We start from the raw sequence: 144,179 nt of genomic DNA on the forward strand, positions 1-144,179 counted from the left end.
TTTTATTTTTTTTTATTTTTTAAAACTACAGATAGCTAAAAAAAAATTTGGGGGGGGGGAGAGGGGAGGAGAAAAGTAATTTTGAACTGGAAAACCAGAATTTATTGTTGCGAAAATGTCAAAACAGCACGTTTCGACCATCTCAAAATCTTTTCCAAACATTTTTCAAGTCAAGAATTTTGCTTAAACGGACCCTTTGCCATGACAAGATTTGGTTGCAAAGAATCAGCATTTTTTTTGTCAAAAAAATTCCCAACCAGCTGTACTCAACGTGCATACCAGAACCATGTATTGTGTCAGTAAACTGAAGTTCAGGGAGACAATCTTGTTGTGTTGACTAGACGATGCATAAGTCCGTTACCACAAAAGAGGCAATGTTGTTTCATTAGAAAAGGGAAGATTTGTTGATAAGCTTCTGATCAGGAACAGAGTGTTCCAGTACTGCTGAAAGAGATTTTGGAAGTGGGTTGATATTCAGTCGTGGGTGTACTTATGAGAGATGATCAGCACTGAAGTTCATGAACACACAAAGCATTTTCAGTCTCTTGTTGACTGTAAAATAATAATTAATAAATGGAAACAAATGCTAATGACACTTATTGCAGGCAAGAAACTCCCTTGACTGCACAAATGTTTGCTGTGGACATTCCGGATTTAAATAATTTTGCCCCGGGGCAGAGTTTAGTTGCTTTGTTCACTATCGCAAGCTGCACTTACTCGCAGAAATGGAAAAAAATATTTCCTCCAGAAAATGGCTAAGGTACGGTTTCCCACATAGGGAATTCTACATAGGTTAGTGCTCGGGAACAGTAGCTGTATACATGCCCCAGGCAATGTTACCTTGCGTCAGAGATAAACAGCTCTGCACAAAGAGAGGGTGGAACAATTGATTTAACAAGAAATCATGTGAAAAATGGCTCAGGCTATAGTCAGAACTATAGTAGTGACGGCAGGATACATACCCGATCCAAAGCTCATTTTGAAGCCAATGGAAATCTTTCCGTGAAGGTCATTAAACTTTGGATGAGTCCCACAGAGAACGTCATTTTCACCATACAATAAATGAATGCAAAATGACAACAGGAAGAGGTGTACCGAGAACTCCTTAGCAAAAGGATGAATTGCTTTTGTGAAATCTGTACTCATGTGAGCTGTCACTACTGCATAGGACATTTTTGGCACAGGGATGTACAGAATGCTTTAGGTGACAGTAGAAGGACTTCAGAATTGGTCCATATCATGAGTAATATCGGATAGGGGGGAGATGGGAAAGAACTCTCTTGCCATCTTGTCTATTCCCCTGACTATAAGGTTTACCGGCTAGTTAATAGGTTCAGTGAGGGAAATTTGAGTTTTTAACCACAGAGAATACCTGGGTAGGAAAAGGATCACTGTAATGAATGAGCGTCTCTGAGAGAGATTTGATAGGCCACAGAGGCAGAAATAAAGGAGAAGCACAAGTGCCAGACATAAGTTTTAAGCACAACTGAAAAGCTGAAAAAAGGAGATTTTTTTTAATGTCTCTCATGTGCCACTGAACAATAGCTACCCAACAAAATCATTAAACAACAGCAACTGAAACAGCACAATTGACGTTGAACATCAGTTAGCACTTCACAGCATCAGCCCTCAGATGTTTCATTCAGACACAATAGAACTTAGCCCATGTCAAATCCAGTTGGGATAAACCAAGTTGCTGTGGGATCTGGAACTTTTTGTGGGAAATCATGCAGTTCACAGACAGCGTACTTGGCATCACCACGGCTTGTTCTTATTTTCATGCCTTGTAGGAAGAAATGCGCTGCCGTTCATGGTAAGTTTCAAATGTACACCAAACAGATCATTGGTTCGTTAGTTATCTCAGACTTTTTGGCTCAATTTACACTCAGGTGATATTTAAAAACTATTTTTACCCCTTTCCCCCAAATTCAGTCATTTAAAAAACATTTCAATGTTTTACAGCACGCTCTGGTAATTCTCAATACTGATGATGAAATATGTGGAGATGCGAATGGCTGCATATTGCACCTTCCACCCCTCCCCAAGTGGTTCAGCTTACACAGCAGCACCTACAAAAATGGCCCTTTTGCTGCCATCTTCACCCCTGGGCTGTGGTGTGTGTTTTTTCCACAAGGGAGGAATTCAGTGCATTTCCTGGGCTTTCCCCTCCACTGTTGCCCTTGTTATGACAGAGCAGAGCAAGAGTGAAATCTTTCTAAGAGTCGAGACTGAGGCATGGACTGCAGCACTATCCCACCATGACGAGAGCCATTGCGTGTCCATTTAAGAGATCTCTGCTGAGTTCCCCCTACCTGGGCCATCATGGTGAGGCATGCAGGAGCTCCTTAGCTATTCTATCAGATTGTTATACCATGTCCACCACCACATTTGAGCTGAAGCAATGAAAAAGTGCCTGGATAGCAGAAGCATGCCAGAGGGGTGCACTTAGAGGGGCCGTGGAGAGACGTGGCGTAGGCAGCTGCCATCTTATGCATCCAATCCCCCCGGAGTAGAACTCCACTACTTGGAAATCCATGGAAGAATGGAGTGGGATTGTGTCCCAGTGGAAGAATTTGATCTCAGCGCAAGGATCTTTGGACCAAAGTTGGCCAACAGGAAGTAAGTATCTGGCAAAGACCTTAGTGTGTTTAATGAAAGTGCTTTTGACAGTACTAAAGCTGGCTGAAGTAGCTCAGGCCTGTATTAACCCAATCACGGCTTCTTTTGATGTTTAATGGAGATTCAGTGGGCACAAACCCATTCACTGTCCAACATCAAAGTCTTTCAGAGGTCGACATACAGCAGGAGACATTCCTCCACTACAGGTCACTAATTATATTTACATTTTCTGGTGCTCTTTTTAGAATTATTTCACTTACCCGGAAGGTTTTCAAATGATTTCATATTCAGTTAGTATTGCCACTTAATTCCCAAATCATTGCAGAGCTCAGTGCATGCAGCAGGGGCTGTCTCATTAAAGAATTTAGGTCACATAGTACATGAGGTTTTGGTTTGGATGTTTCCATAAAACAAACTAAAGCAATAGTATAAATAATCAAACGTAAGTAGCATCTCAGTTTAAAAACAATGATTTGAAACATTCCGCGTTGAGATCAAAGTTCACTAGGTACTGGATGAAAACCCTTTTAAAGTTTTTCCCAGCTCTGTGATTCACAGCGAAGACATTTTGGAGTCCAGAGAATCCATTCAAATGCATATACTGTAAACCTTCTGATATCCATTCCTCTTTTCCTTTCAGGTGTACAAATGGAGGAGTCACCTTTCACATGCCTTCAGAAGAGCATTTGCAGAAAACATCTAAGATGTGTCTGCTGTACGGAGTTTGAAGTGTAATGCAGGTAGTGTAAGTGCTAAAAATTCACTTTTTTGTGCCTTTGACATTTGTGGCATAGAAACCATTTTGCGTAGTCAGCAGCATTATGTAGGTCTGGAGTCCTTGTAAATTAAGCTTCATCATTGACCAAGATCTTCACTGAGATTGGCTCAAGGCAGTATATGGATACTAGTAGCTGTTGGCATCATGAGAGGATTCAACCCGTTTTAGATTGGACATGCCCATGGATGTCCATGACTGTTCACAGAGCCTCCTCCATTTCTACCCTGTTCCCCTCAGGGTCTGTGCTACTACCCCGCGGTCTAAGTGACTCCTTGAGCGATATATCATCCACCTGCTTCTCTTCATCTTCATTGGCCTCTTCATGGACCCAGTGGTGCACACAGTCCTGTTCAGAGTTGCTCCTAACATACCCAGGCAAATTCATGTGCGCCTCATTTTGCCTACTGGCATTTCTGCAGACTTTGCTGGAAATCAGAACCATGCGGGAGCTGGCCACCATCTGAGACTGGCTGCTGGTGCTGAGGGTCATGTTGGTGAGGACGGAGCCATATCTGTAATTGCCACATGGAGTCGTCCTTTTCCAGTCAATAGCCAGGTTCCATCTAGTCCAAGTCTTCTTGATCTCAGTCTGAACCTACCAGAGGGAAAAACAAAATCAATCAAGAACAGATCTAAGGCATAAATTGTAAGGGGAAGGAGTCAAGAGCTAAAGGAAGCCTTTAACCATCTTCCCTTTAAAGCACAATCTTGAAAATTCACATGGTATGAAGCTCCTCCAGCTGTGTAAAATCAGGTTAAAAATCACGTATTAACCCTTAAGAAAAATCCCAAATCCCCAAACAAATGTCATCACCTATCAGCCAGATTCTAATTCACTTTCTCAAATTGTACAGTTCCTTTCTCCAGGAACCATCATATTGTAATCACAGATTCAGATTATAAAGCCAGAAGGGACCATTAGAGTAAGGGGTTGCTGAAGTAAGAGCATCAGAATCTGGCCCTGTGTCACTAATGTCACCTTGACTGAAAGACCTTTTTAAACATTGCATTTACGTTTCATCGTGCATGTCATTTCACTCCGTTGGTACAATGAATAGTACTAGTCAGTTTCCCACCATGTTGCAAATAATACAGGGGCCTGTTCAAATCCAGACAAAAATTGTTTCCATTTTGTTTATTTTATAATTCATAACAATTTAGGGAACCAACTGCGTGACCCTATCCCTTTAAGAGTTGATCAGTAGCTGTAGCTACTCTTATTATATTCTGTAGAAAATCTCCCTTTCTGTTACTCAGTGATTTTGGTTAGGAGCCTCATCCAATCCATGCTTTAAACTTACCTCTCCGTTGCAGTAACAATAGATGATAGAGACGAAGAAACCCTGAAGGATAAGGAAGCAGAAATCATTAAGGGATAATTGCCATGCGAAGAAGCATGTCAAATGTAAGTCTCCTTTCAGCTAAATTTTAGCATATCTAACTCATGTTAAACATATTAATGAAGTTTATCATTTTTCAAAGTCTTCCAAGTTCATTCCTGTTTCCATGTTATTTTAGCTACACCCAGCAGAGTTTTATCTGTTGTTATCACAATCTCTGGAGAAAGAAGATGAGGAGATGGAAGATAGATACTCTCTCTACTGTAACCGGCTGGAAAATGGAAATCCCTTCCCATGAAATATTTCACATTTTTGAAAAAAAAAAAATGGTCCCAAATCAGGATGGAAAGTAAAAAAATGTGAAATGTTTTGTGAGATGAAACTTCCAGAAAAAATCCCTTTCAGGAGAATCAAAATGGAATGTTTCCACTGACCAGAATCCAGCCTGCAGAGAGAATGTGAAATTGACAAGAGTCAGAAAGTGAAATTAACAAGGCCCTTCCACAGAGGCAGTTGGGGAACCATCATTTCAATTTTCCTGAGAGAAAATCAATTTTGGGGGGGAAAATTGATATTTTCCTACAGAAAATTTTGATTTTTGTGAAAATGGCATTTTCTGTTGGAAAATTATTCCAATGGAAAATTTCCAACCAATCAGCTCTGCTCTCTACTATCTTCAGATTCGTGTCTGCAATGTCTATTTTCTCTGTTATTTCTTGAATCTACATAATCTTGTGGTTATTTGCATCCAGTTGGCATAGTAATTGAATCCATATTGTAGAAAAGTAAATTAAACTCGGATCTTCATCCCTGAAGCAGAACTTTCCTAACTAGGAAACAAAAAGACATCTATTTTATCACAAAAGCTAATAATACGCCACCAGAGAAAACACACTCACTATATAGTCGTCACAATCCTTCCTGTGGTAAATAGCACACACAGGAGCAGGAGTACTGTTGTATTTTCTCTAGTGTGGAACGAACCCCCAGAGCTCCCAGCTGCTACTAGATTTAGGAACTCAATGACCAACCCTGTCACAGCTCCGTAAAAATGTGATTTGCCTTTGGCATGAGAATTACACTGTTACAGAGTGTCAAGGATCAGCAGAGAACCAGAGAGAAGCGGTAAGGGATGAGAAGGACAGAGAACAAAACAGATAATAGATCTCGCACCTGGAAAGAGTTGAAGAAGAGTTCACAGTGCATTCGGATCTGCCATCCCAGCCCGGTGAACGTGTGCGGTAGGCACACAAAGACAATATAATGCACCCCGAAGACCAGAATCAGAACCAAGGTGGACTTTGCTAGCTTCCTGTAAGAGAGTTACAAAAAATACATGAATGAGAGTGGATTGCAGTGAGGAGATCATGTAGACTCATTAAGATTCCATCTAACAGACATTTGTTGTCTTTTCAACCTCCTACAGAGTAACGACTTCCTATTTTGTTTTTAGCTAATCATTTTCCAGCATAAAAGAAGTCCCAGTGGCAATATGGGATAACTACATTTCCTCAATCCAGCATAAAACATCAAGTCCCACTTGATTCTGTCCCCAAAACGTACCCCAACAAGGGTGATTTGTACTGCAGCCGTCACTCCCTCAGCAGGTACTTACTACCTGAATTAGCGTTACTAGTGCACTGTTGTACACAAGTACTTTTCTATTACATTAGACCCGTGAGAGCTTTTACACTTCATCTTGAAAAAGCAAAAGCTCTCTTTTCTTGTGTGAAATGCCGACAAGCTCATGCGCCTAGAGGGTTCAGTTAAAAGGAAATGGGCATTTCCAAGAAAACACTACAAATGAAGGGCTCTACTGTGGCTTGTAGCAAAAACCCTTCAATAGGGTGTGGCTTGTAGCTGCAACACCTCAGTGAGGGAACTGTGAAGCATTGCAGCTCCAAAAGGTCCAGTGGAAGTGTGCCTACTGCTACATCCCTTTCACGGATGGCTGGCTGGCTGGCTCCACTGCTCAGTGTGGTGGAGGCTGGGAGCATGAGCTCACAACCGCCTCACCCAACCTTGTATCCTTTTGCACCCCAGGACGTACCAGCAGCGATCAGTTTCAAACGCTTCCAGAAAATGGTGGAGGTGCTCCCCTGGTTAGGACCACCCTTTCAATACAGCTTTGCAACTTCAGTGTGCCACTACCTAGCCGGCTGCTCGAGTAACTGTGACAGCCACGAGTGTTTTTCCCATTGGCAAGCGGTGAGAAGGAAGATGTAATCTTTCTTTTCTGATGCAGGCCTTTGCACATTCATCTACACTTTTGTCACCTTAGGAATACTTTATTGTAATTCACTCTACAGGATTCTACACAGAGCGATCAGCAGCCAGTCTCAGATGGTGGCCAGCTCCCGCATGGTTCTGATTTCCAGCAAAGTCTGCAGAAATGCCAGTAGGCAAAATGAGGCACACATGACTTTGTGTTGTAATTGAAATCAATATATTTGAAAATGTGGAAAACATCCAAAAATATTTAAATAAATGGTATTCTATTATTGTTTAACAGTGCAATTAATCGCTTGACAGCCCTAGAATAAATTAATGAATATTTTTCAGAAATGCCCACATGAAAGATGAATTTGCATGCTTACATAGTCTGGAAGATGAATTTACAAAACCAGAATATTTCAGATGAATGTAGCAAAACAATCCATCAACCCCAAAATTTCTCAGAAGCTATGCTTCAAAGGCTGCTTCACCTTTTATTGAGACTTGTAGGTGATTCATACTGTTTAAAGTATCCCTTTTAACCAGAAAAAACTTGAACATGCTGTTAAACAAAATCCAGTCCAGGGACTTACCTGTATTGTTTCCTTGTGTCATACCCAACAGCATTTGTCTCCCATATTTTGGTTGCCAGAACTCGTACAGTATTCAGGAACAGAATGAAGTTCAGCTGTAAAATACAGAGAGGTATTACAGGGACACAAACACAGTTAGCTATCTTGTAGGCAGCTGTGCAAACTTTTGGAGGTTGAAAAGAATGTTATCAGTAGCATAGGCACGAAAACAATGAAGAACATTTTGCCACATAGGAAAACTGCAGCAAGGATAAAAATGATATATTTCTGATCACCGGTCCAGGATATTGCTTGGAAAAGTTACTGGTTCTGAAGTTCCTAGCCCTGGCTAGTTGTGAGATATCACACTTGGTTATCATGGATGGGCCAGATTTTCAGCTCCATTGAAGTCAACCGTGCCAAATTAAACCACTTCAGTTCTGACATGGGTTAAGCCATGAAAGTTAGATATTAGTGAGGTGTTAATGATGGGATCCCATGCTTTCCATTACTAAAAGCTTTAGGGCCAGGTTCATTGGCCTGGAGGCTACTCCAGAGGTGCAAAGTGGACTGGCTATCTGGGTGGTGAGAGGGAGGAATCCTTGAGTGGCAGAGAGATGATATAGACACTCCTATGTCAACCCTTCTTGGTTTAGTGTAGGGGGAATAGCCTAGCAAAAGGGACCGTGGCCGTGATGGCCTTTTGGGGGCCATAGGCACCAGGTTTAAGTCACGCTGAGGACTGGGACCAATGCCCATTGACCACATGATCAGGGAGTTACAATGATGGCTTAATACCGCCGTAGCCCATCACCTCCCTGTGCACTTGTACTGAGCACAGTTCAGCGACTCTGGTCCTAACTCCAGCGACTCTGGTCCTAACTCCAGCTGTGCTTAACGTAGCAGCAGCTCAAACCACATCACGATCTGAGCAGACACAAAAGCCAGATCGGTATAATGTGATTTTTTTTTTTTAAGGGCTGATGTCCTCAATCTGGCCAGGGTTACTGGAGTTGGCAATAGCAGCTCGGATGAAATTGGATGAATCCCAGCTACCCAAAGCTATATGGCATTTCTTTCCAGCCCAGGAGGTTTGGGAGATACTGCACCTTAAAACAGGTCCCGCTGAATTGCCGGAGATTTTTTTTGGCATTGCTTGAGCACTGGACATAGTAAGCCCTAGATTCCACACCAGTGTAATTTTTCTATGCATCACAGGTAGCCCTGTTGTCACAGTTTATTTCGCATTGTTTCCTTATGTACACGCAGGGCTTTCATTTGCAAACCACCCATTTCAGGTGCAGCTTTGGCAAGACTTCTGTGGTGTAATTTAGAAATCCTGAGTACAACTGCTGCCTTTATTAGGCACAGAAAGAATTTTCTCTTCCATGTGCCTATTATCGCATCAGCTAAGCCCTCCCACAGAATTGGCTGTTGATTGTGAACAAACAAATAATCAAATGGTCATAGTGTCGGTTGAAACTCTAGTGTGTACGCTGCCAGGGAGCATACACTATGCTGCCAAAGGGATGAAATTGAGTGTATAATGGGTCTTTTGTATCACTAAGATGGGGGGGGGGGGGGAAGAGATAGCTCAGCGGTTTGAGTATTGGCCTGCTAAACCCAGGATTGTGAGTTCAGTCTTTGAGGGGGCCATTTAGGGATTTGGGGATTGAGTTGGGGATTAGTCCTGCTTTGAGCAGGGGGTTGGACTAGATGACCTCTTAAGGACCCTTTCAACCCTGATATTCTATGACTAATTGGAATCCCACTCAGTCACAACAGCATATTGCCAGTGAAAAAGGTTTGGGGTCCCTTATGGAAAACTTTCATCCACATGAATCAAACAGAAATTTGTTAGGAAACTTTCAAATCTGAGCTACCTGTCAGACCCTTTCTCCCCAAAGCCCAGCTAGTCAATGGGAGCATTTTCCCATTCACTTCAGTGGCTTTGGACCAGGACTTTATTGCTGCTGACACCTTTGATATAAAGGCAGAACATCTGGGAGCTGGAGGCAAGCTGGTCTTGGTGAAAGGCTTTGGAATTCCTTGTTCCCGTAGGTCCTTCAGAGGCTAAGTTTAGGACATCAATTCACATAGGGCCTGAGCCTGATTCTCCTGCCGTTTAAATCAGAAGTAATTCCATTGACAATAATGGAGCAAGACCAGTGGCATGAGAGAAGAACTGGACAGCATCATATATGAACACAGCCAGTTCATTCATATATTACTGAGACTGTAGAAACAGGGCTTGAAGAAAGGAAGCCCTCCCTGTGTTAAGCATGGTAACATCCATTACGCACATTACTGTCACTTTCACCTTGAAACATAGTGAAAGATCCCAATTGACACGAAAAGAATGTATTGATTACACTCAAAATACTGCAGTGAGGTGGAGTATGCTGACAGAGAGCACCTATCCCACTATTTTCTGGCAATTCCTTATTTCTACAGCAATTCTAAATAGCACACAGTTAGAACAGTATGCAGGGGGCTCTCGCTCCAGTGCTCATAAAGATACCAAGGGATGTGATCCATCCTCCAGCAATAGAATTTTTTAAATCAAGCTTTCTTGATTTTCTAGCAGATAGTGCAAGCAGCGCTATTGAACACGAAGCAGGAATTAATTCTTTGACCTTCTATGGCCTGTGATTGCAGATGGTCAGATTAAATGATCACAATGATCCCTTCTGGCCTTTAAAAATCTGTGACTTATTGACCCGATTCCAATCTCATTTACACGAGTTCTGTGCTGCTGGATATCATTGGGCATGACGCTCCTTTACACTGAAGACCCTTTTACACCATTAGATCAGTGTAAAGGAGAATTTACATCCACTTCACATTGCCAAAGAGATGAAGAGGGGCCACAGTGTAAACACGAATCAGGTTCCATTGGCTTTAGTGGAGTGACTCCTCTTTTACACCTATGTAAGTTAGCCCACAAACAGCCCCAAAATCCTCACTAAAAGGAATATGAAAAAGGTGACTTCGTCGTTTTTTTGAAACCTTTCATTTTGATGTTACTCTTTTTGGTTTCCGGGGTGTGTGCCTTTCAAAAATCTGCTTCGTCTCTGTTTTCATTTCTCTCACCCAGCTTTTATGCTGGTTTGTTTGTTACTTGGCTTTCCTGAAATATTTCCAGGCTCATTTGAAAACAAACCAATGCATCAGATATAATGTCTGCGTTGTAGAACTGAGTGGCTTTTGTACTCAGAGAGCAAACAGCTGTGTAAACTGTTACTCTTGGGCTTGAAAAGAAGCCCCGTGTTCTATTCTAGAGACATGAGCTGTGTGTTTGATAATAAAAATTTGTTCTGTAATAGGATGGGGGCACCAGTAATATTATTTCTATGTATTATAGTAGTGCTTAGAGGCCCCAATTGAGACTGGCACCCCATTGTGCTAGGTACTGTACAAATACTGAGAGTATGTCTACACTACCATTGAAGGTGAATTGCTGCGCAGGTAGCCATACCTGTGCTAGCTTTAATCTAGCTAGTGGATCTAAAAACAGCAGTGAAGATGTGGTGGCGCCGACCCTTTCGTGGGCTGTACAAGCTGCCTGGAATCCTGAGTAGGTAGAGGGGTCCGTGTCGCCACATTTTCACTGCTATTTTGGCATGAGAGATAGTAGCTTGCTAAATGCAGGAACAGCACATACCATTCCCCAGACAGTTCTCTCAATGCATCTAGTCCTCGCCTTTCAAACCTCTTCCACTATCCCACGGTTTTGTGATGCTGACAATCAAGTTGAAACAGCCATGCTCATTCTCATTTGGGAAGCAAGCTGGCTTGGAATCCAGACCTCCTGTACCAACCTGTCATAACAGTGAGTTTACTACAAATGTGCTTTGAGCCCAGTAAAAGGGATAGCTCTGGAAACCCACCAAAGTGTCATTTTGATAATAGTAAAAAAGCTTGGTGTCAAGTGCAGAAGCAGCTGATAACCAGGGGCCATGTCTAGTACCTAGACTGAAGCACATTTCAATGAGCTATCTAAAAGCCTTACATCACAGATGATTCTGAAAAGTAGATTTTAATGTCCGGACAAATTTGATCATTTATTGCAATACTACTCTTAAAACAAGAGATTCTGGCTATAGCTGCAGTGCCGTAGCCATTAATAGTGAATTTTTATGAGGACGAGGCAGCAGAAATAAGTGTGTCTTGAGATGAAGGAGGATGTAAATGTAAATAGAAGAAGAAAATGCTCTCCAAGGACTTTTTTTTTCTGCTTCTGCTGAAGCAAACAAAATTAACTGTGTAAGGATGCGTGTGTCCTGGTTACAGAAGCATCTTTGACAGGTTAGGTTGATGCACAATGAAAATTCAGTATGCAGCAGCCCTTTAAAAAAAATCCAATTTTCATGTGTTTTTAAGGTGTCACATCAGGTTCTGCACAGTATATAGATGAGCTCAGCAGAGGTGTTGAATTTAAAGCTACGCTGGTATAAATAAAAAGGGGCTATTGTCTGAGTGTTCTCTGCCCTCGTGGCTTTGGAATTCAATCCCAACTCAATGGTCCAAAACAGACCAAATCTGATCAGTTGAGATGATCAAAAAGTGATCATGAAAATATCACAGTGTTATTTGTTCTGCTGGTTTAGAAAAGGAACAATTATTGGGTCATTCCAAATTTTTTCTTTAACATTTTTATAGAACATTTTTCGTTTGGGATTTTTTTTTATTTTTCCTTTCTCCCATTTCCCCCCCTTTCCCATGTTGCCAACAGGAAGAATGATAAATCAAATCTCAAAAACTTAAATAAAACCCCACATTTTTGTTTTCTACGGTTGTTCAAAACACCAGGACCATTTGGGAGAAAAAAATGTCACAACGTTTTCCAATTTCCTAAAAAGCCATTTTTGACACTACCCTCCCCTCCTGTCTCCCCCCCACCATAAATTGTTCTACCAACTCTAACTCTGCAGCATGCCATGAGGATCAGTAGTAATCTTTAGTGAATTATTGGTGGGGAAAATGTATTTATGTTTTTAATATGCTGGGATTGCTGATGGTGGGTTATACTGGATCGCACTGCTGCTCTTTAGCTATTTTTGGGAATAATTTTTTATGTATTTTTAAGTTATGTCAGGGGAGTGCACAGACACATTCTGTATAAATATAATATTTATTTTATGGGCCAGATTAATTAGTATAATTAGGATAATGGAGACTTGTTTTCCCTATGCATTGGTAAATGACAGTCTTTTTATTTTTGTATTTGAATAAATTGTTCAAGTGATTAGCTTCATGTGTGTCAAAAACTGGGCCATATATAGAGCATGAATGATATTATGACGTACTGATTTTATATAAATATAGACATGAGATGCATGAAACCTGGCAGGTCCAGCTGCCGTATTATTATTATGTTTATTATTTGTGTGCCAAGTTACGGTCACAAAGAGTAGTGCACAATGCAGTACTTGGGCCATTGTGGATACAAGCCCTACAATTCTAAAAGCAAAAGTATGGACTCATTAGCATTATCCCCTCTGAAGAATCTACCTTCATACCAAACTCCCAGTAGTTTCAATGAGGGTTTCACACATGGAAGAGCAGCATGATTGGGCTTCTGGAGCCACACATCATTTCCCTATCTTCCTTGCCCCAGGCTGTGCTTTTCAGACATTCCCTTTAACATGAAATGTTAAAGGGCTAAAATTCAAGGTGAGAAAATGGGCACTGGGATTGAAACTACAAAGAGGACCTTTCATTTCCAATATATGTTATGAAACATCAGTGCCTTCTTGCTGCCCATTAAGGCTTTCCTCCCTTTCCTGTTTTTCTGTCAAGCTGTTTCCTGCACTGCACAATGTGTTGACAGCTGCATCTGTCGTATGGTATTATGTCGGTAAGTTAGTGAAGGACGAGTTGTCATTGACTACTATAATAGCCAATTGATAACAAAAATGCAGAGGATTTATTTATCTTCAACAAAAAGCCTCTTGCCTGCGACACTGAAATGTGCTTTTCTCTTTATTGTGAGAGGTATCAACACTTAAGAGAGAAAAGCAGTTGCCGAGCTAATTTTTTGGGGGGAGGGGACCACTCCCCCCCCCCGGTGGCCTTCAGGTGTCATGTGCCACCTTTTCACACGGGGCTGGAAAAGAAGCCTGCCCTGCACTCACGGGGCAGGGTTGGCTCCTGACGCACAGAGCTGGGCCCAGGCCCCTGCTCCAGGCATCACGACATGGTGCACGGAGTCGTGTGCGTGTCACAGCGCCGCTCACTCAAATGTGGCCCAGCCGCCCCTCCATCACGAATGATACTGCAGCCCTGTGCACCAGGTTGCAGCAGTGGGGTGGGGAGCCAGGCTCAGTAAAGCAGGACAGAAGCTGCTGCTGCCAGGTAACCTGCTCCTAATTCCATCCTCCCCCGCCCCACTCTCACTTCAGAACCTGTATCTTTTACAGCAAAGCCACAGTGTTTTTTTGTTTTTTTTTAAATCAGATGACCAATAAACCATTTACTCTACATTGCATGTATAAAACCTACCCCAATGGCTGCTAATATCGGTGCTTGGTAAATCCATTTGATAGCGCCGGCACTGAGCTCCCAGCATCTGTGATATCAACAAATACCAAGAGTTAAACTAATGACAACAGCAACAATCAAAGGTTTCATTTTTTTTAAGTTTTGTTTTTTCCCCATTGGCTAGAATGGATCATGCTCATTTTGGAGGCGTGTAGAAGAATGGGCCGCCGATTTCGGTCAGCCAAAAGAAACAGTCAGCGCTAAGCTATCAGTCTATGAAAAGACCAACAAAACCGGCCACATCATCACCATCAAAACAATTACCCCAGCACTGGGACTAATTGTTGGCAATCGCAGAGTGAAAGGCCAAGGAGACTGAAAGCTCTAGTCAAGAGCTGATCCCGCCGGGGCACAGTTGAGACAGTAGTGGTTGCACAGAAGGCGTCATTCGCCAGTGCTGTCAAGATAGCATCTTTCACGAACATCGACTGGAGACATGGTTTTTAACCAGGAAAAGCATGTCAGCCATAAGTTCAAGCTTCAGACTGATGCCAAAAAGTGTGCTTGGCTGATAGATCAGTGACAGAGAGTGGAAGCGAAAACAAGACTTACCGATACAACCCAAATGGCCATATTAGACAAACATGCAGGGCTTTGATGACTAATGATGAGGGTACAGGGAATCAGAATTTGTCTCTACAAAAACATAAGCCAAAATGATGCGATCCTTTACCTCCTGCTGCATGTTTTCTTTATATAAACGTAGGTATTACAGCTGTTTAGCTACTCTAAAGCAATGTACATAATTTATCACAAAGGCCTGGTCTACACTGGGGGGGGGGGGGGGGGAATCAATCTAAGATACAGAAATACCGTAGCTGAAGTCGACATATCTTATTCCGACTTACCTCCCGTCCTCACGGCGCGGGATCGATGGCCACGGCTCTCCCGTCGACTCCGCTACCGCCGCTCGCTCCGGTGGAGTTCCGGAATCGACGGGGAGCACGTTCAGGGATCGATATATCGCGTCTTAACGAGACGCGATATATCGATTCCAGATAAATCGATCGGCGGGTAGTCTGGACGTACCCAAATGCTACAGTTGGGTCAGCTGTAGCTGTAATCATGTTAACGACAGAGGCCATGACACTACTTGCTAAATGCAGATACCATTGGTTTTACAGGAATAACGTGTCAGTTTAGGGATAAGTTGTGAACCTTTTTTTCCTGCCGGGGCGTGCTTACACACAGCCATTGGCCCTTTGATGTCAATGGATCCCCGGTATGACTAAGTGCTCACCAGGCTGAGTTAGGGTCACACACTCTAGCCCGTGGTTAGTAAATAATGCATATGAATTGCAAAGCATGGGTGCATCAATTTACAAGTAGCGATGAGCCTGGAGTGGCAAGTCTTGAGCAACATCAGGCCTTGTTTTAGGGATATTTTATGCGCTCACTTCCCGCTGAATGGGCGTATGTGTTGTCTGACCATCACAATCATTTTCTGTCTTACTCTATATGAGACTCTTAGCCCTTCAGGCTTGTCAACAGTGCCTTCTGCTCTCTAAAGGATTTATTTTCTTCCTGTTGTTGACAAAATAATGTCTGTAATATCATACCCACACAGAGACATGAAAGAATATCAACTGATTGTCATGCTGGACATGGTTTCAGCCCCTGTACAAAAAGCAACGTTTTAGTATGAAGCTACATTGCATATAAAGGGTCAAATGCCAACCAAACACACCCAAAATACATCATTTGTGGTGTCTGCATGGCTATTTTTCAGCTGGAATAACTGACTTAATTGACAGTGGCTAGCACAGCTGAAATGCCTTTGAATTTTCATCAGAGTGCCACCCCATCCGTAATTACATTGTCTATCTAGTGCCCATGGCTGTCATATCGGAGCACCTCACAGTCTAATGCATTTATCCTCACGACAGCCCACTGAGGCAGGGAAGGGCTATTATCCACATTAGCTGGATGGGGAAATGTGGCACAAAGAGACTAACTGACTGTTCCACAGTCGCACAGAACGCCAATGGCAAAGCGGGGACTTGAACGCAGGTCTCCCCACTCCTTGGGCAGGGGCCTCACCCTTAGAGCAGAGCTTCAACTAGCATCAATCTGTGTTGAACCACTGACTTCAATGGCGTAATGCTGATTTACATCACCTGCTGGTCAGCCCATATGTCAGTGATCAGAAATAGATATTTAAAAAGAATGGGATTTTCAAATCAAAAAAAGCCAGAAGAGTGGGAACAGGCTGGAGGCTATTTGCTGCTCATAATGGGGGTTTAAACACCAGTAGCGTTCCTTCTAAATGCCTGTGCCTACACAACTTATGTGGACTACATTATATTCTTTAATAATTTCTTTCTGTACGGAATGTAGCTCTGTTGAAAGGAGCCAGACGGATAGCCCTAGAGACTGAAGTCACCAACTGAACAGGATGAGCGACAGCCTACTGCTACTGGTAGCTGGTTCCTTTTGAGTGCTGTTGAATGACCTCTGTGAAGTCAGTTGATGGTCTCCAGCCAATTTCAAGTTGGCAGATTCCTATATCACAAAAACCACCTGAGCAATTGACATCTTCACTGGAAGACTCAGCAGTGAGGGCAAGAACTGACTCACCCATCGGGGCGGGGGGGTTCCCTCAGCTCAGAGTTTAATCATGGTGACATGACAAGGGCCCAAACCACACCAGTTTGATAAAGGCCTTTCAGTCTCTGGGGCTGTCAATCTGGCAATTAATCATGTTGCAGAATAGGTTATGTTCTGATGGCAAATTTGTGGAATACCCATGAATGGCAAGAAATCAGGCAATATATGGTGTGTAACAGCCAAACAGCACTGCTGTTTTTATTAATAAGATATTGTACTTGATTTCTTCTGGCCACTCACTCCACCGGGAAAGTATGTTTATTTTACAAAGGCTGTTTGAATTTAGACAAACTGTAAAAAACAACAACAACAAAACCCCCCCATCGATACACAGATTTAAAGGCCAGAAGGGACCGTTATGATCTAGTCTGACCTCCTGCATTACACAGCCCAGAGAATTTCACCCAGTGAGTTCGGCATCAAGACCACACATTCTATTCAAATTACAGTACATCTTTTAGAAGTACATCCAGGCCCAGCTCCTAAAAAGTAGTTAGGGACCTAATTCCCTTTTAAATCAACGGGAGTTAGGTGCCTAAATACCTTTGAAAATCTGGGCTCCAGTCTTGATTTAATGACTTCAAGTGATGGAGAATTAACCTCATCCTTAAATTGTTCCAATGGCTAATTACCCTCACTGTTAAAAATTTGCACCTTCTTTTTAGTCTGAATTTTGAGGGTGATTTTCTCCTTTCTGACAGGCGGACAGAGGTAGAGGGAATGCGCACACAAGCCACAGTGATAGGTGGCAATAGTTTTGATTTTCCGTGCATTTAGGTTGAGTAGATATACTTTGTTACACTAAGCTATACTACATGAGGGGAAAGAAATATATACTATTGTACTGTTAACTAGAGCTGGGTGATAAATGGTTTTCTCATCCTAGGAAAACTTTTGAGATTTTTTTCCCCATCCTGATTCAGAATGAAAAGTCAAAATCTTGAAAATGTTTGCTAACCAACAATCACAAAATCAATCATTCGATCAGTTTGGATCCATCAAATAGTTTAATTAAAAAATAAATAAATTAATTTTAACTCTTTTAAAAACTACAATAAGCTTAAATTTTGAAACAAAGTAATTTTGAACTAAAATCCAGAATTTTTCTGTTAAAAAATATCAAAACAGGTCATTGTGACAACTTGGAATTTTTTTCAAAAGAAGACATTTGTCAAAACTGACTTCTTCCTGTGAACTGTTTTGGTTTAGATGAATCAGCATTTTCCAACGAAAAGCCATTTTATTGACAAAAATCCCATCCTGCTCTTCCGTTAGGATAGTGTAATGCTCTCTATTTCATACCAATGGACTTCACTAATGATGATTTTTCAATATAAGAAATAGCTGAAAGACTCCAAACTGGAAGAGAATAACACAAGGCCTAATCAAATTGGCAGTTTTTCAAAGAGATACTATTAAGGGAACAAGAGCAAACTATCCCACTGCGTAGGAAAGATAGGAAGTATGGCAAGTGACCACTCTCGCTTTACCAGGAGATCTTCAATGATCTGAAACTCAAAAAAGAGTCCTACAAAAAGTGGAAACTTGGTCAAATTACAAAGCATGAATATAAACAAACAATTCAAGCATGTAGGGACAAAATTAGAAAGGCCAACACACAAAATGAGATTAAACTAGCTAGAGACATAAAAGGGTAACAAGAAAACAATCTACAAATACATTAGAAGCAAGAGGAGCTGACTGAGGAGATTTCTGAGCCATTTCATGATTATCTTCAAAAACTCATGGAAGATGGGAGAGAGTCCAGAGGCCTGGAAGAGGGCAAATATAGTGCCACTCTATAAAAAGGGGAATAAAGACAACCTGGGAAATTTCAGACCCATCAGCTTAACTTCAGTACCTAGAAAGATAATGGATCAAATAATCAATTTGTACTTTTCAGTTATTTTCATAAAGAAAGATGGTCATTGGTAACCATTAAAACATGTTATTTGCAACTAAATGTAACTGTTATGTTAAATTTGTTGCTTCTTTTTGGTAACCAGCAGGATACACAATATCTACACACATTTATTGAAGCAATTATATAGCTTAATTTATTCAGATTCTTAGTTTTTCTATTTTTTATCAGTTACAAAATGGTGAATGATGCATCTCTTACTTACTAGATGATTAATTTTTATTTATGATCCATGTCAAGTTTTAATTAAATGGAAATTAAAATCTGATTAAAAATGAACATTTTTTTTTACTAAATAAAACTACCTTAAACGTAACAGAGAGTCCTGTGGCACCTTTAAGACTAACAGATGTATTGGAGCATAAGCTTTCGTAGGTGAATGCCCACTTCGTCGGATGCATGTCACCCACGAAAGCTTATGCTCCAATACATCTGTTAGTCTTAAAGGTGCCACAGGACTCTCTGTTGCTTTTTACAGATCCAGACTAACACGGCTACCCCTCTGATACCTTAAACGTGTTGGATATGTAAGAAAAAGTTTGTCAAAGCACATTTTGCATTTAAAACTGACTGCTTTATTAAAAAAAGGAGGTATTATCCATAGTTAATTAATTGAATGGATTGTTTCTGGTCACCATGTCCATCTTGATTTTAGTACTAGTAGATCTCTCTTTCCCACACCTTCTCTTTTATTCATAGATTGCAAGAGGAAAACAATATTTCTTGCTTTTTCAACTCCCACTTGGTTTCTTAACTTTGAATGAACTAGTCATTGAACTGAATTAGATGAATAAACTGAAATGGAGAAATATTCTCTTTGCACTGGCAGAAGGGGCTACTGCTGTCAAAAGGTGAGTTAGCACTTCAGACACACACTTGTTTCAAGTGCTTAGCCAGTAACTTTAAGCAGTTCAGGGTTTGACTTTCTTAAAAACTAGGCAGCAAACTTGTACTGCTTAATAGTTTTTGTATTTTATTTTAATAGATTAGAATAAATTTAGGCCTTAACATATATTGTCAATTTGAAATTTCAATGTAAATAGGTTTATTTTTAAAAATAATCCCAGATTTAAATGTTTAAAATCTGATTTTTTAAAGTATCACCAATTTGTATTCATCTTGTCTCAAAGTGACATGATAATAGGATACGGGGACTTTGTTCTAGGGCTTGTCTATATGGAGAGTTAGTGCACAGCAAGTTGGGGTGTAAATCGACAGCGCACTAGCCGTCCATACACTAACTGGCCCTGGGAACCCTGCTACCACATACAAAAAGCTCCCTAGTGCCCTTTGACACGAGTGCGTTTACTGCAAAGAAGCAGGGTCCACATGGTGACTTAGGGCAGGGGGAGGGATAGCTCAGTGGTTTGAGCATTGGCCTGCTAAACCCAGGGTTGTGAGCTCAATCCTTGAGGGTGGCCACTTAGGGATCTGGGGCAAAATCAGTACTTGGTCCTGCTAGTGAAGGCAGCGGGCTGGACTCAATGACCTTGCAAGGTCCCTTACAGTTCTAGGAGATAGTATATCTCCATTAATTTATTTACACTTGCAGATGTAGAGCGCTTTGAGTTAAACCAGCCTTCGTAGAGGGCAATAGGGAAAGCGCTGTAGTCTGTCCACACTGACAGCTGCAAGCGCACTGGTGTGGCCACATTAGCAGCTCTTGCAACGGCCACAGAGAGAAGTGCATTGTGGTAGCTATCCCAGCATGCAAGTGGCTGCAATGTGCTTTTCAAATGAGGGGGTGTGACAGGGAGTGTGTTGTGTGTGTGTGTGTGGGGGGGGGAGAGAATGGGGTTTTGGGGGACTGAGAGCATGTCAGCATGATGTCTTGTAAGTTCAGACAGCAATAGACACCTCTTTCTCTCACACACAGCATTCCACAGTAATGGTTGCTTTGTCTTGGAGCAGATAAGCATGCCGGCTGTCAGAAACGGAGCTTTCAAAGGGCATATCGGCATGCCTGCAGTAATTCCAAAACAATGACAAGAGTGGCCACTTGCTTTAAGGGGATTATGGGATGTTTCCGGCGGCTGATCAGAGCGCAGTAATGCAACGCCTCGTTCACACTGATGCCCAGGCGTTTTAGCCAATGCGCACCAAGTGTTAATCTTCTCACCGAGGTGGAGTACCAGGAGCGCTCTAGCCCTGGAGTCAGAGCGCTCTATGTGCCTTGCCAGTGTGGACGGGTACTGCGCTAGGGTGCCCGGGGCTGCTTTAATGCGCTCTAACTATCAAGTGTAGCCAAGCCCCTAGTGTGCAGAAAGCTAGTATGCAGTAGATTTACACCCCAACTTGCTGTGCACTAACTCGCCACATAGACAAGCCCTTAGCCTTTGCCTCCAGAGTCTTCCCACTTCATCAGAGACATGAGTTAGTAAAAGATCTGAGCCCATATTTCCTTCCAGGAATGCTGCCTTCCTAAACAAGGAATATGGAAACCTTCATTGTGTTGAGTGTTCTCCCTCTTCATTCTTTGCTTAAACTCTGCTAGGCAGCATTGTTTGAATCACAGCCGGTCTGAATCATAGAACCATAGGGTTAGAAGGGACTGCAAGGGCCATACAGCTACTGACCCTATGAGTCCCTCAATATCCACTGGCAAAGTGTTCACCATCAGTAACTACAATTGTTACCATGCCTGACAAACTTACTACACATAACACCCTTTTGTCATAATATTTATCTAAAGAGTATTTTGTAAGCTACCATATGGAAATTGGTGACACTTTGGTCACTAATATTCTTGTGTGAAATATGTTGAGTCCAAGCAATCCAAGTAGAGATGATAAGCAGGTTTGTCCTAGAGAAAGGAAGGTATATGGACCGGTCTGCCAGCATCAAGCTTTGCGAGCCAGTAGATAATGCATTTGCCTCTGTGGTAAACAGTGTGATCAAGCTAATAGGTGAAGGAGAAAACAGCATGGCTTGATTACAAGCAAAAGACATTTGCATCTAAGATAAATAGAGTAATCAAACCAGCAGGAAAGGGGCCCCAGCTTGCTGGAAAACAAAAGAGCATGACTGGAGTCTGAACCCCAGGCTCTGAAGGCAAAGACAACGAACTTCAGGGAATATAAGGAGAAGCAAAAAGACATTCTGGTTATCCATCACTTAAGGGACCAAGAGACCTATGCTCTTTGAATCTGTGAAAGATGGAACCCCGCAGACATGTGGGTTGAGGAAGATGAGAACTGACTCAGTGAGAAATTGCCTGAAACCACGATTGTGATCTGCTATGTTGTAGATACAGGAAAGTGTGTTTTATTTGTAACCATTGTCTGTTTCTATTATCCTTGGTTACTATCACTTAAATCACTGTTCTTTATTAATAAACCTTTGTTTGGTTTTAGCATAAAATCATCTCAGTGCGGCGTATTAAAGTGCAGGTCCTCGGCTAAATTAACAGGCTGAGGTGTGCACTCTCTCTCTGGAGGCAGTGGACTTGGTCGTTTGTGTGTGTCCAATGTTAGGGGCTGGATACTGCTCTTCCAGGGGGGGTTGGGAACTAGACGTGCAATGCCAGGCTGAGACTGACAGAGTCTCGAGGAGTTTGCTGGGGAGGTAGACAAACTGCTGACACAGTTTAAGCTCCTGTAAAGCTTTCTCTTGCTGAGGCAGAGGGTAATATAGTGGCTTACAGTTCTGGACGCCCTGACAAAACATCCCAATGGCCAACTTCAGTGATACTGAAGCAGAGGAATTGTGAGATGAGAAGGGTGCCATCTGTTAATGAAGACTGGACTGCCAAATTCAAAGCACATTCAAATAAAAGCTCTGGCTCAAGTAAATCCAGAGGTAACACAAGACACTCTGGGCCAGATGCTGTTCTCCACTGCACGGGTGAACATCTGGAATAACTCCATCAGCAGAGTGACTCCACGTAGACATTAGTGCAGACGTGGGCAAACTACGGCCTGTGGGCCACATCCGGCCTGCGGGACCGTCCTGCCTGGCCCTTGAGCTCCTGGCCAGGGAGGCTAGCCCCCGGCCCCTCCCCAGCTGTTCCCCCTCCCCCACAGCCTCACCTCACCATACCGTGGGGGCGCGCTGGGCAGGAGAGCAGGGAGGGAGGCTCACCCACAGCCTCCGGGGAGCAGGCGGGCGGTGCGGGTGGCGGACTGAGGAGCAGCACCGGGCGGCCGCGCAGCCGGCCGGACAGAAGCGGCGCTTTGAAGGGGAAACCGCTGCTTCTCTCCGGCTGCACAGCTGCCCCTGCTTCTCCTGAGTCCTCCGCCCGCGTTCGCAGGGACGCATTCGGAAGGGGGCTTGGGGGGGGCTTGGAGGGGGGTCCCGGGGCCAGGGCCGGCTCTGGCTTTTTTGCCGCCCCGGCGGCCGGGGGCAGGGAGGAGGGCGGCCGGAGCCCCGGGGCGAGGGTGGCGAGCCCCGGCGGGGGCTCCGCTCTCCCCCCGGCGGCCGGGGGCAGGGCGCCGGGGGGGAGGGCGGCGAGCCCCGGCGGCTGGGGGGAGGGCGCCGGAGGGGAGGGCGGCTGGAGCCCTGGGAGGAGGGCGGCGAGCCCCGGCGGGGGCTCGGCTCTCCCCCCGGCGGCCAGAGCGCCGGGGGCAGGGCGGCGAGAGGGCGGCGAGCCCCGGCTGGGGCTCGGCTCTCCCCCCGGAGGCCAGAGCGCAGGGCGGCGAGCCCCGGCAGCCGGGGGGAGGGCGCGGGGGGAGGGCGGCCAGAGCGCCGGGGGGAGGGCGGCGAGCCCGGCTGTGGCCCCGCTCTCCCCGGCGGCCCGAGCGCCGCGCCGCCCCCCTCCAGGTGCCGCCCCAAGCACCAGCTTGGTTGCCTGGTGCCTGGAGCCGGCCCTGCCCGGGGCAGGGTGTCCTGGGCGGGGGCGGTCAGGGGACAAGGAGCAGGGGGGGCTAGATGGGGGGGATCCAGGGGCCTGGCTAGGGTCAGGGTTGTGGATAGGGGTCAGGGGACAGGGAGCAGGAAGGGTTGGATAGGAGGCGGGGTCCCGGGGGGGCAGTTAGGGGACAAGGAGCAGGGGGGGCTGGATAGGGGGCGTTGAGGTCCCAGGGGGGCGGTTAGGGGCAGGGGTCCCAGTAGGGGGTGGTTAGGGGACAAGGAGCGGGGGGGGGTGGATGGGTCTGAGGTTCTGAGGGGGGCAGTCAGGAGGCAGGAAGTGGGAGGGGGCTGATAGGGGGCAGGGGCCAGGCTGTTTCGGGGGCACAGCCTTCCCTACCCGGCCCTCCATACAGTTTTGGAACCCCAATGTGGCCCTCGGGCCAAAAACGTGCCCACCCCTGCATTAGTGCAACAGAGATCACAATCTCTCCTTGCTTAGTAAAAGAACTATCAAGCTATCTGTGGAAACTGACACAACTTTCAATACCTGCCAGTGGAGAATTACTAGGTTTTGTTTTGCTTTTTTACAGTAGTCAGAGCTACTTGCCAACAGTTTTGCGTGGATGAGGTGATTGCTGTGAGTCAGAATGTGGGAGACAGCAACTTTCAGATACTCAATCTAGTACTGACTGCAAAAAAAAAAAAAAAATCCTGTCTCAGCCTTGCAAGAAAAGAGAAATGGTGACATCCTGGGTGAAAAGGAGGCTGGTAGTAAGCGACACTTCAAAAGAAACTGAACCAACATCCTCTGCCAAAGATCAAAATGGAATGACCGATATTGTTCCTCCCAATGATTCCTACTATACGCAAACTGAGCAACTTACAGAAAAGTTGGTGCCTTCCTTTAGTTTGCTTTCACTGAAAATAACAGAGCACATGGGCTGATCCGCATTTTTTTCAATTTCACTGAAATTTCAAATTTTGAAATAAAAAAAAATTGGAGTTGGACAAACTTTTGAATTGAAAAAGAAACCTGGATGCGTCTCATCTCCCCCCTCCCCCGTTATCTCTATATAGCACCATGATGGGGTAAAGAATCTGTAAGGAAAGTTCCCATACGGGTAGAGTAATTTGCTATTGTGCCAAAGCATGGGGTCAGGGAATAGGGAGCAGGAGGGGTTGGATAGGAGGTGGGGTCAAATTTGGAGAAGTCAAAGGGTTTCCATTCACACTGGAGTGCAGAATTTTGTGAATGTGCAGCAGAAAGGCGAGCTGCATGCTGCAGCTGAATAAACAGCCTCTGACTTTTGTGGTGCATGCACAGAGAAAAGACCAGAAGTATTTAAAGGAGGTTTATAAGTTCTCCTTGTTTTCATAAGAACACCACAATATCAGTGTTCATGATTTTCATTGCTTGACCATATCTATCCCAAGCTGTTCCAAAGACTGTAAATTCAAAGGTTAAGAACATAAGATTGGCCATACTGGGTCAGACCAAAGGTCCATCGAGCCCAGTATCCTGTCTTCCGACAGTGGCCAATACCAGGTGCCCCAGAGGGAATGAACAAAACAGGTAATCATCAAGTGATCCATCCCCTGTCGCTCATTCCCAGCTTCTGGAAAACAGAAGGTTCTGAGCATCTGTACGTCCCACTGACAGCAGTCGGAGAGGTGAGTGCTTGAGCACCTTTGAAAATATATCAACAGCTGCACAATACAATTTATAAAAAACCCCAGTTCCAACAGAAGAGCAGGCTGCTGAACGAGCAGATCCCTTATTTACATGCCTAAATATGGTCTTTGAAGTATCCAAGTTTCAATATTTGTGGCCCAATACTCCTCTGGCCAGGTTCGCTGAAGCCCCTGCAGTCAGGTTCTCTGGGCCCTGGTGCACAATGCATCTGTAGGGCTTAACCTCTTCCTGCCCACGCTGTAGCTGGGGACAGCAGGTAGCTGGATTATGTTGGCGGCCAGCAGCAGCCTGAAGGTGTTAGCTGCCTTTCGACACTGTGCAGGTAGGAAGGGACAAGCTGCTTCCAGCCACTGGGGAGTGCGGGTGGGGGGAGAGAGCCAGGTGACCCTGCATGCACCCCACGTGGTGCCTCGGGAAGATGCGGTGGCAGGTACCAGGAGAGGTGGGTCCATGCCGGGGGCCCAGCCAGGCATGGATGGGGGAGAGCGCCAGGCAGGGAGTGTGGAGTCGGTCAAACACCCCCACCCCTCCAGTGTGAGAGAGGTGTACGGGAGTGTGTGTATGTCACCTCTCCCCGTGAACCCTAAAGCCTTAACAATAAGGTAAATAAAAAGAATCCAGCTACGCACTATTTCTTTTTAAGAGGGGCTCAGTCAACTTGATGTTAATTTGAACGTTTATCCTGCCTATTTCTGACTGATTACTCATAGTGAAGCAAGTTCAATGGCAATTTTATTAGGTGGCCCATATTCAGCATAGGGAAATAGGGTTGCCCTACCTATCACTCACGCTGAGGTATTTGTCTGAATACACAATGTGCCTTTCTTCTAGAACATGAACAAAGACTTTTCCAGCCCAGCTCAGTATATATTTGTGGGTAGTGAAAGTGATGCCTGGTAGTAAATTGCTCTGAACCATTCCTACTGCTTGACAAAGTTTTGAACTATTGACATTCAGCAACGCAAATCCTCAGCAATTATTACACAGACAAAAGTAAAGCTCTGGGAGGAAAGAATAATTTTCTGCACATATTGATGCAGAGAGTCAGAGCACGAAATAAGGTCACAGCTATTGCTCAGTAGCTGCTCATATTATTCATCATTTCAGCTGAATCAGAGGGCAAGTGTTGGCATCAGGTTGTCCACTTAATAGCCATGTGTTTGAGGTTGGAATTGTTACTGGTGGATCGTCTCATGATTTAGCTTTGGGGCACAGAAATAGTGACGAAAGACAATTCGAGTCAAGAACGTGCACTGACCGTGGAGCTTTTCCTTTCCAAGTTTTCTTTGCTATGACGCACTCAGGGGCCTAGATGAGAAGTAAGGCTGGGGAAGAGGGGAACTTATGGAAGACACTGGAGCTCTGCAGCAGGGTACACAAGCGATTTTACATGTCGACACTGACAGCTATCCATGGGACTGATTCACAGGCGCGAAAAGCCTCCCATTGACTTCAATGGGCTTTGGATCAGGCCCCTTTGAGTAGCAGCCTTATTAAAAACATGGAAAACTCCCACCCAAACAGCGTCTTCATAATCTTTGAGAGAAGGTTGCTATGCCACATGGCCGGAAAGCAAGAAAAGGAGCAGCTAAGTCATTCCACACCCCATCTCCACTCCATTCATTAGTTCTCATTCTCACCTTCCACCACCCACAACTATGTCTCTCCAGCCTTCAGCTGGAACAACTCAACCTGCATCTTTAAATCATTACACTAGCTCGCCTATGCAGGACTTCAATTCTGACATTTCTACATTTAAAAAAATCACCGGCAACATAGATCACTGATTCCTCCCGTTATCCTAAAAATTACAGAGAAACAAAGCTCCCTGCTCCTGTTTGCAGTCTGACACCAGATCTCACTTACTCATACCAGTATGAACAGAGTGATAAACAAAACAAAACAATCAGCACATAACCAATAACAATAGGCAGAGTGCCCTGGTGCTCACTGGTTGTTCAGGATGGAGGCATATGCATACGTGTGGGCTGTGGGTGATGAAAGGGTAGTTGAAATTGATGAATGACCGGAGTGTTGAATGACTTCTCTTATCTACTTGTTTTTTGTGATGGGACTTTCAAAAACACTCAGCATCAGCATACCCTGCTCCTGTTGAAGTCAACAGTAAAAGCTCCACTGACCTCAGTGGCAGCCGGGACCCATGCTGAGTGCGTTTGAAAAGCCCACCCTACATGCCTGACTCTCCGCTGTGGACAGAGTCTGGGAGTATGAAATGTAAATTCTCTTATTTGCATTTATCTCTAATTGTAAGTGCAAACCTTTGGATGTGTCTAGAAGCCAGCTTGGGGGCCCCTTTTTAGAAAATGGGCAATAGTGTATATGGATCGTGTATATGTATGTATACACACACACACACACACACACAAATATGAATATATACAACATGTACTGATGACACCCCTGTACTAAACTATGGAACCATGTGATAAATCACATTTATCATACAACTTTGATTTTTCTCACTTGCCCTCTCCCCATTTAGTCCCTCAGTACCATCTACTTTTAACATTTCAAACATCTGAGCAGCTTCAGCTACTACTAGTTTACAGAAACAGCCTGTCAAGAGAGTTCCTCTCCTTCCCCGCTAATATAAAATTTCCACCCCCAAAATTTCATTGGCTTGATATGTCTGCCAATCAGTATTCAATCCTGGGTTAATGGCAGGCTTAAGGTCCAATAGCTTACGAACCATGAGGCCTCGGAAAAACAGTTGTTTGAACACTGGCTAACCCAATATTCGGTCTCATTGAGTGTGAACTGGATATAACAGAAAAAGATCCATAGTGAAAACGACACCATTTTCAGCGCTCTAGCTGCATGCGTAGCAATTTTACTGCCCACTATCTAAATGCCAAGTCTAATTTTAAATCCTTTAGAAAGACAATAGAAACAAGTTTATAATCACAGCGAGGATCTCCACAGCAATGAGTTATCAGACCAATAGGAATTATTTGCTTTGGGCATTTAACTTACTATCGGACCATCAGGAAATGAGATCCCATTATCATCTCTCAGCTTTGCAACACAGAAAGTAAACAAGGAAAATTAGGGTTCTGCCGGCCGCTATTCTCTTCGGTACATGTGGAGCCACGCTAAATCAGAGCAGCAGATGAGCTGACCCTTTATTTTTATCATCACTTTTTCTTCTCTTTTACATTAAGGTTTCCACCGTCGACCCAGGCATTCTGCTGCTGCATCTATCTTTTGCTGTTTAAAATGACACTTTGTTTGCAGGTAAGAAAGGGAGCACGTGATCGGCGGTACATGCAGGAATGGAGAGATGAAAACAAATCTGATTGCTTTCCATAAACAGACAGATCAAAGCGCCTTCTGCTTCTTTGCCGCTTACCTTGCATCTGCCAGCGTTGCACGGACCACTGCCCAGGCTCCTACAAACACAGCCGGAAATCCTACAATTATGAAAAGTTAATTGGTCACTGTTCAGAATAGGTTCATTTGGAAGAATGACGGGGTGGGTGAGAATTGTTTTTTTATTTACACCTTAAGGGAAAGTGAAATAACTACTTGTAAAAGACGCCAGAAGGAAATGAAGTTCTTATTATTAATAAACCATGAGCTGTGAAGATGCAATATTCAACATGAGCATGAAAGACCAAATTCTAAAAAAGGCGATGGGGTGGAACTGAGGTCAGAATTTGCACCTAAATTTTAGATAGAGCTGAAAGTTTGAAAAACACCCATTCTACACACAACTTTTTGGGCCAAATCCCTAGTTGGTGTAATTCAGTGGCTTCATTTACATCAGCTGAGGATCTGTCTTTGCCTCCACTGTTTCTTATACACCATGAACCAGAGGAGGAGGTGATTCTGAGTCATGGAGCTTTTATCTCTATATGATACAGGAACCCAGCCCAGCTTGGAAATAATTTAAAGTTTGACAGTCATTGGTTGGTGTACATGACATGAACTGGGTAGCCTCAAGCCAGTTCCAAGTGAACAAACATCGACAAAACAAAAGCCAGAATCACAGCTGGCAACTTTCAGCTGTCACATCACGCAGCCCAAGGAACGTATAGGCGGGAAGCATGGATTATTCTTTCCCTCGAAAAGCTAGTCAAAGAAAGGATTGAGGCAAAGTGGCAGGACGGCATGGGGACATTTGCACTGTTTCTGCCCACAAGGGAAACTGTTGAGTGGACAGAGGACTTCAGTCTCCTGCAATGTTTGCCCAGCCCATGTCTCAGATCAAGTATTTAAAATGCAGCACCACTCATGGGTGGTGTGATTCAAATACAGGGTCTGGGTTTGTTCTCACTGAGGTCAGTGGGAGTTTTGCCGCTGGCTTCAATGAAGCAAATGCAAAGGTTTCCAGTCACCAATCTCTAACCTCCCCTGTGAGAGTAAGAATATTTGTAGTGGAATTAAAGCTACCAACCTTTTATGTGCAAAGTTAGCTGTCCCCTCGGGGGGAGGTTTGCCACGGTGCAGAGGGCTGGCCCACAGCCCACTTTAGGCCCATTTTGATGGTTTAGATAGGACATATGCAGTTCATGGGTTTGGTGCAGCTCATCGGCAGAGCACCAGATTTGGCCTACTCCTAAGGAAACGCTGTCGAAAGTGTATTCAAAAAATGGTGCTGGTGGTTTCAGGAAGGATTGTTGCCCTTTCAGAATGTTTGTTTTTAGTAACAATTTTCTTAACATAGGAAACCTCCAGATGGCAGTTATTGAAAACACTATTGACCTTGCAATGGCCAAATGCATTAGTGACCTGAGCTAAAGCCAATGGGAGTCTTTCCATTGGCTTCAATAGGCTTTGGGTTAGGCCCTAAACAACCGGTAACAGCAAGGACTTCCTGTGGACTACCATTTGAGCACCAACAGATTAGAGCATCTGATATAGACATTCCTCTTTAAGAGATGAATAGAGAGTTTTAAAATGCTGACAACATTTTCAGGCTATACTTGCTCAAGAAGTTGTGATTTCTGAGATGCACCATGCAATGCAACCCTCAATACTGACAAAGGTTCAGGTGAGCTACCATTTGCTTCCTCCATTCAAGTTAATGGAAATAGCATTGTGTGTTCCTGTGGGCACGTCTTCACTACCCGCCGGATCGGCGGGTAGCAATCGATCTATTGGGAATCAACTTATCGCGTCAAAAATCGATCCCTGATCGCTCTGCCGTCGACTCCGGAAATCCACCGTGGCAAGAGGCAGAAGCGGAGTCGACGGCAGCGCGGCAGCGGTCGACTCGCTGCCGTCCTCACAGCCAGGTAAGTCGACCTAAAATACGCAACTTCAGCTATGCTATTCACGTAGCTGAAGTTGCGTATCTTAGGTCGACCCCCCCTCCCGTAGTGTAGACCTAGCTTGTGACCCTGCAACTCTGAATTTGATTTTGCCATATGGGGAAAGCTGGTGATAAAGTACTGAATTAAAGTGAAAAAAATATATATATGGGCAAAGCCTTATGTTTATACTTGAAATGGAAGAGCCATCTCTCTGCACAAGCATCATTGCTCTCTATAGTATGTCTTGTGGTGTCATGACTAGTCTCATTTTAAAACACTCAAATGCTGGGTCTTCATAAGACCTGAGTGAACAATTGACCTTTGGCTGTTTGTGAATTCTCTTAGAACAGACTTAGATTCCTACTAATTTATACCTTATTCAAAATATGGTTCATGAGGACATATCTCAGTCTATGGAGTGCTCTCAAACTATTCTCTGCCTCTCTTGCTTTGGAGAGTTGCCATTTGTATTGTGCGCTCTTCACTTACGTCACCTGGTATTATATACCCGGAAGCCACAATTCCTTCTCTGCTCCAAGCTGGCTCTAGTGAGACAGTAATATACCCTTGGCCTACACCAATAGTAAATTACCACCTCTGGGGAGCTGGCTCAGATATAGTGTGTGTTGTGGGGGAAGAGCCAATTCCCTGCCACTCTCCACCCATTCCATTTGGTATGCAATGAACTTCTCCCCAACACCTGAACTCAAGGACTAATCTGCCCCCCTTTTGTCTACACACAAATTGCGTTAACCCAAAATTTGGACCCAGGGTTCCAGGAGCCCAGAGGGGTGAAGGGTCCAAGCCTGAGTCAAGCTAGGAGCCAGGGTTCAAGCCCTATTGCTCTGCACTGTAGACACAGCCCCACAGAACTTGTGCTCTGTGAGTCTACCAAAAGTGTCCCACAATCCCATGGGCTGACTTTGTCCTCTGGACAGTCAAATGTGGTGGTCAAGTTTGCCCACACTGCACCATAAACAAAGGGCTAGAAGAGCCACATTTTGGGAGGGTGAGAGGAAGTCTGGGATATAGGTGGTTGGACTCAGGTTCGGACAATGCAGTGTAGACACTGGAGCCCCAGGTTGGGACACAGGGTTCAACAATTCCTAACCTGGGGTTACAAATGAGTGGCGATGCTCAACCCCTAGCTAAACAACCCTAGGTCTGCTAGCTCGTGTTCTACTAACCCTGGGTTACAGTACAGTGTAGACATCCCCTTAGAGACACAAAATCATTAGCAAGCTGGGAAGAGAGAGAGCTGAGCAAAAACTTCAGATACAATCACTGCCAGCCATGAGGAAGTGTATGCGAGGATCTAGAATTTGAGAGTGAGCCAGACCCTGTATGTCGACATCCATGAACTTTGAGATCCAGATTCAGACTTTGCAACTGTGTCTATCCCTGTTCAGGAGAGCCTCTGTGGAAGAGAGGATTCTGGTTGATGGCATTTGGTTACATCAGCACCTGTAGGGTCTACTGAGGGTGGCCTGGAAACAGCAGAGCTATTCAAAAGTATATAGAAGTCTCCCTGCTTGGGGCAGGTTTTTCCAACAGTTAAAATGTATTCACCCTAACTGATGTCCACAACACCTAGGAAGGGACTACGGGGCAAGGAAATGATACACTGCAACAGATGAAAGAAATAAGATAGCGATCACTCTATCGGGGATCGATTTATCGCGTGTAGTGTAGACGCGATAAATCAATCCCTGATCGCTCTCCCGTCGACTGCGGAATTCCAGCTCGGCAAGAAGCGGAAGCAAAGTCGATGAGGGAGCGCCGGCTGTCGATCCCGCGCCGCGAGGACACGAAGTAAGTGATTCTAAGTCGATCTAAGATACGTCGACTTCAGCTACGCTATTCTCGTAGTTGAAGTTGCATATCTTAGATCGATCCCCCCCTCAGTGTAGACCAGGCCATAGAGAAACAACGATGAAGAGGAAAGAGTGGGGAAGAAATGAACGGGTTAAGGTCACAGTGTAGAAGGGTATTAGAGAAAGAAAGAAAGAAAGATTAATTCTTTACTTAAAACCATTATTTATTTGTATTACTGTAGCCCCCACGAGCCCTAGTCACGGACCCTTGTGCTAGGTGCTGTACAAACACAACACAAAGAGGCCACCTCCCTACCCCAGAGAGCTTAACAATCTAACTGTAAAGTATAAGATAAAAGACAAAAGGGCCCAATCATCAGCTAGTGTCAACTAGTAAAGCTCCACTGAAATCAATGAAGCTACAACAGTTTACAGCGGAGGACCTACCCGGTCCCTTTTGGCACTAAAACAGTATTAAAATTCCCCAGGTGCCAGGGAAGCTCAAAGTACTTCAATGTCCAAGGGCGTTTTTTTATTTAGGTCTTCCTCAAAGTCAGCTGCAGCTTCTGGCTTTCACAAGGGGCTGCTCCTGTTTTATCCACTTTTATAATTAATACTAACTGTGACAGATATGGCAATTTCCTGCCATCTCCTTGAAACACCTAATGAAATTAAGCTCAAGTATCTTTCAGGTCTATTTCATTAAATGAAAAGATTATGTATTATTGTAGGCCAGGATTGTACGTAACCTCTCTAAGGAAGTGTTGTATAATTTAGCTTGCTATGAAATTAGTGACACTATAGGGCATAATATTGATAGCTTTATTAGACTGGAACACACTGGGGGGCACAGAGGAGAATCCAGATAATTGGGTTATTTGGCTTTGCTCTGGTTAAAGCCTGCTTTATTAGTGTGAGAAGCTTTAATTTGTCATGCTAAGGTGAAAGGGTAACACTTTGATTGGGGCAATTGAGACAGGAAGGCAAAGGATTAATTGTAGAAGTTCTAATGTGCCTATCAATATTTAAGGGGGGACACCTCCTACTCTTGTTAATGACAAAGTTTTAGCCCAGGAGTAGGCAACCTGCGGCACGCAAGCTGATTTTCAGTGGCACTCACACTGCCCGGGTCCTGGCCACCAGTCCGGGGGGACTCTGCATTTTAATTTAATTTTAAATGAAGCTTCTTAAACATTTTGAAAACCTTATTTACTTTACATACAACAGTAGTTTAGTTCTATATTATAGACTTATAGAAAGAGACCTTCTAAAAACGTTAAAATGTATGACTGGCACGCGAAACCTTAAATTAGAGTGAATAAATGAAGACTCGGCACACCACTTCTGAAAGGTTGCCAACCCCTGTTTTAGCCACTCAAAGGTTCGGCATACAACTCAAAGGCTATAAGCACTTGATTGGGTAGTAATAGGGTGGACAACTTTCTTTGAATGATAATCACAATATATTATTAATTACATAGGTATATATAATTATTTAAAAGAAGGAACCTCTGCTTATCAGACAATAATGGAAGCTTAGTTATTCACAGCTTTGAGAGGCTGTGTAGCTATGTATTTTGTACACCATGGAGGAGGGCCACCAGCTGTAATGGAAGTAAAAAGGTTTATGTAAAATGTGTATATTACATGGGCTTTTTCCCAGACACACTACAAATCTATTTATCTTTTAATTATTAAAGGCAAACAGTCATAAAGATATTCTTCAATTAGTTTATCAAGTGTAAAGTTAAAGGCATTCATTGTTTCTGTGCCTTTCACTTGTAATTCAGGTGTAATCTTCAGCTAGAAAACTGACAGGAGGGAACAGTGAAAAGTGGCTTAAAGCTCTTTGGCCAGCTGCCAATATGTTGATGTATGCAATTGGAAATGACTTCCTGGGTAGTTTTATCTGTGTCTGTTAAAAAGGGAAGCAAATTGCTTTTAACTTACATTTGACTGAACAGAATTAAAATTGGTTCCCCATAAACCAGTCTCAAAATCATTTTAAATTTACATAATATATTAAACAAGAGCAATTAACAGTCTTTGTTGTTGCAGAACATCTAATTTAGAACCCTTTAGACGTATTAGTAATTTATAAAGTTCAGTGTCTCTTTAAACAAAATAATGTATTTTACATTTACATCAAGCAAAGTAGTAAGTAAAGATAGAGAGAAAACAAACCCCATTCACTACCCCTCTGACCTGAAAGGGTGATGGGGGAGAAAGTTAAAAAACAGGGATAAAAAACCCTTGAGTAAATTAAAGTATGGAGAGCTAGAGAGACGGAGTGTGTGTGTGTGTGTGTGTGTGTGTGTTTACACTGACTGAGCCACAAACCTCATTGGGTTCAAATTTGTATTATTAATATACATTTAACTTGACTAATTATTTCCTGTCTCTTATTATCGCAGAGGCTCCAGGTAACAAACCAGACACAATCCCGGATTCGTACACCATACCCATGGTAAAAACAGGAACACACAACTTCTCTGCTTTGTGCAAGGATCATCCTTTTAAGAAAGTATGAAGCAGTCTCTGCTACCCACAAATAACAGCTACGGTTATTATTGTAAGTCCTAAATCATCACTTCAGTAAAAAAGTGACTAAATATTTCTTGTAAAACCTGTACAAGTCCCTTTTAATTTCTCTAACTAAACAAAGCTTATGTTAATATTGTTTTTTAATTAAGAAAACACAGTATATGACTATTGAAGAAAAATTCTGCTGTAGCCATTTTGGTCCCAGGATATTACCTCATGCACCTTGTCTTTCTGTTCAGGGAAAATACCTTTGACTCCTAATTAAACTATTTAATTTATTTCCATTAACACAAGTAGTTTTGCAAGGTATTACACTGTTTAAAACCAGAGAGATTTCCAGTACTCATCTGCTTTATTGATCAATGATGCTATCAACTAAGACAAGGGCCATTAATAAATTTAACCCTTAGATCTTCTTGACCTGCGCTAAATAGCAACCTTTAAGTGGTTGTATGTATTTTACCCTTTGTTTTCTTAATATATGGTATCCAAGTAAACTTAAGTTTTAATGTTTTATTTTATGTATTTAAACAATGTTAAATTGTTTTGTCCTTAGTTGTCAGTTATGTTTTATGCAGTGTTGTTGTAGCCATGTTGGTCCCAGGATATTACAGAGACAAGGTGGGTGAGGTAATATCTTTTATTGGACCAACTTCTTTCTCAGCAACAGAAGTTGGTCCAATAAAATTGGCACGGTATAAGGGATGCTGCTGGCTCCCCCCACCCTCAGTTCCTTCTTGCCGGAAACTCCGACAGTGGGGAAGGAAGGCGGGTTGTGGAATGGACATGAGCAACACATCTCAAAGAATATCAGTTACAGAAAAGGTAACTAACTGCATTTCTTCTTCGAGTACTTGCTCGTGTCCATTCCATATTAGGTGACTCCAAAGCAGTACCCATGGAGGTGGTTAGGAGTTCACAGACGTGTAGATTGCAACACAGTTCTGCTGAACCCTGCGTTGTCCCTGGCCTGCCGAGTGATGGCATAATGAGCGGTAAATATGTGAACAGAGGATCACGTTGCGGCTCTACAGATGTCCTGGATAGGGTTGTGCACTAGGAAGGCCGCCGAAGATGCCTGCGCTCTCGAGTGGGCTCTGACAATTGGCGAACAGTGAGTCCGACGGCTCCTCAAGTTCCTCTTCCTGGCGCCCCAAGTTAGAGGCGACCCTCTTCAAAAGCTCCTGATGAGCCTTGGCATCATCTTGCGGAACTGGGTGAGGGGGACCCGTAATCGCTTCGTCCGGCAATGATGAGGTCAAAGCCAGCTATGGGTCGGGGGCGGGGGGGGAGATCTTCCCCTGTGGGGCCTCCACCTCCTGAGGAGGGCGAGATGCTGTGACTGATGGCCTATCTGCGGCCCCCCACCACCAATCGGGTGGCCTGGAAAGGCTGGGTGAACACGGGGTTGGTTGCGGTGCCGATGAGGTTGACGGTACCATTGGTGCCAGGGCCTGTCCTGCTACCAGGGATTCCTGCTCAGCACCGGAGTTGTAAGCGGAACGGATGCTGTGGAGTGACTATGAGTGGCTGGCCCGGCGGCCCTCCTCACCACAGTGCCAGCCGCCGTGCCGCAACGCTGACCTGTCCAATGAGAACGAGTTCTCCCCACGGGACCCCGTGGATCTTAGGTGTTCAGCGGATCTGCATTGGTAGACCAGCAATCTACACCTCATGCTGCTTGACCTGTACCGGGATCTAGAGCAGGACCAGGAGTCAGAGTGGGCCAGTCATCGATAGAATCTCCCTGATCAAGGAATTCGCCTCTCGGCGACGGTTGCCGTCAGGTGGGTGACCAGTGACCCCGTTTTGCCGATCGGTCGCAGGACTGGTGCCAAGATGTTGGAGACCTGATGGGTCGGTCTCGACACTCATGCTGGGGGCTGCGGCAGGTTACCGGTGAGCCACGCCTCAAATCCCACTGTCGGTGCCCAGGGTCCGGAGACTCCCTCTCAAAGTCTGAGGCATGACGGCTCCATGCAGGCGAGCACTGGAGGCATGTCCCCCACAATGGGAGCAGCACTAACTCCTGGTCCTGCTCTAGATCCTGGTACAGGTCAAGCAGCATAAGGCATAGATTGCCGGTCTACCAATGCAGATCCACTGAACACCGAAGATCCACGGGGTCCCGTGGAGAGAACTCGTCCTGGGTCGGTCTCGACGCTCATGCTTCTTGGCTGGTGCCAGGGAGGGGGATCGGTGCTGGCTTGTAGATGGCACCGGCGGGGCGCTCCGTATCGACGCTGCAGTGCTCGGGGCCAATTCGGACCTCTGCTCCGTTGCCGGGGTCAGCGCCGACTCCACCAGGAATGCCCCGAGATGGATGTCTCTCTCCTTTTTCGTTCTGGGTTTGAATGACTTACAGATGCAACACTTGTCACTTATGTGTCCTCTTCCTAGGCACCTTAAATAGCCAACATGCGGGTCGCTGATGGGCATGGGCCGCTTACAACGATCGCATGGTTTAAAGCCTGGGGATTGGGGCATGCCCTGTCCCTAGGCTGAGTCCCGTCCGGAACCAACTATTTAGAACTAATACTAAGAGTAAATACTGAACTATATACAACTATTTTACAAAGAAACGTTCGAGAGAGACACTGAACTAAGCAAAAGCTAGCTAAAGCAGCAGCAGTTCCAGCACCATCACTGGCGGCAAGAAGGATCTGAGGGTAGGGGGGCGCCAGTGGCACCCCTTATACTGCACTATGCAGGCACCACTCCAGAGGGTGCCAGAGCCAGTCCCCTACGGATACTGCTAAGGGAAAAACTTCTGGCACCGGTGCATGTGGTGAGCACACACCTAATACGGAATGGACATGAGCAAGCACTCGAAGAAGAACATGGGGTTGGTGACCGTAGACTTGGACCTGATCTTGAGTGCTCCACTTTGGATTAACCTGTGATTGATATGCTAAGGTGCTTGGGCTGGTTAATTATAGGTTAGGTCAGCTTATTAAAGCTGGGCAGCAACCCCACAATCTGCTGCATTGGCAAAGAGATGGCCTCAGGGTGCATGATGTGGTCATGCTCTCACACGTTTCTCGGTCAGTTCTGTACTGATCTCTCAAAAAGACCTAGTTTCGAATCTAAGAATTTTATAAAAGGAAACTGGTCATTTATGGAACCCCTCTCTCTCAGCAGGTAAAAGCCTTTTCCTTAAAAAGCAATACTGCTTCCAACACAGTCAAGGTGACAAGGCTTTGGAAGAACAAGTTCTCTCTCGCTGGGGACTCCCAACAAGGATAGAATTCGACCAAGAAAGCCACTTTGGGGGAACGGTCTTTGAAATTCTTTACCACTGTTAGAAATTCACAGCAACAATTCCACATCCCACTCCACCCACAGTCATCTGGTGGAACAAACAAATCATACCATCAAACTGACCTTTAGAAAGTCACTAAGTACCCATGGAAAAATTACCCCATTTTAATTCCCATAATTTTAATAGCTCTTAGAGCAACCCCTGCATTTTCAACCATTTAATCACCTTTCAAAGCGATGACTAGACACAACATGAAATTGCCAAAACATCAAATATGGCAAACCATTACCTTCCAAATAAAAGGAATTATAATGGACGCATACAATCAATTCTTGCATGATATGGGTAATGACCAAAATGTGACGCTAATCACGCTAATCAATTAAAGTTGTACGAGGAAAAAGATTGGTCCCTGCAGGCGTCAAGGAGTCCTGCAGCGGCCAGAGATGAATCCCAAATCATGGTTGGGGCTGCTCCTCCTAATCAACAATCTCAATAGCGTGAGAGAATAATTGGGATTATTAGGTGTTGCTATGGTTAGGACCTTTTTTATTACTGTGAAGCCTAGCTTGTTTTAGTGATGCTAAGTCTGAGTTTTAAATAATGCAGGCCTGAGAACTGAACCCCAGCTCCTGAATTCTGCGCTCTCCTTCTGAGAGGTAAGCAAAAGACCACAATAGTACAGGTATGCTGCAGTATTGAAAAAGTAATTCTGCATTTAGGTGGTTGGGGGCATTTGGCAACATGGTAACCAGGCAGACAGGTAGTTAGATCGCACTGACGTATAGGAATTGTTAAATTCTTGATGAACATTATTAATATTAATTATTAGAACATTAATTATGGATACCCAGAATGCTACATATGGATGATGGACAAGTATAAACTATTATGGTCACGGAAGGAGACTAGATGTATTCGTATAGCTGGATTGTTACATAAAAGAGGAGTATAAAAGATCCGGTCTAGTTCTCTAAATGTGGGTTCATCAGGTCCCCACAATGTTGTAAACTGAATCAGGACCAACCATCTGATGTACTTTACTGACTTCTTCATCTCCAGAAGGTTGTACATATGCATAAGCTTAGATTGCAAGGATGAACAATACAGGAAACCACTTTACTGTACTTAAATTATACTTGTATATATTAATTTCTCTATGATTTCAATTACATTTGTTTGTATTAACTAAACCTCAGCGTTTCTCTGTGTTTTTCGCCAATTTCATCTTCTTAATTAACTCTAAGCAGCTGTCTGAATAAAGAACCTGTTATCTGTGACAAGTGTGTGTTGCAATAATCAATCAGGCTACAGAGGAGATGTGACGTAAGGCCCAGATGACCAAAGGACCACCCTGAAATATGCCAAACAAGAATGGATTTTGGGGACAATACATGTGAAGTGGACTTCCTGGGAAAAACACTAAGGAGAGGTTAATGCTAATTCCCCACTTCTGGTAATGCAAAAACCCTGCCTTTTCAAGCTACACCTGGAGCAGAGGACCTTTGTCTACTGATTATCTGTTCCTGGAATCTCAAGATCAAAAGGCCCAAGCTGTATAAAGGAAAGACTAACCTCTTCCATGGGGCTGCGAATTCTGAGCTAAGGCTGTTATGAAACGGTCACCACAGAAAAAAAAAACCTTTGGTGGGGTTTGAAGGACTGACTCCCACCAGATCTCAAGACTGGAGTTGGGCTGATTTCTGGTATGCTTATTAGCATGCCTGTAGGGTCTTTTATTTAATTTGTTTTCTCTGTAGTGCTTTCACCGTAAGAATTAATGTGCTTGCTTAGAAAGAACTGTGTGATAATTCATAACTGCTGGAAATTACAGCTCTTCATAGCCCCTAGAAAGAAAGTAGCGTGCAGACGCTGGCCTGTTTAGGCAGTCTGGCTTGCTGGGAATATCAGAGTGTTGGCTGGGAACTACGCAGGCTGGAAAACCCCCAATCATAGGAAGGAGAGAGATGTGGGTCTCTACACAAGAAAGACAATAGCTAAGGAGCAGTGAGCCTAGAGTGGCTGCCCTTGGTAGACCAGCAAGGGGAAATACACAGTACAGTGGCTCTGAACTGTGACACTAACCAAGACACAGGGATTAAGTGACAACCTCCCTGTCACCACAAACACATATGCTACGATCATACCATGAACAAGTGTGTCTCAAGCCTGTTTTAGATGGCTCGGCCTTAAAAAGACAACTGAGAAGGGTGGAGTGGATGTGAATAATAAACCAAGGAAAATAGCCAGGAGCCAAGCTCACACTCCACTCTAATGAAGCGAATAAATCACAGCACTGGAGGAATGTCTGAACTCTTTCACTTCAGAGGACTCAGCACACAGAGATGCTCATATTACTATTAGAGCTTGGTGAAATTTTTCAACTGAAGCTTTTGCAGCAAAAAAACCCACAGATTCAGCAACATCAAAATGTTTTGCGAATTCATGTTCTTGTTTAGAAAAAAAAAAAAAATTAAAAAACCCTAAAATTTTTTGTGTCAGCCCTTATTCTTTGTTCCCCTCTCCTGACGTACGCTATCAGCTGAGTAGCACAGGCTTGAATAAAGTTTTAATGTCTCCTTGCTTTTTGATGCATATTATTAAGTGGGCTCCTATGTGAATGATGCACTCTGTGAGGTGTTTACCTTCTGCCGGAGGAGTATCCGCCGGAGAGTGGACGCGCTGAGGCCAGAGAGGAACAGCGTTTAAATCACCAGGACAGTTCTTACAGAATGAAACACTTGGTGGTGGAGCTCACCTTGGCCAGCTTGTCAAGGAAGGAATGGGGACTGACAGCCAGGATGATAAATAGGCTGGATCACCTGTCCAGTTTCATGAGGGAAAGTGGGAAGGGGGAAAGCATGGAAGGAACAAACTGCATTGATCTCAAGCACTTCTACCATTCGCTCACATAACTGTATATAATCCCTTGAGCACCACAGCTGGTGTGCATCAGGGAGCATGACATTTTACCCTAACATTCACTGGGTTGTGCATAAACTTGCAAGGAATCTACAAAGCACAGGAGTCTGGCTACACACATGCCACTTTCATGGTCACACGGTGAACACCCATAGGGCTGATTTATGCTGCAGCATGGCAGTTGATCACACATAAAAGACAGGGAATATGGGCTCTAACCAATTAACCAAAAATGGTGGCCTGGAATGAAGAGTTGAATAAAAATCGCTTGGGGTCTCATTTATACCAGCTTTACACAGATTGACCTCAGAGGAGTTACTCCTCTTAGAACAGCATGAGCAGGAGGAGAATCAGGCCCTAAGTCTGCCCTCGGATCAACCTACTATTTTGAATACAGTCGTTATCTCAGAGCAGTACTCAGCATATACCCTCATCCTCTCCTTTACCCACCCATTCCTGACCACGCCCACCTGACTGCTTACATCCCAAGCCCTAAAAAAGTAGTTACATGGTTAAATTTGGTCTCTCCTCTGAACAAGCTGTGTGATGTATTATGGGAGTCACATGCCCCAGGTGCATCATGGGAGATGTAGTCTGGCCAGAGAGCCCAGCCCACACTAGAAAATGGGGGCAACAAGTAGCTGAACCACATGTCCTGTCAGGCAATACAGCACCCTAAGAAGAAGCAGTTTAATACTTAACTGACACGGAATGAATCATTCCAAGTCAGTTCAACAAACCAGAGCTTTAATGTTTTGATTCAGAAATACAGAAAACTTACCTGCGATCAAAAATGCTGAAACAAAAATGTTTCACCATTTCCAAATTGAAAAACACATATTGAAATACCTGAATTTCCCATGGGACAGAAATTCCAATTTTTGTTCAGCTCGATTCAATACGTTTTGTATGGACTGTTTATAGCGATCCTAAGCAAACTATTTTAGAAGCCATTCTTGGAATTGGTGTGTGGGAAGCGGCTGCGATGTACTTTATCAAAAATATGTTAGTTTAGAAAAAAAATTAAATAAATATAACAGTAAATGAGCATGCAGAATGCAGCGTTGGCATGGAAACCAGTGAGTGTTGTGTGCTCCTCTCTTCAGTACTTTCTTTTCCTTGAGCTGCCAACTGAGATTTGAACATTATCATGATCGGAACATACAGATGTTGAATTATCAGCAAGACCCTGGCAGTGGTGGCTGAAGCACCCACTGCCATGCAAAGCAAATATGCAGATAAAAGGCCCCCGCAAAGCAAGCAGTGACTGAAGAGGAAGTAATTTACAGAAAGGCGGTCAGTAATGGTATCATAGCAGTTGGTGATTGAAAAGGCCTACTTGATCACCGCATCCCTCCCTTTGCAGAGGCAGGCTGCAAGTCTATACGAAAGGGCTACTGAACTCAGCAGGAAGAGTGAAAAGTAGCTTGAAACTAATAATCCCCAAATACTAGAAGATTTTTTTTTTAAATCACGAGAGACTCCACATTTTCAAAATGAAAAGCTATGATAAGGAGAAATGTGCTAGGAGATCTCCATATCGAATCCACCTTCAGCCCATCTTTATTCTCCATGGTAAGATTGCCACTGCCCTAGGGACTACGGGCTAGATTTCTGAAGGTATTTCAAGGGAGTTAGACACCAAATTTAGCTCTCGGTAGGTCCACTGAAGTCATAAGATGAATTTGACACATCATGCTTAATGTCTTTGTTCATTCAGCATTAGCGCTTGGGAAAGCAGCTCTGCTCTCTAATTACCCTCCACATCATCTGCTGCTGTAAATAAAACCTGATAGCTTTCCAGACCTTTAAAAATCTGGCGCCTAGCCTTTGAAACAATCAAAATGTAGCCCTGAATATTCCAGAGGGGCTGGGGTGTCTAACTCTCTTAGGATCCTTTGAAAATCTGAGCCTGTGTTTCTAAAGTACCTTCCATCCAGACATCTCAAAGGCTCACACAATAACGTATTACACCACACAGAGCCCCGGTGAGTCAATGAGTATTACACATAATGTGTTTTGATGTAGTGAAGCCGGCACAGGAGGTTAAATGATATGGCCAAACTCACGTGGATAGACAAGCCTATGTCAGAGCGAGGGATAGAACCTGGACGTATCCAATCAAGCATCTCCTATCAGTGTGTCTTAATAGATTAATTCAACGCTTTGGCAGATGATGGCAAGCAGGGCTGCACCCTGAAAGCTGCCAAGGAGATCTGGAAAGCGAAACGTTTTTGTTTACAGCACCAGATGATGCGGAGGGTACTTAGCGAACAGAGCTGCTTTCCCAAGTGCTAATGCTGAATGAACAGAGACATTAAACACCATGTGTCAAATTCATCCGATGACTTCAGTGGGCATGCCCCAGAGCTAAATTTGGCCCAGGATATTTTCCCTCTGGAACGCTCTTCGTTCACAAGAAAAAGCAGCCTGTTTGCTCCTGAAAAGAGTTGTGCTACTTTAAGAGACTAACCAGAGATGGGAGAAACTCACGATGTTTTGTGTTTCATGAAGTGTTTAGATATTTTAAAATAAATAAAAAAGCCCAAACTCTCCCCCTGTAATGTAACCCTCCTTTCCATTTCTCCCTTACCAGGGAAATTGATTTTAAAAACCAGGCAATAAATAGTAGCTCAAACACTGCTTTGCAACGAGCCCTGTTCATGGAGCAGGGAGCGCTGCCCCCGAGCAGCTCAGAAAACAGACGGTCTTTGAGTACATCTGCCTCCCAGTTTCCCCCTGTTGGGGGCGGGGCCATGCCCTCCACCAGCCCCAGACTTTGTGCAGCATGTTCCTCCAGCTCTTTGATGGGGGCAGAACGAAGGCTGTGACCCGGGATGTTGTACCCACTTACACCAGTCCTGATTTTTGCCCTATGTGTTTTTAAGGGCTTGATCCAGTCTTTACATTGACTTCAGTGGGCTTTGGATCAGGTCCTCACATAGGAACTCAGATACCATGCTGATGCAGGGCCATATAAACATCGAGCTAGCTAGATGGATTGAAAACCTCTTCAAAGCAGACATTACCTGCAGCTCCAGAGAAACATTTCGTTTCTATTCCTCTGTCCCTCAAGTCCTGAGACACACCCCAATCTAAGTGCACGGACTAAGCTGCCTCCCTTGAGCACAGAAATGAAGTGGGTGAAATGTTTTCTTATCGGAGGCAGGGCTACCAGGGTACGGAGAGAAACACTGTAATGCTGGGAGAACGTTATGGAACACCCACCCATTCAATGTAATACCCTGTCCCCTGTAGTGGTGGCTGGGCCATATCTAGACATTAATGAGCCTGCGACAGCCTTGGCTAACAGAGCTGGATCTTTTAGCTCAGGGAGTAAAGGCTTGAGGCCCACTACTGCTGACCCACCGAGGGGCATGGAGTGTGTTACTTCTCCTGGAGATTTTGAGAGGACAGTAAAGAACGGTCCTGTGTATAAACAAGGTCTCTCTCTCTCTCTCTCTCTCGTTCAGTTCTCTTTAGTATGAAAAGAGAAGCCTTAGAGCCACGTTACTGCTCTGCAAACATTTAATCAAAGACACCTTATTGCACCTGTCTCACATTGCAGTGCTTATTTATCTATTCCCTGCAGATACCATTCCCCTAGCAGTTCTTGTTACAGGGAAGCCTCCATTTACAGTGTCTTATGCCAGAACCACCACTTAGCATCAGGGATGAAATGTCAGTGGTGAACCATCAAGCAACACAATTAATAGATTCATAGATTTTTAAGGCCAGAAGGGACCACTGTGGTCCATCTGCATAACAGAGGCCAGGGAACCTCACCCAGTAATTTCTGCATCCAGCCCATAACGTCTGGTTGAGCTATAGTACAGCTAATAGAAAGATAGAGTCTGCAAGTACTGGAAAATCCACATCATCACTAGATAAGCTGTTCCAAGGATTAATGACCTTCACTGTTCAGTTCTGAGTTGAGCCCAGAACTAGAAAGACAAGGAAGGGGGGGAGCTGTTTAGGCTTGGATCAGCTGTGGAGAACAAGTTTCAGCCTGCTAAATATCCTTTTTTCTCCTTCATGAATTCCCGTTTCAGAGCCCCGCCCTCAACCCCTCTGTCAATTTCACCAGCGTTAACTTCATTTCCCCCCATTTCAGAAAAGTTAAAAATACTGAAATACAAAATGAAGTGAACCTCAGATCTCTTTACAGACCAGAGAACACACTTCACCGTGAAAGTAAAAGGAACCAGACAAGGGGTCTTAACTGCAGTGACTGTTTATAGAGGGGATGGTATGATGAGACTGCCTACAATGGCACATGTCCCATCTGTGACTGCTATTAGCAAATATCTTCAGTGGCCAGAGATGGGACACAAGCTGGGGAGAGCTCTGTGTTCCTACAGAGAATTCTTTCCCAGGTGTCTGGCTGGTGAGTCTTGCCGACATGCTCGGGGTCTAACTGATCACCATATTTGGGGTCGGGAAGGAATTTTACTCCAGGTCAGATTGACAGACTCTGGGGGCAGGGGGGGAATTTCACCTTCCTCTGCAGCATGCAGAATGGGTCACTTGATGGAATGAACTAGAATAAATGGTGAATTCGCTGTACCTTGAAGTCTTTAAATGATGAACTGAGGACGTCAGTAACACAGACACAGGTTATGGGCCTATTACAAGAGTAGTTGGGTGAGATTTCATGGCTTGCGACGTGCAGGAGGTCAGACTAGATGATCACGATGGTCCCTTCTGGCTTTAAAGTCTATGAGTAATGCAAGACTATGAGAACGCAAATCCTAGCGTAAGAAGTTCAACCTGAGGATGGCTGTTGAAGAGACCCAGTGCAATAAGTAACCTCCTGCCATTTCTCTTCTGAGGCTTGTGGTCAATCCCCAGTTCTGGACACAGGGATGAATTCTGGTTTAAAATCTGGAGTAACACCATTGACAGGAGCAGATTTACACTGACGGGACTCAGTGGAATTTGGCTTAATCTCTGCAAATTCATAGATCCTTCTTGAACGGATAATAATGGCCAATGGACTGATATATGAAATGAGCTAACAACATGAACAAACACAAATGTAATGGCTGAAGAATCTAAGGACAGGAGATTCACCTCTCTCTGGAGTATGGAGAGGACCCATTATCTCTTATTTTAATTTATATAGAGGCTTTTCTGAGGTGCTCCCCACCACACTATGTTTAGCTTGCAATTAAGCGCTTCACATATTTGCTTTGCCCTCACAACAACCCTGGAGGTCGGGATGTATTATTATCCACATTTCAGAGTCAGGAGATGGAGGAGTTAAGTGACTTGCCTATGGTTGTACAGGAAGTCAGTGGCAGAGCTGTGCCTCCTGATGGAGTTCACCGGTAGTGCCCAACACAATCAACTTCCTGTAACTACTGGTGACAATAGATTATTGCTGGACATAGGTCCTTCCTGTCTTTTTTTGTTTGTTTGTGTCTCATGTGATGAAACAGAGCAATGGGGATAGTAAAATAGCAGAATCCTCTCTCTCTGAGAAGCCTGATGAAAAGATGCAAGGAACAGAAGAGTCCCATATACCTTACCCCAGCCTATCAAGGTGAAGCCCCACAGGTATTTGGTATCCGAAAAGAAAGCCACAAAGATTAGGCTGTGCAGGTAGAGGCCTTCAACCAGGATCCAGTAGTAGTTGGTGGCCAAGAAGTAAATAAACATCACAACCGCAATCTTGCACCCCACCTGTCAAGGAACCCAAACAGAAAGCTAATGGGTTACCATTCCTGGATACAGCAACCATCCGAGAATCACCATTATGCTACTAAACCCATTGCACATGGCTCCTATTCTGACAACTTTTCATCTCTCTGTAAATAAGACGTGTTAAAGGCAGCAAGGCCATCCTTAGCACAGCATCGAGTCTTTGTGTAAAGTCAACAGCTCTCCTTGCTTTGTAAGGACCATCTGTGGATGCATTAGTGCTTGTGAAAGTGAAGAACAAACAGCATCCCTCTGAGACAGCTATAGTGGGGGCGAGAGCTGTACAAGCTTCCCACACCCACGCTCCTCTGTTAGGGCAGCTTCATTATGACCTGCTAATGCAGTCCTGGGTCTCACTCGAGCAGAGAATGACACGTGGCTCAGATTTTGCAAGGAGGCCAGCCAGGGTGACCCAAACAAATGTGAGTCAGTCTGATCCCCATTAACAAAGAGAAGGATTCACAAGAGAAACAGGCAGACAAGTATTGAAATCTGGGGAACAATTTTCAAAGGTGCTTAAGTCAGAGGTTCTCAACCAGGGCTACGTATACGCCTGGGGGTAGGCAGAGGTCTTCCTGGGATACATTAACTCGTCTAGATATTTGCCTAGTTTTATAACAGGCTACATAAAAGGCATTAGTAAAGTCAGTAAAATTTCATATAGACAGTGACTTGTTTAATACTGCTCTATACACTGAAATGTAAGTCCAATATTTATATTCCAATTGATTTATTTTATAATTATATGGTAAAAATGAGAGTGTGCTGTGACATTTCTGTATTTTTAGATCTGATTTTGTAAGTTTCTAAGGGAGGTAAAACTTGGGGATATGCAAAACAAATCAGACCCCTGAAAGGGGCACAGAAGTCTGGAAAGGTTGAGAGCCACTGGCTTAAGTGACTTAGGAATCCAAGTCCCATTTTTAAAAGTGTCAAGCACTTAAGTGAAGATTTTAAAGGTATTTAGGCACCTAAAGATGAAGATAGGGGCCTAGTGGGATTTTCAGACGTGCCTCGGCACCTAATTCCCACTGGCACCTATGTACTTTTGAAAATCCCACCAGGCGCCTATCTTCACCTTTCAGCACCTAAATACCTTTAAAAATCTGGCCCTAGGAGCCAGAGTCTCACTGACAGTCAGTGAGGCCCAGATTCTCATAGGCCCCCAACTTCCACTGACATCAATACCTTTGAGGAGCCAGGCCTCGGGATCTTAAGTCACTTTAAGAAAATGAGACTTTGGCCCATTGCATACTGAATTTTCAAGAGCCCGATCCTCAGGATCAGCCTGATATTTTATCCTGATTCACCACAGTAATACCTCGCCACTCTGGAAGGAATACAGATTGTCCTAAAGGGGCATAACAACTCAGAGAACAGTTCACTAGCAGGCTGACTGTTTTCCCTGAGGGTCAGTGCTTACGTATTGTGACTTGTCAATTGCAGGTGCCACTACAGTGCTCCGGAGGTCACTCATCAGCAGAGAGTCCAGTTCTTTGGCGCCTATGTGCGTATGCACAACTTTGTCCTTGATAAAGATGCTGGCAGCTCTTAGCATGAAAGAGACAAAGAGATGCATGTGGATGCAATTCCTGGTGCAGTGCAGCCTCCTATGGGAAGAAAAGGATCATTTAGAAGAGGCTATTGAATTCAGCCAGCAAAAGGGCAAAATTTTGCCATAGGCTCTGGGATAATCTATGGCCAAGCTCGGCAAGTTCAATACTTCCTCATCCCTCGACTTAGTCACTATTTCATACTTTAAGGAGTCTGTTATATTTTTCTTAGGAAGGACAAAAATACTAAATAAAAGGGCATGATGACTTAGCGATGACAGTTACCTACAATATTCTTGTGGAACTTTCCTGTCGTGGGAGGTTAAAATATATATATTTTAATGGATAGAGGATACAAATTCTCTTTATCTTTGAGTTCTGTCTGAAACTCTAGCCCACAATCTTCAGAACCCCTGCATGGTGTATCATTTAATAAGGCTTAAAATGCAACACCTCACATGAGCAAATGTCTACAAGTCTCCGCTGTTGACAGTCTGCAGCCTGTTGTTCGTACACTGAGTAGAAAGCTTGTGCCCGATGCCACCCTGACAGCAACAGAAACTAATCGGGCTGAATCGTACAACCACTTACTCAGAAACATTGTGCATTGGACAGTGAATAAGGCTATTGAAGGGGGAAGTTCACGATATTATGCACTATGCTTGGTAGTTAGAGTCTGCACTACAGCATCCTTAAATTACATAGGCCCCAACTCAGGAAAGCATCTCTATTCAGGACAGCCCTCCAGCAAATGCTTAACATCAAACATGTGCTTAAGTCCCGTTTGTGACGCTGGCAGACCAGGTGCCAGCTCATGCCAGAGCCCCAAGCCTATTCATTGTGTATTAGTATAGATCAAAGTGATTATTAAATGTATACGAGTGTATTTGGTGTTTAAACACATGAAAACTAGTGGGATGTTACTTGCATTGTTTTCACTTATCTGTATCCTGCTATAATGTAGGAGCAAACATTTCCATTCTGTGTACCCCTGTAACTAAATAATCCATCAAACAAGCCCTAAAACGCAAAGGAGGCTTTGTGGAATGCAAATGCGGAACTTGAACAGAAAAGTGCTAATTTCAAAGCAAGTGGTCATTATGTGTGATGCCCGGAGGTCAAAGTCTCTAAATGCATTTCTCACTCGCAGTCATCAAAGGAAAAGCCCATGTGGGTAGTGACACTGTCAGCTTGTTTTCTGTGAGAAGAAGCTATAAGTATGGATTCAGGGAAAGATCCTTCATCTCTGGTCTGTTTGGACTCTGACAGAGAAGTGTACCAGATAAAAGCTGAGGTCCCCAAAGACAATCTGGGTACCCTGAGAAAACTTTTGGGAAACTGGCAGTTTATGACATCACTGCCACCATTTGGAATTAAAAACTGTGATTCATTTGTGCATACATTTTATCTGCTTTAACCTCTCAATAACTCTCATTTCCTTTTCTTAGCGAATAAGCCTTTAGCTAGTTTACTATAGAATTGGCTACCAGGGTTGTCTTTGGTGTAAGATCTAGAGTACCAATTGATCTAGGGCAGCGGTTCTCAAACTGGGGGTCAGGACCCCTTAGGAGGTCAGGAGGTTATTACACGGGGGGATTGCAAGCTGTCAGCCTCCACCCCAAACCCTGCTTTGCCGCCAGCATTTATAATGGTGTTAAATATATAAAAACATGTTTTTAATTTATAAGGGGGGGGGTCACACTCAGCGGCTTGCTATGTGAAAGGGGTCACCAGTGCAAAAGTTTGAGAACCACTGGTCTAGGGTAACTGATTGGTCTCTTGAGACTGGGAGCAACCAGATGTGATGTGGTTTTCGGTTTAAGTGACCATTATCACAAAGTCCAGTTTGTCTGGGTGGCAAGATAGACTGGAGAGTCTAAGGGGACTGTCTATGACTCCGTGGTAAGACTGGTACACTGATCCAGGAGTTCACATTTGTTACTGGCTTGGTCAAATCTAATTATAGAACCCACTACCAGTGTGGGGTGTCTGCCCTGTTTTCTGACAGTCTGCCTTGAGGTTGGCACTCAGAGCTGTGAGCCACTCCAGACAGCGTGACACCATTGACTTCATAGATTCACAGAAAGACTACCAGTGATGGAAAAATCCACAATGTCCCTAGGTAAATTGTTTCAGTGGTTAATTAACCTCAATGTAAAAAACACGCACCGTGTTTCTAGTCTGAAGTTGTCTAGCTTCAGTTTTCAGTCCCTGGGTCCTGTTAAGCCTTTGTCTGATAGATTAAAGAACTGTCTACCCTCAGAATTCCATTCCTCTTGTAAACCATGATCAAGTCACCTTTTAACCTGTTCTTCAATAAATAAAACCGATTGAGCCTCTTTACTCTCTCACTACAAGGCACGTCCTCCAGACCCTGTAGTTCTTTTCTGAACCCTTTCTGATTTTCCAGCACCCTTTTTGATGTATGGACACCTGAACCAGACAGTAATAGTCTCATTAATGCTATATACACACACAACGATAATACCACCTCCCCATTCCAACCTGATAATCCCCTGCTTACATGGATCACATTCACTCAGCAGCTACCAATTCACACTAGGAGCTCACATTCAATTGGTTATCTACCATCTCCTTTACAGAGTGACTGCGTTCTTATTGACTTAAGTAGGCCTTAAGCACATGAATGTGCCCAAGAGCTCTCCTGAACAGAAGTGGCCCTGAAGCACCTACCTAAGTGTTTTTCTGAATCTGATTCTAGCAGAGGTCAAACAACTTGCTGCTTGCAATAGCTTCCTCTACCCACACCCTTGCAACTAAAACAATATCAACATTTCTTCCGAGATTAAACCTTGCTCACATGCTATGGAAAAGAAGTTGGAAGAATGTGTGTAACTGCGCCACCTGGAGACACCTGCCCTAATGCATAATATTAACTCCCTAAGGTCCTTTCCCAGTATGCACTGGGTTTCATGCTGATGACTCAGTAACGAAGGCAATCATTATTATCTATTTTTAAAGCCATAATAGAAACACAGACAAAATTGCCAGAAACACCAACAAGTGCATATGCTGACAATGAAAATACTGCATAGTCTTACTACTTATTTATAAGTAAGTATATTTATTTATACTTATTTATAAATAAGTAAGTATTTATACCTGCCTCTGGAAATTTCCACTACATGCATCTGACGAAGTGGGTATTCACCCACGAAAGCTTATGCTCCAATATGTCTGTTAGTCTATAAGGTGCCACAGGACTCTTTGTCAAGTCTTACTACCGTAACCCTCATCTTCCTCGCTCCTTTCCCTTCCTACTGTTTGCCCCCATCATTTTTTTCCTGTCACAGGTCAGGTTTGCATTGGGACTGTGACATCCCTAAGAGGCCTGGCCCAGAACCTGCAGCCCAGGAGGGTGCGGTGGCAAGGGGCCGTCTACGTTACAGCAGCTTCCCTAGGCTGACCTATGGGTCGCAGCACTGCTCTTAATGGCTGCAGTGCTACTTGCATTCCCTGGCATTCCTCTCCCGCACCTAGCACGCTCCCTACACCAGGATTCATGAGGAGGTTCTCTGCTCTATGGCTGTCTTCTGCAGTGCCTGCACCAGAAGAAATCTTCCAGAGCCAAAACCAGGGCTTTCAGAGCTCCTTTGCAGCCTTTTTACACAGCATAAAGGGGCCAGAGCAAAAGCGAGGATCTCACTGTTTTTCTGTTTGTCTTCCGTGAAATGCCTAACACGCTGCTGGAGACCATAATACGAATAATAGTCATGGAAAACCTGGCATGCAGTCTTTAGAGTTTGTTTCTTCTTTGGTTATTTCAAAAGAGAGCATTAGAGTGAGCATTCAACTCCTAAAGTGTTGGCAACTAACTATAGCAATATCCCTATCAGTAACTCGAGCGGATAATTCCACATGCCAGCAAGTCTATTGTTTCAGTTGTGAAATAAGCCATTAAGCCTCAAAAAGACTAGGATAAACCACTCTGATCATTCTGTGCCTCACGGTGCTGTCATCTTTAACAGTTCTGGAGACAGACAATACAACGTCTCTTGCTGCTTGCAATTTTTACATGGCCATTGGAAATTATTTTCCCTTGAAATGTTTTAATGTGTTCTTTGTCTGATCAAAGCTTTACACAATGGGTAGCCATTGAAAATTACTCCATGTAATGCACAATATTTACTCTCAGCGCTGCAGACAGGAATATAAAAAAAAAGCATCAAGAGATTGGACAGTCCTGTGTGAATAAGGAACATTAGATTATCTCCTGTAGAGATGATGGTGCAAAAAGGGGACAGAGACCAGCTGGGACTATGAATCTCTCACCTGAAGTAGCCAATGATGAAAACAGCCACTGCCAGAGAACTGAAGGACATAGAATATCCAACAGTGTACATAATGTAGAGACGTTCAAAGAATTCCCGCTGGAAAAGAAAACAAGATCATTTCCACTTTATTTTCTTCAACTGTGTGTACAGTCTCCAATAATCCAGTTTCACTTAATAAGGGACAAGTCCTAATGCAGGGGTCTCAAACTGAAATGATCAAGAGGGCCACATGAGGACTAGTACATTGGCCCGAGGGCCGCATTACTGACACCTCCCCCCCCCCGCCGCCCTCGGCCCCGCCCCCACTCCAACCCTGCCATGAGGCCCCACCCCTGCCCCACCTCTTCCCACCCCTTCCCTGCCCCCATTCCAATTCCTTCCCCGAAATCCCCACCCCAACTCCACCCCCCCCACCCCCGGGGAGTGCAGGAGGGGTGCGGCAGGGGCTCAGGGCAGGGAGTTGGGGTGTGGGGTGCAGGAGGGGGTGAGGGGTGTGGCAGGGGGTCAGGGCAGGGGATCGGGGTGCAGGAGGGGTGCGGGAGGGGGTTCAGGGCACTGGGTTGGGGTGCAGGTGGGGTGTGAGGTGCATCAGGCGGCTCAGGGAAGGAGGTTGGGATCCAGGAGGGGTGTGGGGTGCGACAGGGGACTCAGGGCAGGGGGTTGGGGTGCAGGAGAGGTGTGGCAGGGAGTCAGGGTGCGGCAAGGGGCTCAGGGCAGGGGGTTCGGCTGCAGGAGGGGGGGGCAGGGCAGGCTCCCTGCCTGCCAGCCTGTCTGCCCTGCCCCGCCCCGCCCCCGCGCCGCTCCGGGATGTGTGTATTGCTGTTGCTTCAGGCACCACCCCCAGCATCTCCCATTGGCCGGGAACGGGGAACCGCGGCCAATGGGAGCTGCTGGGGGCGGTGCCTGAAGCAACATCAACACACACACACACACCCACCAATGTGCCCCCCGTTCCCCATGTTCCGGCCGCTTCCTGGCGCAGGGGCAGGGCAGGCAGGTAGGGAGCCTGCCCTGCCCCCGGTGCACGTCGGGCCAGAGCCACTTTAGGTAAATGCTGAGGGGGGGGGGGGGGAAGGGGGGGGGCGCGAACAGCTCACGGGCCGCAGAAAATTACCTCGCGGGCCGCATGCGGCCCACGGGCCGCGTGTTTGAGACCCCTGCCCTAATGTGTGTTATTGGGCCATATTCATCCCTGCTGTAACCCCACTGACATCAGTGGAGTTACACCAGGGATGAACTTGCTGTACTGCCATCCCAAAGAATTCAAGATTCATCAGTCTACAGTGGGGGGTGGGGGGAAGAGAATCACAAGAGTATTAAAAGGAATAATTTGGGTTCATATATTTGCCTTCTGGTGTTGTACTCTTTAGGGGATCACTTTTAAAACTTTATTCCACAACCATGGAAACTAACTTTTTTTTTTTTTTTTAAATGAAAGAGGAGGAGATCATGTAACATGATTCCTGGAGCTGCAGATTTGAAGAAATGCACTAACCACCATTCAAAATCACAAGAGCAGGCGATATTGGCATTGTGTCTGTTGTCAGTTCCCCCCACTAGCTTTGGTGGGAGGGAGGGAATAATTGGACACACTTCTCTTGCCCTGCTATCTGCTCAGCTCCATTGACTTCTACACTGGAGGGGGTGGAGCCAAGGCTCTGACTCCTCCTCCTCCCTGATCCCTCTCAGCTCAGTTGCTGATGGCGCTTTAGAATATGTTAGTCTCTAGCTCATTGCCCTGAAGAGGGCTGCTGTGCGACAGCTTGCTGAGAGTCTAGCATGAATACATCACACGGCTCAGTATTAAAAGGAAGAAAGAGCTAGCATATTTAGACCCAGATCCTGAAGTGGGATCCATCCGAGCAAACAGCTGCAAAGACAGACATTGATTTCAATGGGAATTATGGGCCTGGGAGCTTTTGAAAAATCTATTGAACATTTATCTGCATCATCAGATGCCTAAGTACTTTAAAAATGGCCCAAGTCCCACAGACATAAGGACTTACACCTCACCAAAGCTACTTATAAGGGAAAAACGTATACATAAAAATGTTTGAGAGTCTGGGGCTTTTAAAAAAAAAAAAATACTGATCAGTTATACAGCACTTTCCATTCAAGCATCCCTAATCTCAAGATAAACAAATAACATTATCCTCATTATACAGATAGGAAAACTGAGGAACAGGCAGGTTCATTGACGTGCCCCTATATCACAAGCCGATTCAGTGGCAGAGTACCAAATTGAGCCCAAGTTTCTTCATCCCCAGCCGTGGGACAAGAATTTTGGATCCAAGAATCTGGAGTTAGTCCACCCCTGCCAAAAGCAGATACCATGCTGACTAAAGCCAATGGAAATTGCAGCTTTGGCTGAATTTAGGCCTCACAACCACATTAACCACAGCGAGGAACACCTGAGAGAGGAAAGTGCCTTCAATTCCTAGATTCAGTGTCTGCAGTTCCTTCATGTCTACATTGTTTTAAATAAGCCTCTTCCTCATTTTACAACTTAAAAACCATTGTGTAAATAAATCAACGCTCATTGGGTCTGATGCACCATTATTAAATTAGGACAACAATGTGCAGGTCATTCATATTTCCAATTGGTTCTGTACAGAACCATCAAGGAATGAAAAAAGTGTGTACAATTTCAGGATTTGTTCTTCCCATCCAAACTCTCATGCTCTAGGATTGCATTGGAAAAACACCCCCATACCTTCCCCGAGCTGATTTCTGGCTGTAAGTAGCGAAGGCAGTCCGAGTAATTGGCCCACGTTCGGTTCAAACCCTGCACAAGGTCCCATGTTCCATTAGGGCTACAGTGTCTGAAAGCCACCCCTGCAAGGAGGAAATGAGTCTTGGTTAGTCTACGTGGGTTCTTTGCCCCACCTGGCTTTTCATTTGCTTCACATAAATCCTATGAGGACTACAAGATCGGCAGTACCTTTGTGATTGAAGTCATATATATAAGGAGGGCATGGAACAGCCAACATTTTTCCCAGTGAGCCCCTGGGCCAGCATATTAGTCCATCCCATTCTGGAAAGCAGTTACCCTCTGCACACAAATAGAAGGAAGACATAGAAAGGAGAAATGAAAAGTATGAGACAAGCTTCTATGCCGCTTATTTTTTACCGTAGCTCCTAAATATTTAAAAGTATCTTGCAATTTAGTTACCTACGGATTAAAAAGTGTTAAATTTCTTCCCAAGTAACTTAATTGATAATGAATCAGTGATATCTAGCTTATACCCCAAAACAGTATCCGTTTCTTTAAAAACCCAATGCGTAGACGCTTTAGAGATGCAGACAGTTCCCCACTTCCATATAACTCTTCATCTCTGACTCTCAACCCACCTACTTTACACCATCCACCAACCTTAACTCTGCCCTCCGACGTTTGCAAAATATGTCAAATGTATTGGAAATGGTCCCCCATGAATAGGAGATCATATACTGCTAGGAATTGGTTATTTTGACCATTGCACACATTTTTGTTGATTCTGGGAGCTGTGGTACGATAGGTAGAGCAAGGTATGTCTATGAACCTCATAAGTTGGTGAATCACCAAGGATGCTGCACCGACAGCGTTGGGCTGGTCAGGGAAGGTGCATATCTCGTATCTTTAAGAACACAGTATATTCAGAAAGCTGCAAGCCGGGGGACGTTCTTTCCCATCCAGCAGGTTACCATTTGCAATGCTGAAACGCCAATATTGGTCTGGGGGGGGCCCAGCCATCCCCTTGTTCGTGAAGCCGTACACGGAACGCCTCCACAGCAACAAGGAAAGATTCAGCCACTGGCTCAACAGGTGCAGAATGATAGCTGAACATGCTTTTGGTTGACTGAAGAAATAATGGGGATTGTTTACTGAACAGTTATAGCTGCCTGCTGTGTCCTGCATAATATCCGTGAGGCAAAGGGGGAAAAAGTTACCACCAGCGTGGAAGGCTGAGGTAGAACATTTGTTGAATTTCAGCAGCTGGACACAAGAGCTATTAGAAGAGCTCAACATGGAGCTATACCGTTAAGGGAGGCCTTGAAAGAGCATTTAACCATGAGCCACAGTAATGCACTGCGGTGGACTGAGCTCTACATGGCCCTGCCGTTTTGGGGCCTGTTGGGAATTGCCTGGTGCTTGCTGTACATTTATGAATATAGCACTGTTTGTCACTGATCCTAAGAGTTCTGTCACACTGTACAACAAGCGTGTAAGTGCTTTCAGTTCCGCTAGGCACTCTGCAGAATAGGTTGTCAACGAAAGAAGATGAATTATTTTCCAAAAAATAGAAGTTTTTTGAATAACAAAAAGAGTGCAAGAAAAACGGGTGCAATTTAAAAACAAATACGTTTAAAAAGAACTAAATAAATTAATGGAACAGAACTTAAGGGAAAAGAACATTCATGTCCGTTTTTACCTACACCCAGCAACCATGGCTCTCCCAGGTCAGCGTATGTGAAGCGATGGCTGTCCTTACTGTCCCCCAGTGTGAAGTTGTAGGGGTAGGGATGCAGCCCCTGGGGCCATGTGGAATGTTGAGAGGGGTGTAGGGAGGCACTAAAATGGAGTTCTCCCTGGACGGCAAAGGGAGCTTAGCCTGTGATTGTCAAACCTGTCAGTCCACCCGAGTCTGCAGCATCCGTGTTTGCTGCCGGAGAAGCCCCTGTATATCCTGGTGCATCGCCTTCTCCTGTCCAGTCTTTCCTTTTCCATACAGCCTGCAATATTCACATTCCAGGCCCTCTGCTCATGGTCTGATGCAGCACTGGCTTGCTGGAGCTCATTGAGCATGTCGTCCCAAGTCCTCTTCTTTCTCCTCATCTGGCTCAGGCATTCTGCAGGCGCGGAGGGGGAAGCCCTGAAAACTGCAACACCAGCAGCTCCAGACAGAACACAGGTACCATTGGCACTATAGCCACAACAGAAAGCGAAGGGTTCAGCACTCCCTTTGCTTGCTCCCCTCGAGTTTTTACACAAGACGTGCTTATTGACACTTCTACTTGGGATTGCTTGCGCACAGCACCAGCCCTGGGGAGCATGGCCCACCAGGGGTGGGAAATGCAGAAGGAATTGCTCAGTTGCATGACACTAGGACGATAAGGCACTGAATACCGGTACCAGTTTCCACAGGCAATGGTGAATTTAGTGGATCTCTCACTCCCGAGGGTAACAAAGGCACAGAGGGCACAGCTGCTGCTGGCATCCCGAAGCCGCCTGGGCCTATATGTCGCTAGCCCGTGTACTGCAATGATGCCTGACGAAGTCATCACAGATTGGTGTGGGAAAGCGTCCTGCCACAGAGGAAGAAATAAGGCTGCCATCCCGAGAAGCCTTTGGGAGAGGATTGCAGAGAACCTCCATGAAAGTTTCATCAAGATCTCTCAGGAGAATTCAAAGAACATAAGAACGGCCATACTGGGTCAGACCAAAGGTCCATCTAGCCCAGTATCCCATCTTCCGACAGTGGCCAATGCCAGGTGCCCCAGAGGGAATGAACAGAACAGGTAATCATCAAGTGATCCATCCCCTGTCGCTCATTCCCAGCTTCTGGCAAACAGAAACACCCAGGATGCCCCTGTGTACATAAACTGCTCTGCATTGGCCTCCACTGCCTAACTCTACAGGGGAATGAAAAGCAGATAACTGCCTCTGCTTGTTGTACCACTACCTCTTCTAGTACAAATAAATTAATGAAAAAGTTGATAGCTGCATCCTGCTAAGCTGGGAGCACCATCTGTACATCATTGGAATGGGAAATACGTTTACACACCAGGGCCGGCTCCAGGCACCAGCCGAGCAAGCTCATGCTTGGGGCGGCATATTCTAAGGGGCGGCATTCCCTCCAATCCTTTTTTTTTTTTTTTTTTGCTTCGCCCGCCCCGCAGGTTTTTTTTCTTTTTGGTTCACCGCTCCGGCTGCCCTGTAGGGGGCAGCGGCATGGAGGAGGGGTCCTGCTGGGAGCGGGCTGCGTGCTCCGTCTGCCCCAGCTGGTGCCAGGTCTGTAGCAAGCCCGGCAGGGCAGCCCACATCCTTCCCTGCCCGCTGACCGGAGCGGCGCGGAGCCCTCCTGGCAGGCGGCACGGTGGGAGGGGCCACGTAGCGAGCGCCCCGCTGAAGTCCTGGCCGTCCCCCTTCTCTCTCTCGCCCTGCTCCCTCCCCCTGCCCCCCACTGCCCGGGGCATGTCTGCAGCGCCGGGAGTCCCCCTGCACCCACGCTCCGGCCGCCCTGCACGGTTTTTTTTTGCTTCAGCGCTCTGGCCACCCCACAGGTTTTTTGTTTTTTTTTTTGCTTGGGGTGGCAAAAAAGCCAGAGCCTGCCCTGTTACACACCTACCCAAGGTTCCTTCCCCTGCATCAGGCTTGCCTGTGCTCGACCCCCGGGGCTGACTGAACTGTGGTGGAGTCTCCAACAGGTCCTGGCTTGCAGCACAGCTGGGCCCCCCCGACGCACGTCTCCCCCCGCCCCCATCCTCCTCGCTGTTCATGTCAGGGGCCTGTGACTCAGCTCCGTGAAGAGCTCCACAGTGGTGTGCGGGGCGTAAGTGGGGTCTGCACCAAGCATGGGATGCAGCTCTTTGTAAAAGGGGCAGGTCTGCAGCTCAGCACTGTATTGACTGTTCGCTTCCCTGACCTTCTGCTATGCCTGCTTCAGCTTCTTGGCTTTCATGCGGCACTGCTGCCAGTCATGGCCATGCCCCTTCTCCTGCATCCCCCGTGCAATCTCCCCACAGACGTGCACATTTCTATGGCTGGTCCGTAGCTGTGCCTGCACAGTCTCTTCTCCCCACAGGCCTAGGAGAGCCAACATCTCCTTTCTACTCCAGGCCAGAGTGTATCTGGAGCGTGTAGCCGGCATGGTCAGCTGGGCAGTTGCACATAACAATAGAGAGCTGCGACGTGCGCTCATCAAGCTGGGCAATTAGGAAAAGGCATTTCAAAAATTCACAAGGTTTTAAGGTGGAAGGAAGAGAGGCTTCCGGTGTCAGTGACCCTCCTGAGTAGTGGAGTTCACATTTGTGACCAGAGCGGTCAGTGTCGGGCATTGTGGGACAGCTGCTGGAGGACTGTTAGGGCTGACATACAGTGTCTACGTGCACATCGCATTGATCTCAGTACATCAACCGTGGCTCTATGCCACGGTGTGACTGTGTCACCACAACAGGGTACTTGCATTGGTGGGAGACAAATTCAAGTGTAGACACATGCACAACTAGGTTGATGCAAGGCAGCTTATATCCACCTAACTTTGTAGTATAGACCGGGCCTTAAACTCTCCACATCACTTAGCCTGCCTCTTTTATTCACCCAGTGAGAAATACATGTCATTCATCAGTGCAGAACAGAGACTCAACAACCTTTCTGGAAATATAATTGAAATTATTCTATTGAAGAAATAGCAACCAACTGTCTTACCCTTCATTCACTGGCTCACTACATCTAGTCTCAGAACAAAGTATACCCAATTATATTTGGCTGCTTAAAAGGTGTTGGCGTTTGAATAAACGTAAAATCTGATTAACTTTTGATCCAGTAATTTGTGCGTGGTTAAAGATTGTTCCAGGTCATTACATGTTTCATCCATTAAGAATTACACTTGTCAGGGACTTCACTATTAAGAATAAGTATAAAAGGCTCATATATTATTTCAGGTCCACTCCAGGAGGTCACTACCACCAAAAAAGCAGATCAAAGAAAAATCTTAACTTCGGGGCTTCTTAAATATTTATTTTTAACTCATTCTGTAAAGCTTTAGGGCCAGACACTTATCTCAGTTACACTAGTGTAAATTTGGAGAAACACCACTTCCTAAGAACGGGGTTATTTCAAATGCAAAGCATTGTAAAGAAAGCATCCTTATTCAGGAAGCACTTACACACGTTTTTGTACAGCGTGTTCTTAAAGTTAAGGATGTACCTAAATCTTATCTGGAATACGGATTGATTTACGCACATGTTTAAGTACTGTCGTGAAATATGAACCAGGATTTCATCTCAGGATCTAATATTTATTTTTCTGTGGCATCACGACAGAAATGTTTGTGTGTTACTGTAACTCACATGACCTAAGCCATTGGACTCTGAATTCATTTTTGTGGCACTCTCGTGAAAACAGGCTTCGGTAAGTATTTCGTTCACTGAGAGTTGTTTCGTACATGTAAATAGTTCACATACATTATCTGGTAAAAGGGAAAAAAATACTTTATGTTCAGTTGAATATTAACTTGCCAATTTCCTCTAAACAAACACCATAAATGATCTCTCCCGAAATCTTCATACATGCCACGATGAAACTAATTATATGTCTTTAAAAAAAATTAAAAAAAAAAAAGCAGTGGCATTTACAGACAATATTCTAAAAAATGTAGTAGTGTAGCTGTCTTTCTTCTTACTCATCCTTCTTTCAAAAAACATGGAAACCATGATTACTATTATTAGTGATATTATTATTATTACAACTGGCATTAGTATTATTTGTGAGATTGTAATAGCAACCATAACAAGACATTGTTACTGACAGTAATAATATGTATGTACAGAAGACATGTTTTCTTATTTAGACAAAACCAAAGGAAAACAAAGCAAAGGCTAATTTTATGGTTTCCCTTTTATCCAAAACTCCTTTTACTCCAATATAAATCTCTTCTCTAATCGCTCCCAAGAGTATCTCAATATTTATGCAAAAAGAACAAGGAGTACTTATGGCACTTTAGAGACTAACAAATTTATTTGAGCATAAGCTTTTGTGGGCTATTTATGATGTCTCTGAAACATTTCATGTAAATGTGGTTATACAATATGGGGTGTTTTTTAAAAATAGGGTGCAGAGCGCACTGATATGTGTTTTGTAGGAATTTATCCTGTAGTGACAGGGAGATAGACTAGCAGATCTTGTCTAAATTCTAGAGGCCAGATTTTCAACTGGTGAAGCCAACAGAGTTATAGTGGGGTAACACTAGTGTAAGTAGGAAAAGAATCAGGAAACCTAGAAATTCAAGTCCTGACTGGGCTAGAACTCTCCATGAAAAATGCAGAACTAGTGAAATGGTGATGTCTAGAGCTGGGTGAATTTTGCTTTGGGCAAATATTCACACACACATTCAGGTCTAATTTGGCAAGTAACTTCAGCCAAAAGATTTTTTTTGGAATATTTTGTTTCACTGCTTCTGAAACAAAAAGGTTTTGACCTTTTGAAATGAAGCATTTCATTTCAGCAATTTCAACGGTGAAACATTTCAACTTCTCATTTTGAAATGGTGTTTCATATAGAAATTTAGTTAATTAAAAAGGGCGAAAGACAACTATCCCACCTGCAATTGTTTCAGGTTGAACAAAGTGTTTAGTTGGATTCTACACAACATTTAATTTTGCATTTTTCAGTTCAGCTCTGAACAAAAAAAAAAAAAAAAAATTTAAATCCATTTGCTCAGCTATTGGGATGTCCGAAGAGCCAACAGAGTAAAAGTTGATCACCTGACAGAAGAAGGGATTTTAAGTCTTGATATTCGATTTGTCTTAATTAACAACTATTTAAGTTCAGTGGCTAACATTTTAGACAAAAGAAAGCTTTGTTAAAGATTCTGTAGCCTCGTACTTTCAATTCAGGTGTTATAAATAATAACAACAATAAAGATGTCTGAGACCTTCTAGCAAACCAGGAAAGATCAAACTGGACATTCATGATAGCCGAGATAAAATCTCTCCCAAAAGAGCAAAAAAGGCAGTTTTTTAAAACCCTTTTCAGCTCACCTTTAAGCTTAACTCTACAGCAATGTGGAATAATAAAACAAACTATGAAGAGAACGTGGCATCTCATGCACATCAATGAATTCCAGTGACTGGAACCTCACTAACTACAGATATCAAAGAAGGCTCAAAAGCCTTGATCAGTTTGAAGCATCAGCGTATGTGCAACCTTGTCTGCTTGAGTCTTAGAGATAAATGGGGAGAGAAAGAGAAATAAGGAATGTCTATTAAAGGCACATTTCACACACACACTTGATTTGATTAAGAGAAATGCTGAAGAAAAAAATTGGGATCTTTCTGCATTGATCTCCTGCGCTTTGACACCCCATTAGTACTGCTGGTGTAGGGAAGAGAAAGAAATCAGTTGCTCAGGTACTTCACCTCCTTCTTGTAGTTGGGTAGTGATGTTCAGTTCACACTGGATTTTGGCTTCCAGGAGAAGATAAATCTGCTCCTCTGTGGTAATCGTGTCATCAGAATCCACCTGTGTGGGGGGAGGAAAAAAGTGAGGAAGGATGTTGCTTGGATCATTTGACCCTTGGCTGTATTTTAATGGGAGTGCTCTAAAAGAGTTAATTTTCAAGACCTGCATTTCTAAGCATTTTAACATTTTCAAAATGAAATGTTTCGATTTTACAAATTGACACATTTTTGTTTTGAATTTTACTTTTTTTTTAAATTTGGGGTTGGGGTAACTTTACATACTGGTTGATCTGAGACAAGCTCCCCCCCAAAAAAGTTCATTTCACCAAAAAAAAATGTAAATAGTTTCATTTCAGGTTGACCCAAAACTAGTTTTTCTGCAATTCTGCCACTAAACTGAAAGATTGGCTATTCCCACAACTCTAATTCCACCAGTTTACTGATTAACATTCTCATCACATCGGCATTTTCAAAGGCATGTTCCCCTGTAGCCGTTGAGAAAAACTTCTGGCAGATTTAGATACGCCACTAGCAGCACCCTAAGTTCATAGTCAATACCTGACTTTCAATCTACGTACTAAAACAACGAGGAGTCTGGTGGCACCTTAAAGACTAACAGATTTATTTGGGCATAAGCTTTCGTGGGTAAAAAACCCACTTCTTCAGATGTATCTGAAGAAGTGGGTTTTTTACCCACGAAAGCTTATCTGAAGAAGTGGGATTTTTATCCACGAAAGCTTATGCTCAAATAAATCTGTTAGTCTTTAAGGTGCCACCAGACTCCTCGTTGCTTTTGTGGATACAGACCAACACGGCTACCCTTCTGATAATCTACGTACTATTTGCTGGGACAGACAGTGGGGAGGGGGGTAATTCTCAATTACTCCGTTCCTGTGCCTGGGCTGAGGATGAGGTGGTGGTGGTGGTAGACAAAAGGTGGTTTTAAGCCTTCTTTGCACTCGCGGTATTCCTCCTTGGTCCCCTTGTGTTAGAGCATCTTAAGGGTTGCTCTGATTTGTACTCTACTTCCCATTTCCCCTTATGCACCCTGGAAAGCAGACTAGTTGTAACATAGTGCATTCTGGTCACACTCTCCATCCACCCCCTTTACACTGCCACTCCATCTTCTACACCAGGGCTGAGAACAGGGAACCTTGACACAAGCACTACACCAGATATGCAGAGGGGACTACCTAAGGGATACTTTCAGAAGGCTGTTTCCACACACTTCAAAGCCTTTTCTAGAGCACAGGTCCTCGGGGGCGGGTGGTTGGGGGGAGAATGCGTGAATTCTGCTAGAAGCGTGTATAATTAATGCCAGAATAATACTCTGCCCTTCTGTATCACCTTCTGTCTGAAGTTCTCAAAGCCCTTTATAAACATTAGTGAAATAAGACTTAACACATCCTGGTGAGGTAGGTATTAAGCCCATTTTATGGAAAGGAACAATGAGGCAGTGTTAAGTGACACACCCGAAGTCAAACAGGAAGTCTGTGGCAGAGCAGCCAGATCTCCTGACTTCCACGCTTGACCTACTAGACCACTCTCCTTCCCTCTTATAAAGCATAGTGCACTGAATGCATGCCCCTGCATATGCAAATGTAAGGGGGACATTACTCAAGTCTCCTGAACCCAAACTCTCAGAAGCGGAGTTTGTTCAACTGAAACCAGACGGGCTCAGCTTTTTACCTAACCTGCCAGCTCAGCCCTAGCAAATAAGTTGTCTCTTTCAAAATACCCTTATCTACAGATCTGTTATTCAGGGGAGGATATTTCATAAGCTGAGCGTCTAAACATTTCCCAGCCTCATCCGCATCAAAAATAAATGTCTCTCTCAAAGCTCATATGTAATTTAGTTAGGTACAAGGCTGTCTTTTTTTTGTGCCAGTTTCCCAGTGGGTAAATCTTAAATTCACATCGGTTTTCTTTTCTTGTGTCAAAGGAAAAAAATATTAGAAAAGTAAGAGCTATGGAAAGACCATACTTCATGTTCTCCCCCACCCCATCCCACTGCTGCTTTAACCCATTCTTTATCCAAATATGATAAATCAGACCTAAATAAAAGTTAAAATGCATCTCTAATATATGGTGATGTTGGCCCTCTGGAGCACCTGAACACAACATATTTGAGTGATACAGGGTCAGAGATGGCTTTATGCTACTTTACCTCCGTTTACAATCCTGAGGCAAATGTAGCCCCTGGTGTACAGTGCAGCAGCCTCAGGGCTGCTCTAATTTATACCAACAGGAACAGCTCCCTATGAGCCACCAATGAGGTCTGGCCATACCACGCGGCACTCAGGCACACACCCTCTACCTCCACACCCTGTTTCCTCTGCTGAAGTATAGGGGAGAACAGGGCCTTAACTAGGGCGGGGCGAGCGGGGCAGCTGCTCAGGGTGCAAAGCCATGGGGGCAGAAAAATGGGATGGAGAAATGCCAAAATAAATAAACAAACAAACAAACCAGCAGGGGGCACAAATACGTTTGCTCGCCCCAGATGCTAAAATGTCTAGTTACAGCTCTGGGGGAGAAGGTGGTGTAAAGCTACTGAGAATTCCACTGTCCTGGGGGAATCCTGACCTTCACCATTAGGGTGGCTTTGAAAGAACTTCGATACACTCTAGGATCAAGGTTCAGGTCCCTCATATGGCAACACACACCACTTAGCATTTACAATAGCATTTTCAAAGCACTGTAAAAATATTAATCCTTCTCCAAGGCTACCTGAAGCACTCAGCCATCTTCTAAAAAGACACACTACTCACTTAGGGGAAAGAGACCCTAATAATAAGGTTATCAGTAGGAGATGAAGGACCAGGGCATCCTGTTTTTTAAGGTTACATAAGTAGATCTGGAGAAAGTTTGTGTGTGTGTGTGTCTGAAACATTTTTCAAGGCGGGTGGAAGAAGGGGAAGCAAATTCAGCAAGAGTGAAACATTTTGTACATCTGTGTCGGTTTTGCCAAATTGTTTTGGTCAAATTAAACTCTAAAAAGAAAAACTCCAACACCCCCCTACACCTTCCCCTCCCCCCCACCCCCACAAAAAAACCCTTTAAACAGTTTCTGAGCAAAACGTTTCTATTTTTTCTGTCTGAAATGACTTTTCTTTCCAGAATTTCCTTCAATTTTATTTAAACAACTGAAATGTTTAAAATGATCAAGATCCAAATGAAACGTTTTACCCAACCTGAGTTGAGGGTTTTTGGTGTTTATTTTTTTTAAAACTTTTTGATTCATCAAAAACGTTGAAAATTCCATTTTCAATTTGACCCCCAAGTTTTTTCCCCCCCAAGAATTGCCCAAACACTTATTTGCCCAGCTCTACACCCAAGATAAATTTCTAATCTCTTTGAAAGCAGTATTGGTGAAAATATAGATCTTAATAGTTTGAGGGCTAAGCTAATCACATGCCCAAGCTCCACCCAGGAGAGAAATGTTATTTGTATTATTGAAGTGCCTAAAAGCAGGGGGGCCATCGGCACTCAAACCATGGCCCCGCCCCTTCTCCCTGAGGCCCTGCCCACCTGCCACCTCTCCCCCCCCAGGTCCCGCCCCCTGATTGCTCCTCTCTGTCTCCTCCACCCTGTCGCTCGCCCTTATGGCCAGTAAAAAGTGATGGGGCCTTGGCCCCCTGGCCCCTCCTGTTCCAGGATCCCTGCCTAAAAGCCCAGCCATGGACCAAGACCTCCACTATGCTTGCAAGACTTCTCAGTGTGATGCCATTAGCATTTTATAAGCATACTCCTCTCTCTTATCTAAGTCAGAGGTTCTCAAACTGTGGTTCAGGGACCACCAGTGGTCCGCGAGCTCCATTCAGGGGGTCCATAGATAGTTCCCTCTAAGGGGCGCTCCTGGGCAGCTGCACACAAGAGAATGAAGGACCACCCATCTAATTAGTGGAGCCGCGCAGGCGTGGCTCCACTAATTAGGTGCCTGGACCCTGGAGAAGATGCACATGTAAGGTGAGGTGGTGGCCTTGGGGGGGAAATAGGGGGTAGGTGGGAGGGGGCAGTGGGGTGAGAAGAGGGGATGGGGGGAATTTGGGATGTGCAGGGTTACGGCAGCAGCGACTTTCCCCAGCTACAGGACTGCGGCTGCCAGGAAGAGACGGCCCTCCTTCCCAGCTCAGGGGCTGCTGCGCTGGGGGAAAGGGGGAGAGACACCACCCTCCTTGCCAGGCCCAGCTCGGGGGTTGCTGCAGTGGGGGAGAGAGAGCACATCCATCGCATTAGAAAGGTAAGACTACTAAAATTAAAATATGAGTTGTGTGCTTTTATTTGTAGAACCAAAAAAATTATGTTGTTACGTTTTTGTTTTATATAGCGCTTTTATCCAAAGCGCATTACAATAGTTAGCTAACGGTACAAACAACATTTGGAAAGATTATTAAGTGGTCCACAGAGACCCTCAGCAACTTTCAAGTGGTCCGCAGAAAAAAAGTTTGAGAACCACTGATCTAAGTAATTAATGAACCTATTGACTAGTACCAGACCCAGGATTGACCCATGTGGACCCCCTAGATACACCCTTCCCAGTCTGACAGAAAGCCACTGATAACTACTCTGAGTACGATCTTTCAACCAGTTGTGCATCCACTTTATAGTAATTTAATCTAGAGAATGTCATGGGGGACTGTGAAAAGCCTTACTAAAACCAAGTTATATCATGTTGACTGCTTCCCCACAATGCACTAGACCAGTAACCATTTCAAAAGGAGGAAATTAGGTTGGTTTGGCAGGATTTGTTCTTAACAAATCCATGCTGGCTATTACATCTAGCCCTATTATCCTATAGGTGCTTACAAACTGATTGGTTAATAATTTGTTCCAGTATCTTTCCAGGTATCAAAATTAGGCTGACTGGTCTATAATTCCTCTGGACCTCTGTGTTCTCCTTTTTAAGGATAGGTGCTATGTTTGCCCTTCTCCTGTCCTCGGGGACCTCCCCCATCCTCTGGGAGTTCTCAAAAATAATGGTTCCGAACGTGCTTCAGCATGTTCCTCACGTACCCTAGGGTGAATTCCGCCAGGCCCTGCCGACTTGAATACATCAACTTACCTAAATATTCTCTAACCTGTTCTTCCCCACTTTGGCTTGCGTTCCTTCCCCCTTGTTGCTGACATTAAGGTCACCATTAGCCTTTTTAGCGAAGACTGAAGCAAAATAGGCACTAAATACCTCAGTTTTGTTGAGGTCATCAGCTCTCCTTCCTCCTTAAGTAGAGGTTCTACAATTTATTTTGCCTTTCTCTTGCTCCTATTGTATTTGAAGAACCTCGTCTTATAGCTTTTTCTGTCCTTTGCTGGGTGTCTCTCATTTTGTCCCTATAGGCATGTGCAATACATCTCTACTCCTCCTCAGCAATTCATCCATGTTTCCACTTTTTGTAGGACTCCTTTTTTAATCTTCCAGTCATTAAAGACTTCCTGATGGAGTCATATTGGCCTTTCACTGGTCTTCCTATCTTTTCTTCGCATCAGGATAGTTTGCAGGTAGGAGCACAGGTCTGGGTCTTGTGGGCTTAATTGGAATAACCATAGTTAACAAAAAAAAAGGAGGTCAGTAATAGCAAAGCTGAGTGTCTGAAAGCTCCACAGACTTTCAGTTCAAAGTTTGAATAATAAATCTGTCACACTGGTGGATCAAGCCATTTACAAGGGCACTTCTGTGCTAGGTCACTGATTCAAAGGGGACTGGTGGTGACTTAAGCCCTATCCTTAGTGAACAGGTAGCCACACAACAAAAGCTCATCAACCCTAATCGGTACTAAGCAGCAAACGTTCGTAGTGCTGTCAGAGAGGCCAGCTGGCTATTCTTCCCCTCTCCCTCCAATTCAGCTGCAAAGTACATCTAGGCAACCTGGGGAAGCTTGCACTACTGACAGAGACAAGGTTTACTGCAGGTGATGTCGCTGTAACGATAGCCCCTTGTGATGTTCTATGTTCAGTCCTTCCAGGCTGTCCATCTGACATGGTTCTCAATCATTCCATTTTGTTAAGGAAAAGTAAAAATGTGCTTCATTTGGTCATCACTGAATCTGTATAAGGAATTCATTATTTGAATAAGGAGTTCTGCATCCCTCAATCTGAACTTCAAATATACTTTAAAAAAAAGACAGAGCTGCAGATTTAAAAAAGATTGGAGTGAAATCCTGACTTCACTGAAGCCAATAAGAGTTTTGCCATCCACTTTGCCAAGATTTCACCCCAAGAAGTCAGTTTCACATCAGTATAATTCAGTTCATTAAGTCCACACAGTTTTAAAGTTTTCCAACCAGCCAGTTCAAACAATGTTGCATTTTATTTCTGACAGATACAACATATTTTCACCACGACACTATCACTAGCATCTTGTTTTGACAGCTCTATTCAAAGCCAATGGGACTTTTCAATTGTTTTCACTCCATTGTTTTATATTGGAATTGGAAAAGGTTCAGAAAAGCGCAACAAAAATGATTAGGGTGATAGAACGGCTTCAGTATGAGGAGAGATTAATAAGACTGGGACTTTTCAGCTTGGAAAAGAGATGACTAAGGGGGGATATGATTGAAATCTATAAAAATCATTATAGTGGAGAAAGTAAATAAGGAAGTGTTATTTACTCCTTCTCATAACACAAGAACTAGGAGTCACCAAATGAAATTAATAGGCTGCAGGTTTAAAACAAACAAAAGGAAGTGTTTTTTCACACCACACACAGTCAGTTTGTGGAACTCTTTGCCAAAGGATGTTGTGAAGGCCAAGACTAACAGGGTTAAAAAAAAAAACCTAGATAAGTTCATGGAGGATAGGTCCATTAATGGCTATTAACCAGGATGGACAGGAATGGTGTCCCTAGCCTAGGGTTACCATATTTAAAAAATAAAAAAAGAGGACACTCCACGGGGCCCTGGCCCCGCCCCTTTCCCACCCCCGGCCCCGCCCCAACTCCGCCCATTCCCCACCCCAACTCCGCCCATTCCCCACCCCTTCCCCAAAGTCCCCGCCCTAACTCCCCCTCCTCCCTCCCAGCCACGCGAAAAGGGCTGCGCAAGCGCTACCGGCTTCACGGTTTGCCGGGCAGCCCCCAGACCCTGCGCCCCTGGCCGGCACTTCCCCAGCGCAGCTGGAGCCCGGGAGGGGAAGCGCCCAGCCGGGGGCGCAGGGTCTGGAGGCTGCCCAGCAAACCGTGAAGCCGGTTTGCCGGGCAGCCCCCATGTCGCCGCCGGAGCAGAGCAGCTGGAACCCGGGAGGGGAAGTGCCCGGCCGGCGGCTGGGGTCCGGAGGCAAGGGGGCTGCCCAAAGCCGGTAGCGCTCGGGCAGCTCGGCTCTTAAACAGAGCCGAAGAGTCGGGGAGGAGCAGAGCAGCTGCGGGAGGGGAAGTGCCCGGACGGTATTTTCCCGGACATGTTCGGCTTTTTGGCAATTCCCCCCGGACGGGGGGTTGATTACCAAAAAGCCGGACATGTCCGGGAAAAAACGGATGTATGGTAACCCTACCTTAGCCTCTGTTTGCCAGAAGCTGGGAATGAACGACGGGATGGATCACTTGATGATTACCTGTTCTGGTCACTCCCTCTGGGGCACCTGGCATTGGCCACTGTCAGAAGAAAGGATACTGGGCTGGATGGACCTTTAGTCTGACCCAGTATGGCCATTCTTATGTTCCTATTTTAAGAGAATTGGGTGCTGCTTCCTGTGAGAACTGAATTGGGCCAGATACTCAGATGGTGTAAATCAGCCAATGGAACTGCAATGGAGGTAGGCTGATTTACACCAGCTGACGATGTGGCCCATTGACCTTAGTGGAGACTCCTACTTTAGATGAGGCTATTGAACGATGAATCAGGCCCTTTCTTTCCCCCACCAACTATATCCTGCAATGTTTCTCACAGAGCAAGCTTACAACAAGCCTCTGTTTTAAGATAACCACACTGAGCATTTTGCACAGTCTTGCCCTTAATACTTGAGGCTAAAATACAGCAAAGCACTTAAGGAGCCGCTTGACTTCAAGTGCTTTGCAGGATTGGGGAGCAATAGTTTACAGGAAGTTGTTTGTTATTCAGTAAAAGGAAAGCACGTAAGCATGTGCTTAAAGACCATCTGTTTCAGAAGTCTTCTAAGCACATGCTTACATTTCATTAAATTTCAGTGGGACTTGAGCAAGTGCTTAAATGCTGTGCTGACCAGATGCCTAAAATACAAAGCGCTTACAATTTAACTATACGCATTAGAACAGAACGGAACCATCCCCTGTGGGACGGCAGTCGGATGGATTTTCCCAGCTTTTTCCCTGGAATTTGTCCAGCCTCGATGTTAAGGACTGTTTGTCCGCTAGTGCTAATGTTATGCTTTATATATGTATAATTTGTAAGTGTTTTTTGGTAAATGCTTAAAAATGCTTGAAAGTGAACTGGGAACAGCAAATCAGAGCATGAGTAATTCATGACCAGAAAGCATTCATGAATACTTATTAAGTAGGCACACTGAGAATCTTATGTGGTAATTTACATCTGAGTTTGAAACCACCTGTGCTGTAAATGTTTAATCATTTCAGAGAGACACAGAGAGGGGGAAGCCAATGGACCACAACCTTTAGCTTTAGAAGATTATTTGCCGCGTTTCTCCTCTGAGTCCCAGATCTGCCTAGGAAATATGCTTTAAGATTATAAAAATATTGGTTCAGTTCTGAAGGGTAAAGGACAATATACTTTCATTCCCTGGAAAACCTAATGGTAATTTCTCTAGAGTAGCGGACGAGAAATATGCTTCTCACAGCTCAAACCGAATTTGAGTGTAGCTGCCCTTTATGTAATTAGGCATCCAGTACAGTTACCAAAAGAGCTTGATTAATATTGGAGTGAGCTCCCACAGAGGAAGGTGCTGCTGACAACTTTTGCATGATCCAACAGACAAATGAGATTCAAAAGGGGACAAAAAACTTTTTGTAAATGGCCATGGACTCCATTAGAAAAGGCCATTTATGAAATATTAAAATAGCATTCAACTATTGGTGAGATTCAAGAGGATTTTAGAGAAAGTGCTGAAAAGGAGGTCAGATACAAATGAAACCAGACTGATCACTCATAAGAGCATAGGAATTGCCAGTGGTCTGATCAAGTGTGGTGTATCTAGGCCAGTATCCTGTGTCTGACAGTGGCCATTACTAAAGGCTTCAGCGGCAGAGACAAACCCCAAATTGTGCAATTATTGGATAACCTGCCCCTAAGGGACGTTACTTCTTAACTTCCAGCAGTTATAGATTGGCTGATACAAACCCTTGTTCTTTAGGGTAACTCTTTCAACTTTTTTTTTTTTTTTTTAAATGATCCTTTCTAATGTAACTGGGCGTGTTCTCATTATGCACCTTGCTTTTAGCCCTCTTCTCTCCAAAGCATCTCATCTGATTTGCCTCATTTGTCACAAGACTCCTAATATGACAGAAGATCACACATGGGCTATTTCAGAGATATTAGTGTCATTCTGGTGAAGGAATTGGCATTTATAATGGAAAGTTGGCTTCACCATCCAGGGCAGACTACAGTCACAGTAATTAATACTAGTTACTACTCAGGACAGAGTAAGTTGAAAGCTACTGTGAAATATTAACTGGAAGCAATTTCTAAGTTACAATTAGAGTTGGGTGACAAATGTTTTGGACTCTTTGTGTGTGCTAAAAAACACAGATTTGGGTTGACCAACATTTTGCAAATGTGTGTCAAATTTGCCAAATTGTTTTGGTCAAAAAACAAAATTCTGAGAAGTCAAAAAGTGTTTCATTTTTACAATTTCTAAATGAAATGTTTCAGGGTTTTTTTTTAAAAAAACAAAACAATTTTGTTTTTTGAATTTTGCTTCAATTTTACTTTTTTTTTTTTAATGCATAAAAATTCAAATGTGAAATGAAACATTTCAGGTTGAACAAAACATTATGTTCAGCCTGAAATGAATTTTTTCACTTTTCTGGTTCGGAAAAAAAAAAATCATTTTAGGCCAACCCAAAACAATTAAAAGAAAAAATTCAGTTCATCCAGCAAACTGGAAGTCAGTTAGTCTTCAATGTGTTTGATGATTCAGAGTCTATAAAAGTTTTTCTAGCCACCAAATACTGTGCAGGATCCCCCAATTTGTTGCATTTTCTACTGTATTTCATGAAAGTGGGAGAACACCGGAACATCATACACTGCTCTAGAAGGGTGGTTTTTATAAGCAAAAGCTCTTTCTGCATGCCAACAGTGAGATGGGCACTTTTTCATTTCAGGACATAGTGCAATACAATCACTGAGCTATAACCATTACAACTGGTGAACATTCAAAATAAAACCAACGAGGAGTCCAGTGGCACCTTAAAGACTAACAGATTCATTTGGGCATAAGCTTTTGTGGGTAAAAAACCCACTTCTTTTTGTGGATACAGACTAACACAGCTACCCCCTGATACTTGACACCATTCAAAATAAAAAAAATATGAAGCAGTGGGACGACTGAGCTGCAAATAGCCAGAATAGCCCAGATAATTAATGGTACATTTCAGGATAGAAGAAGTCACATGGGCCTTCTACCTACTGGTCAACCGTAAAGTTGGTGTCAGTTTCAGGGTAACTGCACCTGTATTCTGCCTCCACGATCTAGCAAGGGCACCCACTTAGAAGTTTATAGCTCCCAGCCACCATCTCTCTTGGGTGGAGACCTGAATTTCTCCCCCTTGCGACCAGCTTTTTTAAAGGTTGTACAGTTCCCAGCCTTACACTGTGATATTCCCAGTAAATTAGACTGCCTAAATAGGCCAGCAATTGCCAGTCACAAGCTACCACACAGCGGTTTCTAAGCAAGCACACTTCTTAAGTGAAATAATTACAAAGAAGACATACTAAATAAATAAAAGGCCACACACACAAAAAAAGCTTACCAGAGGTCGCTCCATCTCTAGCCTTGGACTCTGGTAGGGGTCAGTCCTTCAATCCCACAACGAGGTTTTCTCTGTAGTTACAAGTTCATAACTGTCCATACGCTCCAACTTTTACTTTTCCCAGGGGTTGCTCCACCTCCACTCCGCCCTGAGGCCTCCACCCCCAGGCCTCACTTTCACTCCGCCTCTTCCCACCCCCGTTCCGCCTCCTCCCCCAAGGCCTCATCCTCACTTCGCCTCTTCCCACCGCCTTCCCTAATGCCACCACCCCTGCCCACCACCTTCCCCCCAAGCCTCTCCCTAAGCTCCACCAAACAGCTGAGTGGCGGCACTGCCAAACAGCTGTGACTTGTGGGTGCTGAGCACCCACAGAGTCAGCGCCTATGTAACTGTCCCAGATTCTGCACCAGAACCAAGACTGGGCAGATCAGCCTGTTTCTTTATACAACTTCGACCTTTGGTCTCCAGGAACAGGTAATCAGCAACCATCCTCTGCTTCTGGCCTTCTATATTAGCAGACAATGACCCTCTCCTCAGGGCATAGCTTCAAAAAGCTGGATTTTTGTATACCTGGAGGTGGGGGATTTATATTAACCTCTCCCTAAGTATTCGCCAGGAAATCCACTTAACATTCATTGTCCCAAAAGTTCATTCTTGTCAGACACATTTTTGAGGTAGTCCTGTTTGTTCACTTTGCAGGGGACAGTTGATGGTCAGAGCAGAGCAGAAATTTAGTGGGAACGATTGTGCAGTAGGCAAAAGCTGCTAGGATGGTCCAAGATATTTTATACTGGTTTGCTGGGGGTACGCACACACCGCCCAAAATCTGTTCGGTTTTCGCCCCAGATTTCAAATGAAGGACGTTGTGATCTTGTTGTTTGTGTTGCTTTCCTAACTACAGCAGAAAACTCACAGGGCCAAATTCACCACTGGAATAACTACACTGATTTCAAATTCATCCCGGATGTAACTCATTTGACACAAGCCCAGATTCTGCCAGGACCTACAACCATCTGAATTCATAGTGGTGGGCAGAGGTGTCAATCTGGGCCATAATCCTAATCCCGTATTCCTTGCACACCCACAACTCCGCTGAGCTCACGGGGATCTCTGGTGCATAGAATCAGTCGCAGTATGGCACTTGAATCTATGATGGCAGGAGCAGCGCCCACCTGCAGTGAGCTTCCACACAGGGTTGCTCCACTTATAGTGGAAAGGAGAAATAAACAGCAACATGTTGCAATGTGCAAACTGCAGCTCTAGCTATAAGACATCTGCTTGACGTGAACCTGTTCTGTGGGGGGGGGGGGGGGGAGGGGAGGAAGTGACTTTGCTAAGAGGGTTCCATCATATTTGCTAGAGTGCATTCCTGTCAAGTGCCTTCTTAAAGCCCACTCTCTTCATTTGACCTCTCCATGGCACCATGTGCTTCCACCTCTGCACTGATTCTTTCTTGTTTGTATTCTATCCATCGTCATACCACTATAATCTCTTCTAGGTCTGGCTCTTTTCCTTTTATGCCGTGCACATGTGCGGTACTACGTGCCATGGATTTGTAAGCTTCTTTATGATTTGGAGTGGCTTACAGTCATTATGCTCACTCCTTTATAAAAGCAGCCTCAGCCAGCACTTAATTGCAGTACATGCTTTGAGCTTTCAAAATATTTCTCACCTCTGGAGTGCAGCAATTTGCATCAGGCAGATCTGGCTCTGCCGCAGAGAAAGAACACACAAGCTAGGGCAGCAAAGCGTTAGCGTCTCTGTATTGCATGACCGACTCCAGGCTAAGGCATTTTGCCATCTGCATAAAGCAACAAACTCCAGAGCTGTGGTTCCCTGGCGGCAGTCTGAAGAGAGCTTGTAGGTGGGTCCTCAGAGCGACCTCCCTCTTTGGCCTGGTCCCCACTAAGCCCCCACTTCGGACTAAGGTACGCAAATTCAGCTACGTTAATAACGTAGCTGAATTCGAAGTACCTTAGTCCGAACTTACCGCGGGTCCAGACGCGGCAGGCAGGCTCCCCCGTCGATGCCGCGTACTCCTCTCGCCGAGCTGGAGTACCGGAGTACCGGCGTCGACGGCAAGCACTTCCGGGATCGATCCGGGATCGATTTATCGCGTCTAAACCAGACGCGATAAATCGATCCCAGAACATCGATTGCCTGCCGCTGAACCCTCCGGTAAGTGTAGACGTACCCTTAGTGGTGAAGCATCCAGCAGTCTTTAAGCAGTGACATTTGCTGCTAGAAGTCACCTTTTCTCTCTCATGAGTTCCAGCAGCAGGTTTGACCTACAGTACTAAACTGTTGCTGGGATGTGTCACGATGCACCCTTAAGCGGCACTAACCTGTGTTTTTGTGTGTGTGTGTTCCTTTAAATGGTGTTCAAGCGAGCAGGAGGGTACCTTTGGAGGAAGGGATTAGACACGGATAGTCGGCAGAGCAGCACACAGATGTTCTACCATAGGTAAGGCACAATTTATAAGTCTCAGTTCTTGTGCTTCAGTGCATACATTAATCAGCAGCTAGCGTCAAGAAGAAAGATGCCCTCTTCTATAGCATTAAGGGGGCAAGTATTCCTTACTCTTACAGGGAGTAAAGTTGAATGCTTCAGAGACCTCTCATTAGCCTGTTCTAATAGTCATTCTGATGACTACTGAATACAACCTAATTTCCCACCAAACGACCAGCTTTCTGCTCCTGCTTCTATATAAAAACACTTGATTTTTAAAGCTTGAGGCATAAAGCTTGAATAGAAAGTGTGCTGCAGAGCAGTGGTTTCCAAAGTGGGGGTGTGCAAGAGGATCCCTGGGGGTGCACGGCAGGAGGAGCGCTTTTTTTTTTTTTTTGGCGCTTCGACAGTTCGGGCGGGAGTCTGAGCAGCGCTTTTTTTTTTTCCTTTTTGCGCTTCGGCGCAGCAGGGGGTGCGTGCTCAAAAATTTTTACTGATAGGGGTGCGCGATCAAAAAAGTTTGGAGACCACTGCTGTGGAGAACAATCCTGCACAGTCCCTGGGTGACCTAACAAGTCTTGTCCATGCCTGGAGACCAAGATAATGCAATAAATATATCTGACATATGCCACGTGGCTAGCAAACTCTAGTCTATTCTCCTCTTCTTGAAATGTGGGCTTACTACCACTAGCATCAACAAACCAAATAATAAAGGAATGCCATATTCCTATTAAGGGTACAGTAGGCAGACCCCTTAGCAATGACTTAATTCATCAATATCTCAGGTTAATTTTTGTCCCTTTTGGCCTTTTTGTTTTTAATTTGAACATTTAGGTAAAAAGTAGAGTGCCACTTTAATACCAAAGCCTGAGCACGCTAATTAATTTCCAATAGCCGTGCTGGTGTAATTAACTCCGTATTGATCTGGATGTCCTATTGTATACACACTATTTCCACATGAGGGACATTAAAAGCCAACATCAGCTAATCAGGAAAGTGGGCCAGTGAGCCCGGATAGCAGAGGGTGTCAGTAAAACAAAACAAAACTGCTCACCTTTGGTTCACAGGCTCAGCTCTAGCCCAGATTGGTAATAATTATACTATACCTTGCACTTCTTTAGCACCTATCTGAGGTTCTCACAATGAGTTAAGCCTCAATATCCCTTTGTGGTACAGAACGGTTTGCAAATATTTTGTACCAATTTTACATATGGGGAAATTAAGGCAGCAAAAGATTGAGTGACTTGCCCAAGGACACACACAGCTTAAGAAAGAGTCAGATATAGAGCTCATACACAAATCTCCCCATCCTTTGCTTTAACCAGTAGACCTCACTGCTTCTAGTGACCAAAAGCTGTTACCCCTGGCTGGCTGGCATTTTATCTGAACAGAATAGGTGGGCTTAGTCCAGGTCCTACTGGAGAGATGTTCCCCTAAGCACTAAATGACACCTTTAATGGTATTGTCAATGACTGGCTATGCCTGGGGCCCAAACAGGCCTCACGTTTCGAGGTAGTTCCTCTAGAACAGGCCCAAGATAACAGCAGGAAAGTCTACAGAACTCAGATGTCACTATGCACTCTGTACCTGCTAGATGGATACACAAATGATTAGGGCCCTACCAAATTCACAGCCACGTAAAATGCGTCATGGACCATGAAATCTGGCCTCCCCCTGTGAAATCTGGTCTTGTGTGCTTTTACCCTATATTATACAGATTTCATGGAGGAGACTAGCATTGGGGGTCCTGACCCAAAAGGGAGTTGTGGGGGGGGTCACAAGATTATTTTAGGGGGGTCGTGGTATTGCCACCCTTACTTCTGCACTGCCTTCAGAGCTGGGCGCTGGAGAGCAGCAGCTGTTGGCTGGGTGCCCAGCTTTGAAGGCAAACCCCCGACAGCAGAACTGCAAGCCCCCCATAATAACTTTGTGACACCCAGGGCCGGCTCCAGCGTTTTTGCCGCCCCAAGTGGCGGGGGGGGAAAAAAAGCAAGCCATGATTGGCGGCACTTCGGCGGCAGCTCTACCACTGCCACTTCATTCTTCAGCGGCAGGTCCTTCCCTCCGAGAGGGACTGAGGGACCCGCCGCCGAAGAACTGGACGTGCCGCCCCTTTCTGTTGGCCGCCCCAAGCACCTGCTGCTGGGATGTGTCACGATGCACCCTTAAGCGGCACTAACCTGTGTTTTTGTGTGTGTGTGTTCCTTTAAATGGTGTTCAAGCGAGCAGGAGGGTACCTTTGGAGGAAGGGATTAGACACGGATAGTCGGCAGAGCAGCACACAGATGTTCTACCATAGGTAAGGCACAATTTATAAGTCTCAGTTCTTGTGCTTCAGTGCATACATTAATCAGCAGCTAGCGTCAAGAAGAAAGATGCCCTCTTCTATAGCATTAAGGGGGCAAGTATTCCTTACTCTTACAGGGAGTAAAGTTGAATGCTTCAGAGACCTCTCATTAGCCTGTTCTAATATAGTCATTCTGATGACTACTGAATACAAACTAATTTCCCACCAAACGACCAGCTTTCTGCTCCTGCTTCTATATAAAAACACTTGATTTTTAAAGCTTGAGGCATAAAGCTTGAATAGAAAGTGTGCTGCAGAGCAGTGGTTTCCAAAGTGGGGGTGTGCAAGAGGATCCCTGGGGGTGCACGGCAGGAGGAGCGCTTTTTTTTTTTTTGGCGCTTCGACAGTTCGGGCGGGAGTCTGAGCAGCGCTTTTTTTTTTTTCCTTTTTGCGCTTCGGCGCAGCAGGGGGTGCGTGCTCAAAAATTTTTTACTGATAGGGGTGCGCGATCAAAAAAGTTTGGAGACCACTGCTGTGGAGAACAATCCTGCACAGTCCCTGGGTGACCTAACAAGTCTTGTCCATGCCTGGAGACCAAGATAATGCAATAAATATATCTGACATATGCCACGTGGCTAGCAAACTCTAGTCTAGTCTCCTCTTCTTGAAATGTGGGCTTACTACCACTAGCATCAACAAACCAAATAATAAAGGAATGCCATATTCCTATTAAGGGTACAGTAGGCAGACCCCTTAGCAATGACTTAATTCATCAATATCTCAGGTTAATTTTTGTCCCTTTTGGCCTTTTTGTTTTTAATTTGAACCTGGAGCCAGCCCTGGTGACACCCTCCCCCCCACTCCTTTTTGGGTCAGGACCCCCTACAACTACAACACGGTGACATTTCAAATTTACATAGCTAAAATCATGAAATTTACGATTTTTTAACTCCTATGACTGTGAAATTGACGAAAATGGACCCTGAATTTGTAGGGCCCTACAAACGATTAACTTAGAGCTACACTGGGCCATCAGGCACAAGCCTGAGCTAGGGCTGGTGCGCAAGCTGCACTTCTCTTGGAAATACTGTGACTCGGAGTCACAATTCCTCCCCTACTCCTCCGTGCTCCCAGGGGAGTAGCAATTTATTGCTGGATTATACCTGTATAGCCGACTGCACGCTGGTTGAGCACGGGGCGGGTGCAGCCTAGATTCCAGCCTTCCTCCTCCTGCTCTCGGACACAGTAAGCAGAAGATTAGTCCCACTTGCTCATCCCCCCCAGATACAGGGTAGCCCATGCACTGACTAAGTGGTTTATTGTTTGTTTTTAAACTCATTCCTTTGCCCAGACACTTAGTTCAAGTCACAATCTAGCCCCTTGTCTGCAAGACAGTCTGGTGCCTCCCAGAAGCGCTAAACTCACTCCAAATTAAATGCAGATCAATTTTCTAGACATCCCATTGGACGAGTGGCATGATACTGCTGTGCACATGAAACCTGCTTCACACTCAGTGAAACCTCAGAAATTTCACAACAAAGGCCAGGTCTGCACTACAGAGTTAGGTCGACCCAAGGCAGCTTACGTCTGCACTAATCTGAAGCTCCCACCGATGTAAGTCGCCCACTACATCAACTTCGTAACTCCACCTCCACGAGAGCCCTAGGTTGATGTAGTTAGGGCAACTTGTGTAGACCCTTCATTGCTCACAATCCACCTTTACTGCCTTTGAGAGAGCAAGCTGTCAGCCCCGTGCCAGCTTGCAAAGGTAGCAGCAGGTGATGTAAGTGTGGGGCTGACCGCCGGAGTCTCCCCCTCAGCCCCATGTGGGGCTGACTACTGGGATGGGGAGAGGGGATCTGGCAGTCAGCCTCGTGCAGAGCTGAGGGGCTCCAGCTGTCAGTCTGGGGCATGGGAACTCTGGTGCTCAGGCCGTGTAGGGCTGGGAGGGGGCTCCAGTGCTCAATCTTGGGGTGGGGGGGGCGTACTCCAGCAGTCAGCCCTCCGTGGCTGTCAGTACCCCACCCTCCAGCTGTCAGAGCCCCACAATGCCCCACTTCTCACCAGGAGCGCTTGCACCTACGGGACACGCACCACCAGCAGAAGGAGGGCAGCACTGACACCAACAGCCGATTGAATTACTGCGGTGGCTTTAACTTAATTTTGTACTGTAGCCATGCCCTACGCTCAGTAGGTCTTAGTGGAACTACTGACTTCCTGCCGATTTCAGTGGCGCTGCGGTGATGGACACCAGCTCAGGATCGGGCGTTGAGTGTTGGGAAGATGAGATATGTGGGTGCCTGCCTTTCATCGTGAATATAATATAAAAACATGCACAGTGCACTGTTTTTCCTCTGCCAGACACGAGTTCTCAGACTGTTGTGATTGAAATGGTGGCTGTGTTGAATTGAAAGCAACTCTGCTTTTAACAGAATAGGGCAGCATTTGCTAATGAGCTGCTGAATACACAGCTGGGGGAGGCGGTATTTCACCTGTAGCACCAACCCTAAGTGTTCAAAAGTCATGAGTCGCCTCCCCCCGCAAAAAAAAAAAGTCATGATTTTTAAGCCAATCACAAGAGTTTGAAAAATAATACAGTTTGGGGTTTTCCTATGTTGCCTTCTGGGTTATACATCTTCATGGCATAGTAGAGCCTGACCCAAGTGTAACCAATGCAGCAATGCCTGCCTGAGTCTGCAGACAGCCTGAAACAATAGCTCTGAGAACTGCCCTATGCATCTTCCTGGGAGGTTAACTCCCAAACCCACTGCTGTAGGGGGACCCTTAATTTTGACACTACCCTAGAGGACTGCTTGTAGCAGGTATAGAAGAGTGCAATAGGCCCAGCCCACCCAGGCAAAGAGATATATCCTGATGTTGGGATCAGTGCTGACACTCCTGACTCTTGGGGGAGAGAAAGGGTCCCTGCGGTGCTCCCAGAAGATAGGAAGAGGTCCCACTGCCTCTCTCTTTCTGCCACCATCACTACAAGTGAAGGGCAAAGCCCTGGTATAGAAGTGGAGCTGTGCGTGGCCCCAGGAAGGGGTGCGCGTGGCCCCAGATTGCATTAATCCAGCCTTCTCATAGTACTGCAGCCAAACGACGACACTCAGCATGAGCGTACCCAGCTGGAGCAGCTTCTCCGGAAAGATCCCAGTGGAAGGGTTAGCGAGGGCTTCTGAAGAAACTCAGCGTGCTGCAGTCAGGTGTTCCACGGAGTCAGGAAGGGAAGAGAGGAACCTGAAAGGCAATCAGCACCTCTCGTGATAAAAGGACAGGAGCGGGGGAAGTACCACGCTTTGAGCCGGCAGATGCGTTAAACGTTTATCATCCGCTATGCAGGCGCTGCTAGCAACTGAAAGAACAGAGGGATTCCTTGGGGTTACTTTAAAGGATTTGCGCCATTTGGATAATGAACAGATCAGAACAAGTTAGTCAGGGGTAAGGAGAGAGAGTGTGTGTGTGTGTTGCTTAAAACAACGACAGCAGGTCCTTGCGAGGGCTCAAATGGGAGCACGTGGCTTTACCGCAGAGAAAGAACACACAAGCTAGGGCAGCAAAGCCTTAGTGTCTCTGTTGAAGCATCAGATATTAGGCACAGCTAGAGGCAGGCCACCTGATGAGATGGCCCAATGTTCTGAAGCACTACAGAGATTCCTCGCTCCTCCATGCTTAGCTGGGGAATCTGGCTTCCATGCTCTGGGTCAAACTGATCACCAGATTTGGGGTTAGGAAGGAATTTCCCTCCAGGTCAGAGGGGTTTTTTCACCTCCCTCTGCAGCATGGAGCAGGGATCAGCTGCTAAGAACCTCTGGGCACAGCCGACGTACTCTATTCCCTGCCATCGCAGGGGCACAGTCATTGGTGCCACCTCAGTCTCTCCTGTCCTCTCCCTGTGGCACAGGATACTTTAGTCTGAGGACTGGAAAGCAAACAAGACATTTGGCTCCGATTTGGACCAATAAAATCCACTTGGAAAGATTCAGAAGTGAGCTGTGTCTTGCCTCTGCAGTTATTTCTAAGTGGGGCACAAACAGGGCATATGATTTACCACAGGTCACCCAGCGAGGCAATGGCAGACCTGGGAATGGAGCTGCGCTAGACTTTACAGCTGGAGCATCTTGGACAGGAGGAGAAAGATGGACAGAGGCACTGGGGGAAGAGGAGAGAGAGAAGCAGCCCCAATTGGAGCAGGAGCAGTCAGAGCAGCATTGGTTCCAATCCTAGGGAGAGGAAAGCAGGTGAGAGCAGCAGTGCAAAGAACAGGAAATTTGGGGGGTGGGGGAGGGTGGGAAGGGCTAAAAGGAGGAAATCAGATACAGCCCTGCTGTGAAATTGCCTTTTCAGTGCCCGGTTATTGGGAAATTTTGGAAAAAACTGTCGCCAATCCCACTGTGGGAGGAGTCGTGGGCCCTTTCTTTCCTGAGCCAGGAGGACGGGCACCAAGTGTCTATGGGAGTTGGAGATGCCTTGTTACGGAGGTACCAAGCCCCCTGGGAGCCCAGGGCAGATGTGTGCGTCAGGCTGAAAGGGCCCAGGAGCTCTGAGCTGAGGTGCAGATGGGGACGGTGGAGATAAATGGATCGAAATGGCGGAGGCCCACACCATGGGGTAAGAAGACTGATAGCTACAGCACAGCTCATGAGGGGCATTGGGTGGAGCTAAGGGTGGAGCTAAGGGTGTGTCCATCCACGAGGCTGTCTGGCAGTCAGAGGAGTATGAACCCTCTTGTGCTTGAAGGGATTGACAAGGGGGAAACAACAACAACAACAACAACAACAAAATCAGGGTCACAAGGGCAGATCCAGGCTCCGGGTCCATGATGCAAACAAGCTCAATCAACATGCCTGTGCGCACACAGAGAAATGCACAGATAACCGTGCAAACACCGCACTCCGGCACAGGCTCAGGCAGCCACACGGGGACACTGCACTGGGCAAGGCACTTGCTAGTGAGAGATCTCGCTGTGTGGGCTACTGGCTGCCTTCTAAATGGGAGAGGAAGATGGCCTTCCAGCTTCCCCCACACCCTTTAGCTCTAGGCTACTCCTCATGGACTACTGAATAATGGTCAGATCCATTGCTCGTTTGGCTTCTCCTCAGCCAGTTGAGGTTGGGCATGGTGGGTGCTGGAGCTTGAAGGGGGGTGGGAATTTACTGGCTATAATTCCAGAATAAGAAACCCAGTTCACCGCCCTGCACAATGGGGCCCAACTTGGCTATAGTTAGAGCTGGCCACAAAGCGGAATTTCTGTCCTGTGAGAAATCATAGAATCATTGAATATCAGGTTGGAAGGGACCTCAGGAGGTCATCTAGTCCAACCCCCTGCTTAAAGGGGGACCAATCCCCAACTAAATCCCCAAATCCCTAAATGGCCCCCTCAAGGACTGAACTCACAACCCTGGGTTTAGCAGGCCAATGCTCAAACCACTGAGCTATCCCTCCCCCCTGAAATTATTTGCCTTCTATTCTTCACCTTTAGGGGTCATATCTCCACACCTATGAGGGCTAGAAGTTTACTTTTAAAAATGGAAGCTGAAATTCTCACTTAAACAGAGGATTCCAGTAGGTGGAGCTTAAAAACAAAAACAAACAAACAAACAAAAAACCCACTAAACACACCACCACAAGACTTGATAAAAACCAAAAGAATTTCCCTACGCTCAAATCAGCTGTGCCAACATTCCCCAGCTGAAGCAGTGGTCCTCTCTCATTTATCAATGGTATCAATATAGACAAGGAAACTTACTGCTGGTTTCGCTCAGTGGCAAAACAAATCACATTGATTGTTGGCACAATTTTGCTGGCTTTTGAGTGTAACTTGTATGTCACAGTAGAAGGGGGTCTAAAAGAAACCACTGCCACAACCAATAGTATGTCCAGCTTTCAAGAGCCAACTCTTACCTGCCTGATTAAGAGAGCTCCTGTGCTAAGTAATAAAGGGAGGAAGCAGATCTGGCCTTATCCCCAAGCAACACATGCAGTCCCAATGGATATCCTTCTTTGCTCCTCTCATAAACTGACAGCTTTTCTAGCTGAGTAGATTCTCGGCTCTCCAGCTATTTCATTCCAAGAACCACGTCATAAGAGGAAGCGCCTTTTATGGAACACATTTCTTCCAGACATCCCAGTTCTCTACTCTTTTGTTCTCAAAATATTTTATTCACCAGCCAGGGCTCTATAGCCCAATGAGAATTTATAGACCACCGTTTCAGAAGCAGTATCCTAAACTGGGGGCTCCCAAACTTTCATAGTGGTGACATCTTCATAGAAGGATGGACAACTGGGATGGACAGTCTCCATGGCCCACTCATGATTGCAACTCACCCCTGTGTCAACTGAAGAACTTGCTTATGTGGAAGAATAACATTAGGAACGTATTTTGTACATTGTCAGAATGCTGGTAGAGAAGTCCCAAAATAGTCTTTGCCCAGTAAGGACAGATGGAAACAATAAACTGACCAATGACTAGAGACTGAGACATCAAAGGAAAAAGATGCAAGTTATCTTGCTATGTGTGACAGCCACAAAGAAAGTGCAGTGGATATTTTCTCATCATGGATATGGATAAGCCAGAAAGGGTAAGATGAAAGAGCAGGCTGATTTAATGCTAAGCAAAGGGACTATGGCGATAAGGGGGTTCTTCAGAACATCAGAGGCAAAAGAAATATTAAAGGGAAAGTCACCCTGTTAACAAGCAAGGAGGTGAATGAAACCTGTGATGACTCAATCACTGCCAAGATGCCACTTTCTTTGTTAAACAATCAAGATCAACGGGAAAAATAAATAAGGAGCTTTGGAACGTGACTGCCAGATTGTGGCCTGTCCTGCATTCACTGCAGGGGGACTAAAAGGGCATGAAATACCCCTTACGTCTCTGCACCAGTCCACATCGTGCATGGCAGCACAGAATGGGAAAACAGCCACGGGATCTGGGTCCTAGAGACTCTGTAAAGGTAAAACCACAATTTAGCGCTCAGAAAGTAAGATGACCTCATGCAAACAGCTATTCATAGAAAGGAAGAGAGGAAAAAGGAATATTTGGAAAGTCTGAGCCTTTATATCACACTGCAGGTCTGGAGTGCAAAGAAAATGAGCTAACATGCTAAATCACTGATAACTGTTCCTGAAGAGTTATGGAGATAGAGGATGGTTGAGGAGGGGGTGGGGAGAAAAAAAAAATCACATAGGTCAACAATATTAAGAATTAAAAAATGACACTCAGAAAACCTGCTGGCAACTGCCGTTCAGCAAAAGTAATTTTTATGATAAACCATCAACAGTTAGAAATGTGGACTTCTATGAAACCTATCAGGCCAAACCACAGGTGCTGACTTTTGTTTTTGCCGGTGGGTGCTTTTGAAGACGTGTGTGTGTTTGGGGGGTAGGGAGGTGGGCGACTCTGCCAGTTTTGGGGGAGGAGGCTATTTTTAGCATATTTATACACTTTTCATATTCTAGTTATTGAATATAACACTATGTCACCCCCTATTTTTTTCAATGGGTGCTTCAGCCCCGGAGCACCCAGAGTCAGCGCTTATGGGCCAAGCACACTTGATTGCTTTTGTCACAGAACTAGAAAGAGTTGGTTTGAGAGTCCTCCATTCTGCGAAGAAGGCAAGCATAAAACCTACACAACACTTCATTACACTTAAGCGCTCAAAAGAGGGTTTAAGTATATCTTATGTGGCACACATACGTTCGACACTAGCAGTGAACTTCATCTACTGTCAAGCAGTCACTCACAAAGTAGTTACATTGAGATCAGCAGGAGTAACTGCTCAACACTGTGAGTAAAGGACTCACAATCTGGCCCAAAGTTATTGGATGAAAGGAAAATAATTCAAAAGAACTCACCTCAGTTTCTTGGCTACTGCAAAGGTGGCCTTAACCCTGAGTAAAGACGATAGGAAGCACCTACGAGCTGCAATTGACCTCTTCTATGTAACTCAACACATCCACAGGGTAGCGTAGCATCTTTTCAAAGAATAGGGAAACATTTTGGCTTGCCAGGGGTGGTGCGACTAGGGATTTTGTACCTGTTTCAGTTATCGGAAGAGAGAGGACTTGCAAATCTCACACTGTAATTTCATACTGTGTGAAGAGTCTAGCTTCGGGGCCTTCTTTAGACAGGCCGTAGGAGCCTGTAGAAGGGTGGACTTACCCAGGGCACGCTCCCTTGTGGCTGGGTGGGGAGCAGCTCTTTCCTGTCTGTCAGCAGTCGCTCAGGCCCTACGGTGGGCTGCCTCCAGACAGGTCACGTTTTACTTCCACACCCATTTCGGAGTACTCCAGTCTCACATCCATATAAAACACCACCCAAAGTTCCGGTTGCCTCAGCCCCTTCCTGGGGTTTACTAAGACCCCTGGGTCCTCACCCAGAATCTTCACAGCAGACCGTTCAGAGAAATCTCAATTAAATACTTCTAGTCCCACTCAGCTCCCAGTACTTCACCAACCCCTGCCTCAGGTTCACCACAGCAAGAACCCCTCGTTTCCTGCCATCTCAGTACTCCCTTGGTCTTAGCGCCACACTGAGGCTTCTTTCAGGCCCACTGAGGCGAGAATCACCATTTCCTGTAGCCTGTGCCTTTTAACTGCCCATGCCCAGGTTTTTCCCTATCTCTACCAACCTTCCCTGACTCCCTCAGCTTCCTGGCTTCCTCCCCAGGTCCCACACCCACCTTCCTCAGAGCTTCCTGCTGGGACCGAGCCTAATGCCTGCAGAATTCTTTCTTGCTCTTATTTCAGAGCAAGGCCTCCTGGGGCTTCCTCCCTGGAATCGCCCCTCCTCAGGGGCTGTGGCCACAGCCTATCCCTGCCTGCAGCTCCTCTCCACAGTCCCCCAAACTCACTCCACATCCCCCTTAGGCTTTATCGTCACTGTCTCTTGGCTTCACTGCCTCCGGCTTCAGGACAGCCTGCTTCTAGACCCAGGCTTCAGGACCCCCAGCCTCAGGACCCTCTGGCTCCAGGCCACCCAGGCTTCCCCCAGCCTTCACCTCAGGAGAGGAAACTCCCAGCTACCTCCCACTTGGGTCCCCTCCCTGACCTTTCTTCTGCTCTGCCCTCCATGAAGTCCCAGCTCCTCCCCCGCTGGGTTTGATCACCAATTATGCCTGACACCCTTCCAGGTGCTACTCAGTGGCCTAACTGGGCTCAGGTTTATACAGCCCCATTACAGAGCCATACACCTGCAAAGCAGTTTGTGTATGCTAGAACGGTCTGTGCTCTCTCACAGGCTTTTGAGAGCAACATACCATAGTAATGTGACATGCTTAGAGAGGTAAAGGCAGCCTCTGTCTAGAGAAAGGACAGTCCTATGATTAAGGTGCTAGACTGCAACTCAGGGCACTTAGGTTCAATGCTCAGCCCTACCACAGCAAGTCACTCCATGTTTTGGGGGTGGGTATTCCGCTGGCATACATGGTGGTGATTTACATTAGGTGAGGTCCTTTGTTTGATTCGTCCATTTAAATAGGGTGCATCTCAAAGCAGGACTCTCTCTTATCGGGGGTAGGTACAGCGCCTAGTACGACAGAGTCCCCACGTTAGCCGGGGCCACCAGGCTCTACTGTAATGTTACTGATAATAACAGAACGAAACAAATGGAGACAAAAACATCAGTGGCATTTTTTCCTTTTAGTTTTAGAGAAAAATAAATAGCGATCTTCTCCTAGATGCTGAAGACTAAGGCCCTGATCTGGCAAACACTGATGCACGTGCTGAACTTTATTATTGTAACGCATCCCATTGATTTCAGTGGGATTATTCGCAGTAGTAAGATTAAGCATGTACATCTTTGCAGGATAGGGCCCCAAGAGAGGAAGAAAATTAACAATTAGTCATGAGTTTCCTTCACCACAGTACAAGTGAATCATCCCCAGCCTGCGCTTACTGTTTGGATTGCCTGCTAGCCATACACGCCTGGTCTTTGAATTCCCTGTCGCTTTCACGTACCAATGGATCCAGGCTATAAGATAACAAGCTGATCGCTCACTTCGTTTTTTGTTTGTTTGTTTTGGGTTTTTTTCAGATGGAGGGGACTTGAACTAGCACTTCCATTTGAGTCATATCTCCTGAACTGACCTTTAAAGATTTCTTTAAATCCAGCTACAAGTATACAATCAATTCAAACAAACAGGTTATGAAAGATATTACGGAGATAAATTTTAAAACCAAGATGCAATTGTAAGGCCCCTTTATTATTAAAAGCTACTTTAAAACAAAAAAAGAGTGTTGCATTTGTTATTTATATTTGTAAATATCCTGTCTTATGTTATTAAGGGTTTCTTAAAGAAAAAAAAACACACATATTTACCAACACAGGGTTAAAAACTAAAAAACATTTAGACACTACAGTAAATATAGATAATAAAAATATAATAATAAAACAACACAGGAAATAGTCTTGAAACAAGATGACTGATGGTGGGGGGACCTGATAGTCTTCACTGTCCTCTTTATAACAGCCCTTAACATATTTGATCAATTGTTCTCTCTGAAGTAGGACAAGAAGTCACAGGCTTGCACTGCAGCATGGGACATTTAGGTTAGATATTAGGAAAAAGTTTCTAACTATCCAGGTAGTTAAGCTCTGGAATAGGCTTCCAAGGGAAGTTATGGAATCTCCATCACTGGAGGTTTTTTAAAACAGGTTGGACAAACACCTGTCAGGGATGGTCTAGGTTTACTTGGTCCTGTATCAGCGCAGGGGGCTGGACTTGATGACCTCTCAAGGTCCCTTCCAGTCCTATGTTTCTATGAAATTCCAGTTGGTGGCTTACTCATGGGGGGACTGTTACAAATGAGACATATCTACTAATGAATTATAGCCAAAGAATGACCTGATCAAGTGCTCTCTCTACCTGACCCTAGATCAGGTCTTGCTAGCACTCACTGTCGTAGCAACAAGTAAATCCCAGAACAGAGTTTTTTATCAGTTCTAAGTAGATTTCAGTTATTCCTTGGTCTTAGTGTATGTATCCTTCTACTTTCCTACTATTCTTAAGTACCGAGAACCATAGTACCTGAGTGCCAGGTGACAATATTTAACACTTATATGGTACATTACAGTTTCCAAAAACTGTAAAAACCGTTAACTAATCTTCAATTCTCTTATATCGTTACATAAGTAGTATTCTCAATGGGGAAACTGAGGCAAAAAGGTTTTGTGATTTGCCCAAGACCACAGAGACAGTCATTGCAGAGCAAGGATAAGAGCTCAGGTTTGAGAGCTCAGGGATTCCTGGCTCTCAGATCTGTGGTCAGTCTAGTAGACCACACTGCAAAATTTCCCATTGTTAAACTTTTGGTATTATTGATATCCACCCATTCCAAATTAGAACCTGAAAAAGTACTGTACATTTTGACTGTCTTTTCAAGTAACATTGAAGGATTGCAGGTTAAATTCAGTGTTTTAAGTATCTTATTTCTCATTTTCCTGTTTCCTTAAGTCCCACTTTTACTCCTGAATTTATATCAGTCCAAGGGCATGGAATTATTCTTTGCACTTGCCAATACAATACTATAAAATTAAGTGACATCAAGGATTGTTTAAAAACCCGCAGTTATATCAACACGAATACCTAGGAAGCACAGATTTTGGCTGAAAGCATAGAAACGGCCGCCTATGAAATTAATCGTCTGCCCTTTCGCTTATAAATGAGCGCCCTCTAATGTGTTACTGAAGGTACCAGCAGTAAAGCAATCAATTCACAAACTTTTAGCTAAAACGAATCCAGGCTATTTCACGGATTCTACTTTTCACTCAAAAGTGGAAGATATGTCAAGGATTTCAAACCGGCCACTGTCCCATGGACAAGTCCAAACGCAGTACTGTCTGCCGTTGATAGATTAAGACACTGCAGGTGAAAGTGAAGCGAGATGCTAAACTTTCTGGATTTTAAAGTAAGAAGAGCTCTCTCCTTCCGATTGGAGAGTTTCTTCAATATCTGGTTTGAACAGCAAGCCAAGCAAACCAACCAACCGAGATGTACTGTATAAGTGTACAGCCACTCGAGACAGCAACTTATTCTGCTTAGACGCATCCCCAATGTTTGCCCTGGCAAAGTGGCTAACGCAGTCTGAGTGGAAGCGGAGAAAAAGTATCAGGTTTTTGATTGAGATCTTCCATAAGAACATAAGAAAGGCCGTACTGGGTCAGACCAAAGGTCCATCTAGCCCAGTATCTGTCTACCAACAGTGGCCAATGCCAGGTGCCCCAGAGGGAGTGAACCTAACAGGCAATGATCAAGTGATCTCTCTCCTGCCATCCATCTCCATCCTCTGACGAACAGAGGCTAGGGACACCATTCTTACCCATCCTGGCTAATAGCCATTTATGGACTTAGCCGCCTATGGGATCCCCGCGTCTCGTTAAAGTGAACGGAAATGATGGGACTCTGAAATCTCAGCCTCAAGAAACCCCTCTCCGCGCGGGGAACCCAATAGCCCCCCGCTTGTGCTTTCCGTCCAATGCTCAGCACTGAAGTTCACAGCCAGGGCTGGCGCTTTGGGGCAGCTCGGTAACCGGGCAAGCGAACGGCCAAGGCGGGGCAGACGTTCTTACCTGTGCCATGGCCAGGAGCCAGCCGCTCACGGCCAGCAAGCCGAACGCGGGGCGCACCCCCTGCGCAGCCATGCCCGCGGCTCCCGGCTCCGCTCCGGGCTGGCTCCGGCTAGAGCGCGCTACCCAGGCAGGGCGCAGCAACGCCGGGGTGGGTGGATGCGTCTTCCCGGGCAGCTGCTCCCACTTCGCTGTAAAAGTCCGCGCGGAACTTTATAGCTCGTCTCCGGTGCGGGCTCGAGGGGGCCCAGATCAGGCTCCCGCCCCCTCTCCTCCTTCTGGGAGCCGGGCTGCGCCCCGCTTCGCCGCTCCCCTGCTGGTCAGTGGCACATGGCTCCGCTTCAGCCCCGCGCTCCGGCTCGCCAGCCCGGCACGTCTGCCCATGCGCCCTGGGGAGGGGGCGCGTCAGAGCAGATCCTGCCCTAAGTGAGTTCACTTGAGACTTGGTTTGCACGGGTGGGCAGGGGGAGGGAGCCGGAGGGGGCAGGGGGAGACTGCAGCAGCTTGCTCAAACGCATTCCCGGGCCAGCCAGGTGGCAATCCTTGCAGACAGAGCTTGTGTTCCTGCTCCAGGACAATGGCTGAGTGGAGCCTCCAGCCACCCCATGGCCAGGGTATGGAAGGGGCCAATCCACCAGCCAGCAGCACCTCTTGGGAGTGTAAATGCCCCCACCCCTTCCCCCACTGGGTGCACAGCACCTGCTGGGGAGGGCTCAGCACTCACCGTGCCTGATATTCGGCCACTGAGCGATTACCTTCCATTCGGATCCCCAAACCATTGTGGTTTTTTCTAAATTCCTTTTTCATGGAGCCAAGCCAAACATTTATTCAAGTTCCTGGCTGAAAATTCCAGCCTTTCCACCTCCTACCCTGAATGAGCAGATTGTCCACAGGACAAGAGAGACACTGACAGTGCCCCTGCTCTGCCTTACTTCGCCAGCTTCCTGTGAACAACTAAAAATGCACCTTATTTCCAGCACAAACCTGCAGGGCGCTCGGCACCGTCCACTCACATTAAACAAGGATCTAGTATAAATGTTAAAAACCGCCAAAGAAGTCTCACTATTTAAAAAGGCGTTTCCCCCCCACATTTCCCACAGTCATATCCTGAATTACTGTTTCCAAAATCTGGTTTTTCAGAATTAGCCGGGATGCATCACCCGTGCCCTCTCACCACCAGTGAAATGTGGGGAAACTGAGGCAGCTGCTCCTCACAGACAGAATCAGCTGCCACAAACTAGGAGCAGAGAGCAATAGATACAAAGCACAATGTAAACCCAAAAAGAGTCAGTGCAGCCAGCATGAGAGAGGAGAGATTGAGGCAGAAAGATGTTTTCCATTCCAATGTCTGAAATACAAAGAATTAATCAAATTCTTGGGAATCACAAAAGACTTCTTATCAGAATATGACAAGGAAAATTTGCCTGATCCTGCCCACAGCACGTCACAATATGTTGCAACTTGTCCACCTGATTAGGAATGGACAGTAGTGACAGATATAGAGATAGCGCCCCCCCCCCCCCCCCGCAAACACAGGGTATGGCATCATCTGGTGTGGACTGTACCTGCCCTGGAGAGAGGTCTGTCTTTTTCTTACACTTTGGCAACTCTTGTATAGTTTCTCAAGTCAATAAATTCTTACTGAAAGTCTCGTTTTTATTATTATTAAAAATAAGTGGCCAGATCCCAATCTGAAATAAATGGGCATAGCCCCTGGAATTTCAAATGGAGCTGTGAAGATTTACACCAGCAGAGGATCTAAAACGTACAACATTGAACATCAGTTGAAATGTGCGATTGTTACTGTTATGTGGACTTTTGAGCCAAAGGCTACATCTACACTACAGGGGGGGGTCGATTTAAGATACGCAAATTCAGCTACGCGAATAGCGTAGCTGAATTCGACGTATCGCAGCCGACTTACCCCGCTGTGAGGACGGCGGCAAAATCGACCTCCGCGGCTTCCCGTCGACGGCTCTTACTCCACCAGCGAAGGTGGGAGTAAGAGCATTGATTCGGGGATCGATTGTCGCGTCCTGACGGGACGCGATAAATCGATCCCCGAGAGGTCGATTTCTACCCGCCGATTCAGGCGGGTAGTGTAGACCAGGCCTAGGACTGCATACAATGTAATGGCCCTGCGAGGTCTGTGACAGCCTTATCAGCCTCTATATGTGGCCACAGCCACCACTAGAGGAGGACAGAGTAAACATACTGCGAGTTGCACAAACTCTAATGCATCTCAGTTACTTTGTGAACATAGAATCACTGGTGTGTGTGTTTCCAGGACCAATCCCTACATTAAGGCAAGAGCAAGTGAAAGATAATGTAGGGGAAGAGGGATGATGAGGGAGAAGACAATGGGGCTATGTGATCACTTTGGAGGCTAAAGCATGTATCTTGAGACCTGGCCAAACTAGACCATCCCTTTTGGGGGTAACCGCCCCTTCATTTGAATAACACAAACATTCAAAGGTCAAACGTCCCCTCCTTGAGAAAGGTGGTAGAGATTAAACAGAAGGAACAACTAATTGGCTGATTGGGGCACTGTTCCCTGGGACCTGTTCAGAGCTGGACTGGGTGGGTTTGGAGACTAATCCAGTTCATAAATGATGCTCGGTGATATGAGTATATGGTAAGACTTATAGGACCGGTGCTCTTTTAAAAGTCATATGCAGAAAGAAGGAGGGTGACAAGAGAGTGGTTTGTTGTATGATGAACTGAAGCATTCAGTGTATATATATATTTCCACTATAATTCAGAAGCTACCACTCACTGTCTTTTTCAAGGGATGGAACAGCCCACCCACACACAGTGAGATCCCTGAGATCTGGGCAATGGGGTAGGCAAAACTAGGGAATCTTTTCTGGTCAGAGCCAGGATCTCCTTAATCATGTGAAAAACACAAACAAGAGGCCCTCCTCAGCTGGTGTATATCAACATACTTCCATTGAGGTCAATGGTATGATGTCAGTTTATGTATTTTTTAAAAAAGATGCCCTTTTTTATGTATCTGGTCAAATACTGATCTTCATTTATACTAACAGCTTTGCCCTGAATTGTACATCAGGTATAATACCCACGCCATATATATATATATATATATATATATATATATATATATATATATATATATATATATATATATATATATATATATATATATATATAACCCAACTCATTATTCATAAAGAAAATCAGTCAAAACAAATAATAAGTCAAAATAATTATAGGGTTTAAAAACTCGAAGTGGCATGTCACACCCAGTATGTCAGCATGTCATACACCACAAAGTCAATCCCTTTTAGAGTGGTATATAGTTAATTAATAGCCACTATACGGTGGGTAGTCACTGCCAAAAAAAAAAAAAAAACCCTGTGCATAAAACTACCCAAATCCCTGGCCGGTACTTTATACTTATTCACCATGGTTCTTGTGTCGGAATTTCATATTCAGTTGAAATCAGGCAGGCTATTCACTTTCAGCTATAGAACAAAACCAACAATTAGCCCTTCACCAGTATTATAAAACATTTCACAGCATTGAATGCTTCCTGCCTGGTTACAATGAAGGTGCAAAATAATTTTTCAAACATGTTTTCATCTCCAAACATCAGAGTATTCGCCAGCTGCTCAGAAAAAAGGTATTTTTAATGATCAGGATAATTGCCTGCAGAGGAGATTCAGACATCGAGACACCAGCAAAGATCTGCTTGAAAAGCTTTCCCTATCTTTGCAAAGAAAACAAAAAAGAAGCTAGGAAGTTGTGCTGCAGTGGACCGTGTCCGAATTAGACTCTTCCTGTGCAATGCAAAATGGCCTGTCTAGCTGAATGTGTTACTGCATCCGGAGGGGCACTGTGGCAGCAAAGTGCTCCCGGTCAATAGCTCTTTGTTATGCTGCTTCAGCATGTACACATTAGGAGGAGGGATGTTTTGCAAGATAACCAGAAACTTCTATGCTCAAACTCTGTTCACTATTTTTTTTTTTAACATCATCTTAATAAAAATTTTACAGTAGTTGCTGGGACCAGTTCAGATTCCTTCACCAGCCCACCTTCCCTTGTGAGCGGGTATGTGTGACAACTATGAGTCATCAGAATTAAACTTGTCTGAATCAACCCACTAAAGAACCCCGGGATGCACAGCAAGCTACGGAGCACCTTCCCTTGAGCTGAAGACATTGGGACCTGAGCATGATCAGCCCCTCACAGGATTGGGCCTCAAACCTCAGGAGAAGGCGACTGCTTGGAAGATGATTGAAGTCCAAGAAACTGTCTGGAAAATGATGTAAGTCAAAGAACGAGAGACGAGGAGGAACTAAAAAGAAAACAGTGATGTTCATTAAAAAACCGCTGGTGCCGCTTTTCCAAGAACAGTCAGTTGTTTAGGCTGGCAAATCTGCCAATTTTGACAGTGCCTCCTGATTTCCTCTGCTGTTGCTCAATTCAAATGTTGCACTTTCTCAGACTATGTGACTTGTACCACATAAGACACAGAAACACACATATGAGGCAAAAGCACAAGTTGGCAGTAACATAAGCTAATAAACTGGCTACTGCGTATATGTACTACTGCCCTCTGCTGGAAGGGATCAGTGAATGCGCGGGCCATATGTCTCGGCTTAAAGACTAAAGTAGCTCAAATTGTTTTGTGGGAAGGGGATCTGAATTTTCCCTACTGTTGCCGTGAAATTCCCAGTGCCATTGCATGCAGCTGAGTGACAGTCATGACAGTCCTAGGTGGTCATGGATTTGTTACAATAAAGTCAAGCACCCAATCAATGTGGGAAAATGGAACCTTCTTGTACAGCACATCTGTTCGCTTGGTATAGATTCTAATCACTTACACTAGTGTATAACTGGAGTAAATCCATTCGTTTCAATAGATTTACATCAGCATAAATGAGACCTGTGTCTTCAGAGCACATTGGCTTACCTTAATGAGAAATAATTTTTTACTGTTGTTAGCAGGGCAAGCTGGCTGGGCGTGGTTCAGTGATCACTCAGAGAGAAGGTGCTTGACAGAGATCTGCTTCATTTGGTGTCTTAGGGTATGTCTACACTACGAAATTAGGTCGAATTAATAGAAGCCGGTTTTATAGAAATCGGTTGTATACAGCCGATTGTGTGTGTCCCCACATAAAATGCTCTAAGTGCTCTAGTCGGTGGACCGCGTCCACAGTACCGAGGCTAGCGTCGACTTCCGGAGCATTGCACTATGGGTAGCTATCCCACAGTTCCCGCAGTCTCCGCCGCCCATTGGAATTCTGGGTTGAGATCCCAATGCCCGAATGATGCAAAACAGTGTCGCGGGGGGTTCTGGGTACATGTCGTCAGGCCCCTCCCCCTCCGTCAGAGCAACGGCAGACAATAGATTCGCGCCTTTTTACCTGGGTTACCTGTGCAGACAACATACCACGGCAAGCATGGAGCCCGCTCAGCTCAGCTCACCGTCACCATATGTCATCTGGGTGCCGGCAGACGTGGGACTGCATTGCTACACAGCAGCAGCAGCTAACTGCCTTTTGGCGGTAGACGGTGCAGCATGACTGGTAGCCTTCATCGGCGATCTGGGTCCTGGCAGCCGTAGGGCTGCATTGCACCAGCCCTTGCCTTTTGCCTTTTGGCAGTAGATGGTTTATTATGACTGGTATCCGTCGTCATCGTACTGCAGTGGCTGTCATTCATGGGCACCTGGGCAGACATGCTCAGTCCTATCGAACTGTCTTGACAATGATGACTATCAGTCGTAGTATGCTATTTTCTGCCAAGCGCCCAGTGTTTTCTGCTAAGCATCCAGAAGAGGCCGAGGGCGATCTGGGGGCTGGCAGACGTGGGACTGCATTGCTACACAGCAGCAGCCCCGTGCCTTTTGGCAGTAGATAGTATATTACGACTGGTATCCATCATCGTCATACTGCAGTGGCTATCAGTCTTAGTACACTAACTGCCAAGCGCCCAGTATTTGCTGCCAAGCACCCAGAAGATGCCGAGGGCTATCAGTCATGCTGCACCGTTGTCTTAAGATGTAAAAAATAGATTTGTTCTGTATTCATTTGCTTCCCCCTCCCTCCGTCAAATCAACGGCCTGCTAAACCCAGGCTTTTGAGTTCAATCTTTGGGGGGGGCCATTCTGTGTGACAGTTGTTTGTGTTTCTCCCTGATGCACAGCCACCTTTGTTGATTTTAATTCCCTGTACCTGTACGCCATGTCGTCACTCGCCCCTCCCTCCCTCCCTCCCTCCTTCCCCTGGTCCGTCAGATACTAGTTTCGCGCCTTTTTTCAGACCAGACACCATAGCTAGCACTGGGATCATGGAGCCCGCTCAAATCACCGCGGCAATTATGAGCACTATGAACACCACGCGCATTGTCCTGGAGTATATGCAGAGCCAGAACATGCCAAAGCAAAACCAGGACCAGCCGAGGAGGCGATTGCAGCGCGGCGATGAGAGTGATGAGGAAATTGACATGGACATAGACCTCTCACAAGGCACAGGCCCCAGCAATGTGGAAATCATGGTGTTACTGGGGCAGGTTCATGCCGTGGAACGCCGATTCTGGGCCCGGGAAACAAGCACAGACTGATGGGACCGCATCGTGCTGCAGGTGTGGGACGATTCCCAGTGGCTGCGAAACTTTCGCATGCGTAAGGGCACTTTCATGGAACTTTGTGACTTGCTTTCCCCTGCCCTGAAGCGCCAGAATACCAGGATGAGAGCAGCCCTCACAGTTGAGAAGCGAGTGGCGATAGCCCTGTGGAAGCTTGCAACGCCAGACAGCTACCGGTCAGTCGGGAATCAATTTGGAGTGGGCAAATCTACTGTGGGGGCTGCTGTGATCCAAGTTGCCAGGGCAATGAAAGACCTGGTGATATCAAGGGTAGTGACTCTGGGAAACGTGCAGGCCATAGTGGATGGCTTTGCTGCAATGGGATTCCCAAACTGTGGTGGGGCGATAGACGGAACCCATATCCCTATCTTGGCACCGGAGCACCAAGCCACCGAGTACATAAACCGCAAGGGGTACTTTTCAATGCTGCTGCAAGCCCTGGTGGATCACAAGGGACGTTTCACCAACATCAACGTGGGATGGCCGGGAAAGGTACATGATGCTCGCGTCTTCAGGCACTCTGCTCTGTTTCGAAAGCTGGAGGAAGGGACTTTCTTCCCGGACCAGAAAATAACCGTTGGGGATGTTGAAATGCCTATCGTGATCCTTGGGGACCCAGCCTACCCCTTAATGCCATGGCTCATGAAGCCGTACACAGGCAGCCTGGACAGGAGTCAGGACCTGTTCAACTACAGGCTGAGCAAGTGCCTAGAATGGTGGTGGAATGTGCATTTGGACGTTTAAAAGCGCGCTGGCGCCGCTTACTGACTCGCTCAGACCTTAGCGAAAAGAATATCCCCATTGTTATTGCTGCTTGCTGTGCGCTCCACAATATCTGTGAGTGTAAGGGGGAGACATTTATGGCGGGGTGGGAGGTTGAGGCAAATCGCCTGGCTGCTGATTATGCGCAGCCAGACACCAGGGCGGTTAGAGGAGCACAGCAGGGCGCGGTGCGCATCAGAGAAGCTTTGAAAACGAGTTTTGTGACTGGCCAGGCTACGGTGTGAAACTTCTGTTTGTTTCTCCTTGATGAACCCTCCGCCCCCCCGCCCCACCCGGTTCACTCTACTTCCCTGTAAGCCAACCACCCCACCCTCCCCTCCCCCCTTCGAGCACCGCTTGCAGAGGCAATAAAGTCATTGTTACTTCACATTCATGCATTCTTTATTAATTCATCACACAACTAGGGGGATAATTGCAAAGGTAGCCCGGGATGGGTGGGGGAGGAGGGAAGGAAAAGGACACACTGCAGTTTAAAACTTTAACTCTTATTGAAGGCCAGCCTTCTGATGCTAGGGCAATCATCTGGGGTGGAGTGACTGGGTGGCCGGAGGCCCCCCCACCGTGTTCTTGGGCGTCTGGGTGAGGAGGCTATGGAACTTGGGGAGGAGGGCTGTTGGTTACACAGGGGCTGTAGCGGCGGTCTCTGCTCCTGCTGCCTTTCCTGCAGCTCAACCATACGCTGGAGCATATCAGTTTGATGCTCCAGCAGCCGGAGCATCGACTCTTGCCTTCTGTCTGCAAGCTGACGCCACCAATCATCTTCAGCCCGCAACTTACTCTGTTCATCCCGCGATTCAGCACACCACCTCTCCTCTCGTTCATATTGTGCTTTTCTGTAATCAGTCATTGACTGCCTCCACGCATTCTGCTGTGCTCTGTCAGCGTGGGAGGACATCTGGAGCTCTGTGAACATGTCATCACGCGTCCTACGTTTTCTCTTTCTAATCTTCACTAGCCTCTGTGAAGGAGAAACATTTGCAGCTGGTGGAGGAGAAGGGAGAGGTGGTTAAAAAAAGACACATTTTAGAGAACAATGGGTACACTCTTTCACGTTAAATTTTGCTGTTCACATTACACAGCACATGTGCTTTCGTTACAAGGTCGCATTTTTCCTCTTATATTGAGGGCCTGCCGGTTTGGTGTGAGAGATCACTCACGCAGTGCCAGGCCACAGATTTCAGCTTGCAGGCAGCCATGGTAAGACACAGTCTTTTGGCTTTTTTAACCTTCTTAACATGTGGGAATGGTTTCAAACAGTAGTGCTCTCATTTCCCATACCAAGCACCCGTTGGGTTGGCCATTTAAAATGCGTTTGCAATGTAAAAGGAGGGGCTGCGGTTTCAGGGTTAACATGCAGCACAAACCCAACTAACTCCCCTCCCCCACACACCCAATTCTCTGGGATGATCACTTCACCCCTCCCCCCCACTGCGTGGCTAACAGCGGGGAATATTTCTGTTCAGCAGAGCAGGAACGGGCACCTCTGAATGTCCCCTTAATAAAATTGCCCCATTTCAACCAGGTGACCGTGAATGATATCACTCTCCTGAGGATAACAAAGAGCGATAAGGAATGGATGTTGTCTGCATGCCAGCAAACACCGGGACCATACGCTGCCATGCTTTGTTATGCAATGATTCCAGACTACGTGCTACTGGCCTGGCGTGGTAAAGTGTCCTACCATGGCGGACGGGATAAGGCAGCACTCCCCAGAAACCTTTTGCAAAGGCTTTGGGAGTACATCCAGGAGAGTTTTCTGGAGATGTCCCTGGAGGATTTCCGCTCCATCCCCATACACGTTAACAGACTTTTCCAGTAGCTGTACTGGCCGCGATTGCCAGGGCAAATTAATCATTAATCATTAAACACGCTTGCTTTTAAACCATGTGTAATATTTACAAAGGTACACTCACCAGAGGTCCCCTGTGTGCCCTCAGGGTCTGGGAGCACGCCTTGGGTGAGTTCGGGGGTTACTGGTTCCAGGTCCAGGGTGATAAACATATCCTGGCTGTTGGGGAAACCGGTTTCTCTGCTTCCTTGCGGCTGTGAGCTATCTACATTATTTCCATCCTCATCTTCCTCGTACCCCGAACCCGCTTCCCTGTGTGTTTCTCCAGTGAGGGAGTCATAGCACACGGTTGGGGTAGTGGTGGCTGCACCCCCTAGAATGGCATGCAGCTCCGCGTAGAAGCGGCATGTTTGCGGCTCTGCCCCGGACCTTCCGTTTGCTTCTCTGGCTTTGTGGCAGGCTTGCCTTAGCTCCTTAATTTTCACGCGGCACTGCTGTGCGTCCCTGTTATGGCCTCTGTCCTTCATGGCCTTGGAGACCTTTTCTAATATTTTGCCATTTCGTTTACTGCTTCGGAGTTCAGCTAGCAGTGATTCGTCTCCCCATATGGCGAGCAGATCCCGTACCTCCCGTTCTGTCCATGCTGGAGCTCTTTTGCGATCCTGGGACTCCATCACGGTCACCTGTGCTCTCCACGCTGAGCAAACAGGAAATGAAATTCAAACGTTCGCGGGGCTTTTCCTGTCTACCTGGCCAGTGCATCTGAGTTGAGAGTGCTGTCCAGAGCGGTCACAATGAAGCACTGTGGGATAGCTCCCGGAGGCCAATAACGTCGAATTCCGTCCACGCTACCCCAATTCCGACCCGCTACGGCCGATTTTATCGCTAATCCCCTCATCGGAGGTGGAGTAAAGAAACCGGTTTAAAGGGCCCTTTAAGTCGAAAGAAAGGGCTTCGTTGTGTGAACGTGTCCAGGCTTAATTCGACTTAACGCTGCTAAAGTCGACCTAAACACGTAGTGTAGACCAGGCCTTAGTTCCAGTTGTCTCTGCACTGCATAATGTGAGCCTCTTAAAAGTACACCCCCCCACCGTGGGTTCCAGTATTTCAGCACCATCAGCAAAAGCATCAGCTAAATTCTAATTGCAGCATCTTTAAAACTGGTGATGATGGCAGAAAGAACACAGTTTTATTTTCCAAGCTCACAGTGAGCTCCCAGGGCTGGCAATTAGAAAAATAATCTTTTGATTTATATCAAGGATTTCAAACTCCAAGGCTGGATCCATTTTATTTGATAGCATGAGATTATATATGCTGTGTCAGCCTCGGCTAGGACAGATAATTCACACACAGGAAAACAAGAAAGGGTACAACAGAATTGGAGGAGTGGGAACACGGGTGTTGTCCCTTGTACACATATGACAACAGATCCTCAGCTGGTGTAAATCAGGAAAGCATAATTGAAGCCAGTGCAGCTATTGCCAATTTACACCAGTTGAAGATCTGAGCTACTTATTTTGCCCTTTGAGAGCAGTCTACAATCACATAACCATAAGTATGAATCATTATTCCACGCCTCACTGGGTGTTTAAGGAGGTTTCCAAAAGAACTGTGCCCCTTTCATTTTTGAATGAGGTAGCCAAACAATGAGAGGGGGAGAGTGGAAAGGAAGACAAGCCAGCATCTTTTGCCCTGAACCAAAAACTCATGAAACAACCAAACAAAATGCTGAGAATAAATATGAAATTCAAGTGCACTCTCCATGGATCCTGTAAGAAGCCTGTTGGTTCATAGGAGTGTGATGCTGGCAAACCAGATGCCAGCTGTTGCCAAGGCTTTAGGACTCAGCCAAGAACTCACTGCGGGAAACCAGCCTGTGTCACCTTTGTGTGAGTATGGTTAAGATGGTATTGAACTTATAACAATGTGTTTAGACTTATGAAATGCTTGTAGGTTGCTGCATGCATTAATCTCACTTATAGTATCTCTATCACGGGCTATAATGTAATATTTAAGCTTTTGCTGTATAATTGTACAAAATGTTTGCCCTGAAACTGTCAACCTGTCAGAACAGATCATCTCTTGCCCACCAGGAAGGACTGCCAAAACTAAATGGGCCATTGTGGGACATCATGATACAAAGACTTTGCTAATTGCCCCTGCACAGGATACGTGCAAAAGGGTTCGTCCCAGCAGCTTGATTTCTGGAAGAAGGAAATAAAGATAGTGAACATGAATATTTTTCATCTTTTTTACTGTTTGGAATCTGACAGGACTGGAGCTATGAAACAAAAGCAGAGATCCCCAGGGGTAGCCCTACAAGACACTCAGTGCTGACAGATTACTACAACTCTGTCACCTTTTGGAACCATAACTTATTGGCGTTTATATACTTGCCTGCTTTAATGAGTAAATAACTCTCTCTTTTCTTTTTCATAGCTAACAAATCCTTAGTTTGTTTATTACAGGATTGGCTACAAGCGTTGTCTTTGGTGAGTGATCTACAAATTGACCTGGGGTAAGTGACTGGTCTCTTGGGACTGGAAGCAACCTGAATCTTTTGTGATAGTTGGTGTATGGCAAGCAACTATCACTAAGTCCCGCTTGCCTGGGTGGCAAAATAGAGTGGAATGCCCAAGGGAACTGTCTGTGACTCCAAGGTAAGACTGATATTGTGCTTCAGGAGTTCACATTTATTACCGGGTTGGTGAAATCTAATCATAGAACCCACAACCAGTTTGGGGTGTCTGCCCTACTTCTTGACAGTCTGCCCTGAGGTTTGGCACTCCTGGTCGTGAACCACCTCAGGGAGCGTGACAATAAGCACTTAGTCACAGCAACATTACCAATAAGTCCTTGCATATGCTAGACAATGGCTATGCATTTGGAGCAATCTGCCTGGAGAGACTGAGGGAAAACCTATTCCAAAGTAAAATTTGAACTAAACGGCAACCAAGGTCACAGCAGGGAAGCTGTTAGATCTGTCAGACCCTGCAGTAGGACACCTAGGGGGCAAACTTAGGCTAAGATTTATGGTGCGCTATTTTTGAGGTACCAAGAAAGCCAAACCCTAGGGAGCGGGTTGGTTTGGACACTAACTTGAGTCTCTGCTGAGTCTGGAACAGACTCAGTTCGTTCAAAGCTGTCCCACCTAAGGCCACATTTCCTCATCTTTAGAACACCCTAAAATGCTCACCTGGTTTTGGTTGTGGGGATTGTGGTGAGTGGATGATGGAATAAGATTTTGTTGGGTGGTTTATATTTTCTCTCTTCTATATAGAGTCTCATATTGTCCTCGTCACCGTAGGAGCTCAGTGTCTTGCAGTGGTGCATTAAGTCACGTGGCTCACATCTGTCACGTCCCTTGTTCTCTCTCATCTTCCACCCAAGAGGAGAATGGTGTGTGTAGTGGATTGTTTTGTTTTGGTTGTGTGGGGTTTGTTAAATGTGCACACTGCTGTGCGTGTTTCTGTTAGAGAAGTCAGGCTGAAGAAGTGCACCTTGTACTTAGGGTATGTCCATCGTGCAATCACAAGGTGTGGTTGCAGCTTGTGGAAACATACCCAAACTCATCTTCATCTAGCTCTCTTGGGTACCGGAGCAGTGGAGCTGTAGCTGTATGAATCTCAGTGCAAGCTAGCCCATGGGTAATTACCCAGTGTTCTGAGGAGGCTTATTCAGCTCACTCTGAAGCACACATGGCTGCAACTTTACTGTTCTGGTACTTGAACTAGCTAGATTAAAGTTTACATGGGTAGGTCTACAGAAGTTGCAATCACACTCCATTATTGCAGTATAGACAGGGATAGGACTAAAAATGTGAGTGCTCCCCCCACAGCCCCGGGCTGGAGGACTTCTGTGCCTCCGCCAATTATTGGGGGTGCCGTGCCCCTGCTTGCCCCCCTTTGCGCATGACCCTAAGTATAGACATAGCCTTAGAGCAGAAAAGGTGGTGAAGTTTGTGATGGTCCTTACATCCTGGGGACATTTGTTCCACAGGCTCAGACCAGCCCCCAAGAAAGCTCTGTCTCCTGCCCAGATGAGCTTTACCCTTATTATAGAGAGTTCCACTGTGCCAGAGAAACAGAGTTATCAATCACGGTCTTCATCCTGGAGCTTTCGGTCATCTTTTAGGTGTCCTGGGCCCGGGCCCTTGAGCACCTTAAAAATAGTACAGAGACCTTGAACTTTACTCAATAATCTATGGGAAGTCAGCGTATAGAACACTGAGGATAGGACTGTCTCAGCCTGAGAGATGGTTGGTTTGAGCAGGTCATTTGGGTGTTGGATATTTATCCTGTATGTGGATATTTCAAACATTAATAAAAAGCAGCTGGAGTTATGGGGGTTCTGTGTTTTAAGGCACTCTCAGGAAATTAATTAAGTGAGGGAGACTGATATAACAGAGACATCTCAGTGCTTATGCTGGTTTGTACTATGAAAAGAAAGGGGAGGTGAAGTTAACATTTAGAGTGCAGTAGTTAGGCAATTAAATCAAATTCTTAATGAGATCAGCTAATGATGGACTTAATCAGAATCTTTCATCGCTGCCACTCATACGTACCAAACTGGAACGTGGTTTCTAACGTTTCACAGCTGTTCTGTTCCTGACGATTATAGATTTTGTTCTTTATTTGAAAATTTAGTGTGGAAGATGGGAGCCTGGAAAAATAAAGTCTGGTTAACGGCAGAACAGCTAAAGACCAGCAGCCCCCGCCACAAGACAAGCTGTGAATGCCACGCTGTTTGTGTATTTCAGTGCTAATAGGGAGGAACTGTGCCAAAGGCACAGGACAGTTCAGACGCTGTGCCTATTCAGTCCTTGACCCCCCGCGAGACTGCCAGCAGTTGGTGCCACATATAATGGAGACACCTGTCCACTGGGAAGTGGTCTTAGGTCACCAACTCATCACAGACATGCCACTGAGCTTGTTAGATACTGATGCCTCACAGTCCTGCAGAGTGGGGCTGAATTCAGGCCAGTGACAACAACTGATTGGAATATTTCAAAATTTTGAAGCTAGGGTGAGGGGAAGGAAGAGAATTTTTTTGAAAAAATTGCCATGATCTCCCCCCCCCCACACACACGTTTCCCCACCAACTATAGGGCTGGTCAACATTTTTATGAATAGTGTCAAAATCTCAAATTTCAAAATTCAAACACAGTATGAAAAAACATTTTTCCACTGTGTTGAAACCAGCTCTGCTAGTGACCTAGAGGCCTCTTGGATCCATCTTTCCCCTGAGGCATCTACAGTAGGTATCTTTGTGTTGCATTTTTTGTTTTGCAGTATTTTGCTGATTGACAAACATCTCACACTTCCACTTTTTTATGTGTTAATAAATTGTAAGACTTCCACGGGTCCTATAGTCAGCCATATGCAACTGAACACTTTAACTAATACGAAGAATTACCAAGTGCTGAAAATAAGGAAAAAAAACAACCCTAGAACTTAATTTTTGGAGACTCCTATTGACTTCAATTAAAATTGTGGGTGTTCACCACCTCTGAAAATTAAACCATTGTGCTTCAAAATCTGTCAAAGTCCCATTGTCTTTGGGTCCGGCCCTTAATGTTGAATTATAACAACAACAACAACGGAGAACACATTGAAATAAAATGATAAATTATGTTCTGTGATTGCTTTCAATGTCTGCCATAACATTTTCTGTCAAAGACAGCATTACACAGACATATCTGCTCTATTATTTTTAAATCTTCTTTCTGGCATCCACAGAAAAAATGGATTCTAAGCAGCAGATCTATCTTCATGCATTCCGTATTTTATCATTATAAATCTGAATGATTAATACCAGGGCCGGCTCCAGCATTTCTGCCGCCCCAAGAAAAAAAAAAAAAAGCCAGGATCGGCGGCGGCAGTTCAGTGGCAGGTCCTTCGCTCCTAAAGGGAGTGAGGGACCTGCCGCCCCCAAATTGCCGCAGGTGCCGCCCCTCTCTCTTGGCCGCCCCAAGCACCTGCTTGTTAAGCTGGTGCCTGGAGCTGGCCCTGATTAATACCATTCTTTTGGTGAAGATAATCCATGCTTAATACAGCATACTGGGAGGATCTCACAGACATCAGAGGGCTTGGCGTCAAGGATCTATATCAGTCAATAAGTCTCTAGTCAATAAGATCTCACTTTGAGCAGAACAGAACACTCATTCAGTTATAGCTCAAGCAATTCTGCCCTTGTTTGGGGGATTTACAAATAAAATATATAGCTAAATAATTATTTATCGTCATGTTACAAAACATGTATGTAGGGACAAAATTAGAAAAGCCAAGGCACAAAACAAGATCAAAGTAGCTAGGGACATAAAAGGAAACAAGAAAACATTCTACAAATACATTAGAAGCAAGAGAAAGACCAAGGACAGAGTAGGCCCATTACTGAATGATGGTTGAAAGATAATAACAGAAAATGTGGAAATGGCAGAGGTGCTTAATGACTTCTTTGTTTTGGTTTTCACCATAGTGAATGCCAGTGAAAATGAGGTAGGATTAGAGTCTAAAATAAGGAACGAACAAGTCAAAAATTACTTAGACAAGTTAGATGTCTTCAAATTACCAGGGCCTGATTAAATGCATCCTAGAATACTCAAGGAGCTGACTGAGGAGGTATCTGAGCTATTAGCAATTATCTTTGGAAAGTCATGGAACACGGGAGACATTCCAGAAGACTGGAAAAGGGCAAATATAGTGTCCATCTATAAAAAGGGAAATAAGAACAAGCGGGCGAATTACAGACCAGTCAGCTTAACTTCCGTACCCGGAAAGATAATGGAGCAAATAATTAAGCAATCAATTTGCAAACACCTAGAAGATAATAAGGTGATAAACAACAGTCACATGGATTTGTCAAGAACAAATCATGTCAAACCAACCTGATAGCTTTCTTTGACATGGTAACAAGCCTTGTGGATGGGGGGAAGCGGTAGATGTGGTATATCTTGACTTTAGTAAGGCTTTTGATACTGTCTCGCATGACCTTCTCATAAACAAACTAGGGAAATACAACCTAGATGAAGCTACTACAAGGTGGGTGCATAACTGATTGGAAAATCATTCCCTGAGAGTAGTTATCAGTCGTTCACATTCATGCTGGAAGGGCATACCGAGTGGGGTCCTTCAGAGATTGGTTCTGGGTCCGGTTCTGTTCAATATCTTTATCAGTGATTTAGATAATGGCATAGGGAGTACACTTATAAAGTCTGCAGACAATACCAAGCTGGGAGGGGTTGCAAGTGCTTTGGAGGATAGGATTAAACTTCAAAATGATCTGGACAAACTGGAAATGGTCTGAAGTAAATAGGATGAAATTCAATAAGGACAAATGCAAAATACTCCACTTAGGAAGGAACAATCAGTTGCACACATACAAAATGGGAAATGACTGCCTAGGAAGGAGTACTGCGGAAAGGGATCTGGGGGTCATAGTAGATCACAAGCTAAATATGAGTTAACAGTGTAACGCTGTTGCAAAAAAAAAAGCAAACGTCATTCTGGGATGTATTAGCAGGAGTATTGTAAGCAAGACATGAGAAGTAATTCTTCCACTCTACTCCGCGCTGATTAGGCCTCAACTGGAGTATTGTGTCCATTTCAGGAAAGATATGGATAAATTGGAGAAAGTCCAGAGAAGAGCAACAAAAATTATTAAAGGTCTAGAAAACATGACCTATGAGGGAAGATTGAAAAAAAATGTCTGGAGAAGAGAAGACAGAGGGGACATAACAGTTTTCAAATACATAAAAGGTTGTTACAAGGAGGAGGGAGAAAAATTGTTCTTCTTAACCTCTGAGGATAGGACAAGAAGCAATGGGCTTAAATTGCAGCAAGGGTGGTTTAGGTTGGACATTAGGAAAAACTTCCTAACTGTCAGAGTGGTTAGGCACTGGAATAAATTGCCTAGGGAGGTTGTGGAATCTCCATCATTGGAGATTTTTAAGAGCAGGTTGGACAAACACCTGTCAGGGATGGTCTAGATAATACTTAGTCCTGCCTTGAGTGCAGGGGACTGGACTGGATGACCTCTCAAGATCCCTTCCAGTTCTATGATTCTAAGAATAAGAGAACTGCCATGACTAGAGGAAGATAACCTTGAGGATAATGACAATAGGATGTCAGATTGACAGCATCAGATCAGGAGTAAGATACAGACCTCTGAATTCAGGGGGAAGCCTGGAGTCCATCACAGTAAAAGTTTCAAGGCTTGATCTAAAGTTAATTGAAGTCCATGTAAGTCTTTTCACTGATGTCAATAGGCTTTGGATCAGGCCCTGAGTGAGCAGACATGAATAGTGAGCCAGCACTCTTACAGTTCCCTTGTGCTCCAAGCCTGCATTTCTACCATTGGCTTTTGTCTGTGTTTTTCCAGCAATGAGTGATAGCAGAACCATAAAAAGCTTTGTTGTAGAGATTTTGGGGCTCATTGGCCTCAATTCAAAGCCCAGAAAAGTCAATGGCAATCATTCCAGTAACTATAATAAGCATTGAATTGGGCCCATTCTGAATGAGTTTCAAATTTCTTAAACTCTGTGAATCCCCGTTTCCAGCCACGATCAGTTGGAAGCAAAGATGGCAGAACATCTTTTCCTTTCTCTTTCTAAGCAGTTAGAGACTTGAACTCATGCTTGCAAGCTTTTGAACAGCTGTGAAGCATATCCTGTGGCCTGATTGTCTTCTGACACTGGATGTAAATCAGAAGTAACTTCATGGCAATCAACAGTGTTACAGTTGTTTAAAATTGGTGTGTTAGACAAAGCAGGCCTCAAGTTTATCGATACTGTCTGAAAAGTTCAGCTAGAGCTGGTCCAAACACCAGTATCATTTTTTCAAGAATTTTGTAAACTTTTGCAATTTTTGGAAATTTTTACTCTTTTTTTTTGTTGTTTAAAATTCAACATTTTTCAATTAAAAGCTTGGAAAAAATTAACATCTGGGAGGAGGGGGATCAAAAATAGAATTTTCATCAAAAACTGAAAGTTCTGAAAAGGTCAGTCACTTCTAACTATATTGTAAGAGCATGAATGTTTGTGACTTGGAAAGTTCTGTTTCAGGATATCACACCATGTTTGATGAAGTTTAGAAGGAAAAGGAAATGATGAAAGACTAGATTTAATCCAAGTCTCTGTTTGAAGTGTAAAAGTGATAATTATGTAGTCAAAATTTTTTTAAAAAATGATAATTATCTCAGCAAAGAGGATCAAGCACTGGATGATTTACGAGGAGAGGCTGAGGGAACTGGGGTTATTTAGTTTGTAGAAGAGAAGAGTGAGGGGGGATTTGAGAGCAGCCTTCAGCTACCTGAAGGGGGGTTCCAAAGAGGATGGAGCTCTGCTGTTTTCAGTGGTGGCAGATGACAGAACAAGGAGCAATGGTCTCAAGTTGCAGTGGGGGAGCTCTAGGTTGGATATTAGGAAACACTATTTCACTAGGAGGGTGGTGAAGCACTGGAATGGGTTACCTAGGGAGGTGGTGGAATCTCCATCCTTAGAGGTTTTTAAGGCCCGGCTTGACAAAGCTCTGGCTCGGATGATTTAGTTGAGGATTGGTCCTGCTTTGAGCAGGGGGTTGGACTAGATGACCTCCTGAGGTCTCTTCCAACCCTAATCTTCTATGATGACTCCACCCCCCTCGGCCGCAAGTACTTTGAGTTGATCCTGTGTCGTGCTCTTAAGTCATCTTTGTGTCACTGCTTACAGAGCCACTCCTTTACTATCACATCAGTTCCGATGACCTTGAATGAAATATGTGACTAACTAAAGCATTTGCCATTCATTGATCTGGTTTTCCTCTTACTTATATTACATTGATTTCACAGGAGTTGCTCATGATTTACACTGGTATAAGTGAGAAGGGAATTAGGCCTGGTAAATCCACATTTTCATCTGCAGTTCTATTGCAGAGATAATTTCCTATACTAAGTATAGAGAAATACTGCAGTGTCTTCAGTACCACAATGTGGTAACTCTCAGTACATGCTGACGTTTCAATGGCACTCGTTTTCTCAGGCGTGCACAGCATACGCCAGTTCTTGTGCACTGTGATTTTTCACAGCTCTGTAAGGGATGTGGGTACCTAATTCCCATTCATTTTAATTGGAAGCCTGGCATGCAGATCATTTAGGCAGGTCTGAAAATCTCAGCTGTAATGTCAATAACAATTTTGAAATAAAACAGGCCCCAATGAGCTACTTTACCTGGGTGGGGGAGGAATAGGAATAGAGTGCCATCACTCTAGAATAATCCCCACACACACCTCATTTTACTTGCTGGATGGAAGTCTCTCTGCGGAGAACTTGTGGGGTGGGGTCATCAGGAGGAGGGGCAGCTGAGGCTGAATGGAGCAGGTCAAGCACTCTGCATTTAGTTCACCCCAAACCATTCCCCACCTAAATTGATAGTGATAGCGGCCCTGATCCCGCAAAGCACTTCGCCATATGCCTCACATTAAGCAAGTGTTTAAATCCCATTGAAATGAATGAGAGTTAAGCACGTGCTGAATGTCACGCACCCAAGTGCTGTGCTGAGTCGGAGCCTGAGCATTAGCTTGGATGCTCTCCACCTCTGTGCTGTGGAACCTCCTGCCGAGGGGGAGAGGTGGGTGAGAACATCCATCGAAGTGCAGCTCCTGTGGAGCTGTGCTGCCAGGGAGCCAGACAAGGCCTGGCTGAGCCAGGAGGGAGAGCAGAGGTACTCGGTCTCTTTGAAGAGGCTTTCCAGCAGGCCCAGCAAGATCTGTGATGTTTGTGGGGGGGCATTAGTAGGATGGAAAAAACAAAGCCTTGATAGGTCACCTTTGTGGAGTCCCAGCCAGCTTCCTGACCCCTATGGGGATTCTTCAGGTGTATAAATATTGGCTGTGGCTTTCCCCCATGGTTCTTCCTTGGTCTTGTTTTCTTCTCTCTGTTCGGAATCTTGGCCCTTCTTGATAAGTAAGTAGTAACTTTCTAAGGCAAATCATTGTATTATTCAGTAAAAACTGCTCAATATGGCTAAAAGAGATCCAAATAAAGGGCAGAAATTACAATTTTAAATACCAATGGCTTGGTTCCAGAAGTCCTGATCGAATTAGAAACCAGTTATTGAGTTAAGTGGACTGCACTCTACTCACATTAACGGATGTGCTAATAGCGCCGAAACTCGGGATTCAGCGCTCAGCTGGGCCTACGCTCAGTGCAGCTGAGGTAGGGATGTGGGGGCTCTGAGCCACCTTTCCACTCCCCCAATCCTGGGCCAGACAGGGACCAAAACATCCCCCAGCATAAGTTCGTGAGGCTGCTTGGCTTCTCTAAATTGTCGCCTGCAGCCAGATGTTGGCCCAGGGCAGATTTAGTGAAACACTGTGCATCCGCCCCCAACTTGTCCCTCTCCCCACAAAGATGGCTTAAGAGCATGTCACAGGATCAACTCAATGTCTTCTTCCATTCCCTCCTTCCTCCTGCATACCCCCTGTCTGGAGAGGGAGTGTTGGGGTGGGGGAGACACTAGGTGGCACAGAACTGGCTGTTCTAGCTTTGAAACACTTCAGGATTTCCCTGTGTCAGGAGAACTCTCAGTTGCCCCTTTGGGACAGTGTTGCAACTGCTTTGCACAAACAGCCTATGCCGGGGTTGAAGACTGTGCCCTCGCATGGCCTTGAATTTCAAACTGAACTGTATTAAATGTGTTCTGGTAACAGTGCATATGACACAGGATCATGTTTCTGAGTAACTGGGCACCTCTGCCCATATCACGATTACTGACCGTGGGCTGATTTCATCAGTGCCCTACACCCAGCACTGTCATTCACAACAAGGCAAAGCGGGTGCGGAATGCTATCAAAACAGAGCTTTGGTGTAAGTTTGCAGAGTGCCGGGCGACAGGGACTTCATTGCATTTTCTTTCCCTCCATTGCTGTGGATGGAAATCTTTTGTTTCTCTTGTGACCCATCTTTGTGTGTTTGTATCGCTATGGTACATCTGAGTGGCATTATCTTGAATAACATTTTCCATAGGAAAAATGTTATTGTCATTTTGCTTTACTGACTAGATACACTGATTCTTTTCCTGGCCTTATTTTCCAGGAGATCATTCATCATTTTGTGGTTGGCTTTTACGTGTCCCTTTTATGTCATTTTGCTTGCCTGACGCTTTGTTGCCAGGTCTCCCTGAGATCCACACACATTGATGGTTCTTGACCCACTTCATTTTCAATGGTGCATATTTATTAACTATATCGGAGAATTTTAACACATTCCCAGGATAAATTAAACTCAGGCTTTCAAGATAAGCTGAACCAGTTCTCTCTGTTTCCCCCCCACCTCTAAACTGATTGCTTTGAAAGATCAAAATACTTGTCAGCTCAGGAAGAAACTCTTTAAAGGGGCATTGATTCAGGAACAAAAATATCATGACAGAGAGCAGCAGTTCTTTCACTTCTAGGGCACTTTCTTTCCAAAGTTTTGATCTATCCTAGCTACTGTCTTCTTTTCATCTGCACTCAAAATACTGAATCCTCCCCAAAATCAGATACAAAAAGTAGAGTCCAGGGGTGGGCAATAGGGAGGGAAATGGTCTCCCTGCTGTAAGCATACAACTGTGAGCATACAGGTGGCACATCCCCTGGTGGCTGGACAGGGCATCTCCTCTTTGCCCCCTGCCGAGAGGTGTTCTGGCCTTGCTTCTTCTTGCAACTCAGCCCTCTGGATGGGTCAGAGAATCCCATCCACTCCCAGTTAAACCAGTAGTTCCAACAAACAATAGTCCATCACCTTCACATTGGGCCTTTGATCCAACTCCAGTCTCATTAGTCCTTACCCCGGGCATCAGGGGGTTAAGTAGGCCTTACCCCATGTCGGGGGGGGCAGGGTTCCAAGTCACCGTTCTCAGTGGGCTGGTAGGGGGACTGTGATGGGGCACTGTGCTCACCACAGATGGTGCCCCCTTCTGGCCATCTTGGGGGTAGTTCTGCATGGACAACACCTCTTCCTGCAGTTGCACTCCGCCACGCTCGGTCTCTTTCGCCGTCTGTGGCCCCCTCTTGCTCCAGCAGCTGCCGCCTCCTCTTTGTGTCTCAGCCCTTCAGCCGTCTCACTCTGCGTAAATCAGCTATTGTGGCCACCTTTGGCTTTCTTAACCCAAACAGTATGTCAACTATAATGGCATCGTTCCAGGTTCTAGCAGGTCTGGTGAGGCTTAGCCACAAAAAGGGTAAGTAAAGTTATTTAAGGGACTTGGAATTTATGCCTATGAATTCCCAGTTCTCTCTGATCCTGTCTCTCAGCGTGTGTCCCCTCATTTCAAAATGCAGTTCAGTGGACAAAAGTCAGCCTCGATGGAAGTTTCACAGTTCCACCCTCTGATGAGTCCCCTGCATCTCACCTCTTCTCTACCTCCTTTCTCAGCTTGTACAGCAATAGGCTAATTCTCCTTTGAATGTAGAAAAAGTCCATTGTTGTGATGCCCATCTTTTGTACTTACAGGTAATTAGCCTAAAAAAAAAACAAACTTGTGATGGCGATTGCTTTATCTGTGCTTGGGCGGTGATCTGACTTTGTGCATAAATTGTGTACGGGCGATCACAGATTTCAGTATGAGAGTCACAATGCTATTATTATGAAACAATTAAAAATCATAGCTCACATTTTAATCTCATTCACACTGGAGATACGCCATTAAGTCCAGCTTCATACCTAGGTGCCTGAGATTAGAAACTGGATGGATCCACGTGTGCAAATATCATTTAGGAAGTGAGGCCATCTTTGTAAGGGTATGCTTGTAAATATGAGAGGGAAATGACTAGTACCTTTTCCCAAGCAATAATTTGCATGCTTGAAGCCGGATTTTAGGGAAGGAAATGCAATTCGGTCTTTTTCAAATTTGCATCACACAAACAGAGAGCTAAGGAGCCACATACAGAGCCCTACAAAGAGGTCTACAATGAGGAAGTTTATTCACAACTCTTCTGCAAGCTAGCACAGGATGAAGTACTTGACCTATCCTATATATAGAAGCTCTTCAGCAAAAAATGGCTGCCTACCGTCCAGAAAGGTTACTGTCTTTGCAGCACTAAAGGAACTGCAGATGCCAGAATACAGTCTGTCTTCATATTTTTGTATGTCACGATATGGAGACTCAGTTGTGGGGGGAAATGGTTAAGTCAGGACAAATGGTGGGATTTTCAAGAACCCGAGAGAGAGAGAGAGAGAGAAACATCATCATCTGGACAAGGGAAGTATTTATCAGCATTCTTAAAATTAATCCTGTAAGTGTTCTAGAAAAGGACAGGCAGGCGGAGAGGGCAGATTTGTAAAGGGAAGTGCCCACCCACTCACATAGGTAGAAAGAGCAGGGTCGAGGGGGGGACGGTGTTAAAGAGACAGAAATGACAGGAAGAAGTGGGGGGGGGGGGGAGGGAGGCATAATTCAAATCTCTAATGACCTTGTATTATTCAATTCCTCTCCAGGAGGTCAAAACTGAAGAGTCTAACATTCAAAGTGAAAATAAAAGGGAGTCATTTTGTCAAAGCTAATGACTGTAAGCAGAGGAAGAAAGATGCCCGAGAATGCCTATCAGCATTTATTTAACAAGAGCTCATATCTGACAAGTCTCTTCGGTGGGCTCAGGCAAAATCTCTGAACATATTATATGATTTATGACGTCCCTCCATAGCCCTGGGGACTAGAGTCCTTTCTCCTCAGATTGCCGAGCCCCACTTAAGAGAATGAGTGTATATTTCATTAGGAAGGATTCACGCATAAAGCCAGGAAGATTGTCAAAAATGCAAGGAACAAGGAGCCAAATCTTCACCTGATGTAAATCAGCCTAGTCCCGTAGAGTTACACCGGTTTACATCAGCTGAGAATTTGGCTCACGGTATCTATGACTGCTTCCTAGATCAGTGAGTATCTTTGTCTCAAGGACAGATGGAGTCACAACCTGCATTTAAAAAAAAAAAAAAACTGGGACTATCCATCAACACGGACATCAGTAAAAACACAGCGTAAAACAATGCTGCAGTCAGGTAGGCTACACTCTTTTTTCAGTTGGATGGTGCCTGAGGGATGGGTTGGCATCTCATTTAAAAATAGAGGATTAATGCAAATGTCATCAGGGGACTCTAGAATAATAGCAAAGAGATGGTGCTGAATCCCTTCCACAAATTCTGTGCAGAATATTAAATAAATAATAGAGACACACTATAGCACATAAACCAAACAGCATTACCCATTACTGAGGAACTTGATCAGGATGTTCATGAATCATGTAGGGCCGGAGTCTCATTTATGCTCTGGCCACTTGCCAATGCCCTGGCAAGGTAATATGGGTGCACATTACATTTACAGCGTGGTGTGAAGTGTGACCTTAGTGTACCAGTGCCACAGAGTTCTGTATTGAGAAGGTTTCAGGTATTAATGTTCAGTACATCCAGGATGTAAAAATGACTGGGTAACCTAGAAGGGGAAAAAGTGGTTAAGAAACTATGGAGACAAACATTGCTTTTGTTTTTACCAGCATGAATTCAAAGTAAGTATTGAAATCAATGCTAATTTCAAACCTCATGCTTCAGGCCAACCTCTACCTGCAGGGGCTAGGAAGAAAATTTCTGTATGGGCAGGTTTTCCCAGAACTGGCCACTGAAGCAGCTGGCCATTGTCAGAGACAGGATACTGGACTGGATGGACTATGGTCTGAGGCAGTCTGGCCATTCCTATCTTCCTAGATAATGGATTTAAAGTGGGTCTTATTTTGGGGAGGGATAGCTCAGTGGTTTGAGCATTGGCCTGTTAAACCCAGGGTTGAGAGTTCAATCCTTGAAGGGGCCATTTAGGGAAGTAGGGTAAAAATCTGTCTGGGGATTGGTCCTACTTTGAGCAGGGGGTTGGACTAGAAGACCTCCTGAGGTCCCTTCCAACCCTGATATTCTATGATTTATTTTTGTATTTAGGCGATTTTTTACATTTTATACTAATAATATGTTTTCTTGTCCTTTTCTCTTAGATCTTCAGTGAGCTCTCCCAGTGAGCTCTCGCCTGGCCCTTGACTAAGAGGTAATGATAAGAAAGCTCCCGCCTCTCACCCCTTTGCACATCCCTGCAGGACTAGACATCACCTGGCCCACGGGATGCTCAAGATTACTAAGTTAACATTGCAGGAAAATAATTAACTCATTTCAATGGCATTGAAGTTTGACCGACACAGCAGTTGTCATTAGAAAGTTAAAAGTTATCCCCTGTAGCTGTATCTGAGGTCTCACGGTATTCCCCTATATTTGGAACAGAGAAAGACTGGGCACCACTAACGTAGTAATTGTGGGCAAAGTCAACTTTCTTATGCCATCTAAGAGTTTAAGGATTCAAAGGGAAACTCCTGAGCACTGTTCACCCAAAACCCCGGCAGCAGCTGTGGGGAGAGTGGTTTAGTGTCTGAATCCAAGATGAAAGATGTTCTGCAACACAAGGAAGCACCTCTACCAGCTTGTCATGTGCAGGAAGAAAGGCCCAGTCCACAGGCAAAGACAGTGGCACAGGTCACCATCTACCAAGTGACATCGACATTTACATTGCTTGATGACCCTGGGTAACTCAGTGGTCAGTGTGTATTACAGGTCCCCCGATCCACAGAGGATATAAGTTTGTTACCGCTGCAACTAGAGAGCTTTAGTTCAAGCTGTATCAGCCTATGCTTCTAGCTCCAGAGGTCTTCGTTCACTCCCCAGGGTGTCAGCCAAGCCATCCCAGCTGCAGCCATGAGAACAGTAAGCTGCAATGCAGAAACTACAGTAAGATGCAATCTGCTGCCTGGGCTTGTCAGACACCATCCCAGCATTACTGGTAAATTGCACACGCCATTAATTGCTTGACCACACTTTGGTTCCGTATGGAATATGCACACAAGACCAAATGACCAATACCAGTCAGGTTGATTGCTAATAGTCAATAATAGTATAGTTCAGGAAAAAAGGTTCAATATGAGACCAGTTTCCAAGAATCTGTCTTGTTAAGTTCACCCTACACAGAAGATGTGTTCCCAGAGTTACACATTTTGGGTAGGACTATTTATAGGATGATTTTACAACTTGCAAAAGTCTTTACATGTCACTAAAATCCAATGCACCAGTTCATCCCAGTTCCTTAACCTGTTGTTCTGTACCTTCCTTATCTTTGTTTTGGGCACTAGCTTTCCAGGTATTGGTCACTGAAAGTCCCTCCCCAGCTTGCACAGGGGCAGAGCTTGAATGTATTTTGCCTTTGACAGTGCCTGTTTTTCAATGCCAAAGCTGACTACAGCTTTGCAGTATGTTATTGGATACACAGCTTAGGTGAACAGGGTTATAGAAAGAAAGACATAGGCCACGTAACTGCTAGAAATATATATACACACAAAATGATGTTATATTGATATTGTGTGCTTAATGCATATTAATATATGATGTGAATTAGAGAGAGAGGGAGAGAGAGATAAGACCAGTATATATTAGTCAACAGCATGGAGAAAATTATATTGAATGGAAGTTATTAATGCCAATAAGTATTAACCACCAGATGAAATTTTGGAGGAAGCAGTGGAACTACTTGTAGAGTACGGCGCTACTCAACATGAGTAAGAGTGGCAGAATTTGACCCATTATTATTAAGTATACAGAAATGGATATTTCTTCACAACATAATTACCTTAGCTTTGTTTTTTTTAATACTTTCAGTACCTAAATACTTTATTTAAAGGGATACTCAAGTGGTAAACCAATTCATACATTTATCTTTGGACAGTATAATTTTTGGTAAGGTACTTTAATTGCTCAGTGTTGAGAAAGAGATAGAAGAAATGAAAGGGATTCAGAGATGAAGAACAAAAGAGGCGGAAGTCCTAGTGAGACTTCCATATGAGGACAGATTAGAGTTGATTATCTTAGTGAGGAGATGAGTAAGGGGGAATATGCTAGATGTTATGATTGGTTCAGAGACAGTAAATCAGGAGCTCCTGTATATTCATCCCCAAAGTCACTGACAATGAAAGGCAACACTTACAAAGCTAACAAAAGGAAATGATTTTTAATCATTGCACTGATTGCCACAAGGTAGCATTGAGACCAAGAGTTTCGCGGGAGTCATAAAAAGATTAGATTTGTATTTAGTGAGATTATCCACTGTTGGATTAGACAGGAAAACACTTTTATAAAGAATTTAAACCCTCATGATTCAGGGTATCAGACAGCGCCTAAATAGATGCATGTTAGTATGATAATTCCCCTGTTGGCCGGTTACTCCTTTAAGGGTTTCTTGCAACTTCCTCTGAAGTAGCTGGTACCTGACAGGCAGTGTGATCTAGTGGATAGGGCACTGGACTGCTTCTGCCACAGACTTATGGTGGGATCTTGGGCAAGTCATTTCACCTCTCTTTCTCCTCACATCCTTCGTCTCTCTGGCCTATTTAGACAGTATTTGTGAAGTAGGGACTGTCTCTTGCTATGCGGCTGCACAGGAGTGACTACAATGGGCCCCGATCTCAACTGAGGTCTCTAGAAATGACTGTAACATAAATAAAGAATGGTGCCCGCTGTCAGAAGCAAGATCCCAGAGCAGATAAGAATTACGACACCAGATCAGACCATGTTCTACCTTCCTACATAGTGTAACAGGAAACATGTATAACGTTATTTATGTACGGTAACGGTGTATAAATGACGTGTGCTTAATAGGGCTAGATCCTCCCTCAGCTGAGGCTACGATAGGCTTGGTGTAGCTGATGACAGGGGAGGCAAAGGATAAACCATCTTTGCACATATTCATTTCTCCGGCTGGCTGGGGCGTTATCCTGGTGTCCATGCTAATCAGACTCAGGGCCTCATCCTATAGGCTGTAGTAGCAACTGTGCCTCTACGACAGGGTTTCTGAGCAGTGGCTGTACCCCAGACCTCTCTATCCTGTACTGAGTCCCTCTACATCCATTGTTCGCGTTTCCCCCATAGACATTTACTTGGGCGGCGTGTAGAGGCAAGGATTTGGCCCACTGTGAGTATTTCAAGAGTTTGTAATAATCAAGCACAACCTCTCTGTTTTGCACAAGAATGCCCTTTAGCCTCCTAGGTCTAGGCCACCTCTGAGCTAACCAACTGCTGAGTGCAGCCAGCGTTCCTAGCCACTGTATTTTAACAGAGCTTTAAGCATGGTGAGAAAAACTGTGCTGTAAGCACTTATAAACAGTACCGAACCAATTCCCTTCAAACTTGATTTGCTGCCTAAAACTCCCTTCACTTCTTCCCCTGCACAGCCATACGAGGACTGCCATGAAGGAGCTGTGTAGACAGGGAGCTCAAACCAGTACAGAGGGGCCACATAGTCATAGCACCAGGACTTCCCCTCGCTCATCTACCCCCTGAATCTGTGTGTGGTAGGAGTCTGCCTACAGTCCTACTTACTGAACACCCTTCAAAGGAAAACGCCGAGATCCCTTTTCCCTCTACCTGCATATTCTGTGTCAGGTTTCTCTGCAGGAAGGGATGGGCTATCCCACAGTTTTCAATTTGACCCTAAAGCTAACTGTAGCACTGCAGGAAGAAGCAACAATTTGTGGCAATGTGGGACAATCTCCTCTATACAAGCCCATGGACCAGAAGGATAACCAGGGCTGGGAGATGCAGGATCGGGTCCTCAGCCCTGCTCCCGCTGCTTTGCGCTGGTCTGGTCAGAAGCTTTGCACATTCTGTGGAGTTGCTCTGGATTTACAACAGTGTCACTCCAAGCAGCATCAGGCCTTTTCCCTTAATTCTCAGTTTGGGGCCTGCTCCCGCTGTTCATGTGCATGCCGAACTCCCGTGAAACGTCCAGATGTGAGAGATCCATCAGCGTTGCACGATTGAGCCCCTGTAGAAAAATGGGTGTGTAATGTCTTCTTGTGATTCTGCCATCCACAAAGCAGTCTTTGTGCCTCTTCTTTTGTGGTTCAGATCAGTGGCGTAGCCAGGTTTTAACAGCAGGGGGAGCAAACACATAAAAAAGGTGCCACCCGCCGCGAAGAAAAAAAAAGAAAAACCCAAGTCTTGCCGCAGAAGAAAGAAGGACCTGCTGCCGAATTACCGCCGAGACCCAGAAGCTTTATGCCTTTTAATAGTGAAAATAAATATGAAAAATGCCAGCACCGGATCTGGAGCAGCAAAAGTGTAATCCTTTTCCTGAGGAGGTATAGAGGGAGGGAGAGGAGGCTGGGAAGAAAAGTTGCCCGAAGTCCTGAGCAGTTAAGTGTAGCTGGAGCAGCAGGAGCTAGAGCAGCAGCTGTGAAGGGAAGAGACCATCCGGAATGGAGGGCAAGTCTAGGGCTGGGCGTCAGCACACAAGCTTAAACTCCAGAGATCCAGCGCAATGCAATGGGGAGGGAGGGAGTATGTGGAGGGGAAAGGCATTTGAAATAATCATGTTAAAAAAATAACACAGAGGCAACTTTGCTGCCCTATATCAGAGGGGTAGCCGTGTTAGTCTGAATCTGTAAAAAGCAACAGAGGGTCCTGTGGCACCTTTAAGACTAACAGAAGTATTGGGAGCATAAGCTTTCGTGGGTAAGAACCTCACTTCTTCAGATGCAAGTCAGAAGAAGAAGTGAGGTTCTTACCCACGAAAGCTTATGCTCCCAATACTTCTGTTAGTCTTAAAGGTGCCACAGGACCCTCTGTTGCTTTTTGCTGCCCTAAGGGCTCGAGCAACTTTGTGAAAAACACTGACGGAACTTGCAATCCAAACTTCCCCCACTCCCCAAACATCCAGGCAAATGTGACACCCAGGAAAGTGACAACGCGCGTCAAAGCAGTACATTTCCAGGGAGCAAGACAGAGCTAGACGTTCTTGACCATTGGAGGCTGCATCTACAGATCTGTGCCTGGGGTGCAACATATAGAGCTGTAGATCTCTGCATGGCTGCAGTGTTCTTACAGAGAGTACAATGTAGGTCCTTGCATGGATAACGTACGGAGAGATACTCATAGGCAAATCTTAACTGCCTCTATGAACCACACCCTTACAAACAACAGTGTGGACTTTAGGGAGGGAAATCAATGCAGACTATGCAATACATTACGTCTTAAAATAGAAAATGCAGCAGCTTTTAATGCTACATTAAAAAAATAACCCTAAGCACATCTATATTTTCATGCCTTACTCGCATCGGAAGCACAAACAGTGAGTATTGATTGCAGATGACCAAGCATGTCATGGGCTGCAGGTCGTCCCCCCAAAAATTGCATATGAGCAGAAAACCTCCACCACCAATATTAATTAAACCATTAATAAGTAGGCGCCATTAGCCATGTGCCTACACAAATGGCCGTGCAAGAAGAGGAATGCAACCTAATGGAAACAAAGTTACTTTCTTAAAGCTGTACTTCTCCCCCCCCCCGCACCCTCCCCAGCGCATATACACACATGCACCACCCAGCAAAACCAGCCCCAAATGCATCCAAACAGCTGCTTACCTGGGTGAGACAGAGGGGAGAATATATGACTGCTGTGGGGGGGGTTGTGGTTTGGAGGTGTGTGTGTGAGAGTGAGAGAGAGGAAAAGAGAGAGAGAGGGAGAGAGAAGAGGGGGGGAGAACCTAGCCTGCTTCTTACTTTCACATTTCCAACTCTGCTAAACTGCAGCGAGCGTTGAGCAGCTCCATGAGCTGAACTTTAACCCCACCTAGACTTTCCCTACACTACACACTATACATGTCTACTGTACCCAGGCGTTAAAGGCATAGCACACACTTCCCACCCACCCCCAGCTTCCAGCAGTGCGCCCAGGCTCCAGGCTCCCCGGGAACCTGCCCACGCGCCTCCTGCTCCGCTCTGCACCGCACCAAAAGCAGCAGCAGCAGCTCGCTCGCTGCCTTGCCCGGGGGAGGGTAGAGGGGCTGCAGGGCTGTGCTCGGCCAGCCCTCCTGTCAAGGCTCCTTCCCCACTCTGAACTTTAGGGTACAGATGTGGGGGCCTGCATGAAAACTTCTAAGCTTAACTACCAGCTTAGATCTGGTCCGCTGCCACCACTCCCAATGTGCTAATTCCCTTCCCGGGGTAGCCTTGAGAGACTCTTCACCAATTCCCTGGTGAATACAGATCCAAACCCCTTGGATCTTAAAACAAGGAGAAATTAACCATCCCCCTCCTTTCTCCCACCAACTCCTGGTGGATCAAGATCCAACCCCCTTGGATCTAAAAACAAGGAAAAGTCAATCAGGTTCTTAAAAAGAAGGCTTTTAATTAAAGAAAAAGGTAAAAATCATCTCTGTAAAATCAGGATGGAAAATAACTTTACAGGGTAATCAAACTTAAAGAACCCAGAGGACCCCCCTCTAGCCTTAGGTTCAAAGTTACAGCAAACAGAGGTAAACACCCTAGCAAAAGGTACATTTTCAAGTTGAGAAAACAAAGATAAAACTAACACGCCTTGCCTGGCTGTACTTACAAGTTTGAAATATGAGAGACTTGTTCAGAAAGATTTGGAGAGCCTGGATTGATGTCTGGTCCCTCTTAGTCCCAAGAGCGAACTCCCACCAAAACAAAGAGCACAAACAAAAGCCTTCCCCCCACCAAGATTTGAAAGTATCTTGTCCCCTTATTGGTCCTTTGGGTCAGGTGTCAGCCAGGTTACCTGAGCTTCTTAACCCTTTACAGGTAAAAGGATTTTGGAGTCTCTGGCTAGGAGGGATTTTATAGTATTGTACACAGGAGGGCTGTTGCCCTTCCCTTTATAGTTATGACACCTCCCTATCCCTGATCCCCGCTTTCAGTGCATTACTGGGTAACGCAGTCAGGAGCAGTTACAGGCAGGACTCACGGGCAGCTATAGGCTACCGGAAACGGAAGGACCCGGAAGCAGCGCCGAGTGAGTATAAAAATTAAAAAGGCACCACTTTTGGAGAATGGGGTCAGGGAGAGTGGACGCTCCCCTTGCTCCCTCCCTAGCTACGCCATTGGTTCAGATACCATATAGCATGCACCCAAGAGGGATAATTTACTTTGTAGCTGACCTTGAATTCCAAAGGAATGACCGTGATAAACCGACTAAGCACATATCAAACCTCTCAGTAAATGAGCTACAGAACTTCCTTCGTCAAGAAAACCAAAGGATTTGATTTATTAGTCCACATTTACCTGTTACCACAGAGGTGTCTGAGACTACCTTGGTTTTCCACTATACCTAGATCAGGTGGAGGAGGACGACAATTGTCTAGTGGATACAGCACTAGCCTGGGCCATGGGAAACTTGGACTCTGGCTCTTGCCCGAGATCTCTGGTGAGATCTCTGGTGAGATCTCGGGCAAGGCACTTAGGGATTTCAGTGTGAGTTAGGCACCTGAATCCTACCCTGTCTCTCTGGTCCTCAGTTCCCCATCTGTAAAATGGGGATAATAGCATTGCCCTAATTCACTTGCAGGAGTGTGCAAGAGGAGTTAATCCGTGAATAATTTGTTGGACAAACAAAAAGAAATCTATTTGTTTTAACCACAACTAATTTATTTCCCTGGTTTTCTTGATGAAAAAGAAAAACCAGTTTAGAAGGGTCTTTTCAAATCAACTTTTTGAAACTGAATATTTTGGAATTTTCAACATTTTTGTCTTCAGGTTTTGGGGAATTTGTGGTCTGAAACTGTTTGCCAAATTCAGCCCGAATTCATGAATAGTTTTGGTGGCTCCAAAAACGCATCTTTTGGCAAATTTACTATTTGCCGGGGGGGGGAAAAAAAAATCAGCCAACTCTAGTTGTGAGGATTGTCCGGGGGGTTCGCTACTGACTACTGTGGCGCCTCCTTGTGGCTCATCTAGGGATTAGCTCTTAATCACTCTGATGCCCCCCCTCCTTCAGTTTCTCACCCTGGGGTCTCTCCCTCCAGCCCCCATTGCTACCTCTTTGTGGGCTGGCCCTCCGAGCAGGTCACTACAGTTTTCCCCTTTCAGGGTATCATAGTCCCTCTGGACAACTGTCTCACGCAGTCTTCTGCTCCACTGAAGAGACTGTGCCACTCTCCCAGTGGCTGGAAGGGGAATCCAGGCCTGTCCCGGTTCCAGCCCAGGGACCATATAATTAGCAACCACAGTCTACATAATCGCAGACCCCACTGCTGTTTCCCTGGGCTGCTTCCTACATTTTTCCCCTCTAGTTTTGACCCCGCCTCTAGGTTACCATCAGAGCTTCCTCTGCTCCCGGTGGGTATTTCACCCTTCTCAGGCTCTTACCAGAGTCTACAGTCCAAGGCAGGATCCCAGGACTTATCTCCCTAGACCGCCTCCTCATTTCCTGTCAACTCCACTCCTCTCTAGGGAGTAACTGCAGAGTTCCTTCCTGTAGCCCCCTCCTTATGCTCCACTTCCTGGTTTTATACCAGCTCAGCCTGTCCCTTCCCAGCTGGCCTTCATCTTCCACTAGAACTTACCAGCCCTGACTCTCCTCCAAGTGCAGCCCTTGCACACAGGGTTAAGGCCCTTTTTACTTACCCAGACCGGTGTGGGACAAGCACAAGGATAAATACATTAAAAACAAGGGGCTCTGACATGACAGTAGTGGAAGCCCAATAAGTACATGGATAGATAGTCCAACTGCTGTATCACACTGTGGTAATGGCTGGTAAATGCTGGCTTTTAATGGTGACTGCTGTATGAGGTATTTAAATGCTCAGCAATGAAACCCTTTAGAAATAGATATGGACTTTTGAACACACAGAAAAGTTCCTTTTTTTCAATGCTCTCCTCAGTCATACCTGTGATTGTTTTTCAGTCACCTGCATCTGGTACTAATCACAGTTGCTTTTATCAGTGAAAATGGAACAGTTTCAGCGATGAGCCCTATCATGGTGATGGCAGAGAAATGGACAGCCAGTGGCTGTTCCTCGCCACCTGTCCGCCCCGCCAGCCGCTGTTCCTCGCTGCGGGCCACCCCACCAGCCGCTGTTCCTCACCGCCTCGTCAGCCACTTGTTCTGCTCACCACCCACTCATTCGCCGGCTGACTGTCAGTCACCTTCTGCTGCCATCTGCCTCTCTGCTGTGACCTCTGCATATCAGTCTTAGTTATTTTCAGCTCTTTGCAGGCTGGCCAGAAACACTGCCCCATCTCAAGTGATTTCAGCTCTCAATTGAGCACTTTAACATAACATAGAGGCGCCTAAAGAAACCTATTTAGCTCTTTCTTTGAACAGTGGGGAGGAAGAGGTTAAACCACATTAGGGTCTCTTAAGAGTCCACAGCTCCTGGCTGGGACACCTGTCCCCACCCCTCTTACTTTCACAGGGCTCTGGCATTCGAGCCCCTGGTTTAATGAGGTCTTTTCAGCTGAGGGTGACCCCCTCATTTGAGACATGTTAAGCACAGTTCTGCTCCCCTTTATTCATGCTATAATGCCAACACTGGTAACAGCATTTTACTACCCCTGCATTCAGTACTAAAGTGATGTGTAACCCAACACCAGCCAAAGTTGATTACTTTGAGCAACATCGCTCTAGCTGCTGGATATCTAAGCAGAGTAGGTGTGTTCATGTAAATACAACAGAGGGTCCTGTGGCACCTTTAAGACTAACAAAAGTATTGGGAGCATAAGCTTTCGTGGGTAAGAACCTCACTTCTTCAGATGCAAGTAATGGAAATTTCCAGAGGCAGGTATAAATCAGTATGGAGATAACGAGGTTAGTTCAATCAGGGCGGGTGAGGTGCTCTGCTAGCAGTTGAGGTGTGAACACCAAGGGAGGAGAAACTGCTTCTGTAGTTGGATAGCCATTCACAGTCTTTGTTTAATCCTGATCTGATGGTGTCAAATTTGCAAATGAACTGGAGCTCAGCAGTTTCTCTTTGGAGTCTGGTCCTGAAGTTTTTTTGCTGTAAGATGGCTACCTTTACATCTGCTATTGTGTGGCCAGGGAGGTTGAAGTGTTCTCCTACAGGTTTTTGTATATTGCCATTCCTGATATCTGACTTGTGTCCATTTATTCTCTTGCGTAGTGACTGTCCAGTTTGGCCAATGTACACCATCAGATCAGGATTAAACAAAGACTGTGAATGGCTATCCAACTACAGAAGCAGTTTCTCCTCCCTTGGTGTTCACACCTCAACTGCTAGCAAAGCACCTCACCCTCCCTGATTGAACTAACCTCATTATCTCCATACTGATTTATACCTGCCTCTGGAAATTTCCATTACTTGCATCTGAAGAAGTGAGGTTCTTACCCACGAAAGCTTATGCTCCCAATACTTTTGTTAGTCTTAAAGGTGCCACAGGACCCTCTGTTGCTTTTTAGAGATTCAGACTAACACGGCTACCCCTCTGATACTTGACACCATGTAAATACAGTTAGCTCCTGAAGTCTCTCCCCCTCCCAGCTAGCTGTCAGGGGAGAACTCATTCAGACCCTGCTTACGTTACAGTATCGATCCCACCTTGCATAACGGCACTGTTAGACCCATGGGAATTACATTGCAAGAGTTATTTCTAGTGTACCCAGCATACATAAAGCCTTGATTTCCAAAGACTAATTGCTTCTGCATTATTAATACAGTCAGTGATTTCACAAAATACATTGCAGCTGCGAGCTGCATGAGTCATAAATTGTTTACATCCCCTGGGACTTTTTGAGTAGAAGTATGTGTTAGAATAATCTCAGGTGATGAACAGAAGGGGTCTCTCCTCATTGGTTAGCATTGATACTCATCTTCCTTTATGCTACTGGCATCTGAAATGTGACTGTGTTTAGACACATCATACTTCATAGTTGAACAAACCAACTTCTGCTATCTGGTTTCAGTGCTGAACAGCTCTGTGCCATGGTCTTCTCTGTGATAGTGGAGGAAGACATGTAAACCACCACTATAATCTTTCCAGTTGAAATTATCCCTAAAGATGAAGGATGAACAAATATGCAAGAGCAGATAAGAACTGGGATATCAAGGGGAATAACATAACTGCCTCCTCATAAAGATAAAGGGGAAATGTCAACTCTGTCGCCTAAGAGAACACCAACCAAGCAAAAAACTAACCTAACAGTTGCTTGTACTACCAGCCTCCTGTTTTTTAAGAAGGCAGTTGAAAGGTATATATAGGGAAAGCATTAATTCATCATCTTCTTTATGCTACACAGTTATTCAGTTCTTGCTGTACTTTGTGGGGTTACTGATGAGTTTTTTTCCCCTCATTGATTTTTTTGTTTTTGTTTTTAAATCACTCTTACTAGTCCCTAGAGTTGGAAGTAGGCCCGCTTGCTTTTTTTTGTAAATCCAAATAAATGAAAAATGGTCTTTCCCAGGATGCTTGTTATTGATATTAAGCTATTCCCCCCACCCACCCAGATTCTCTCCTCACCATTGAAAATCAGATGTTGATTGTGCTGTTTACAGTAGAGTGAGAAGAGGAAGTATCATAAATACAGTGGTACATTTAACTACTGTATGCAGCTCAGGTATACTTTTGCCTACAATAATGAAATATACTGAGAGAGAATGCTTAGTATTCAGCTAATGCTCAGTTACCTTAAAAATCACACTTCAGTACAATTTAACATGGCAAATATCCCAGTTCTGTGTTTCTCACCATGTTATTTGGATACAGTACCAATTTATACCAGCAGAGAATTTGGCGCAACTACATTGAAATCAATAAAGCTGTGCTGCATTTCTACCAGAAGAAAGTTTGAACCTTTATTCTTAAATGGAAGGGCATGGAATGTACATTTGGAAAAGGGATATTTCCCCCTTTGTGTTGGGATTGATAAATGGATGTTCCATTCCATTATGGCAATATATTTTATTGACAAGAATGTGGCCTGAGTATTCACTACTAGATGGCTCATGGTACTACATGCAAAGACTCCTCCCACATGCATAATATCCCTCGTAGTAACAACGAATGCTAGTATCAGTTTTCTTCTAATGCATTGACAATGTTTACACACTGTTCCTGGGCATTTCTTAGCTGGAAAAGCTACCACGAGGGTATGCTAAGTACAATGTGTTATACAAGACAGCGTTTAATAACATTACAGAATATAGCAATCTAACTTGAGTCAACAGTGGGAAATGGCTACATTTCCCTTTTATACTTCGATCTTAATTTCCTCACTATAATACTGCCTATTAGCCCATTAACCAGGCCCTCATGGTACCCTTCAAGGGGTTTGCAGAAGGTTTGAAAGCCAAGCAAGATGGTCAGGAAACAGCAGTGATAATTCTCCAAAATATCCCTTTTGAAGATAGCTCTCTAAGCACATGCTTCAAGTTAAGCACCTAAACTGTGTCATAGTTTCAGGCCCTCTATTTCCCCTCCATGGTCCACCAAGGGCACTCAGTTTAGGCTTCTGGCTCCCAGACATCACTTCTCTTGGGTAGAGACCCTGGTCTCACTCCCTCTGGACTGGGAATTTTAAGGCTGCACAGCTCCCTGCCTTACACTGGGATATCCCCAGCAAGCCAGACTGCCTAAAAGACCAGTGCCTGGACTTCGCTTTCTCCGAGGGCAATGCCCATATAACGCCTGCAACAACAAGTTAAAACCTTGCTCCTTCTAAGGAAGCACATTTATTCTTAAAATGAGCTTTACAGAGAAAACATAGTAAAACAATAGAAGAACCTACATGTGTGCTAAAAAGTTTACTAGCAATCACCCCAACTCCAACCTTGGGCTGTGGTATATTTTAGCCCTTCAAAACCCATAACTTGGTCTTCCCAGTGTTTACAAGTTCATCTCTCTTCGAACCAGAACAGAGACTGGGCAGATCAGAGGCTGGGTGTTTCTTCATACAGCTTGGGTCTTTGATCCTGGCCCTAGCCTATATATTACAGAGGTTCTCAAACTGTGGTCCGTGGACCACCGGTGGTCCACAAGCTCCATGCAGGCCGTGGCTCCACTAGTTAGGTGCCTGGACCCTGGAGAAGACACACATGTAAGGCGAGGTGGTGGCCTGGGGGGGGGGAATAGGGGGTAGGTGGGAGGGGGCAGTGCGGTGAGAAGAGGCCGTGGGGGGAATTTGGGATTTGCAGGGCTGCGGCAGCCAGAGAAAGAGGCGACTTTCCCCAGCTCCAGGGCTGTGGCTGCTGGGGAGAGGCAGCCCTCCTTCCCAGCCTCAGGTCTGTGGCTGCTGTGGCGGGGGAGAGACCCCCCTCCTTCCTAGCCCCAGCTCAGGGGCTGCTGCGGTGGGGGAAGAGAGGGCACATCCATCACATTAGAAAGGTAAGACTACTGATAATAAAATATGAGTTGTGTGCTTTTATTTGTAGAACAGAAAAACAATTAAGGGTTTTTTTAATATAGTGCTTTTATCCAAAGTGCTTTACAATAGTTAGCTAATGGTACAAACAACATTTGGAAAGATCATTAAGTGGTCCACCAAGACCCTCAACAATTTACAAGTGGTCCACAAAAAAAAAAAATAAAAAAAAAAAATAAAAAATAAAAGTCAGAACCACTGCTATACAACAAGTAATCAGCAGACAATGACTCTCTCCTCAGGGCATAGCTTCAAAAGACTGGGGTTTTGCATAACCCGAGGTTGGGAATTTGCATTAACCTCTCCCTAGGTATTTCCCAAGAAATCCACTTAAAACTCATTGTCCCAAAAGTACATACTTGTCTGGCACGTTTTCAGTATCGTCTTTTGAACTCCCAGGTCTCCCATCTGCCCCCTAGAAAAGTTGTATGCTATCCCAACCCACAATAATACATAAGTTGATACAATAAACCCTTCCAATATATTGCTGGGAATTGCCATATCTACCAGAGGGTGAAATACTGGCTCTGCTGAGATCAATGGCAAAACTCCCATTAACATCAATGTGGCCAGGCATTTACATAGGCTTGAGTGCAGTCCTGGATAGGAATGGATTTAGGCAGATGCTTTCCTGAATTAGGGCCCATGTTTGGAATTGCAGTGAGAAATATGGCCTGGAGAAAGCCCCCATGCCATATGAATGAAAACGAAGAACGCCCACAGGCTATTTACAGCTACATAGTGTCAGAACACTCAATGCTCTCAAAATAAAATCAGACTGGTTAGGGCCAAATATGCATCCGAAGAAGTGGGTTGTAGCCCACGAAAGCTTATGCTCTAATAAATTTGTTAGTCTCTAAGGTGCCACAAGTACTCCTGTTATTTTTGCGGATACAGACTAACACGGCTGCTACTCTGAAACCTATTCAAATGAGTAAGACAGTGCTTTGAGATCTTCCATTGGAAAGCCACGACCGAAGTATAAAGTATTGTTAGAAATTTATTCTGCTGCATTCTCTTTTCTTTTACAATATACTGTATACAAGAAAGTATCACAGCAGTGGCCAATAGCTCATGCTGAAAATGGAGAACAGAGTTAATAATCAGAACCTTATGATCAATCATCAGCCATCTCATTTTTGAATTCTGGACACTTTCATCTTCAACTGTAAATGCCCTGGTTGTCTGCTGCTTGTCATGAACAGGTGCTAAGCAAATTCATCACACCTGCTGAGGATCTGGCTCATTGCTCTTCTAGTTCTTGTGTTTCAGTATTTGTGCCACTTCCTTAAATTACTTTGAGTTAAGGTGGAAAAATAACTATTTTCAGCCATCATTTTGAATAAAGAGATTAAACAGAACTGCATCATACAGGCCTGTTATTGAAATACAGTACTACCAAATTCAATGTAAAGGGCATTTTGCGGGAAGTAGGAGAACAGATCATATTTTTAATTAAAATGTCTTCAAATATGCTGCAACAATTGCCGTAATGGTATGTTTTCAAAAAAGGAACAAATTACTTAGAATTACAGTACTGCAGTAATTAAGTGCTTTTCCAAGCAGCAGGTAACCTTTCTAACTACACAGTCTAGAGGCTATAAACTAATACAAGTGCTCGCACATGGTTGGTGAATATGATCTGCTATGGAGTCAGATGGCATTGTGTAAATGTTGCATTTTATGCAAATTCCAGTGCTCGATTGAAAAATAAATCCTTAAAACTAAATTATTATTCTGTTCAAAATGTCATTATAAAAACACCTGCCATTTAAATGGACCCCAACACAACACGAAGTGCGGTGACAAACACAATGCAGAGGAGAAAAGGAGTTATTCCCACATAGTACGTCTGTGCCCATACAGATTATAGGAAAAGAAGAACTGGGTACTAGAATAACCTTAACAAGAAGAGTTTCTTCTGTTTTTAAAAGGTCTCTTTACTCAGTTTTTGGCAGTAAAGTTACAGATCAACAAAATGTGGTGACGGCCTTGCTAAATGGGAAGGGATGCTGTAGCTTATTGTGCACACAGGTTTTTTGATAGCTTTCGGCATAGGGGAGGTTTGACTTGTGCACACTTAAGTCTAATTTTAAGGGTTTACGTGAGATTTATCTCCCATGAAGAGAGCCTGCACAAGTCCTCTGCTGGATTTAATTTCACTCTATAGGCTCAGTCCAACTCCCATTAAAGACCAAGGGAACATTTCCATTGTTACTTAAGTATTAATCATCCATTAAACATATCTATTCCAGCAGACAGAGGCCTCAACCGCACTGAAACCCCTCTGTACAAACACGTAGCAAATGGATCCATGACAATGAGCAGAAATAGTATGTTTTATTAACCCAGACCTAGGTAGATTGTATCACTGGCTGTTCTCCTCCACTGAGAACAGAAGAATACTATGCAACCTTCAACCTAATTCTTTGCTCCATTCAGCCATTAATGGAATAACTTTCCCTAGATGACCCTTGGAACAGGGGCACTGCAGAGGTCATATTTACACATTACTGTGTGTTTGTTTTCATCTGTGGTACAGCACCATGATGATGGACATTGACTCACTGCAGTGTATGGAGCTTTCAAAATTATGGTGACTTTGTGGGGTCACAGCACCTTTCTTAGGAGAAACTTGTGGAGATGCATCACAAGAGTTAGCAAAAATTGGTTAGGACTGAAAATCAGACACCCCGTATGTGATCTTTGCAGCCTCCATTTACTTTTAGAGTTGAGCTGTTTACACTGCGCACACTTTAGACGTTCCTTGTGAGGGATTATATCAATTTAAGCTGTAGTTTTCATTTTAAATCTCTCAAAGCAGAGAGATCTTTCAGAGCAGAAGAAACTTTTGAAGTGTGACTCCTCTAGTAGGGCTGACAGGACCCTAACTACAGGCACCCACCTACAAAAGTGAAAGTGGATTAACTGGCTGCACAAATTGCTCAAAGTGTTTTAAAAAAAAAATGAAATAAGTGCCATAGGCGTCTCATAAGAACATAAGAATGGCCCTATTGGGTCAGACCAAGGGTCCATCTAGCCCAGTATCCTGTCTTGTGACAGTGGCCAGTGCCTGGTGCCCCAGAGGGAATGAACAGAACAGGTAATCGCCCATTCCCAGCTTCTGGCAAACAGAGGCTAGGGACATCATCCTTGCCCATCCTGGCTAATAGCCATTGATGGACCTATCCTCCATGAATTTATCTAGTTCTTTTTTGAACCCTGTTGTAGTCTTGGCCTTCACAACATCCTCTGGCAAGGAGTTTGACAGGTTGACTGTGCGTTGTGTGAAGAAATACCTCCTTTTATCTGTTTTAAACCTGCTGCCTATTAATTTCATGTGGTAACCTGTAGTTCTTGTGTTATGAGACGTAGTAAACAACACTTATCTACTTTCTCTATACCAGTCATGATTTTATAGACCTCAATCATATCTCCCCTTAGCCGTCTCTTTTCTAAGCTGAAAAGTCCCAGTCGTATTAATCTCTCCTCATAGGGAAGCTGTTCCATACCCACAAATAATTTTTGTCATCCTTTTCTGAACCTTTTCCGATTCCAACATATCTTTTTTGAGATGGGGTGACCACATCTGCACACAGTATTCAAGATGTGGGCATACCATGGATTTATATAGAGGCAACATGATATTTTCTGTCCTATTATCTATCCCTTTCTTAATTATTCCCAGCATTCTATTTGCTTTTTTGACTGCCGCTGCACATTGAGTGGATGTTTTCAGAGAACTATCCACAATGGACTCCGAGATCTCTTTCTTGAGTGGTAACAGCTAATTTAGACCCCATCATGTATAGTTGGGATTATGCTTTCCAATGTGCATTACTTTGCATTTATCAACATTAAACTTCATCTGCCATTTTGTTACCTTTTTGAGAGATCCTTTTGTAGCTCTTCACAGTCTGTCTGGGTCTTAACTACCTTTAGTAATTTTGTATCATCTGCAAATTTTGCCAGCTCATTGTTTACCCCTTTTTCCAGATCATGTATGAACATGTTGAATAGGACTGGTCCCAGAACAGACCCCTGGGGGACACCACTATTTACCTCTCTCCATTTTGAAAACTGACCATTTGTTTCCTAACTTTCAACCAGTTACCAACCCATGAGAGCGCCTTCCCTCTCATCCCGTGGCAGCTTACTTTGCTTAAGAGCCTTTGGTGAGGGACCTTGTCAAAGGCTTTCTGAAAATCTAAGTACACTATATCCACTGGATCCCCCTTGTCCACATGCTTGTTGACCCCCTCAAAAAATTCTAGTACATTGGTAGGCATGATTTCCCTTTATTAAAACCACGTTGACTCTTCCTCAACAAATTATGTTCATCTATATGTCTGTGTAGAAGGTTCGTGCCGGGGCTCGACCCTCCTGGGCAGGAGGGGAGCCACACCGACTCACTACTGGTGGAACAAACAACCAGTTAAGGCAGGGGCTCAGACCCTCTGGTGCAGGGGCTGAGCCAACAAATAGTTAGTGCAGGGCTCAGGCCCTCTGGCAGGGGCTGAGCAATCAAACAGGTAGTCCAGGGCTCAGGCTCTCTGGTGCAGGGGCTGAGCAACAGTACAGCAGTTTAGGAGCCCAGGCCCTATGGTGCAGGGGCTGAGCCAACAAACAGTTGGTTCAGGGCTCAGGCCCTCAGGCAGGGCTGAGCAAACAAACAGTGAAGGAGCTCAGGCCCTCTGGTGCAGGGGCTGAGCAACAATCAGTTAGGTAAGCCCGGGCCCTGGATCAGGGCGGGGCACAAACAGTCACAGCTCAGGCCCTTTGGTGCAGGGGCTGAGCGACACACAGTTAGGTAGGTAGACTCAGGTTCCTACACCTGAGCGTTGGGTGAGGGGGAAGCCTGCCACCCGGGTGGGGTGGCAGGGGGGGACGCAGGCCCACCCACTCCACTGCGTCCCAGCCCAGGGCCCTAGCAGCGGCTCGTGTCGCTGCTGGTCAGTGGGGTGTCCTGACCGAAACACACTGACATCGGCTCACATGCGTCTGCAGCCTGACCAGGGTCGGCTACTCCCGGGCTACTTTCCAGTTCCCCCTCCGGGCCTACCTCGTCCGTGGCCCCGGATCCAGGCCAGTCCATTAGCACCGGTTCCTCTCGTCCGGGGCTTGGGGGCAGGTCCGGCAGCTCCTCGGGGAAATCCGGCCACTGGGGCTCCAGCGGTTCCTCTGGGTAACAGCAGGGGCGGAGGGGCTCTGGGGGCTCCTCGCCTTCGTAGTTGGCACGGGGCAGGTCCGACAGCTCCTCCCAATAACGGGTGCGGGGGGGGCTCCGGCGGCTCCTCCTCGTAGTGGGCTCGGGGCAGCTCCGGCCAGTTAGGGCAACGGTCCCGGGTCTCAGAGGTCTCCCGGCCACGAGCTCCTGGCGGCACGTCCGCTCCCTGCGGCGGCTGGGCCCTGACTGAGCTCCGGCGGCCCGCCTTTATACTTCCTGTCCCGCCCCTTAACTTCCGGGGGGCGGGAACAGGCGGCGGTGGCTCCGCCCATTCAGGTGCCTGCAAGGGTGCTCCCTCTGCTGGGCAGGAGGGGAGCCACACCGACTCACTACAGTCTGACAATATTGTTCTTTATTATAGTTTCAACCAGTTTGCCTGGTACTGAAGTCAGGCTCACAGGCCTGTAATTGCTGGGATTCACATCTTGAATTAATGTAATTTTTGACAGTTTGAGGTGATAGTGGGTCAACTCAGTGGCCTTTACTGCAAGTAATAATTAATACAGTACTTCTGCAAATATAGTACCTCCTGCAGAAGTTTGCTTCCAGATTTTAATCTGGAAACATGGCGAGTTATGTTTGATCTAGTATTTTGGTTTTTTTAAAAAGATTAGCATTAAAATAAAAACATCCCTTTTGAGATCAATAAGTCCTATACACAGTGAGACATTCTGAGCTGGTGTCAACACTGTGGAAAGTTTTGGCTCACAGCTGCCATCTATTAATTGACCCATCCCCTAAACTACCAAATTAAAGTGATAACTAGTGAAAAGATGATTTTGCATACAAGTCACATGTTGAAAGAATAAACTGGTGGCATGATCACTTAAATGTGCTCAAAATATAGGTGTAATTAATCTTAAATATACTTTTTTTTTAATTGTTTGTTGTTTTATGTATTTTTGCTTGTGATATTGGACCAAACCGTGACATTGGCTGAAATTATTTAAAATGTGGGAATGTGATATAAGTAGAGATAAAATGGTTTTCGTATGCTCACTAGCCTACCCGATTTTTTTTCTTCCCCCCTCAAATGACAAGTTTGAAACACTACTTAAAATTTTAAGTCTCCCCTCATTTGCAGTGGAAATTACCTGCCCTAATTTTCAGCTGTACATATTCCATAACCACACACCTCACTCAAAAGTTCAGCGATGTATCAAAATCAGCTATAAGTAGAAAGACAGTACAGTGCTAGAGGTCGGAGTAACTGCATCAAGAAACCTTTTAACTGTTTTTTCCCCTTAGTGTAAGTCAATACTGCACATCATCTCACAAAGAAACATGGGTAGGGGTCCTTATTGAGTTCATGCATGTGTGTAATAACTTGGGACAAAACACTACAAGAATCAACTACTTTGAGGTACGTCAGTTTTCGTGCATTGTTGAACTTAACACTCCCCCAAGGCCTGATTTTCACTGAGCATGCACATAAATCAAAGGGTGCTCAGCACCTCTGAGAACCAGTATCGAGGCCTCTCGAGTTTGGGTGACCTGCTTTCTGGACGCCCAAGTCAGTGCAAACTTTTGAATGATTTTGGGATTTGATCAGTGCCCAGTCAAAAGGCAACGACGCCACATGAATATTAACGTTTAAGAACCTGAATGTCAAGCTGCACATTGTCTGTCACACATGCCTTTTAAAGTTTGTCCAGAGAATTCAGACTCACCAAATTGGTCTCAGATTACATTGAGTGTTTGGATTTCAGGATCATTCATCCAATCAGGGGTTTGAGACCATAATTCACACATATGGTGCTGGTGGCTTATGCCCCATGTAGCTCCATTAAGTTTTCTATTTTTTCAGAATAGCCCAGAGCCAACATGTTATGCAGATACCAGTACAGACAGGATCCAGCTTCCAGAGGCACCATGACATATGTACTGACAGTGGCAGATTAGCCACTGGGCCAATGGGGCTGTGCCCAGGCCAACTGGGGGGCCTCTAGAAAAATGGGCACCCCCCATGTCCCAACCCGCTCTGCCTGCCTGACGCTCCTGACGAGGAGTGGGGGAAGCCCCCGTGCTCCGACCCCTCTCCCTGGCAGGAGTGCCAGGCAGGCAGGGCAAGCCCCTGCACCCTGACCACTCCCCAGCAGGACTGCGGGGCAGGCTCCCGTGCTCTGACCCCCATTTTCCGGCCAGGAGCACCGGGGAGGCGAGGGGGACTGCAGGCAGAAGGGGTGGGAAGGGTCCCCCACTTGGGCTAGCCCAAGGCCCCACAAACCCTGCGTACTGACGTCTGAACAAAACCAAGGCATATCACACAATGTTACCAGTGTTTGCTGGCAACGTTGCAACAACAAGCCATATATGTTCACATGACATTTCTCTTAATGGCATCACTATCTTTGGCATGGAATAGATGCATAGACTTTAAAAAGAAGCATGTTTATTATGCCTAACATTTTATATCCCAGATTGCCACTCTGGGTCTGATCCCATGACCACTAATGTCAACAGAAAGACTCTCATTGACTTCAATAGGCTTTAGAGCAGTCCCTTTGTCACTGCACCATTATGATTTTTTTTTTTAAAGTGAGCTCACATCACCTATGACTAAGATGAAACACTTCACAAGAGTGTCTCTGGCTATTATGAATGGCATGGCACAAAACAGACCAACACTGAGTAATGTCTCATTAGACAAAGGTACATGCCAGCTGGCCACTACTGCGCACTTTCTTTGTGCGCATTGTTATGCAAAATGCTTAGTGACTGCTAACAATCAGTACATCTATGCTTGGAATGGGTGTTACTAGATAACATAGCTGCTGCTATCATCCCGGTGATGCATCACAGCCGTGATGAAGGGGATTCTTTTCAAGCAATCAGCCCTCAAATTTGCCTTTTACAAGTATATTTACAAGTATTACTTAATTGGCCTCTCAGAGTTAGTAAGACAACTCCCACCTTTTCATGCTCTCTGTATGTGTATATATATCTCCTCAATATATGTTCCATTCTATGCATCCGAAGAAGTGGGCTGTAGCCCACAAAAGCTTATGCTCAAATAAATTTGTTAGTCTCTAAGGTGCCACAAGTACTCCTGAACATTTAATCTGTAAACTTCATTTTATTTGCAATCCAACCTGTCTTTAGGGAGATCATCCAATCAGGGCTCAGAGAAAATACATGACTCACTAGAGATAGTTAATACTCCCACTATGCTGGTTAACTATTTCCAAACCACTTGTGGGAAAAGTGTCACAAACACACTTGTCAAGAATATTGAACAAATATCAATTTTGCAAACAGAAAAAAAAGTGTAAAATTAGATAAATACACAGGTTGGTTCTAAGTTTTTCGCCCAGTTCTGTTCGGAACGTCAATTTCAAAATTGTATTATTACAGAAGTTTTATATTTCACAAGCACTCTGAGATCTCAGTCAGGACTAGCCTCAGTCATTGGTCACAGTCCCGGCCTCAAAGACCTTACAGTTCAAAGCCCTGATCCTGCAAGCTGCTCCACTACTGTGCCCTTCAGACGGGCCCTGCACAGATTGATCCAAGTGGAGCAGCTTTCAGGACTGAGGTATACGAAAGTGTCTTGTGGATTCTTCAGGGTGGCATTAAAGCTCGGGTGACCAGATGTTCCGATTGTATAAGGACAGTCCTGATATTTGGGGCTTTTTCTTATATAGGCGCCTATTACCCCCCACCTCCGTCCCGATTTTTCACATTTGCTCTTTGGTCACCCTAATTAAAGATGATAATTTTGTGAACATATTAGCGTATGGGTAAAACATTTCACAACGCCCGAGGGACTAAACTGCCTAAGTCTCATTTTCAAAAGTGACTTAGAGCCAGATTTTTCAAGGTATTTAGGCACCTGAATGAGTTTTAGGTGTCTAGGTGCTTTCGAAAGTACCATTAGGCACCTAAATACCTTTAAAACCCTGGCCCTTGAGTCCCATTGAATGTGTATGTAGCCAAATAGGTTTATGGCCCCACAGTCCTTCACTTGGAGCTAGCTGAGTTTGTGTAGAGGCCCTCGCATCTCTTCTTTCAGCTAAATTCAGTATTCACGTACAAAGGTTTCGTTACTACTAATTATAGTCTAGATGAGAGACTTGTCTCCTAGAGGGTAAAATTAGAAAATATTATTACTTTTATACTTCAGCATTTCCTTCTTTGCAATTCAAACAGAAGCTTTGTGTTTAGGTGGGTAAGTATCCATTGGAACGCTCAAAACGGGGCAGGAGATATTCAAGAACAACAACATTCTTCTGTGACTTCGGGCAATTTTCTTCCAACATAAAGCAGGGAGACAATGTAAAATATTACATGTGATAACGACTATGACTTTATATTGCATTTATTTTTGTATTTTTATTTAGCAGACCGTTGCTCTGATGTTCACGTACAGAGTCACAGTGCTTTTTGTCAATTGCATTAATTATGGAGTGCATGCCTCTTATTTGCCAGTTTGGACAATGACGCATGTAGAATTCAGAGTCATTTAGTTGCATTTCTCCTGTCAATTCATGAACCAAAGTTGTAGTCCGTAGTGCCTTTTAAAATTAAAAATGCTGGGGAAGTTTTCTGCCCTACAAGTTCACAATCCCTAGATTCTCTTCAAAATATGCCATTTAAGAGGCAACTTATGCTTTCCCACAGATTCTGAACCTGACTTCCATCTCCCTGAGGCCTAAAGGAAACATCTTTATTCTAATGCATGTTTGTTTAATGCCTATCACCTAGTGTAGTTCAGCACGTAAACAGTGTCTTCATTAGAGATAGATCAAACCAATTTAGGAGTGGTTTTGAATCTGTACAATAGTCTCCACATTTTCTACACATGCCCCTGATTAAATATGACAGAGGAGCTTGATTTTAGGCTTTGAAAAACCTCGACTTAACAAAAAAACTAACTACATAAAATGAAAGTGCTAGGCCATAGGGAGACTGGATCTTAATGTTCATGCACACTGTATGGTGCAGTCAAATGAGAAATCACTAGGTAATATGTAAACTGAACCACAGATTGTAAAAATTAATGTTACTTTGCATGATTAGAATGGTCAGAGCCATGGTGGAACCTGTATAGATGTCTGGCTCGGCATCGAAGTGATAAATGCTATCAAGGTACAAAAAACCCAGTTCCTTCAACACAAAGAACTAGTTATTTAAATGTCACACTTTGGATGTACATGCAGGATTCCTAGAGCTAGTTATCTAACACAAACGGTTTTCTTCAGAAGGACAAAAGCAGACAAGCTAAAAACATGCTTTAAAACAGTGTAGAACCAGATACAACTTGTCAGACATCTAAACCTTTATTGCAATGCATGCAGGTTGATGTTTCTCATTCATGGTTATTTACATTATAAAAATAACTCAGTAGACCAGGCCTGCACAACTCGTAAAGCGGCGAGGGCCATATTACTCCAAAGAAAACAGCTGAGGGCTGAAACACCCCGGCCCCGCCGAACACCCCCCCCCAGCGCCACCCAGCCCCCCTGAAACACAACACACACCCCCAGCGCCGCCCGCCTCGTGGAAACAACACCTCCAGCACTGCCGAAACCCGCCCCAGCGCCTCCCAGCCCCCCCAAAACAACCCCCCCCAGCATCGCCCCACCGAAACAGTGGTATTGAACCTTGGTAATGTGTTATAGCGGGCCCCTAAGGTAGTATAATTAAGGTAAAAGAAAACTGTCTTTTTGCTAGAAGTAGAATAAGATCTTCCCCCCACTTTGTAATCAATTGCCCTGTTGAATGAATCAGGTGTGAATGAGGAAGACGTGGAAGGCAGGCACCTCCAGACAGCTGCAACCCTTGGAGAGGGGATGGGAGCCAGACCAGATCAGTAGAACAGGTCAACCACCGACTCACCACTCGCCTCCTCAGCTCCCCTCCCCCGCTGCTGGCTCACCTGCCCCCTCCCCACTGCCGGCTCGCTTGCCTCCTCAGCCCCCCTCCCTCACCCGCGGCTTGCCTACTCACCCCCCGCGGGACGCACAGTGAGCCAACGTAGGCCGCATGCGGCCCCCGGGCCACATGTTGTGCAGGCCTGGTATAAGTGATACTAGAATCAGGCTTTCTGAAATTATTAAATACCTGGAGGGGTTCACATAAACTTTGATCACCTTTTTAAAGGGAAAACATTACCCACTTGCCAGCACACAGGTATACAGGGAGACTTACAAGTAAAAGAGAGCCATCTGCAGATGATTGTCCTGGTTAATGGGAGTCATCAAGATTCCAAACCACCATTAATGGCCCACACTTTGCATAATTACAATAGGCCCTCAGAGTTATATTTCATATTTCTAGTTTCAGATACATGAGTGGTACATTTATACAGCTAGGATGACCACACTCAGTAGATTATAAGCTTTGTGATGATACCTTACAAGAGACCTTTTGCATGAAGCATATTCCAGTTACATTATATTTAACTCGTTAGCATATTTTCATAAAATCATATAGAGTGCAACATCACACAATGGATTTGGCCTGATGTGAGGGGTTCTCTCCAGATGCTGTTTTTAAACCGGTCTCAGAAAATAGCTCACGAACAAGAGAAGCGGCTAATGAAACCTGAGAGTGACACATGGTGAACACTTGGGTTTCTGGAATGGCAAAGAACCCTTCCCATGGGCTTGGGTGCCATGAGGGTTCTCTGAGAGACGGGAAGCATCACCAAGTTAAGGGCTCCAGAGAAACTGGCCAATATTTTCAAACTTTAGGATGCCTGATTTTCAGCCCCTAAACCCACTTTTAAGCAACTAACTAAAAGTGACCTGATTTCCATAGGTGCTGAGCACTCAAAACTCCTAGTGAAATCAACAGGAGCTGTGGGTGCTCAGCTCCTCTTCAAATCAGGCCACTTATAAGTTATTTAGGTGCCTAATTTAAGGCATCTAATTTTCAAAATGTAACCAAAGCCTATTTCATGCCGTTACAGGATGAGTTTTGCTAATAGCAGATATCACTGACTAAAACTCCAACACAACGGTGAATCAATGGGAATGATGTCATAAAAGGATGACATATCTCCTCTGGCTTGGGTAACAAATGAAGTAGCTGCCCATTGGTTCTCAGACAACCAATCAGAAAGTACGTTTTCTCTGTCTGCACTGAGGTTATAAAAGGCTGCAGGCTCAGACAGGGTCAGCATACTACTGTGGTGATTTCAAGAGGTGGCTTAGCCAAGCCACACTTTGTCAGGCCAGTCATAATCAGGCCAGACCAGGAAGAAATCAAAGAAGGCAAAATAAGAGCGAGAAAACCAAGTGAACAGAGCCAGGAACAGAAGGAAAGAGAGTCAGGCAAGCCAAGCAAAGAAAGACACAGGCAAGTGGAGCCAAGCAAGGAAACATCCACTGAAGCCAAGCAAGTCAAGAAAAAAGCTAGGCAGGCCAATTCCTGAGGAAAGACTCAGGTAAACCAAGCAGAGAAAACAAAAGAAAGCCAAGAAAGTCAAGCCAAGTGTTGCTGGAACACTAGAAGTCTGCAACATGTCTGAGACTGAGTCTGAGTCTGAGCACTCTGGGGAGACCTCAACCGCAAAAGACCCTAAGGCCAAAATCACCCGTTCTTCCCGGGCTGGGCTGCAGTTCTCTGTCAGTCGCATAGACAGATTGCTCCGCAAAGGACAATTTGCAGACCGTATTGGAGCTGGAGCCCCAGTATACATGGCCGCGGTGCTTCAATAAGTGACTCATGAGATTGTGGATATTGCTGGGGAAGTCGCTGCACGCAGCAAGAAGCGTCGGATTTCCCCACGGCACTTGCAGCTGGCCATTCACAGCGACTCAGAGCTCAAGAAACTGCTGGGAGGTGTCACCATCTCTCAGGGCGGAGTCCTGCACTTAAATCAGCCTGTGGTTTTACCTTCCAAGAAGAGGAATGGCAGGAGAGCCATCAGGAGAAGGATTGCCCCTGCTCCTGTCCCTGTTAAGTGAGAACAGAGCAAAGGGGAGACTGCCACCCCAGATTTGGGAGAAATGACATTGACTTGATTGCAAGGCTCTTTTCAAATGCATCAGTATGGTCTAATAAAAGCAGTTAAAATGCCTGGTCTTCTTTTGTGAATTAATGTCCTCTTTTACTATCCTACAATTTTAAGGGATCATTCAGTTGGTCAGGTAGCTGCATTGATAATATGGTATAAAAGCCTAGAAAGATAGAACTCAATCATTTCATTAAGAAATTTACATCAGAAATTGTCTAAATGGTGTCAAGTATCAGAGGGGTAGCCGTGTTAGTCTGGATCTGTAAAAAGCGACAAAGAGTCCTGTGGCACCTTATAGACCAACAGACGTATTGGAGCATAAATGTCTAAATCGTGTAGATTCTGGGAGGTGATTTCTGTGTTTTTTACAGGCATTTCCCCAATCGATTGAAGATTAGGAACATTTTTCCCATAGTGAAGTTGATGTGTATTGCATGTTTTGTGAAAACAGAAAAAAGAACAAACTCATGACAGAAAAATTTAATCCATTACACAGGAAGGATAAAGCCTATGGGCCTGGTTTTTCTTTTTGTTTTGTTCTTTTTCTTTTGTTTTGTTTTGTTATTTTTTAGTTACGCCATTATAAAACCATTGACTAGTTTAGAGTAATATCACATTTATACAGTATAAGTGATACTAGAATCAGGCTTTCTGAAATTATTAAATACCTGGAGGGGTTCACATAAACTTTGATCACCTTTTTAAAGGGAAAACATTACCCACTTGCCAGCACACAGGTATACAGGGAGACTTACAAGTAAAAGAGAGCCATCTGCAGACGATTGTCCTGGTTAATGGGAGTCATCAAGATTCCAAACCACCATTAATGGCCCACACTTTGCATAATTACAATAGGCCCTCAGAGTTATATTTCATATTTCTAGTTTCAGATACATGAAGGGTACATTTATACAACTAGGATGACCACACTCAGTAGATTATAAGCTTTGTGATGATACCTTACAAGAGACCTTTTGCATGAAGCATATTCCAGTTACATTATATTTAACTCATTAGCATATTTTCATAAAATCATATAGAGTGCAACATCATACAATGGATTTGGCCTGATGTGAGGGGTTCTCTCCAGATGCTGTTTTTAAACCGGTCTCAGAAAATAGCTCACGAACAAGAGAAGCGGCTAATCAAACCTGAGAGTGACACATGGTGAACACTTGGGTTTCTGGAATGGCAAAGAACCCTTCCCATGGGCTTGGGTGCCATGAGGGTTCTCTGAGAGATGGGAAGCATCACCAAGTTAAGGGCTCCAGAGAAACTGGCCAATATTTTCAAACTTTAGGATGCCTGATTTTCAGCCCCTAAACCCACTTTTAAGCAACTAACTAAAAGTGACCTGATTTCCATAGGTGCTGAGCACTCAAAACTCCTAGTGAAATCAACAGGAGCTGTGGGTGCTCAGCTCCTCTTCAAATCAGGCCACTTATAAGTTATTTAGGTGCCTAATTTAAGGCATCTAATTTTCAAAATGTAACCAAAGCCTATTTCATGCCGTTACAGGATGAGTTTTGCTAATAGCAGATATCACTGACTAAAACTCCAACACCAACGGTGAATCAATGGGAATGATGTCATAAAAGGATGACATATCCCCTCTGGCTTGGGTAACAAATGAAGTAGCTGCCCATTGGTTCTCAGACAACCAATCAGAAAGTACGTTTTCTCTGTCTGCACTGAGGTTATAAAAGGCTGCAGGCTCAGACAGGGTCAGCATACTACTGTGGTGATTTCAAGAGGTGGCTTAGCCAAGCCACACTTTGTCAGGCCAGTCATAATCAGGCCAGACC

At 45.0% G+C, this 144,179-nt stretch overlaps 1 protein-coding gene across 1 annotated transcript; it reads right to left on the reverse strand.

The window, feature by feature from the left end:
- Positions 1-3,596: 3,596 nt before the first annotated feature.
- On the reverse strand, positions 3,597-90,875 carry PTH2R (parathyroid hormone 2 receptor). The gene is made up of 13 exons (XM_065413684.1): positions 90,804-90,875; positions 62,564-62,666; positions 55,386-55,496; positions 55,158-55,279; positions 52,443-52,540; positions 48,020-48,206; positions 46,425-46,578; positions 28,446-28,506; positions 14,028-14,094; positions 7,545-7,639; positions 5,911-6,049; positions 4,699-4,740; positions 3,597-3,992 (listed from the first exon to the last, which is right to left on the reverse strand). The coding sequence occupies exons 1-13, from the start codon at positions 90,873-90,875 to the stop codon at positions 3,597-3,599; spliced, it is 1,647 nt and encodes a 548-aa protein (XP_065269756.1).
- Between the last annotated feature and the right edge of the window lie 53,304 nt (positions 90,876-144,179).

Source organism: Emys orbicularis, chromosome 11 (genome assembly GCF_028017835.1).
Source record: "Emys orbicularis isolate rEmyOrb1 chromosome 11, rEmyOrb1.hap1, whole genome shotgun sequence".
NCBI classification, from domain to species: domain Eukaryota; kingdom Metazoa; phylum Chordata; order Testudines; family Emydidae; genus Emys; species Emys orbicularis.

Bases quoted from the DNA above. Each gene is read 5' to 3' on its own strand.
- PTH2R (XM_065413684.1), bottom strand. From the start codon at position 90,875: ATGGCTGCGCAGGGGGTGCGCCCCGCGTTCGGCTTGCTGGCCGTGAGC. The intron at 48,207-52,442 runs GTGAGAGATTCA...TTCTTCCCATAG, and splicing joins TTCATCATTGGCTACTTCAG to GAGGCTGCACTGCACCAGGA. The intron at 14,095-28,445 runs GTAAGCGGCAAA...TTGATATCACAG, and splicing joins GCAACGCTGGCAGATGCAAG to ATGCTGGGAGCTCAGTGCCG.